The sequence below is a fragment of the Loxodonta africana genome, chromosome 23 (assembly GCF_030014295.1).
Source record: "Loxodonta africana isolate mLoxAfr1 chromosome 23, mLoxAfr1.hap2, whole genome shotgun sequence".
Lineage (NCBI taxonomy): Eukaryota > Metazoa > Chordata > Mammalia > Proboscidea > Elephantidae > Loxodonta > Loxodonta africana.
This window is the reverse complement of record NC_087364.1, coordinates 12,235,943-12,380,121: the sequence shown is the minus strand read 5'-3', so window position 1 is coordinate 12,380,121 and position 144,179 is coordinate 12,235,943. Positions and strand designations below refer to the sequence as shown.

At 40.0% G+C, this 144,179-nt stretch overlaps 2 protein-coding genes across 4 annotated transcripts; one reads left to right on the top strand and one right to left on the bottom strand.

Moving 5' to 3' along the window:
- The first annotated feature begins 32,634 nt into the window (after window positions 1-32,634).
- On the top strand, window positions 32,635-122,750 carry TPP2 (tripeptidyl peptidase 2). 3 transcript variants are annotated; one of them, XM_023553181.2, is made up of 30 exons: window positions 32,635-32,799; window positions 40,768-40,896; window positions 48,459-48,554; window positions 50,362-50,466; window positions 53,505-53,629; window positions 55,794-55,957; window positions 61,339-61,493; window positions 62,303-62,379; window positions 65,123-65,250; window positions 66,493-66,592; window positions 68,903-69,051; window positions 70,983-71,098; window positions 71,895-72,063; window positions 72,692-72,849; window positions 73,566-73,642; window positions 75,472-75,578; window positions 79,328-79,482; window positions 80,672-80,788; window positions 81,024-81,124; window positions 82,569-82,665; window positions 83,366-83,503; window positions 85,830-86,074; window positions 86,337-86,415; window positions 88,183-88,221; window positions 96,097-96,248; window positions 109,701-109,797; window positions 110,834-110,964; window positions 117,552-117,759; window positions 120,041-120,160; window positions 122,525-122,750. In XM_023553181.2, the coding sequence occupies exons 1-30, from the start codon at window positions 32,635-32,637 to the stop codon at window positions 122,612-122,614; spliced, it is 3,789 nt and encodes a 1,262-aa protein (XP_023408949.2). In that variant the 3' UTR covers window positions 122,615-122,750. The 3 variants fall into 3 exon arrangements, with proteins under 3 accessions (XP_023408949.2, XP_064131319.1, XP_064131320.1); XM_064275249.1 differs by lacking the exon at window positions 88,183-88,221; XM_064275250.1 differs by lacking the exons at window positions 120,041-120,160; window positions 122,525-122,750 and having other exon boundaries at window positions 110,834-110,975; window positions 117,552-117,702.
- A 9,260-nt stretch (window positions 122,751-132,010) lies between these two features.
- On the bottom strand, window positions 132,011-141,679 carry METTL21C (methyltransferase 21C, AARS1 lysine). The gene is made up of 4 exons (XM_023553078.2): window positions 141,504-141,679; window positions 138,167-138,371; window positions 134,187-134,304; window positions 132,011-132,941 (listed from the first exon to the last, which is right to left on the bottom strand). Exons 1-4 carry the CDS (start codon window positions 141,677-141,679, stop codon window positions 132,547-132,549), a joined length of 894 nt encoding a protein of 297 aa, XP_023408846.1. The 3' UTR covers window positions 132,011-132,546.
- Between the last annotated feature and the right edge of the window lie 2,500 nt (window positions 141,680-144,179).

Sequence of the window (144,179 nt, the reverse complement as noted above, 5' to 3'; positions counted from 1 at the left end):
TTTTATGAGATCCCATTTATGTATTTTGTTTTTTGCTACTCGTGCTTTTGTTGTTGTATCAGCTAAGCCCATCACAAAAACCCAGGTTCCACAGCTTCATCCCTACATTTTCTTCAATAAATTTTATGGTTTTAGTTTTCAAATTAAGGTCCTTGATTCATTTTGAATTGGTTTTTGTGTATGTTGTAAGGGTTGGGTCTTGGTTCATTCTTCTGCATGTGGATATTCAATTTTCCAAGCACCATTTATTGAAGAGACTCTCCCTTCACCATTGTATGGGTTTATCTCTGGGTTCAGTTCTATTTCACTGGTCTAAGGGTCCATATGAGTGGGAATCGACTCGACGGGACTGGGTTACTGGGTTATGTGTCTGTTATTATACCACTACCCAGCTGTTTTAATTACTGTAGTTTTAAAGTATGTTTTGAAGTCAGGAAGTGTGAGTCCTCCTACTTCATTCTTCTTCTTTAGGATTCCTTTAGCTATTCAGGATCCTTCCATACAAATTCGAGGGCTAGATTTTCCATCTCTAGCAAGAAGGCTACTGGGATTTTCATGGAGACTGGGTTGAATTTATAGATTGCTTTGATATCTTAACTATATTAAGCCTTCCAATCCATGAATATGGAATGTCTTTCCAATTATTTAAGTCCTCTTTGATAGAGAGTGAGTCCAGGTGGTGCAATGGTTAAAGTGCTAGGCTGCTAACCAAAAGGTCGGTGGTTTGAATCCACCAGCCACTTGGTGGGAGAAAGATGTGGCAGTCTGCTTCTGTAAGAATTAACAGCCTTGGAAACCCTGTGGGGCAGTTCTACTCTGTCCTATAGGGTCTCTATGAGTTGGAATCGACCCAACAGCAGTGGGTTTGGTTGGGTTTTGTTGACTCATAGGTAAGATTTTCTTATCCTTATCCTCAGGCTGGATCCAAAAATCAGTGTAGTGGCAAAGGAACTGAACTTTGTACATCAGAGTGGATTCAGTATTTTCCTGTAACAAAAAAGAACACTTACTTACTCCAATAAGCTTTTCTGAGTGAGAAAGTGAATGATGGAGTTGGAGAACTGTACATATTCAATACCCTAATTTAGCAGTAAGTGATCTTTATTGTTGAAGCCTTAATAGTGTGGTGAACACAAATTATTTTAATGCATTATTTTACCAGAATAAAAGGTGCAGGAGCTTTTATTAAAATCTGGGTATGTCCATGGCAGTTGTCTCAAATTTTAACTTTGTACTTTATACCTAACAGGGGGAAAAGATGAGAGCGGTTAAAAATTGTTGATTTTGATGAACTCCTAAGGCCGTATTCAAATGCTTACATGAAAATTAAGCAGGTACCCTGGTGGCACAAAAGATCTACCTTGGGCAGCTCCTGACCTACATACACCCAGATTCTGAGAGAGAGAGCTGTCTTAGTCCTCTAAATAGCAACAAAGCCAGCCCAATTTCTAGGCCAGGTGATTGGAGAATGCACGCAAGTTGGAATTCCCCAGTTCAGGCCTGGCTCTGATCCAAACTGATTTTGTGAACTGCACTTTTTATTTAACCTCCTTGTTTCCCAGTGTCCTCGGGTATACATGACAAAATGCATTTTTCCTATCGCTTGGTGTTACATGAGGATTAAATTGGAAAATGAGATGAAAGGTCCTTTATAAACTGTAAAGCACTATACATATATAGTAATCGTTTCTCTTCCCCTCCCAAAATAGTATAATGCCTAAAGACAATAGGTGCTAAATAAACCTGCAACAACCGCCCCCCCCCCCCCCACACACACTGAGGCAGTTTCTAGGAAACTTAAAACTGGATCCAGAGTGTGTCGGGAGGCCCCTTACACGTTTTAATTTTTTTAATATCTAGAACTTTAAGACTTGATTACTTAAGATGTTATTCAAATATTTAAATACACGTTCAGAGTGGGTGATATTGTATTAAACAAAAGATGAGTAAGAGCTGTGGCAGACACTGCTAGCTGTCTACCCAACATGTATTTTCCCTTCTTACTAGCCAGTACCAGCTGCCGTTGAGTCAACTCCGACTCATGGCGACCCCCTGTGTATCAGAGTAGAACTGTACTCCAAAAAGTTTTCAATGGTTGATATTTCAGAAGTAGATGTCCACGTCTTTCTTCTGAGGTACCTCTGGGCATAATCAAACCTCCAACCTTTTGGTTAGCAATCAAGCGTGTCATCCATTTGCACTACCCAGGGACTCCCTCCTTACTAAACAACTTCTGTATTGTGGAGTGTCAGTGAGACCAGCTAAACAAGATCTCTCATGCTCCCTCACATATAGAGAAAGTCAGTGACACATGAATGGAAGCATAAAGTTATTTAAAATTATTTACTCAACTGGCAGACCCCCGTTTTCTCCTTCTCCTTCCTCCTTCCTGGAACATGGATAGAACGTCTAGAGCTCTAGTGGCCATCTATTGCCTAAGAAACCTTATAGATGCAAGCCCAGACGCTAACGATAACAGAGCAGAAAGACAGAAGGAATCTGGGTCCTGACACCACGAGGTCAGCCGTGAACTAATTTCATCTGGGTTTTTTATTTTGTAAAATAATAATAATAAACTCTTATTTTACTTGCCCAAAAACCAAACCCGCTGCCATTGAGTAGATTCAGACTCAGAGCGACCCTACAGAACAGAGTAGAACTGACATAGGATTTCCAAGGGTGAAATCTTTACAGAAGTAGACTGCCATATCTTTTTTCCCGTGGAATAACTGGCGGGTTCAACCTGTTGACCTTTAGATGGGCAGCTGAGCGCTTAACCACTGAGCCACTAGGACTCCTTTTATTTTACTTAAGCTACTGTTATTTCAGATTTCTGTTACTACCAACAAAACACAATTCCTAACTTTTATAAGAGTTTCATTTTTTTCAAAAGTTTTGTTAATATTTAAACAGAGGAAAGAAATGTCAAATTATTTTATTAACATAATCAACATATTCTAATGAAAAAAATCAAGAAGACATCATTAAGTGAAAAGTAAAGAAAGAGAAAGAGAAACTATAATTACCATATTTACTAAATACACTTCACAAATGAGAATTTAAAGTTTCTTTAAAGTATTATAAATCCTTTAAAATTCTATGTCTCCTTCATTGGATCACATAGTTTTAAAGACCTTATTTTATAATTAATACATTTGCAACCTTCTAGCTATTCAAGATTATCTCTACCTTAATAGTGCTGCTTTTTATTAAAGTGTTAATGAAGCTTACTTTCAGAAATACTGAACAACAAAATTTAGTTTTGCCCTGAGGGACCAAATTACTGGCCTGAGGGCTGGGGACCACGCTCTCAGCGAATGTCTACCTCAATTGGCATAACAGAGTTTATAAAGAAAATTATCTAGATTCTACTTTGACGAGTAGAGTCTGGGGTCTTAAAAACTTGTGAGTGGCTATCTAAGATGCTCCACTCGTCCCATACCTTACGGAGCAAGGGAGGATGAAGAAAGCCAAAGACACAAGGGAAAGATTACAAAAAGGACTAATGGACCACAACTACCACAGCCTCCACCAGACTGAGTCCAGCACAACTAGATGGTGCCAGGCTACCACCACCGACTGCTCTGACAGGGATCACAATAGAGGGTCCCGGACAGAGCTGGAGAAAAATGTAGAACAAAATTCTAACTCACAAAAAAAGATCAGACTTACTGGTCTGTCAGAGACTGGACAAACCCCAAGAGTATGGCCCCTGGATACCTTTTTAACTCAGTTCTGAAGTCACTCCTGAGGTTCACCCTTCAGCCATAGATTAGACAGGCTCACAAAACAAAATTAGACTAAATGGATACACCAACCCAGGGCCAAGGACTAGAAGGCAGGAGGGGACAGGAAAGCTGGTAATGGGGAACTCAAGATCGAGAAGGGGAGAGTGTTGACATGTCATGGGGTTGGCAACCAATGTCACAAAACAATATGTGTATTAATGGTTTAAAAATGAGAAACTAATTTGCTCTATAAACCTTCATCTAAAGTACAATTAAAAAAAAGTTCTGCTTATCTCAAGAGACAACATACAATTTATTTTCTTCTTCCTTTTTATACCTTATGAATGACACATTTATTTTAAAATATCACTGCCCCTATTACAGAGACAAGTGTCTTATTGTGGTGAATAAATGATGTCTCACTAAAAACGTGCTCTTAAATGTTAACTTAAATTTGATACTAAATAATAGCCTATGTTGTGTAATGACATCAAGGACATCACACATGAAGAAACCAAGAGGTCATTAAAAAGACAGGAAAGAAAGAAAAGACCAAAATGGATATCTGAAACTTGCTCTTGAATGCTGAGTAGCTAAAGCAAAAGGAAGAAATAATGAAGTAAAAGAGCTAAACAGATTTCAAAGGATGGCTCAAGAAGACAAAATAAAGTATCATAATGACATGTGCAAAGACCTGGAGATAGAAAACCAAAGGGAAGAACACACCCTTCTTTATCCTTCCTTTCTGCAAACGTGAAAACATAATAAAATAAAGAGGGGTGACAGCATATAACATAGGAGCATGAGCAGGGCATCTGGAGTCAGAGACACAGCTATCACTTAGTAATTCTATAAACTTGACCGAGATACTTAACTTTTATGAGCTTCTGTGTTCTCATATCCGGAAGGGTGGGAATAAGACCAACTGGATACTGTGTGAGAATTAAATGAGATAACATTTGCAAAATATCCAGTACATAGTATGATCAAGTGTTACTTTCCTTATCCCCTTACAAGTTTCGTAAAGTTACTATAATGTGTAAAGTGTGTCATGTCTTTTATAATTTCTGCCCTCAAGAGGTTAAAGTTGTCCCACATTAGCCCACAGCTGTTTTTCCAGAACAGTCGTAACCACCACATTCCCTGTCTTGCCTATTAGTCTGAAAGCTAAAGCCTGAGAAAAGCCCTAGTCTTTTGGACACAATCGTTTTATTTAACGTTTTCTGTAACTTATTCGGTTCCATTATATCTTTCTAGAGTAGAAGCAAACTGTCAAAAGCAAACAAGTTGAGATACACTATTGATTTCTTCATATGCTTAGCATAACTTCTTTGTTCTCTTTTCTTTAAGTTGTACTCCATTCTGTATTTTTTTTGGTCTTCTAGCACATATCAGGCCAGTGTTATCAGAGGATCATCTGCTGGGATCGGTTTACCACAGTTCACTCAAGTATCCCCTGGAACAAAACCACAATTACCAAACAGACTGGGATGAGTCTGGGTAAGACGTCGGCTTGTAAAGGCAGACTCTAACCAGAAGGTGGCACTATTGGAAAACCAATGCTGAGATTTTTAAAAAATAATGAATTTCGATATACGACATTTTCTAGAATTTGCTCACAAAAAATATTGGATCAAAATTTATATGGGAAAAAAAGAAAAATATTTCTTCTCTTCTCTTCTCCTGTTAAGAACTATAATGGAATTAAAATAGGAAAACTGAACACCTATTTTAAAAGTTTGTTACCATTTTATTGTTGCTGTTATTGTGTACTGTAGAGAGAATTCCAAATTTTCTACATGTAGATTTGCAAGCTACTTTCAGTTGTAGTCAATTTTCAGTTGTAAACATTACAATCATTCAAGCAAAGCCACAAACACGTTTCCAGTACTCGCTATGTACCATGAACAGTTCTAAGCATTTCATTTTACAGAGTCATTTAACCTTCACAGTATCTCTGTGAGGTTGGTGTTATCATATTAGCACCCCTATTTTTATAGATGAGGAGACTGAGGCATAAAAAAAAAAGCATAGACAGGTTAAATCACTGGCCCACAGTTACAGGGTCAGCGGGTGACAGACTCGTGAGTCAAACGCACGAAGTCTGGCTCCAGCCAACACTTAACCACTACACTGCTACCTCTGAAAGGTGGAAGGGACTGTAAAGGTTATCATCCTCCTCCCTCCCCCTCTATTTCCTCAACACGGGTCACCTCCTTGCTATGAGCTGTGTGGGATATGAGCTGCAGACGGGGCTCTCTCCTCCCCTTTCTATTTCCATTGCAATCCCCATCTTCACACTCTTTCTTGGGCTTGTATTAATGCCATGAAAGTAGCTGTGCACATCTGATTCCCAATTATGGTTTGAGTTCAATATCTCTACCATGGGGCTCCGGGCCCCATCTCAATCAGGAAATGTGGTTCAGTATCTGTTTCTATGCTCCTGACCTTTCCATCTTGGCTAAGAAGCTTCATGAAGAGACTAGAAGACTGATCAGCCCACGTGTCTTAGCTACCTAGGGCTGCTAAACAAAAAAATAAAACAAGCAGGTGGCTTTAAAGAACAGAAATTTACTTTCTCATAGTTTTAAGGGCTAAAAGTCCAAATCAGAGTCTCGACCATGTTGATTCCTCCTGTAGGACTCTCCAAGTTTCTAGTGCCTGCCAGTGATCCTTGGCGTCCCTTTGCTTGTGGATGGGTCCTCACATGGCGTCTGTCTTCCCCTATGTCTGCCTCAAGGAGCAATGATTAAGTGCTTAGCTGCTAACCAAAAGGTTGGCGGTTCAAACCCACCCAGTGGTCCTGCAGGAGAAAGGCTTAGCAATCTGCTACCATAAAGATTAAAAACAAAGATTACAGCCAAGAAAACCCTATAGAACAGTTCTACTCTGCCACAAGGGGTCACTATGAGTCAAATCGACTAGATAGCACCTAACGACATGTGTGTGGTGTCTCTTCTTCTCTTTTTATAAGACGCCACTCAGAGGGCTTAGGCATGGGGCTCATCCTACTCTGGTATGACCTCATTAGTCTAACAAAAGAAATCTCCTGTTCCCAAACACGGTTACAGTCACCAGTACAAATATTAGCACTCCAATATAATTTTGGGGGCAACACAATACAATCCATAAGACCTGGGCTCACAGAGAACATCCAGGAATAATTAGGCCAAGTGTCTCTGGTCATGAGAGTTTTACCTCAGGGACAACCTAAACATTCTGAAACTGGGAAGGGCCATAAGGATGGCTACACATGTAGAAGTACAGTCAAAGATGTTTTCTATGTTCTCTGTGAGGTAAGAGGAGAGTCCATCACTAAGGGTGAGGACAGAGCTGGTGTGGGAGAGGGCTTCAGAAATATGGGGCAGGTGTGGAAAAGCTGATGTGGGAAATGAAAGAGGGAGCTGTCTAGAACACTGATGGAAGGTGGATGCTTATTGTCTAGAGCCCTCAGTGGTAGCCAAAGACAGACTTCGCAGAAGCATCAATCAACGTGTGAAATTCATCTCCTGCTTGCCTCTGAAACTTGCTTGTAGTGGTAGAGAAAACAGATGGTTGGTGAAGGGAGGGTCGAGTATCATGGGGACAAAACCAAAAATCAAACCTGTTGCCGTCGAGTTGATTCCGACTCATGGTGACCCTACAGGACACAGCAGAGCTGCCCTGTAGGGTTTCCTGGTGGGTTCTAACTTCCAGCTGTTTGGTTGGCAGCCGAGCTCTTAACCACTACACCACCAGGGTTTCCCATCATGGGGCAGTTAAGTGAAAAGAAAGGCCAGAGATCACAGGATTTGAATATTGTGGAGCAGGTGCTTAAAGGATATGCATAGGATCATGGTTGGAGAGGAAATGAGTGATCCCTTGGGAGACAATGCTGAGGTCAAGGGCCTGGAGGTCAAATGAAATCTGAGAGTGAGTGCGTATAACTGTGTGGGGAATAAGAGACCTGCAGGACAATGCAGTCTAAATAAAGTATCAGCCTTTAGGACTTCAGAAGTAGAGTAGTTCTGGGTGATGTGCAGAGGAGCTTGTTTAATGAAATGAAGAAGAACGGCACTGGAAGATGAAGCAACTCTGAAGCAAAGACAACGGCTACAGATCTTTCTTAAGTCCCAGGCCGCTTGGAGAATGTACTCACAGATATGAACCCTCTCCCCAGAGAAGATGAGTACATGCAAAGCGTGCAAAAACAAGTAGGCAACATCCTTAGAGTTCAGCCTAGGGGCTCCGACACACATGGACACGGGGCTCCTCCCAGAGAATAGTGGTATTTGGAATGCGACCCACAACACAAAGTCTTTGGCAAATGTAGGGTAGAGATTAGGGAATCAGTGGACGACGGGGATAAAGACTGGCAAGTATAACCAGAGATCAACACCTTCATACCAGAAGTTCTGCAGGAAGCCAACGTAAAGCAAGGAGTATGCTGCCTCCTTCTCCCAGAGAAGCAGTAACCTGTTGCCATGGGGTCAGTTCTGACTCTCAGCAAACCTGTAGGACAGGGTAGAACACCCTACAGGGCAGGGTGGAACGGCACTAGAGGGTTTCCATTCCAAGGCTGCAATCTTTAAGGAAGCAGACCGCCAGGTCTTCCTGCTGAGGAGAGGCTGGTAGGTTTGACCCGACGACCTTTTGGTTGGCCAACAAGCGCTTAACCACTGTGCCACCAGGGCTCCAGATAAGTGGTTCATGAGGCCAAATAAATTTCAAAAATGTTTTTTTTCAAGCCCGCACTAATTCTTGATGAGGGGTGTTTTGTGAGCATATGAATGGCCTCCACAAGCTAACCATAGATGATTAAAGGCATACTTTAGAGATTAGGAGCCCTGGTGGCACAGTAGTTAAGAGCTACGGCTGCTAACCAAAAGGCTGGCAGTTCAGATTCACCAGCCACTCCTTGGAAGCCATACAGGGCAGTTCTACTGTGTCCTGTTGGGTCACTCTGAGTTGGAATTGACTCTACAGCACTGGGTTTGGGTTTTTTTTTTTTTTAGGGATTAATAAATCTTGACAAGAAAAACAAATTCTGCCCCTCAGGATGGACAGCTGCTGGGAACAGCTGTTTCTTAAGAGGTCTTCGGTGAGGACCCTTACTGGTTATTGTCTACCAAGTGCTCCATTCACTTCTGATCTGTGTTCTAGCATCTGCAGATGTCCTTGGTCCATTTGGCCTAAAGTTATGTATTTTTTAAGAACTGGCCTCTAGAGGCTATTTTGGTAAAGTCACCTAATTAGAATCAGCTTGTTTATATGTTCATTTCTAGTTGGCTGGTGAACATCTTCTGAGATGTTCACGTTTTCAGAATTTATACATTTTGACGGAGAGCCTTAAAAATGATCACGCATTTTGACTGAGAAATTCCTATTCTGGAAATTTTTCCAAGGGAATAATCAGAGACGCATTTGAGATGCTTGTTAACACCATAATTCATGAAAGCAAATACTCAGAAACAATTTCAATGCTCAACAGTTACGAAAAGGTTAAATAAATTTTGGTAAATCCATTGAAGTGTGTAATCAATGGAGCCCTGGTGGTGCAGTGGTTTAGAGCTATGTCTGCTAACCAAAAGGTCGGCAGTTCCAACCCGCCAGCAGCTCCTTGAAAACCCTACAGAGCAGTTCTACTCTGTCCCATAAGGCCCCTATGAAATCGAACGCAGTCAACAGCAGCGGGTTTGGTTTCTGGTTTGCCATCTCTGGGTGGTGCAAACAGTTAACTCGCTAAACCGCTAATGAAAGGTGGGAGATTCCAGTCCATGCAGAGGCACCTCAGAAGAAAGGCCTGGCGATCTATTTTTGAAAAGTCAGCCATTGAAAACGCTACGGAGCTCAGTTCTGTTCTGACACACGTGGGAGCGCCGCGAGCCGAAGTCGACTCCATGCCAAGGGGTAGCTCAGCTGACAGTCGACACTGCTGCCAAAGATCAGTTTTTAACAAGGGCGTTGTCCAGTCTCTTTCCTGGAAGTACTGTATGTATTTCCATAATGGCATGTACAGAAATATCATTTCTCCTCATTCCCACAAGAAACTTGTTTTACAGATTTCCCCCAAGGCTGCCCTTCACTACTGTAGCATATTTTTTTCCGAAATGGTCCCGAAGCACTCGCCAGCATTACCACTTCTTTTGGTGAGAAATCAAATACTGGCAAAGTTTCCCGTAACCCTCGGGAATAAACAACCAAAAAGAAGAGCTGTTTTGTCAATGTCGCTAATGGCTACAGGCAGGCAGGCTTTCCTCTACTTTCCCCTCAAGGATTTTCCTCTTTCACGTTCGCAGTTTACACACGCACGCGAGCACACACGTGAGCACGCACGCACACATGTGAACGCGAGAGCATGTGCACGCAGTGATGTGGACTGCAAGAGAAGAAAAGGGTCAGGCGTGGCCTGCGTTCCACCAAGTGATGTGGACTGCGAGGGGAGAAAAGGGTCAGGCCTGGCCTGCCTTCCGCCAAGTGATGTGGACTGTGAGGAGAGAAAAGGGCCAGGCCTGGCCTGCGTTCCGCCAAGTGATGTGGACTGCGAGGGGAGAAAAGGGTCAGGCCTGGCCTGCCTTCCACCAAGTGCTGGGGACTGCGAGGGGAGAAAAGGGTCAGGCCTGGCCTGCCTTCCGCCAAGTGATGTGGACTGCGAGGGGAGAAAAGGGTCAGGCGTGGCCTGCCTTCCGCCAAGTGATGTGGACTGCGAGGGGAGAAAAGGGTCAGGCGTGGCCTGCCTTCCGCCAAGTGATGTGGACTGCGAGGGGAGAAAAGGGTCAGGCGTGGCCTGCCTTCCCCCAAGTGATGTGGACTGTGAGGGGAGAAAAGGGTCAGGCCTGGCCTGCCTTCCACCAAGTGATGTGGCCTGTGAGGGGAGAAAAGGATCAGGCCTGGCCTGCCTTCCGCCACCATCACTGCTCCCCACCCCATATGGCATCTGGGTCTTATCAGCACATCACATCCCCAACTTGCTCTTGCTCCCCTGCCTCCGCCCCTTCCACAGGGTGATGTGGAAATGACCATGAGAACCTAGATCTGAGTTCCTCTGAAAGCCAGATGGATTTCACGTAAGTGCTTCGCTACCAACAATCTGTCCTCAGCATCAATGAACGTTATGTGCCCTATTCAAGAAAGGGGAGGGGAAAGAGGGATTTTTTTTTTTTTTTTCTTTTATCTTCTCTGAATCAGAATAGCTGTGAAAGAGGATAGGCTGATTTCAGCAACTGGGAAGAACAGGGAACGTTTTGGGGATGCAGTATGTTCTTTACTGATTCTGAGAAGCAAAGTGCTAGAAGAGGAAAAGAAACTGAAAGTCCACCCCCTCCAGCACTCTCAGGGGAGGGGAGAAAAGCCGGGAGGTCACGGAGCAGCTGGCGGAGCTGAGGGCTCAGGCCTGTTTCAGACATCGGCCTCAGCACTGAGCAGTTTTCTGAAAACTTCAGCCTTTTGTTTCACTCTTGCTTCTCTCTTCTCTGCACAAAACACACAAGCAGTGGCTTAAAGCTAGGCCAGCCCTCTCGAATTACACAGGAAGGGAGGGAGAGAAAGTTAAAACCAAAACCAAACCTGTTGCCGTTGCCATTGAGTGGATTCTGACTCATAGCGACCCTATAAGGCAGAGTAGAACTGCCCCATAGGGCTTCCAGGGAGCACTTGGTGGATTTGAACTGCTGACCTTTGGGCAGCCGTAGCACTTAACCACTACACCACCAGGGTTTCCAAAAGGACCTCCTAATTTTGTTGTCATGTGACAAGAATAATGCGATTGTTCAAGCTCTAACCTAATCAGAACTTGACAGCTGCCATATTTCAGTCACAGCATTAATGACAGAACTCTTAGAAGTTAAGGTGTTAGGTACTCAATCTACTCACCTATTCAATGCCTGAGAGTAACCAGTACTGTAATTATATTTTTACATTAAATGCTTTATTTGTCGTTGTTAAAAAAATAATAACCCAATCCCGTTGCCGTCGAGTCAATTCCACCTATAGTGACCCTATAGGACCGAGTAGAACGGCCCCATAGGGCTTCCAAGGAGCGCCTGGTGGATTCCAACTGCTGACCTTTTGGTTAGCTGCCGAACTCTTAACCACTATGCCACCAGGGTTTCCTTGTTGTCGTTAGGTGCCCTCAAATCCATTCCGACTCATAGTAACCCTGCGTACAACAGAACAAAACACTACCCAGTCCTGCACCTTCCTCACAATCATTGCTATGTTTAAGCCCATTGTTGCAGCCACTGTGTCAGCCCATCTCACTGAGGCTCTTCCTCTTTTTTGCTGACCCTCTACTTTACCAAGCATGATGTCCTTCTCCAGGGACTGCTCCCTCCAGATAACATGTCCAAAGTATGTGAGATGCAGTCCTGCCACCCTGGCTTTTAAGAAGCATCCTGGCTGTACTTCTTCCAAGATAGGTATGTTCCTTATTCTGTAACTCCATGGTATATTCAGTATTCTTCGCCAACACCATAATTCAAAGGCATCGATTCTTCTTTGGTCTTTCTTATTCATTGCTCAGCTTTCACATGAATATGAGGCGATTAAAAAATACTATGGTTGGGGTCAGACACACCTTAGTTCTCAAAGCGACATCTTTGCTTTATAACACTTCAAAGAAGTCTTTTGCAGCAGATTTCCCAATGCAATGCATCATTTGATTTCTTGACTGCTCCTTCCATCGGTGTTGATCGTGGATCCAAGTAAAATGAAATCCTTGACAACTTCAATGTTTTCTCCATTTATCATGATGTTGCTTATTGGGCCAGTTGTGAGGATTTTTGTTTTCTTTATGTTGAGGTGCAATCCATACTGAAGGCTGTAATCTTTGATCTTCATCAGCAAGTATCCTATATTATACACTTGAAAGAAAAAAAATCAAACCCACTGCCGTCAAGTCGATTCCAACTCATAGCGACCCTACAGGACAGAGTAGAACTGCCCCATAGAGTTTCCAAGGAGCGCCTGGCAGATTTGAACTGCCAACTTCTTGGTTAGCAGCCATTTAGCACTTAACCACTACGCCACCAGGGTTTCCAATATACACTTACAATCCAATATTTTAAGTATATTCATTACCAATGTATTCTCATAGATTCTATTCCTGTGGGTGCCAGGTGGTATACTACCAGACAGTGATGGAATACAAAGATCTACTCTCAATTATAGGGAACAGTTATTCCATGAATATTTATTAAAAATTGGTTAAGATTTTTATTATGAGGATATCATTTCTATGCAGAGTAAACAAACAAATATATATTCCACTGAGGAAGAAAACAAGGAAAAATATATTTGACAAGTTCTTATCATGCCATCTTACCTCAAATAACCAGTTTTTGGAGGAATTTATCCAGTTACTTGCTGTGCAACTGATTACGTTTGTGTGGCTTTTCCAGCCATAGCCTTGCAAGTCCCACCCGGGCAATTCCGTGGGACAGCGTGATAGGGTAATTGTAGCCCAACAAGGGAATTGGTCAGGTTTGCCTTAAAGAGAGCCAATTCCAGAGCAGAGAATCCCAGCACCAAGGAAGAATAGCCAGGAGCCAGCACATCCTTTGGACCAGGGATCCCCGCGCTGAGAAGCTCTTGGACTCAGGAGACAGAAAGCTAGCTATAACCTTGAAGACAGCGAGAAGTGGCAGCAGAGACCTGTCAGCAAGGGTCAGCGGTGGTGGGCTTCCCAGAGAGAAAGCTGAGTACCTCTGGGCAGAGGCCTAGGGCCAGGGAGAGGCGTGCCTGCAAGCACAGCTGAGAAGAGGCTGTCCTGGTAGAAGAACTGTATCCTGAGTGTTCCTGAGCCTGAACTGTGACCTGTTACTTCCCTAATAAACCCCACGATTGTGAGTATTGACTGTGAGTTCTGCGTGGCCATTGCAATGAATTATTGAACTCAATAGACAGTGCTGCGGGAGGGACAGCTGGTGTCAGAATTGGTAAAGGTGGCCAGGAGAGGAGTCTTATCTGGCCCCCACCTCATGGGAGTCAGCTTTGTGCTGTTGATCTTAGTTCTCCTTCCCCTTTGTGAAGTTAGAGGAGGTTAGACACCACCCCTACGCTATTTTTACATTAACCCATTTAACCCGTTTCTGTCAAGTCGATTCCGGCTCAGAGACCCTACAGGACATAAAAGAACTGCCCCAGAGGGTTTCCAAGAAGCAGCTGGTGGATTCGAACTGCCAACCTTTTGGTTAGCAGCTGAGCTCTTAACCACTGCATCACCAGGGCTCCGTGTTTCACATTTTTTTAATTACTACTTAGTTTTTTGGTGGGAATAACAGACATTCTAAAAAAAAGTTGTATGGTTCTTTAAAACCTTAATGTCCATAATTTGGGGATTAAAATGTTTGAGGAGTTCTATATTTCTCTTTGAGTACAATTATTTACTTTTTCTCCTGTTAACTATCTTACTATTAACGTCACTGAGTGAGATGTGCTGAATGAGTTTTCTCCTAGGCATCTTGCCAACTGGTTAAATATTCCAGATTACGTATCTAAAGGTACACATTTAGCTGAACGTAACTTGTCACCTGGTTACTGTGATGTTGTTATGTACTTCATTCTTTACATTGTTCATCAGTTTGCAAATTACAAAGTGCAAAGTGTGGACATACTAATTCCCTCCATCAAATGTTTCCCTTTATATCAGCTTCCCTCTTAGGATAGAAAGAATTATCCTCAAAGGTCATTTTGACATGCCACTCAAAATTTTGCTATTTGAATTAAATTTTAATGCTTATCATGGGCCTTATATACCTCTTTACTTATTGATGTCCATGCTCTTTCTTAGCTAGCAAGGATAAATAGAAGACAGCAAATATAGATAACTGACAAAGCTTAAAATTGTGCCAGCTGGCGATGTTTACAAGAAATGTTTACAAGGTTCAGCTCCAGTGTCCCAAAGCAGGGTAGAGAAGAGTGGATTGGGAGCTGAGAGACAATAAATTGATAACTGCTACACAACCCAACGGAATAAAAAATCTTAAACTTTGGGCTCTAATCTTCTGCCTATTTTAGAACTGAATACAGCAAGTAAATATGATTGGGTACGGTACTTCCCAGACTTTGCTGACCAAAAAAATCACCTAGGATCTTTGTTAAAAATACAGATTCCTCCCTAAAGACTCTGATTCAGCAGGTCTGGGGTGGGACTTCAGGTAACCCATATTTTTAATAAGAACGTTGGGTAATTCATATCATTGGGCAACTTCGGAGATACTAATTAAGGAAATATTTTCCTCAGTATTCAAGTGATACCTGCTTCCTGATTCTTAGTATGGGTCCATATGTGTATGATTTTTGTTTTAAATTAACAAATTCAAAAGGTTTGATCAACTCAATTAATAAAAACTTCAGTAAAAAAGAAAATGTTTTCTTTTTTCCTCCCTACCTTCTCCCCAATCGCTTCTATATCTCTGAACCTGCCCCCAAAAAGCTTTTTAAATATATTCAACATTGGTTTGTTCTAAACAAATACTTAAAATGAGTTTCAGAAGACTTCAGAGAATTCTCAGTCTGGCACCCACAAATAGAATTGGCTTCTCAGAACCTTCCTTTGACCTGCCTCCCCTAGCTACCATCCCCCAATACACTTGTACCTGTGTGCACACACGCACACACACACAGTGACTTTTATAACCCAGATTGGAGATTTCTTCTGTTAAAAAAAAATTAAATTCTATAAACAGTAAAAACTGTTCATACTATGTTTCACAAATCATAGAGTATGTTATTTTATCTACTCCCCAAGGAAACAGACTTCTAAGATGTGCTCTGCCTCAGTTTATTGAGTCCCTGCTATCTACCAGCCATAGTATCACGAGAGCAATTATTTATTGCCACTGTGGAAGGCACATTTACTTCTTATAACAACCCTGCATTTACAGATGAGACAGACCAAGTCAGAGAAGACAAAATTCGTGAATTTCTGTCTAGTGTATTGACTACTATATTCTCTGCCTCTCACATTTCTGGCACTCCAAGCTTGGCAGAGGAGCCCTGGTGGTGCAGTGGTTAAGAGATTGGTTGCTAACCAAAATGTCAGTGGTTCAAATCCACCAGCTGCTCCTTGGAAACCCTATGGGGCAGTTCTGTGTGCTATAGGGTCACTATGAGTCAGGATCGACTTGACAGCGATTTTTTTTTTTTTTTTAAAGCTTGGTAGAGGGTCAGGATTTGTGAAATTCCACGTAGGTACTGCAAATAATAACAGTCATGATTAGACAGGTCTAGGCATGAGTCCACAGAGTTTGTTTGAACTAAGTCAGCTGCAGTCTCAGCTTCCTGAGGGACCTACTACAGTGAAGCGATGGAGAGCAGGGACTACCACTTAAACAATTTCGGACATTGCATTGTCACCACATTGGTCTTTAACATGCTTGTCATAATAATGTTGATTTACTGTCACAGAATTCAATGGGAGTATGTTTTTGCTCATTAACATATATGAGGAATTGGGTTTAAAAAAAAAAAGTGCCATAAGCTCTGTTCTAGTTAAAACTATTTTGAATTAGTAAAAGAAAATTCCAAAGAATATCTAGTAAGTGTTTAATGGAGGGACACAGGAGACTCACAAATCAGTCCAAAAGCAGGAACTCAGTGGGACTGGCTTACCTGAGAATAGAGGTTTAGAGTTGTTCTGGATTAGAGGCGGCTCAGGCCCCTGCAGCAGGCCCTGAGAGTCCAGTATTCATGAATTCTCATTCTAACCCTTCACTGCATACCATGCATCTCCCTCAGGTTAGGAATCCATGCCAGGGCCAATGATCTGTGGCCAGCCAGCAGCTGAGTTACATTCTTCCTGCCTACTTAGCAGGGATTACAGGCTGAATTCCTCTAAGGGGTGGGTGTGAGACTAACATAAATCATATACGGAAATTTGACTTTGTCAGAAGTAAAAGAAGATTTTTATGGCCTGAAAGGTTTATGTTTCAGAAACAACTATACTTGAAAGAAAGGACCCATGTCCAGTTTCACAAGTAAGATTTTTATAAGCCAGCCCAGATGGTTAAAACATTATGATATGTCCAAACAAAAAAATAGTATGGAGGCATTAAAAAAAAAAGTGGATTCATTCTAGGTACTAATATTCATTGGAATACATTGTAAAGGGAAAAAAAGGAAAGTACAGACCAGGGAATATAGCTATAGTAAGCATGCTACCATGTGTATAACAAGGGAGAGGAATATATATAAAATTCTACAAACTGCAAACACTTATCTATACATACAGACTTGCTTTTTATGCATAAGACATATCTGGGAGGATGCCAACGTAAAAGAAGTTGAGAGAATTTTACATTCTTTAAGTTGAGATGTTTCTTGGGAATTCCTTTCTGCCTATCGTTTTAGAAACATAATGTGATTCTTTTTTTCTACCATTTTTTTAATTCTCACTTATGGGAATACCAAATCAATAGTTAGACAATGCAAGCAGTAATAACAAAACAGTGTGCAGACTTGAGGGTTAAAATAAACTAGGCAAATACACAAGGATTTGAGAACATTATCCATGTTAGAAGCCATGTGAGAAATAAGCAGATATTGTAGAACACGGTCCTTTACTCACAGAGGACATGATGTAGTTCCCCTAATATTCACTGAGCGCTCTTGTGCTAGACGCAGGGGTGGATTATCCAATAGGCAAAGTAAACACGGTGTTTACCTTGCTTACCATATCATCTGTAGTGAACAATTTCACTACACATTAGTAAAAAAGCACACATAATTCCATGCTTACCTTGCTTACTAGGTCATCCACCCATCAGGGATTGGAAATTTGAAAAACGGCTTTGATTCTGTGGGGATGAGAGAGAGACAGATGCCAGCCAGACCTAAAAGCAGAACCTTTGCTGTTGTGAAAAATGTGAAATTGTTCACTAGAGATGATCTGGTAAGCAAGGTAAGCACTGTGCTTACCTTGCCTATTGGATAATCTACCCCTGTCTAGATGGTATGTAGTTGGAAAGATATGACTTTTAAAGCTTTGCAGTCAGAACTTACCCATCTAATTTTACATGTAACCCAACGGTAGGCCCTTTCCATTTCTCAACCACAAGGTGTGTTTCTAGATCCTCTCGGACGATCTAGAATATTTACCATACAATTTCCCACCTAGGTGTTCCTCTGTGATAGGCTCCCCTCACTATCTGCCTGGAAGTTCACAAAAGTTACCGATCATGGAGAAAAGAACACTTCTCTTCCTTTCTGGATGTCACATTGCCCACCTTTCATTAGATGTTTACTAAACATCAATGAGGTGGTAGTAGTAATTAAAAAAAAAAAAAAAACAGTTGCCAGTCAAGTCAGTTCCAACGCAGGTGGCCCCACGGGGTGTCAGATTAGAACTGTGCGCCATTACGCAGGTGACCCCACGGGCTGTCAGATCAGAACTGTGCACCATTACGCAGGTGACCCCACGGGGTGTCAGACTAGAACTGTGCGCCATCACGCAGGTGACCCCACGGGGTGTCAGATCAGAACTGTGCGCCATCACGCAGGTGACCCCACGGGGTGTCAGACTAGAACTGTGCGCCATCACGCAGGTGACCCCACGGGGTGTCAGACTAGAACTGTGCGCCATCACACAGGTGACCCCACGGGGCGTCGGATCAGAACTGTGCGCCATCACGCAGGTGACCCCACGGGGTGTCAGACTAGAACTGTGCGCCATCACGCAGGTGACCCCACGGGGTGTTGGATCAGAACTGTGCGCCATCACGCAGGTGACCCCACGGGGTGTCGGATCAGAACTGTGCGCCATTACGCAGGTGACCCCACGGGGTGTCAGACTAGAACTCTGCGCCATTACGCAGGTGACCCCACGGGCTGTCAGATCAGAACTGTGCACCATTACGCAGGTGACCCCACGAGGTATCAGACTAGAACTGTGCGCCATTACGCAGGTGACCCCACGGGGTGTCAGATCAGAACTGTGCGCCATCACGCAGGTGACCCCACGGGGTGTCAGACTAGAACTGTGCGCCATCACTCAGGTGACCCCACGGGGTGTCAGACTAGAACTGTGCGCCATCACACAGGTGACCCCACGGGGCGTCGGATCAGAACTGTGCGCCATCACGCAGGTGACCCCACGGGGTGTCAGACTAGAACTGTGCGCCATCACGCAGGTGACCCCACGGGGTGTTGGATCAGAACTGTGCGCCATCACGCAGGTGACCCCACGGGGTGTCGGATCAGAACTGTGCGCCATTACGCAGGTGACCCCACGGGGTGTCAGACTAGAACTCTGCGCCATTACGCAGGTGACCCCACGGGCTGTCAGATCAGAACTGTGCACCATTACGCAGGTGACCCCACGAGATATCAGACTAGAACTGTGCGCCATTACGCAGGTGACCCCACGGGGTGTCAGATCAGAACTGTGCGCCATCACGCAGGTGACCCCACGGGGTGTCAGACTAGAACTGTGCGCCATCACTCAGGTGACCCCACGGGGCGTCGGATCAGAACTGTGCACCATCACACAGGTGACCCCACGGGGTGTCGGATCAGAACTGTGTGCCATTACGCAGGTGACCCCACGGGGTGTCAGACTAGAACTCTGTGCCATTACGCAGGTGACCCCACGGGCTGTCAGATCAGAACTGTGCACCATCACGCAGGTGACCCCCACGGGGTGTCGGATAAGAACTGTGTGCCATCACGCAGGTGACCCCACGGGGTGTCAGATCAGAACTGTGCACCATCACGCAGGTGACCCCCATGGGGTGTCGGATAAGAACTGTGCGCCATCACGCGGGTGACCCCACGGGGCGTCGGATCAGAACCGTGCGCCATCACGCGGGTGACCCCACGGGGCGTCGGATCAGAACCGTGCGCCATCACGCGGGTGACCCCACGGGGCGTCGGATCAGAACCGTGCGCCATCACGCGGGTGACCCCACGGGGCGTCGGATCAGAACCGTGCGCCATCACGCGGGTGACCCCACGGGGCGTCGGATCAGAACCGTGCGCCATCACGCGGGTGACCCCACGGGGCGTCGGATCAGAACCGTGCGCCATCACGCGGGTGACCCCACGGGGCGTCGGATCAGAACCGTGCGCCATCACGCGGGTGACCCCACGGGGCGTCGGATCAGAACCGTGCGCCATCACGCGGGTGACCCCACGGGGCGTCGGATCAGAACCGTGCGCCATCACGCGGGTGACCCCACGGGGCGTCGGATCAGAACCGTGCGCCATCACGCGGGTGACCCCACGGGGCGTCGGATCAGAACCGTGCGCCATCACGCGGGTGACCCCACGGGGCGTCGGATCAGAACCGTGCGCCATCACGCGGGTGACCCCACGGGGCGTCGGATCAGAACCGTGCGCCATCACGCGGGTGACCCCACGGGGCGTCGGATCAGAACCGTGCGCCATCACGCGGGTGACCCCACGGGGCGTCGGATCAGAACCGTGCGCCATCACGCGGGTGACCCCACGGGGCGTCGGATCAGAACCGTGCGCCATCACGCGGGTGACCCCACGGGGTGTCGGATCAGAACCGTGCGCCATCACGGGGGTGACCCCACGGGGTGTCGGATCAGAACTGTGCGCCATCACACGGGTGACCCCACGGGGTGTCAGACTAGAACTGTGCGCCATCACGCGGGTGACCCCACGGGGTGTCGGATCAGAACTGTGCGCCATCACGCAGTGACCCCACAGGGTGTCGGATCAGAACTGTGCGCCATTACGCAGGTGACCCCACGGGGTGTCGGATCAGAACTGTGCGCCATCTCGCGGGTGACCCCACGGGGTGTCGGATCAGAACTGTGCGCCACAGAATTTCAGTGGTTGATGTTTGGGAAGCAGATCACCAGGACTTTACGGCACTTCCGGGTGGGCTGAAACCACCAACCTTTTGGTTAGCAGCTGAGCACATTAACTGTTTGCATCACCCAGGGACTCTGTGGTAGTAATCACCTTGGTTTTTGTTACCTTGGGCACATGGTAAAATTTGGTCACAGAAGTGATGTGAAAAACAGGTGGAATTGTACACTATAGATTAGTACGTAAACCCAAGGAAGCTTGTGCACACCTTGCTTATTGGGTAATCTGCCCCTGCCAGGAAGAGGAGCACAGGCTTGGTCATCGTAACCATGATCCACCCCTCTCATCTGTTGGTGCTGCTCGAGGTGAGTGGCCTCACTGCCTAAGCCCTTGCTCTTCCCAGGACATAACTTCCCTCCCTACACAAATAATCAAGTCCAATCTGCCACGTTTTACTTATATCTTTAAATCTATAGGCTCTGAAGTCCTCCAAAAGTCAATAGATTTACTACTTTGCCCAATTTCTTCTGGTTCTGTAGAGGGAAGGGGTGGGCCTCTGGACCCTGCGACAGCCAGTCAGAACTGCAGAGGAAGGAAGGAGCTGGGCAGAACTGCTATGGAAGGAAGGGGCTGATCAGAACTGCTGTGGAAGGACCGAGGTAGTCAGAACCGCTGAGGAAGGAAGGGGCTGGTCAGAACTGCTAAGGAAGAAAAGGGCTCAATTAACTCCTTCCCATACAAGTGAGGAAACTGAGGCCCAGCGAGGTTCACTGTCTTGTCCAAAATCATAAGCCAAAACAGATCTCAGACTAAATCTGAGCTCTTCAGATCCCTGAAGTCAGTTCTCATCCCCTCCCAACACTGAATTCTACAGGGGATTAGGCATTGAGGGGCCATCTGATATTGCTTCCTCCTAATGACCTTCATAAATCTTAAATTTTTCCACATTTCCTCCCCAGTTTCCCTGCAATTCTGAAGGTCTATCTGGCTTCCCATTACTCTCTCACCACAAAGAAGGTATCAGCTATGTTACACCTCATATATACTAATTTACAGATATTCTGTTGTGTGAGGATTGGCTTGGGCACCAAGGGATGATAAGGCCAGGGGCAGAACTTCAGTGGGATCAGCTATGAAGATATAAAAGAGGAGCCTCAGGTAGGGTTGTTTGTTAGGCTAACTGGCTCAAAAGGGATAGATTTTAGATAACAAATTTCTTAATAACAAAAGTTGTATCTAATTTTTTTCTGGTTTTGGGGAAAAATGATTTTCATGCTAGGAGAGAATAACAGATGCTCTCTGACACATACCAAGAATTTATTACTACCAGCTTTCATTTAGATTCCTCAAAGGATAGATAGAATCTGATTTAATATTTTTATTCTTTATATCAGGGCTTCCAAACCTTTCTTACATCATTGTACCCACAGAAACTGAGACTATCTCTATGGCACACTGAAGTAAATGGGCAAGGCCTCTCACAGCGAACCAACCAACCGTGGGGGCTCCACAGCCAAGCCCTACCTGGCTGCCCTCAGGGTTGAGGAAATAAAGTTAGGAAACTTTGCTTTATACTGTGATGCACAGAAATTTCTTAGGTATCATATATATATCTCATTACTTCTTAGGAGAATATATGGAGCCCTGGTGACACAGTGGTTAACAACTTGGCTGCTAACCAAAAGGTCAGCAGTTTGAATCCACCAGCCACTCCTTGGAAACCCTGTGGGGCAGTTCTACTCTGTCCTATAGGGTCGCTATGAGTCAGAATCGATAGCAATGGGTTTGGTTTTGGTTATATACATATATGAAAGATATATATATAGGATATTTGCATATATATACATACACACATACATAAGTATACATGATATATTATTGCCTAAGTAATCTGGATAAGTGTGTATGTGTATATACGTATACCATTTTACTTCTTTCTCTGAAGAGTCCTGGAGGTGTGGTTTAGCAATATTAACGATAATCCAGGCTGAGATACCTATTTTCTCATGGAATACTTAATTGCGAATGACTATATAGACCAAAGGAGAATACCCATTGCTGTTGAGTCAAGGCCAAATTCATCTTTAAGTACAAACTAATATTACTCAATTCAATTCCATAAATAGCTTTGAAAGCACACCAGGTGCTGTAGCAAAGGATGAGACAGACATAGTCACTGCCCTCATGGAGCATTTGGTGGGGTCAGACAGCCAATTAAACATGCAATTATGATCAAGGATGATAACTGCTATAATAATAAGGGAAGTGCAGGTTGCCTTTAAGAGCACACAGCTGCAGCAATCAACACATACAGGAGGTGGAATGAGGTGAGAGGAGGTAGGAATCAGGAAGAACATCCTGAAAAAAATTACATTTGAATTAAAACCTGAACAATGAGTGTTGTTTCCATCTTTTATGTCTTTACTTTTTTTGGTCCACTTGTTTTCTCCGTTACAAGGGGAATTGTTAAAGTCCCACTATGATTGTAAATCTTTTTCTCCATTCAGTACTATGTTTTCTTCATATATTTTGAGGCTGTTATGTGGTTCATAGGAATCCTGATGACGTAATGCCAACCAAAAGGTTGGCAGTTCGAACCCACGAGCAGCACAGTGAGAGAAAAGACCTGGCTATTTGCTCCCGTAAAGATCACAGCCTAGAAAACCCTGTGGGGGCAGTAATGGCAGTTCTACTCTGTCCTTAGAGGGTCACTATGGGTTGGAATCAACTCGCTGGCACACAACAACATTTGGTTCATACTAATTCAGGACCATTTTGTTAATTGTTATAAATATTTTAACTTTTATGTGCCCATTTTTACTTCTACTAATGCTTTTTGCCCTAAAGTTTACTTCAATATTAGTATCGCCCCACATTTTTAGTCGTTACAAGCGTGTATCCTGAATTTATCAAAATCTAATTGAGTTGGTACTTTCATCTTCTAAGACAATGAAGGGAGTTTAGAACATTTTAATTCCATTTATCCCTCTCCCCAAGTATTTGTCATTACTCTTAACTATTTTAATTCTAGGTGTATTTTAAATCTCACAGTACATTAATATTACTGTTGCTTCCTAATTCATTTTTAGGATTTACCCATACATTCACTTTTTTTTTTTCTTCTTCATTCTTTCTTGCATTTCCAGCATTACACCTGGATTGGTTTTCTTTTGCCTAAGGAATATTCTTTAGTGTTTCTTTTTTACTGCCCTTCTGGTGACACGTTCTCTCAGCTTTTGGGTCTCTGGAAATGTCTTTATCTCATTCGCATTCTTGCAGGATGTTTCCATTAGCTGTAGAATTCTGAGTGGCAATTATTTTCTTTTAGCAGTGGTGAATTACCATCTCAGTGTCTTCTGGTTTTGTTTCTGTTGAGAACTCAGTTGCTGCTTTCTCGAAGGTAATATTTTTTCTCTAGCTAGCTTCTGTCTTCTCTTTTCAATAGTGTTACTATGATGCACCTAGATACAGATTTCTTTTTCTTTACCCTACTTAAGGTTCGTAGGCCTTCTTGAATGTATTCCTTAATGCCTTTAATTAGTCTTGCAAAATTCTCACAAATTATCACTTCAAATATTGCTTCTATCTCATATTCCTTCTCACTTCCTGAAAGCTTATTAGAACTTCTCACTATTACCTTTATGACTCCTCTTCCGTGTTTTCCATGCTTTTCTCTCTCCAAGTATTCTCAAGTATTTCCTTCTGACCCATTTGCTAGTGCAATAATTCTCTTCAGCTCTATCAAATATGCTATTAAACACATCCATTGAGTTTTATATATTTTTTAGCTCAAGAATTTCTATTTGGTTATTTTCTAAATCTGTTATATGTTTTTTTCATAGCTTTTAGTTCTCTGTGAAAATTCTCAATTGTATCTTTATCTTCTTGAATGTAGTCGGCATACCAAAAACCCGTTGCTGTCAAGTCGATTCTGACTCATAGTGACCCTATAGGACAGCGTAGAACTGCCCCATAGAGTTTCCAAGGAGCGCCTGGCAGATTTGAACTGCCGACCATTTGGTTAGCAGCCAGTAGCACTTAACCACTAGCCACCAGGGTTTGCCACCAGGGTTTCCGTAGTCGGCATAGATATTTTAAAATCTTTTGTTTCTGCCAGGCACCCGGGACAACCAGCAGAGTGGTTCTCACATTTGGCTCTCCATTAGAATAACCTGGGGAGATAGAAAACTTTCCAACGCCCAGGCTGAATCCCAGAGCAATTAAATCGGAACCTCTGGGAGTGATATCAGTATTTTTAAAGTTCCCCAGGTGATTTCAATGGGCAGCCAAAATTGAGAACCATTTTTTCCATCTATTAATATATTAAGATGGTGCTGTTCCAGCGAGAGCTGGTCTAGGTCTACTTTCAATTCATTCCTACTTTTGGGAAGTTTACCTTGGCTTCCTCCACTCTTGGCAAGTTCTGGACTTCAACTTTTGTACCTCTAGCCCTGGAAGGCTGTTAAAAAACCCTCAGTCTATCAGCTACACCTTTAAGAATTGGCAAAAGTCCTAAAAGACAAAGCTGTCCCAAACCTTAGATTCAAGTCTCTGAGTTTACATTTTCTCCAGGAATTCTTCACTACATTCTTAGCTCTCTATTGTCTCTGAACAGACATTTTTATATACTGTCCAGTCTTTCTTATTATCCTCACCAGGAGGCTTAGTCCAAAATGCCTAGTTTACCATATTATGACTGGAGGTTCAAGTACCTGGAACTTAGTGTTGTATAGCTTAATTAGACTTGGAGGTAGAAAGAATAGAAAGGAGGAGGATAGCAAGGAGATACACACACACACACATATATATATGTATATATATATATGGAAACCCTGGTGGCATAGTGGTTAAGAGCTACAGCTGCTAACCAAAAGGTCGGCAGTTCGAATCCACCAGGCGCTCCTTGGAAATCCCATGGGGTAGTTCAACTGTGTCCTTTAGGGTAGCTATGAGTAGGAATATATATATAAGTATATATACGCACACACATATGTAAGAATATATATGTATATAGGTTTAAGTATATATACTTAGATACATATATATGTATTCCTACTCTGTTTATCATGATGTTGCTTATTGGTCCAGTTGTGAGGATTTTTGTTTTCTTTATGTTGAGGTATAATCCATACTGAAGGCTGTGGTCTTTGATCTTTATCAGTAAGTGCTTCAAGTCCTTCTTCACTTTCAGCAATCAAGGTTGTGTCATCTGCATATTGCAGGTTGTTAATGAGTCTTCCTCCAATCCTGATTCCCCATTCTTCTTCATATATCCAGCTTCTCCGATTCTTTGCTCAACATACAGATTGAATAAGAATGGCGAAAGGATACAACCCTGACGCACACCCTTCCTGACTTTAAGCCATGCAGCATCCCCTTGTTCTGTTCAAACAACTGCCTCTTGATCTATATGTACAGGTTCCTTGTGAGCACCATTAAGTGTTCTGAAATTCCCATACTTGGCAATGTTATCCATATACATATACACATTTCTATTATATATATATATATTATATATATAATAGATACATATTATATATATCTACTATATGTATATAGATACATAAAGAGAGAGAGGAAAAGGGGAGAGGGGAAGAAACAGCACAAACGTCCTGGTAGCACAACAGTTAAGTGGTTGGAAACCACCCAGCAGCTCCATGGAAGAAAGACAGGCCTGATGATCTGCTCCTGTAAAGATTACAGCCGAGAAAAACCCTATGTGGCAGTTCTGCTGTACACGTCACACGGGGCCACTATGAGTCAAAAATTGACTCTACAACATCTAACAACAATATATGTGAAAGATTGGCATAGTGGATATTTGTCATGGTTCATGGCTTCCTGATTTCTCTTGAAAAGCCTTCCTGTTTACAGGATTTCCTACATTAACAGTCCTGCCTAGCCACATAAGACTCCAGAACTTAGTTTTTCAGCCTCCTTTACAGCTAGGCACAGACATGTGTCTTACGCTTTGCCAATCAGACCACCCATCTGGTTTTTGACTGAGAAATGGCTAGGAAGCAGGCCTATTTGGTTAAGAGTGGTAATGAAGGTCATTGTTGCTTGTTTTACTTTAGGAGGGGAACAGTGGTAAAGCTCTAGAATCTAGACCTCAGTTTCGTTGTTGTGAGCTCTAATGCATACACAGAATATTAATGGTTGTTTTAGTCCAGGTCCTCTGAGAAGCAGATGCCAAGACAGGACTAAATGTGCAAGGATTCTATTAGGGGAAAAGCCTGTGTGAGATAAAATACTGAAGGGGTCAGAACAGGCTAGGGAAGCCATCATACTCTGGTGCAAGTCTGACCGTGAGTAAAGAGAGGGAGAGAAGGTTGCCTGGAAGTCTTCCAGGCTGCCGTGCAGTCTAGGAAAGGTTTTGTAAAGCCGTGGAGGGAGTGCTCCAGCCAAAGTCGGCTGTTGACCAAGTTCCCCATCTACCTCACTTTAGTATCCTCACTGTGCTCAGTCACTGGCTGGGTGCCACCCATCTGCTGGGAGTGACCTCAATGTAAATACAGAGGAGGATTTCAAAGCCCAGCAGCTGGGCTCTGTTGGGTGCTTACACAACGTCTGCAATAGTTTTGGAATATTGATTTAAAATATTTTCTAAATGTTATAGTAGAGCAATAGTTGCATAGAAGGTGACTCATAGGTAAGTATACTTCAGAATGATTTCCTTGTACCCCACGTATGCACTGGCTTGAAGCCTCAGATGGGGCAGGTAATGGTAAAGGGAGGTGGGCATCAAGGAATCAAGGACCTCTGACTCACGGCTTGCTGCTTTGAACAACGCAGCGTGGGAGAGGTTTCTGTGTGTCTAGCCTATTGTTTTACCCTAGATAAAGTGATTGAGGCTTTGGAATGCTCGCCCTATTTTGTTTCTTACCTCCCCCTGTTCCTACTCCTCCCATTCCTAAGCCCTTGTTTTGTTTATCACTATCTCCACTGTTTCCTTCTGATATGAATGAACTGCCAAATTCCACAAAACTGACTTAGCATTTAAAGGTCTACCTTAGCTGAGAGTGCCATTAAATCAAAGGAGGAAAAGATGTAAACATATGTAATGTGTAGAATGCTATGGCTTGAAGACAAAGTATAAATAACTTGGTATTGAGTTAAAGGAAACCCTGGTGATGTGGTGGTTAAGAGCTACATCTGCCAACCAAAAGGTCAGCAGTTCAAATCCACCAGGTGCTCCTTAGAAACTCTATGAGGTAGTTCTACTCTGTCCTATAGGGTTGCTATGAGTTGGAATTGACTCGACGACAACTGGTCAGGTGTTTTTTTGTTTGTTTGTTTGTTTGAGTTAAAACAATTTCAGAGGTCTGAAATTGTGGTACAAAGTCAGGAATAATTTCAAGACAATCAATTTTCAGACATTCAAATGCCCTATATATTTTTTTCTAAATCGATCTGCTTGGCTATGTACCTGTGGTAGGACATATCCATTGTCCTTTGAACCACTTATTTCACCACTAGGTCTCCAACTTCAGAGAAGCAAGGCATACCTCTGAGTCAACCTAAATTTTACCAGTGTATGCTGCTTACAGACATAATAGGCTCTGTGAACCAAATAAAGGGCTGATTTGAAATTCTGTCAGTAAAACTTTTTTTAATCAAAACCCAGTAATCAATCTCAACCATCTCTTTAAAGTCTACATTTTCAACAAACTTTTACTTTTGGTTCTATAAGTTTTGATCAACTTTTTAAAAATTAAAGGATAATGTAATCCAAAATTTTTAACACTTTTGATCTCAGAAAAAAGGTTAAAATCAAACACTAATATACAAATTTTTGGTTGCACAAAATGATAAAATTACCAATAATATTTTCAATCATAAATGTAAATTATATTACAATAAAATTCTGTGGGCGACAGAGTGGAAATAAAGTTTCAAGCAGAAATAGTGATATAAAATGTCTGATGATTTTAAACTGCAACATGTTCAGCGTTTTTCAAATAGAAGATGGTAGGGTATCAAAGAGCTATGGGTATTGTTGATAGTTACATTAAACTGGATATGTTTAAATGAGTTTTTAAAAAAGATTAAAAATGTCAATATTTTACTATGCCAGAAATTCTTTACAATTTCTTAAACTTATGATGACAAATTGCAAATGTCTTCTTAAAAAGGGAGTATCCTACAGGCTGGGAGCCCTGGTGGCACAGTGGTTAAAGCATTCAGCTGTTAACCAAAAGCCACTCGTATCGGGTCACTATCAGTCGGAATTGACTCAATAGTTTTTTGGGGGGGGGGCAGACTGGGAGAAGATTTTCAGTAACCATATACCCAATAAGGGTCTCATATCCAAAATATATTTTAAAAAATCAACGACTTAACTATGAAAAGACAAACAACCCAATCAAAAAACAGGAAAAGGAATTGAGCAAACATTTCATCGAAGTGGATATTCAAACGGCCAACAAGCACATGAAAAGGTGATCAGTGTCATTAGCTACCACCAAACCCACAGCTATGGAGTCAGTTTTGACTCACAGTGACCCTGGAGCAACTAGAGAGATGCAAATCAAAACTACTGTGAAATACCACTTCACTCCTACTGGAATGGCAATGATCAAAAAAACCCAGAAAACAATAGGTATTGGCAAGGTTGTGGAGAAACTGTAATCCTCAGCCACTGCTGGTAGGAATGTAAAACGGTACTGCCACTGTGGAAAACTGATTGGCCATTCCTCAAAAATTTGACCATTGAATTACCATATGACCCAGTAATCCCATTCCTAGGTATATGTCCTGAAGAAGTGAAGGCAGGAATGGAAATAGAAACCTGTACACCAATGTTCATTGTAGCACTTTCTACAAGAGCCAAAAGGTGGAACAACTGAAACGTATACAGATGAGTGGATAAACAAAATGTGGCATATACAGACAACGGAATACTCCTCAGCCATAAAGAGAAATCAAGTCTTGATATACACTGTTACATGGGTGAACCTCGAAAACACCCTGCTGAGGGAAACAGGTCAGTCACAAAAGGACAAATACTGACAGTATGATCTCACTTATATGAAATAAGCAAATATATAGAAACTGATGATTATTAGTGGTTACCAGGGGTGGAAGAGAGGGGGAAAGGACGAATTTTTGTTTTGGAAGCACTGAGTTTCTGTTAATGGTGGTAGAATGATTTGGAAATGGATAACGAGAATGGTTACACAAGTTGAAGAACATAATCAATGTCACTGAATTATACATGTAGAAATTGAGATGGCGTACTTTCACAATAAAATTCTTAAAAAGAGAAAAAATACATGATGGTACATGATTTTCCACATTTTTATGGGGTATGTAAATATAAAAAAAATTGAAAAACACTTACAGGTGTCTAGTTATAAGTCTGCCTCTTTGGTCTGAGAATGAACAGTTCATTCCCATTCATTCATTGGGTGACAATCCTGGCAGGTGAGCACAGTACAGTGTGTGTGGTATTATAGAATATTCTGGACAGATTATGAGATCAGAAATCTAGCTTTTTCAGTAACATGTTTTGTAACCCATGGCAACCAGTGAACCTGTCTGGCTTTGTTTCCATACCTGTAAAACGAAGTGATTGGACTTGGGTTCGTTGGAAACTGGGAGCTATTCCATTGTGTCGATAAGCTCTATATAAGAATGTACTGAGGGCGTTTGTCATTATCTTTTCCTTCTTGTTAAAGTACTTGGAAGTTTTTTTCCTATAGGTAACATAAACACAGTCGGGAGTAGAAAAGAAAACATTTAACTTTTTTTACTTTTGCTCGCCACTAAAGAGAAAATGCTTTTCTAACACTAAGGAATGAACAATCAAGTAATTAATTGAAAACCCTTGCATGGCCACTAGAGTGATTTTTGAGACTTTATGGAGGCTCTTATAAATCCTGTGGAGAGAAAACTGGTATACAGCGGGCTTATGTTTACACCACGCATTATTAACCTGAGATCTATGGACGGAATTCAAGGGGTCCAAAAACTTGTGTAGAAAAAAATGTCTTTATTTTCACTCATCTGTTAATCAAATTTTTAAAGTACCTGAGCGGAGCTTGCTCTCAGCTACTAACCAAAAGGTTGACCATTGAAATCCACCCAGCTGCTCTGGGGAAGAAAGGCCCAGAGATCTACCCAAATCCACCCACCAGCTCTGAGGAAGAAAGGCCCAGAGATCTACCCAAATCCACCCACCAGCTCTGAGGAAGAAAGGCCCAGAGATCTACCCAAATCCACCCACCAGCTCTGTGTAGGAAAAGACTGGCAATCTACTTCTGTAATGTAAACCAAAAAGACCAAACCAGTTGCCAGAGTCAATTCCCTGCTTCTGACTCATGACGATCCCATGTATGTCAGAGTAGAATTGCCCTGCACAGGATTGTCAGTGGTGGTGATCTATCATTAGGCAGTAGATCACCAGGCCTATCTTCCTACACGCCTCTGAGTGCATTGGAACTGCCAACCAAAGGTTAGCAGCCCAGGGCTTAGTGGGTGTGCCACACCCGGGGACTCCCTCCATAAGATTACAGGCATTGAAAACCCTATGAAGTGCAGCTTTACTCTGAAACTCACGTGGAATTGCCATGAGTCAGAATGACTTCTACGCAAAGGGTCTGGTTTTTAATTTCGCATTTCCTTCGATTCTGGATGTAGGTAAAAACTAGCAGTCGCTGTTACTCTGTCACCAAATCAGTTTGTTATCTCATTACAGCTGTTGTAGATGTGTGAAAATATCATTTATGCTCTTCACTACTTTAAAATTATGGTAGTTTATTAGGCTTGCTGCTAGCTCTTTTTATGTAATGCAAAAAGTACACATATAACTATGAACACACACTATTACTACATAACCAAGTTATGTAAACGCAATTTAGTTCCTTTGTAGTCCTATATACTTTTCATGCATTTAAAAACATTGCTCTGAGGAGGGGTCGGTTAAAAAAAAAAAACAAAAAACCCTTACCATCAAACCGATTCCGACTCACAGAGACTCCTAGGACAGAGCAGAACCGCCCCCCCCCCCCCCCAGAGTTTCAAGGAGCAGCTGGATTCCAACTGCTGACCTTTTGGTAAGCAGCCGAGCTCTTAATCACTGAGCCACCAGGGCTCACCAAATTGCCAAAGGCATCTCTGGCACACACACAAAAAAAGGGCTAAGGACTCCGGCATGAACACAGGCATAAATATCATTAAAGGGCCATTAGTGCAGCAGAAAGCACTTGGTGGCTGTCAGTGTGAATCTTGAAGACTGCAAATTATGGCTCGATAATTGCCTTCATAATTCGTGGGGCTGGGATGCAGAGTGAGTGGATAGCCCTAAGGAGCAATGAGTTGGAACTTAAAATAAGAAAAAAGCTTTTCAGAAATCTCGGAAGCCAAGGGGCTAGGAGGAGCCCACTTCAGTCTCGTGCTTTGTTACTGGTACGTCTACCGATGGCAAACAACCCACTTCCTGTTGACTGACACTATTGCCATCCCCACCCCAGTTCTCCCCCTGCTTTCACAGGGGGCACACACAAGGCAGAGGAACAAAACCTACACAAGTGAATCAGAGAAAACTCAAATACTCATGTTCGGGGATTGCACCGATACCCGAAGGCTCCCAGGGCTTACAGGTGCGCGAGGAGGTTCCATTCCTTCTGGTAAGCACACCAGGAGCTCTGGCTCCTGAAAACCACTTGCACCGAAAAGTTCTCCCGCAACCTCAACTCTGGAAACCAGCGCTTGCCGGGCAAAAGGGTTCCGCCACCTCTGGCTGGCTGCCCCTTTCCCTCCGCGTACCTCAAAGCCCTTTTGCTTGGAAGCCTGCCCTTTCCTACAACCCGAAGTGTGGATCTCTTTAAAAACCCGGGTTCGAAAACTGAAGCCTCAAGAAACGTACTCAGACTCCTCCTCTTCCACTGCAGCTGGGCGACACTCCAAACCAGCGCCTGAGGCCGGCGCTGTTGGTTGACGTAGCATTGCTTCATTGGCCTGCCGACCTGGCTTCCGTGCTTTCATTGGTTGTCGCGCGCGACCCCGCCTGACGGAACGGGATTGGCGGAAGGCGGCCGGCCCCGCCCCTCGCCCCGCCTCCGTCTCGGCGGCCGCCGGGGTGTTCTCGCGCTGCTCTTCCGCGCGCAGCCTGGCAGTTTGCCTCTTCCTCGCCCTCCAGCCTGCGCCCATGGCCACCGCCGCCGCCGAGGAGCCCTTCCCTTTCCACGGTCTCCTGCCGAAGAAGGAGACCGGGGCCGCCTCCTTCCTCTGCCGCTACCCGGACTATGACGGGCGGGGCGTGCTCGTCGCCGTCCTGGACACGGGGGTCGACCCCGGAGCCCCCGGCATGCAGGTGAGGCAGCCCTCGGGGCCCGGGACGGGAGCGGACGCAGCCTGGGGGAGCCCGGCAGCCCGAGGTCCCGCCCGGCAGCCCGAAGCCCCGCCCTGCGGCCGAGCCAGCCCCGCGGCCGGCAGCGCCGAGAGCCCGGCAGGAGGCGGAGGCTGACGAGGAGCCGGGCGCACGTCCCAGCCTGGGGCGGCCCTGCGCCGGTCACGGGGACCCGGAGGCTCCCGGGGCGGCGTGGGCGAGGGGCCCGGGGCCCGGAGCCCGGAGCTCGTGAGCCCGGAGCCCGGAGCCCGGACCTCGGAGCCCGGAACTCGTGAGCCCAGAGCCGGGAGCCCGGATCTCGGAGCCCGAAGCCCGGACCTGGGAGCCCGGAGCCGGGCGGGCCGCGTCCTCGGCCCAGACAAAGCCGCGCGCCTGGCCTGGCAGGTCCGGGGAGCCGGGCTCCAGCGTCGCCGCCGAGAAGCCCGTTCGCCAGGCCGGAGTCTCGGGCGCCCGGCCACCCCCGCCGCCTGCCTCGCTCTGCGCGTCTCCCGGCTCCTGCGAGTTCCCAACCTGTCATCTCAACGCCTTTATTGTTGGGTGAGGAGAAAACAGAGGTGGGACAGGCGACCTCTCCGAACTTAATTTTCGTGGCTGTGGCTGCAGAGATCCGGTTCGGGAAAGAATTGTTTGCCTTTAAACACGAGAGCCGGGTTTCCGAGAAGATAACTCTGTCAACTTCCGGAATTGTTTCCTGTGCTCCTTTTACGCTTTCTATTTTTAAGCCATCATCTGCAGTGTGCTTGTTTAGGGTCGTTGAATGCCGTGGCTCAGCCTTTGTTTTTGCATGAGACAAATAAAATCAGTTTGTTTTTAGCCAGCTTTTCAGGCTTTATTAAATTATGCTGCGGTATTTTCTTAATGTCAAAACATAAAGTGACGTACTTCATTTATTTTTCTAATTACCACTTAATTTTGTCTTAGGCAACTTTTAAGTATTTTAGATCAAGGTACCGTAGCGAAAGGTAATTTTTAAAAATACATCACTTGGCTGAGAGATTTCTGCTTCAAGTCTTTTAAGTTTGATTTTTGTGAACTTAGACTTTTACCGAAATTTCTTTAAGGAACAGAATGTTAACCATTGTCCAAGGCCTGTCTCCCAAAAGCTTTCCCTGGCTAATCCTCCTGCATGTTGATCTTCTTCCTCTATCTCTCACACACCTCTCTTTCTACCCTAAACTCTGAAGTTCAGTAATGTGCCTTCCTCCTTCCCTTTCTGGATCCTTCATTGTCCTCTCTGGTAATTGCTGTAGCATTTTGGAGGTTCGGAAGTAATTTGGGGAAAAAGGGAAGCTAGGCTGACCTCGGTAGAGGAGTTCTCTGGGAGCCTTGCTTCCCCAGGGTAATTCTCAAGCCGCGCTCTGGAGTACCACAAACTCCTGTTGGCACTGCTGGGCAGCTTTGGTGAGTCAGAAGAGGAGCAGATGACGAATTCCCTCCTGTAACTACAGTATCTGTGTTGTATTAATAACTCTTTACGATTTAAAACAGTGACAGCTATCACCTCGTTGAAGCTTTATTACGAGTAGTAACAGTTTCTATTCTGTTGTGGTGTCTGTTTACTTTTTATAGGGATAAGTGGGAGAACAGCTGGGTAAGTGGTTCACAGGTTCCTTTGTCAGTATAATAAGAGGATCTGAGAAGTTTAGAGAAGTACTGTCGTAGTAGAAATTTCTTGGTAAAATTTCCCAGATCTGCTTATCGAGTTATTCTGTTAGGCCTGGTAAAGTAACAATAATTCTCACCCTACAGATTTGCTATGAAAATTAATTTTAAGGGAGGATTAATTATATGTGACTTCTTTAAGTGCTCAAGAAAAACGTTAAACTAATTTTTTAAGCAGTGATGTTTACTAGGAGTTTGTACTGGATCTTTAATCATCCATTATCCAAAGGTTAAATGTGTATTTGCATATATTAACATAAACGCTTGAGCAATATTTAAATCAAAGGAAAACATAAGTGTTCGAAGAACTTTAACTTTTAGATCCTGACCTTAAACATGGCCAATGAAAAGAAATTCAGTAAGGTGGCTTGTAAATAGGTAAATTTTTAAGATTCTTTACTTATAACAGATTTATTTTGTAGGTTTCTGTATACATCATTAAGATAAGATGGATAGAAATAAGGAGGGAAGGAATGAAATAGGAGTAAGAGGAGGCTGAAGTGGACATTTGGAAAGACATGGGGTATGAGTGCAGGAGTGGAGGGAGGCACAAGTGAAAACTTCCAGGGACACGGTGAGGTGTCTCCTTGTTTGGTGACTGTCTTGGACCCAGTTCTGTTTTGTGACAGCTGACTAGACATGTGGAAAGTGGAAGGTAGATGGTGTGAGGAAGCAATAGTTACATAAATAATTAAATACTTCCTCAGCAGATATTCAGGCACCTTTGAGGTGCCTAACGTTGTGTTAAATGATTAGTCCTGCAACCTGTGGTTGTTTTGGAGATTGAAAAGGAGGGGGCCATTGAGAGCTGGATAATCAGGACTGGGTGGGTCTTGGACTGGATTTAGAAATATGTATGAAATATCCAGCTGGTCTCCCTGCCACCAGTCTTTCTTCTCTTTGAACCATCTTTCACATTGCTGGAGTTATTTTCCTTTAAAAAAAAAAAAAAAAGCTTAGTATTATAAAACCCTTGTTTAAATCAAAAGCAGATACATTCTGGGATCCAATTTGCTTGCTCATAAAAATGTGAACTTTTTGTATATTTTGTTTGTAAGGCCTTTTACCGTCCGCCTGTAGCCTCATGTCGCCTCAGTTCTCACCATTTCTTCCGTCCATATCTATTCCACCCCCACTCTTCACCCCGTGCTTCCACAGTGAACATTTCACTCTTGCTCAGTTGCCCAGATGTCGCAGGTCTTTCTCCAGCACATGCCTTTGCATGTGACGTTTAATCTGGTTTACAATCACCTATAAAACTGCTACTTAATCCTTCAACACCCAGCTGGGTCTTGACCTCGTTACACTTTGGGGTATCAACTGATGTAGTCCAGCTTCCCACCGTGTATTTAGGTATATGTGCCAGGCATTGTGCTAGGGCCTGAAGGTTCAAAGGTGAATAAAGCTCAATCCCTGCTAACAGCTTAGGTTTTTTTTTCCCCCCTTTTTGCTCTCATAGCAGTTTGTTCAAATCCCCCTAATTAGCACTTCAAGTATTTCGTTGTAGTGTTCTTGTTTACAGACCTGTTTCATGGTGAAGTGAAAGGTTCGCAGGCGTATGTCCTGATTCATCTTGTATGAATTGTGCTTTAACATCCCTTTTTTTTTTTTGAGTGGAAAAAATGTATTTGTAAAATACGTATAATTTTCTCATGGGGGAAAGAGGTTACAAGTAATCCTTTAAGTTTTTTTCTGCTGTTAGATTTACTGAAATATAATATTGTACACTAAGTAAATTACCAGTTACATAGCTTTCTACATAGAGGTACATATTATAGGTTACTAATACTGGGTACTGTGCAATTAATTTTAAGTTTTATTACCTCTTTTTCAGTTAGCCTTCCCTAATACCCCCAAGCTAGGTGTTCTTAGGTGCTTTCATAGAGACCTGTCCTTACTGTCTTGTATTGTAATTCTCTCTCTATTTATCTGTCTTCCCAACTGGATTATTAAGTTTTCTGAAAGCAAAAATTGCCTTATTCATTTATCATTAGTTCTCAGAATAATAGTAATTTGATAGTATTTGTTCATGAAATACCTTCCATTGCTTTTATGAACATTTTTGGCATCTTCCTTCCCTGGAATTTTAATGAAATACTTACAAATTCAAGAAGCTCTGATGGCACAAGGGTTAAGTGCTCAGCTGCTACCCAAAAAGTTGGTAGTTCGAACCCACCCAGCCCTCCCGGAGAGAAAGACCTGCTCCAGTAAAGATTACAGCCAAGAAAACTCTGTGCGGCAGTTCTGCTCCGTCGGGGGGGGGGGGGCACTGTGAATCAAAATCAATCCAACAGCACCTAACACCAACGACGATTTGTGAACTTGTGTTGTTGCAGACAGTCGGCGGCTCGCCCCCCGCTTTTGTCCTGGTCCTCTCTGTAGGTGCCCAGTGAGCGGCTCACCCCCCGCCAGCTCCCCCGCCGTAACTGTTCAGTGAAGACACCTGACAGCTCGAACGCTTGGCATTTCAGAGAAGATGGCTGCGGCTCCTATTTTATCCGGCCCGCCTGGTCCGGTATCTCTCCGCCTGCCGCTCCAGTCCACGAAGGTTTATCACCTTAGCTCTGCTCGGATGACTGCCCGCACTCTCGACCTCTCTCCCCATGTCACATCTCCCCCACCTCAGAGACGAGGGATATAGTTCCAGTGTTAGCCATTCATTTACCTTTTTCTTTACTTCTCCAAGAGGTCTGTTGCAAGATTCTCAGCTGTTTGCCTGTTTTTTTTTTTTAAACCCCTTCTTCCAAACCCGAAATCCCCTCTTCTGTCTTCTCATCTCCGAAGGAGTAGTTTCTTTTATCTAATGGTACAGTAAAAAAGACATAGGTGTATAAATGCATATATATTTTAATTTTATATAATAAGAGATATTATAAAAAAATTACTGAGAATTTTAAGAGAGACAGAATTCTTGAAGTTTGTGGAAATACCTGTTTACTCCTTGCCGTCGAGTCGATTTTGACTCATAGTGACCCTGTAGGACGGAGTAGAACTGTCCCATAGTTCCCAAGGAGCGCCTGGTAGATTCAAACTGCCGACCTTTTGGTTAGCAGCTGTAGCACTTAACCACACTTAACCACTACACCACCAGGGTTTCTGTTTGTGGAAATAGTAGATGGTAAATAAGCCACTAAACCCCACTGGGCCTTTTCCTTTGCTCACATACTGATAATAAGATTTCTAATTAGAGAAATCTTTGTCTGACTTCTTAGTAATCTCTTGTTATTCTTCATCTCAGGTCACTGAAAATGGAGAAGACAGGTAACTTGTGTTCTTAGTGTATCTATCAAATTATATGTGGATTTGGGAATACACTTTAAAATAGATTATTTTCTTATATTCTTAGTACATGGTCTAGCTTTAATTTTATAGAAGGGTATTAACTTTTCCATGTTTCCACTTTTATTTTGGTAGATTTTCTTATATTTTCCTTCATTAGGTTAATTTTATTTCAAGATGCCTAGCCCATCCTTCAAAGTCAATATCTCATTTAAATTTTATAATCCAATCAGAGTTTGATATGATTTTCACCATTTTTTTTTTTAGAAATTATGGTTTTGAGGTATAAAAAAACCAGAACAAAACCTGTTGCCATCGAGTCGTTTCCCAATTCATAGTGACCCTGTGGGTGAGAGTAGAGCTGCCCCATAGAGTCTCCAAGGAGTGCTTGGTGGATTTGAACTGCCAGCCTTTTGCTTAGCAGCCGTAGGACTTAACCCCTATACTACCAGGGTTTCCATTTTTGAGGTATAGAGTGCTTATTTGTTACTAGAATAGACGATCTATAAGAAGTGAATATCCGATATAGAAATTACCATACCTAAAAATAACATCTGTGCGTGGAAGACCTGTATGGCCCCTGAGTAGTCTGTTGCAACATGGTTGGAGTAAAGTTTAGGGCCCACCAGCCACCTTCTTGCTTGTCCTTGTACAGAAAAAACAACATGTGCCTTTGTTTCCTCCACATAGTGAATTTCCCTCTCCTTCTTTAGGGTATACGTTAATTGCAGAGCTTTCAGGATACTGCAGAGGAAAGACCTTGGCAGTGGTCAGAAGTGGACATTAAGCTTTTGTCTTAAAGAGTGTGAACTTCCCCAGTGGTGAAAGGACCCGAAGGCTTTGTACTCTTGTCACATTACTGGCATTTTTTACATTCCTGTTCCTTTTTCAGGGCAAGGGTCTTCTTTTTTCAGTCACCTTTGAAAGCACAAATTTCTTTTGCAAAGCTGGCCCAGAAAGAGCCCACAAGAACAGTGAGAAAAATAGTACTGCTGTTACCTATACTACTCATATTATGGCTCAAATGGCCATTTGTGGGCTGGCCAAGAAGCCATACCTTAAGAAGATCAGTCTTAATGCTGAGTAATTCGTGCCAGACCATTCAGTACGTATTTATCTTGTACCGAGTGGGCTGTACTAGGGATTGGGTATACATTGGTAAATCAGATAGACATGATCCTCGCCCTTAAAACCAAAAAACCAAACCTGCTGCCGATGAGTAGATTCCGACTCATAGTCACCCTGTAGGCAGAGTAGAACTGCCCCATAGGGTTTCTAAGGAGCAGCTGGTGGATTTGATCTGCCAACCTTTTGGTTAGCAGCCGAGCTCTTAACCATTGCGCCACCAGGGCTCCTCCTTGCTCTTCCAAATCAGAAACCAAACCCATTGCCTATTGAGTCATTTCCAACTCATGACGACCCTTTGCCCTTAGGGGAACTTATATTCTAACTGGAGAGATGGATAAGAAGTCATGTAACTATATAATTACATACTGAGTTAAGTTCTGTGAAGGAAACATACAAGGTGCAGTGAGAAAGAATAATCAGGCTTAGAGTGGCAGCCACATTAAAAGAAGTTATCAAGGAGGCCTTTCTGACTGGGCTGACATTGTAGTAGAAAACTGAAGGGCAAGATGGAATCCCCCTGGTACATCTGAAGGGCTGGAGAATGCCGGGCACAAAGAACCCTGTGCAAAAAAGTGGTGAGGTAGGAAAAATTTTGCCTTGCTCCAGGTATTGAAAAGCTGTCAGTGTGGTTAGAGTTGTGAGTGACTGGGAGTGGCCGTATCTTAGGGACCTTTTTATGTTCTAGGTGTTCTGTGTGTCCATTGAAGGGTTTTGAGAAAAGGAACGGCGTCATACAATTTAAGATGACTTTTTTTTTTGGTGGAGGCCAAGAATGAAAGCTGGGAGATGTCTAAGGAGATGATCATGGCTTAGAGGATTAGGAAATTGGTAGTAGAAATCAAAAAAGGACGGATTTGAATTATATTTTGGAGGAGAAATTAACAGGACCTCCTGACAGATTGGATGTGAGGAGACGTGCGGAGTCAGCTAGGGCAAAGAAGTAGAGAGGGACTTAAGTTTCTGGCTTGAACGACCAGGTGTGTGGTGATGCTGATGTCGGAGTTGTCAAAACCTGGGTCGGACAGCTTCGAAGGAGCCTGTTAAGTTCGAACTTCGGATTCGTTGTGGTGCTGGTGTGGCATCCAGTAATGACATGTGATTAAACTTTTTTTTTTTTTTTTTCCTTAAAGTTCTGGACTTGTCCAGTTCAAGGCGCACCTTCTCTGGGTTTTTTGCTGAAATGTTAACCTTCACAATGAGGCCTTCCTTGATGAGTTAAAATTGAAAGCCCTGTACTGCCTGCCTGTCTTCCCTACTTAATTTTTCTCCATAGTAATTATCACCATCCCAATATTATGTATTTTGCTTGTTTGTTTACCAGTGAAATCAGGGATTTTTTTTTGTTGATCACTGCTGAATCCTGAATACCTGAAACAGTGTGGTCTGTAGTAAATGCTCAGTAAATATTTGTTGAATGTATATGTCAAACCACTTCAAGGATTCTGTGGTATTTCCATGACTAAATTAGTGCTCGACTACTCTGAAAGGTCGGCGGTTCAAACCTACCCAGAGATGCCTCGGAAGACAGGCCTGACGATCTGCTTTCAAAAGGTCACAGCCTTGAAAACCCTGTGGAGCAGTTCTGCTCTGCACACGGGGTCACTATGAGTCGGAATAGACTCGCTGGCAACTAACAACAACTTTATATATGTGAATATAGATATTTTTGTTGTTAGGTGCCATTGAGTCAATTGTTACTCATAACAACCCCATGTACAGTAGGATGAAACACTGCCAGGTCCTGCACCATCCTCGCGGTTGTTGCAGTGTTTGAGCCCGTATTACACATGGGCTAGCGTTGCTTTTTTAAGGATAGAAAATTAAACTCTGTAATTCATATTAAAATTGTCTCTTAATTTTCAGGTTACAACTGACGGAAAACCAAAAATCCTTGATATCATTGATACAACGGGAAGTGGTGATGTGAATACTGCCACGGTAGTAGAGCCAAAAGATGGTGAAATCGTTGGCCTATCAGGAAGAGTGCTTAAGGTTAGAGCTTTTGTCCTATTGAGTTTGTTTTTTGTACTGTTGCTTTAGAGCATTTAACGTTTTTGGCTTAAAGTTGGTGGTAGGGTGAGTATTTGTTACCTGTTGCTGCATTACACAATTACCCTAAAACTCGATGGTTTAAAACAATAAACATTTATTATCTCACAGTTTCAGCGAGCCAGGAATCTGAATGTGACTGAGGTGGGTGCCTCTGGTTACGATCTGTCCTGAGGTTGCAATCAGTTGGCCAGGGCTGTGGCTTCATCTGTAGGCTCACCTTGAGTGGGAAAGGGGAGCCTGTTTCCTGGTTCACTCAGGTGCTCATTGGCAGGCCGTGGGTCTTGCCACCTAGGCTTTTCCACAGGCTGCTTTACACCATGACAGCTGTCTTCCCTCAGAATGAGTCATTCAAGAGAGTGCCCAAGGTGGATGCCATGCTCCTTTTATAAAAAGTAATGTTGGGAGTGTTGTCACATGACTTCTGTAATATTATATTGGGTAGAAATGGTTAATAAGCCCAGCACATATTTACGGGGAGATTTCACAAGAGGGTAAATACCAGGAGAAATGGATATTTAGGGGCCATTTTAGGAGAAGCCATTAGTTTTTTAATGAGGAGCTTAAAATTGGACTGTATTTTTTAATGTGGTTGCCGAATTCCGTTTTAAGTTTTGAATAGAAAGTTGGGGGAAGTTGACCAGATGATAGTTTTCCCTTTATCTTTTCCTGTCGTATAATTTTTCCTGTGAACTTACAATGTGAAGAAATAATGAGGCAGTAATAGCTGTGGACTCAAATGACTGGCTATCTTATTCCATGCCTTTGGTAGAAAGGCTTGAGTAAGCAAATAAAAAAAAAAATGATTATAAAACAAGCATAAAGCAGTTCATTAGCTTAACAGTTACAAGAATGGCAAGAATTTGGCTTTAATTCAATATCTACCATTTAAACAAGGATTAGTTTGGAATATAAAATTGTGGTTATTTAGATACCCTAAAGAGCTATATTTAATTCTTCCCACCTTGGACTTATATTTGAATTTTGTTTTAGACATTGTCATTCAGATTGTTTGGCAGTATATTAGTTTTCTGTACTGTGTAAGAAATTACCATAAACTTAGCAGCTGAAAACAAACGTACATCTATTATTTCATTGTTTCTGTGGGTCTGGGAGTACAGCCACAGCTTACTTAGGTCCCCTGCTCCAGGTCTTACAAGACTGCAGTTGAGATGTTGGCCAGGACTGTGGTCTCATCTGAGGCATGGGACTCTCTTGCAGGCTCATATGACTGCTGACAAAATTCATTTTCTTACAGCTTTAGAAGTCATGGCACCTTGCTGCTTCAAGGCCAGCAGGAGAATCTGTAACCTCAGGCCTGGCCCCAGTCCCATTTTTAAAGGGCACACTCAATTAGGTCAGGCTTCCGAGGGAGAGTCTCTCTTGATTAACTCAGAGTCAACTAATGAAGTACCTTAACTGCACCTGCAGAACCTCTTCACCCTTGCCCTGTAACATAATGTAGTCACTGGAATGATAGTTCATCCTCTTCCCAAGTCTTGCCCGTACTCAAGGTGAGGGAACTCTTCAGGAACATGGGTCATTGGTCATCTTAAAATTCTGTTCCCTATGGCAGACTGCTTCCTTTTTTCCTGTGCTTTTTAAAATGGTTTTGATCTGCAGGAAATGAGTTTTTTACGTGTGAATCATAGTCTACATTTAGTTGGTTTTCCCCCAGTCAACATTGTTATTTAGAGTATATTTCAGAGAGAAGCCTGAAATTTCTGTGGGCTGTGTTCCTCTGGGAAAGTAGAGAGCATTCCTAGTAAGTCAGACAGATTTAAACAAAACAAAAAAAAAGCCCCAAACCCGTTGCCCTCAAGTAGATTCCGACTCGTAGCGACCCTACAGGACACAGTAGAACTGCACCATAGTGTTTCCAAGGAATGGCTGGTGAATTCGAACTGCTGACCTTTTGGTTAACAGCCAAGCTCTGAACCGTTGTGCCACCAGGCCTCCATCAGGCAGTATTAGAACCATGTAAAATCCTATTCTCAACACCTCTGTAGCTGTTTATTTTCAAATAGCTATAGCAACTCATGGTTCAGGTAAACCACATGAATAATGATGTGTTTAATGGTAGAATTACATATTTTATATGTAGATACATACATAAGGTCAGAAAATTGAGAGATTGGTACTTTTATCTTTTCTCATATTGGTGACATCTTTTTTTAAGCTTTTTTAAGCCTTCAGTATGGTGAGACTTTTTAAATTTAGTTTTAAATTTTATTCAATATGTCTTCATAGTTTAAAAAGGCAAATAACTATTATAAGGTGTCTAACAACAAAAGTTAAGTCCCCTGTCCTCCTTTTCCCTCTTCATTCCCAATTCACATTCAACTAAGTCGTCATATTAAAAATATTAATAACATGCTCGTACTTTGAATTTCTTGAAAAAAAATGTTTTTTCTAGTTTTAGACTTTATCTATTAATTAATGCTGTGGAAGGAGAGAATTTAGCTCTTAAGTCCTTTATTTCTGAGAAGTTTTCTTGCATTGTCTCTTGGATAATCCCCCCTCCCCCCCCACCCCCCGTTTTTGCCTTTCTTTCACCTGGAATTCCTGTTAGACATTGGACCTCTTGAATTGATCCTCCAGTTTTCTCTGGTCTTCCCACCTTTTCTTCACTGCCTTTTTGATTTCCTCAACATTATCATCTAACCCTTGTAGTGATTTTTTTTAAAGTTTGCCTCGTTATTTTTATTGCAAAAAGCCCCTTCATGTTCACTCATAGCATATTCTCTGTATCATGTATGCAGCATTTTATATATGAGATTATTAATTGTCTTAAATTTTTTTTCTTCAGTTCCTTTCATTTTTTGTTTCTTCTCTTCTTCCCTTCTTTTTACTCACCTTCTTCTTCCTCCTGTTTTCCTTTCTTAATCTTTTCTGCTTTTTCCCTCATCCTCCTCTTACTTCTGCTCCTCTTCCTTCCCGTCTTTTCCTCCTCTGCCCCTTCGTCTTTTCCTCCCTCGTTCTGTGTTGTTTATTATAGAGCTACCTAGTTATCGCTGACTGTCTCTTATTAAGTAAGGCACAAAAAGGGTGATTGGAAGCTCTTTCCACTTACACAGGGTCATGCAGTGGTGTGCTTCGCTGTAGGGCATTAATATAGCAGTTTCTTTTGGGGGATTCCAAACCATTAGTATTTGCTATATTTTTCTTTTGGGAAGCTCAATTGTCTCAGAGAGGACCTTAGAATGTTTGGCCTGGGATTTAGGGGAAGAGTGGGAAGTAGGCCTAGTGGTGTGGTTTCATGCAGACTCTTTTCAGTATGTATCATCTCTCTCCAGTGATGTGCAAACCTCTCCAGAGAGTTGACATCCCAACTTCTCTCTGGTTCAAGAGATGGTTGCCTGGTTGGGCAGTTTGGAGAGGATGTTGGGGAGGCAAGGATTTAATCGTGCCTTACAAACTTTCATCCAGTTGTCTTTACAGCTCCCCTCTTCATTCATATACAAAACATATACCCACACACATGTTCAGTTTGATGTTTTTCAGGGATGTGCAGGTGTTCAGATATTTTGTAGTAGTCATTAAAAAGAACGTTATTAATCACTATGATTCTGGCTAATTGAATATCCAAACCCTTCAGTACACAATTTTCAGAAAGCAGCTCAGTAACGTCTTCACATTTCTTTGATTTGGCCATGCTGAAATAAATTAAATGTCTACATTTTCTTTCTGCATTTTCCAAATATCACAGAAACTGCTTACAGTTAGTGTCTAAATCTTCTCCCAGTTTTAGATCAACCACCAATGTGGTGCTTTGAACACTCCAGTAGTCTCATTCTGTAAGGATTTTTCTAGGCTTTCTTGAAAAACTAGTAAGTCAGTTAGTTATGGTACTCCGATGAGCAGGTATGGCAAAGAATATTGAACATACCATGGACTGCCAAAGAACAAACAAGTCTGTCTTGGAAGAAATACAGCCAGTGTGCTCCTTGGAAGTGACGATGGCAAGACTTCATCTCACATACTCTGGACATACCATCAAGAGGGATCAGTCCGGAGAAGGACGTCATGCTCGGTAAAGTAGAGGGTCAGAGAAAAAGAGGAAGACCCTCAACAAGATGGATTGGCACGGTGGCTGCAACAATGAGCTCAGACATAACAACGATTGTGAGGATGGCGCAGGACTGGGCAGTTTTTTCTTCTTTTGTACACAGGGTCTCCATGAGTCGCAAACGACTCGACGGCACCCGACAACAAAAACAACATGAGCAGGTAGAAGGAATAGAAGCATAAAATCCTTTTTTGTGGAATACCCATACACAAGGAAAAGTGTGTAAAACACATATGTACAGTTTAACGAATAATTAAGGTGAACGCCATCTTATCCGCCACACCAGTCAAGGAGTATTGCCGTATCTCAGAAGCCTTGTGTTCTTCCAGATCACAACACTACATTGACTTTTGTGATAATCATTTCTTTGCTTTCCTTTATAGTTGGACCATCTCTGTGCAGATACATAAAATGCATTGTTTACGTTTGCGTGTTTTTGAACTTTGTATGAATGACCTCGTTTAGGCATCATCTCGGGTCTTCCACTCAGTGTTGTTTGTGAGGTCCGTGAGATTCAGCCATGTTGTTGCATGTAGCAATAACTTGTTCGATGTCATTGCTGTATAATATGCCATGTTATGTATATACCAAGCTTCATCTGTGCTGCTGCTGATGTACCAGTGGGTTGTTGGCAGTTGGGAACTGTGAACAACAATTCTTCAGGGAGTAGTCTAGCACATATATTCTGTGCACATGTGTGTAGATGTGTCCAGGATATGCCCCTTTGAGTGGAATTGCTGAGTTACGGATATACAGCTCTTTAGGTAATATAATACTAAACCGTTTTTCAGAGTGTTTGTACTAATACACAGCAGTGTTACACAATTTTAATAGCTGTTCTACCCTGCTCACACTTGATATTTTCAGACTTTTAAATTTTTTCTAATTTGCTGGAAATCTAGAGGTATCTCATTGTGGTTTAATTTGCATTTCTCTGGTTACTAATGAAATTTAGCTCCTTTTCATATGTTTAGCCATTTGGGTTTTATCTTTGTGAAGCACCTGTTCAAGTTTATTTGCCTGTTTTTTTCCTGCCAAGTCATCTGTTGTTTTCCTGTTGATTTGTAGGAGTTCTATATTCTGTAGATTAGTCCTGTTAACATGCAATGTGCGTTGCAGGTTTCTTCTCCCATTCAGGTCGTGTATTTTCACTCTCCGCATGATGTCTTTTGATGAGTAGAAGTTCTTAATTTTTACGTAGTTGGATTGCAATTTTGCCTTTTTCATTAGAGCTTTTTATGTCTTTCTTAAATCCCTTCTTGATCTCAAGATCATGAAGATACTCCCCTATATTGCTTTTTTTTTTTAAGTTTCATGTTTTGGTCTTGATACTTTTTCTAGAATTCACCCGGAATTGATTTTATGCTTTGAAATAGGAGCCCTGTTTCCTTTTATCAAAGACCCAGTTGTTCAATACCATGTATTAAAATGCCGTCATCTCTACACTGATTTTCAGTGTCTTCTAAAATATAACTTTTGACTTCAGTGTCATTTCCCATTCTTCATCCTTTTGGATTTTTTTCCTTATTGCAATTTTAGTGGCATTTTGGAAGGAAGCACAGTGCTTTTGTCACTTTATTGCATTTAACCTGAAGTCATTTTTTAAATCATCAAAATTTAATCTTACATAGTTTAAAAAATAATAATAAATTCATACATAATTAATAATTTGGACAGACTTAGCACAGTATTTAAGGACAGTGGTAGCCAGAGGGAAACCCTGGTGGCATAGTGGTTAAGCGCAACGGCTGCTAACCAAAAGGTTGGCAGTTCGAATCCGCCAGACGCTCCTTGGAAACTGTATGGGGCAGTTCTGCTCTGTCCTGTAGGGTCGCTGTGAGTCGGAATCGACTGACGGCAGTGAGTTTGGTTTTTGGTTTGATAGCAGAGGAAATACTCTGCTTGTTCACTAGCAGTACCATGAAGCTGCCAGTCCTGAAATACAAAGAGAAAAGAAAGGGTTTTGTTGCATGGTATAACATTGATTGGCATATTAAGAAAAATGTTCCTTTGTGTTAGGTATCCTCTCTTTAATTGAGTCAGAGCAATGAGATATAGTTAGAAAGTAATTAAAGAGATTCTGTATATCATGAAAGTCAGCCTTATTACATTATAGTTACCATGTAATTAAAACCGTTTTAAAGATAGCAATTTAAAATGGTCAAAATCTTAAAAGCTTTTTTTTTTTAGTTAAAACATACATAACAAAACATACTCCAACAAAAACCTTTCCTTAAAGAGACCATAGAATACTCAAATACATAAAATAGCACACATATTCCATAATTGCCTAACTACGTCGTTTACTGTAACTTGGTTAGGAGTAGGTAGCATAACCGTTAGTATACCTTTTATTCCCTGAAATTTTTAGTGCAGTTTTGTAACTGAATAGTGTGCCTTCCTGTAAGGAATAGTAGCGATTTGAAAAGTATCTGGTTTCATGGACCCTGCAGATTTTGGCCTTATAATTGAGTGTTAATTGTCTGTTAGGTTATTTTTCTTGTATTATGGATATTACCAGGTTTTTGGTGATCATCGATCCTGTGATTGCAGAGAATATGCTTACTCAAATTTTGTTGATTTACATTTCAAGTTGGTTGATAATATCTTTTATCATCGGTAGGAATCATTAAAGGTAGAAGTTATTTTCTTGTTATTACAAATAAGGAAGTAGAAGCCTGTGAGTCCCACCTGGTTGGTGGTAGAGTTCTATTCACAGCCCATGTCCGTTTTTAAAGCCCATATACACTGAATTTTATAGTTTCGATTATAGAATTGGGTTCCAGTTTTCAACCTTTGGTTTTTGGGCAGTTTAATTTCTTTTTGCTTTTTTACTTTTTCCATACATAAACTAGACGTACTCTTTATATCGTTCTATTAATTAAAAGCTTTGGGTGTCATTTCGAAGCACTTTGGGTTTGTTGAAAAGACTCTATATGTTAAATTTAATTAACATTTTATAGAGCTTTTTTCTTAAGAGCTTTTATTTAGTAACTATGCATTCTTCCTGTGGTATTATAAAGGAGAGTGAAATTTTTTCTTTAACATGAGGTCTAAGTGTAAAGAGGTTCTGTGAATTACTTCCTTTCTCTCCTAGTTGAAAGTCAGTAGAGTGGTGAAGGGGAGGATGGGGACTCGTTGATGCTTAAGAACTAAAGATCTTAGTGGTTTGATGAGGTAGCGTATGTTGAAAGCACTTTATAAACTATAAAGCATTCTATAAATGAAAGATAATATAGTCAAACCATCTTATGAAAGGATGTGAAAAAAGAGGCCATAGAGCTGTTAAATGGCTACTTGGAATACTAAAAATAACTGCTCTCATCTGAGTCTGCTCATCCAAGTTGAACCCTTAAAGTCAGATACTTTTCCCAGTAGTCTATCATTAGAATTGCAAAGCACTTAGTAAGTGAACAATTTACTTTTTTTCCCACAGATTCCTGCAAGCTGGACAAATCCCTCAGGCAAATATCATATTGGCATAAAAAATGGCTATGATTTCTATCCAAAGGCTCTCAAGGAAAGGATACAGGTAATATACAACTTACCAATGACTTGTATATCTTCAGATTTTATTCCTATTGTGGTTGGGTGCCATTGTCTGTTCTGACTCAGACAGAATCTCTTAACTCTTCGTTGTTTGGGGACCTTTCAAGAAGCAATGACTATTTAAAGAAATATTCTGTTCGGTGGAATGTTGTCCATTTAAAGTAGTGGCTCTTAACCATGGATGCATGGATAAGTTTAGAAATCCGTGGATCCACTGAGAGTATAGTCACACTTTTTCTGTATTGGTATTTTTCTGGGAGATGAGATACAGCTTTCATTGAATTTTTTAAAGGATTTTTTTTACTCCAAAAGGGTTGAAGATGGTTGATTTAAAGTCCAGTCCTCCTTTGTTCCTGTTCCTGTAGTTTCTCTGATTGTTTGCCCCATCTCTTTTGCTGTTTAACTAGCCTTCTTGATCCCAGGAAGTCATCATTCAGTATTATGAAAAGGGTTATTGAGACTCAAAGCAGCTGAAGTATAGGAAACACAGGTATGCCCTCAGAGAAATAAGAATTGTAAATCAGGCATGCTTTAGACTAGCACTACTGAGAAGAATTTTCTGCGCTGGTGGGAATATTCTGTATCTGCATTACCCTGTATGGTAGCCCTAACCACAAGTTAGCTACTGAAAATTTGAAATGTGGTTAGTGTGACTCAGTAATTAGAATTGTATTTAATGTTTTAAAATTTAAGTTTAAATACATTTAACTTGGCTAAGTTGACTTGTGCGGGACAGTGCCACTTTAGAATATTGCCATTATGCTGGTAGCTGATACAAATCAGGGTTTTAACTGTAAGGCAAAATGTAATCCATGAAATGAGCTTGAGGGGTCGGATGTATGGCTCTTCCATCTAATCACAGTGTTGTTGCCCCGTGGGTCTATAAACCGTAAGAAGTTACTCAGTATATTCCTTTAATTGTCAGATTCATCCATTCTGCAAAAACTTTTTGCAAGAACAATAGTGTACATTACTTTACTTTCATTGGATGCTACTTGGTGTTAAAATTTCAGGCCAAAACACACGTGGATATTGAAGTATTTTTACGTAGTATATTAAGCTTTATCGGTTGAGTTGCTGGGGTACACATTAACATGGAAACACAGGTGGCTGAGTTACAGTAAGCCCCCCTTGGTTCAGCTGAGATGACTATTTACTGGGAAGGGTTCCTTTGACTGGCAGACGTCCATCGGAAGACACTGTAGGTTAAAGACACTGGAATTGAAAGTAAGACCGATCTCAGGCAGAGACCAATGTCTATCAAGTCAAAGAGATTGGAAAAAAAGATAACGTAGAGAGAGTGGAAATTGAGGAAATCTGCATATCCATCAAAACGCATCTGTTGTCTTACTCTGTCCTCTGCTTGCGACTGGTGTGAGGCATTTCTGAGTTCTGTAAAGGCCCAGAATATGGTATTTTCTTTTACTTTCAATGACTAGGAATTCAGTCAGTTATCTGACGTGGTATTATTTATTCTTTGGAGAAAGGGGGATTTAAATTAGAGGATAGTAGTTGTTAATTGCTATCCGGTCGATTCTGACTGTATAGAAATACATTTTGTATGTGCCTCGGTAAACTCACTATCCTAAAACCTAGATGCAGTGAATTGAGTAATCAATTTTTAATAATTGATTAATTGCTTGATAATTTGTATATATGCAATGTTTTTGATCTTTGTATGAAAATTATGTAGCATCACAGCTGGTAACCAGGTCCACATATAAATGACTGTCTGGATTACCTGAGTGTATTATCGACCTAATTGTAAGGTACTTTTTCTGTCTTTGCAGAAAGAACGGAAAGAAAAAATCTGGGACCCTGTTCACAGAGTGGCCCTTGCAGAAGCCTGTAGAAAACAAGAAGAGTTTGATATTGCCAACAGTAGCCCTTCTCAAGTTGGTGCTAATTGTTTTTATGTAAACATTACCGTAGAGTTCTTAGAGATGTAATAGTCTGGTGTTTCACAAGCTTTTTTAAAAAAAAAATTGGTTGATTTTGGCTAACTTTTATTTATCTTGATGTCAATTTACATATGTATTTATCATTTTTTAAAACTTTAATGAACATGTAATGCACATTCTTGAATGTACATAAATCATAAGCATTTAGTGAATTACCAGGAAATGACTACTCCCATGTAAGTACCATCTCAAAAATCTCTCACGAGCCTCTTCCTCGTCGTTGCTCCCTTCCTCCTTCCCAGAGGCAACCACTCTCCTGACTTCTAACACCATAGGCTGATTTTGCCTTGTTTGAATTTTATAAAACGGAATCATCAGGACGTATATTTTGATGTGTAGCTTCTTTTGTTCAGATTACCTTTGTGGTGTTCATCCATGTTGTGGAGCGTTACAGTAGTTTGTTCCCTTTTACTGCTAATGTAGTACTTCATCGTTTTAGCACCACAGCTTCTCCGCTCTGCACTCTGACATTTGCTTTGCTTTCAGTTTTTTGGCTCTTAGGAATAATGCTCTTTGAACATTCTCGTACGTGTCTTTCGTTGGGTCACAAAATGGCTGTTCCGATTCATATTCTCACAGGAAGTATATGAGTTCCATTCTTTTATACCCTTGCCATTAACTGTTTTTTTTGAATCAGTTTGTAAAATGAAAATAGTATCTTTGTATATTACGAAAATAACGTGCTAGTGTAGAAACTTTGGACAACACAAGTATATAGCAAGTGAAGCCTCCGTAATGCCACTCCCCAGAGACAGTACAGCTCAGTGTTTATCCTTCCTGGTTTTGCTTTTAATGCATGAGTGTACCTTTTCTTAATCGAAATGGAATTATGTTAATGGTTTCAACCCTGGCTGTATCTTAGAATAACATGAAGAGCTTTTAAAACGTCCGTTGCTTGTGCCCTACTGACGAATTAAAACCTGATGGGAGATGTAAAGCTCTGTGGGAGCTTTATTAGTGTGCAGCTAGGATTGAGAACCCTGGCTTGTATTATACAAATTTAATTTTTATTTACTTAATGTGTATATATCATCCTTTTTTAAAAGCTGTATAATTTTCTATAGGATCAGTACTTGTACTTCAGCCTCTTATTATTGGACACCGTGAACGTAGTATTTCAGGTGGTACATGTAGATGGTTAACTTTATAAAAGAGAGATCTGGAGTTTGTATCTGTTTTATTATATTTTGTATACCAAAAGTGTCTATATGATTGTACTTTTCCCTTAATGAGTAGAGTTGATGTTGAATCAATAAAAACGAAGCATAACTTAAGATTTTTGGAACATGTGAGAATTAAATTTCTGTTCACTTGGTCTAGTTACGTGAGTGTGAAACAACTTAACGCAGTGCGTAGTTTTACGTACTCTCAGGCACGTAATGAAATCGCCATTTTTCGTAGATCAGAAATGATTGTGTAGCCTCAGTTTTATAGGATTCAGACTAAAAAAAGAAAATACATTAAGTATGTGTTAACAGTATTACGCCTTTTTTAAAGGGGTTTCAAGATACATTAAAATATTGGACTGTACGTTTCTCATTTTCGAAAATAGGGAGCTACACTCCTTGGTTCCCAGATGCTGGTTTGTGGAACTGATACTAATGACTATTTGTTTCTAAATCACCTGGGGAACTTTAAAAAATAGTTCAGATTTCAGGATTTTATCCCCTAATATTCTGATTTAAAAAGTGGAATCTCATCTTTTTAACGGCCTTTTGAGTGAGTCTGCTTCACAGTGAAGTTTGGTAACCACTGGAGAAGATGATCACTTTTCATTCTATTCATGGTGGCCTCAGAGGGTTACCGTGAAAATGAGCAACTTGCTCAGGATTTCACAGCCAATAGCTGAACAAAAACTTGAAGCAAATTTGTTCCAAACAACATTAAATACTTTAGAGTCGGGTTGGCCAACTTTTTCTGGAAAGCACCAGTTGGTAAATATTTTCAGCCGTCTTGTAAGTTTTTTTTTTTTTTTTTTGTAAGTACTATTCAGCTCTACCCCTGTAGTGTAAGAGCATCCATAGGTAATACATTGGAAATGGGTGTGGCTGGGTTCCAGGAAAATTTCACTTACAAAACCATGTCACGGGCTGGATTTGGGCCGGCATAAAGTTGTGATTTTTCAGCCTGTACTCTAGATCTAAATTCAGTAATTTTAGGGATTCTGGAGCTATTTTTTATTTTTAAAAATAGGGTATCTTTGAAGTGGCTTAATGCATCATTATTTCAGTTTTAGTGTTCATAGCCTTTCAAATTTGTCTTTTCCCTAATTATTTAATAAACTTGAACATGCTCTTGAATGGTTTACCAATGGTTTGAATACCTAACTTCACTTTTTTAGGTACTTTAGAGGGGTAATGTGATAGTGTCAGTTGTCACTTAGTTTGTACATGAATCTGTTTTCAAGCCCCTGTTCACGTTTATGACCATAAAACTAAAATAAATTTTAACTTATTCCTGTTAAATCCTCATACATATTTAACTAAGCAAGTTCTAAAAGAAATAAGATGACTCATGGTTTTAATAATTTATCTGGATTCTTAATAAATAGATTTGAAATGAAAAAGGTCCTGATAGAAAAATCTAAAAGTCTATAACCTATTTTATTAGCAATTTTATTATCGAGTTACTTTTGGAAATTAGTTACAATGCAGATGGTAGGTACGTGACCAACACATGTCTTGACCAAATGGTATCTCCAACGTGCAGCGCCGTGTCTTTGCCAAGGTATGTGGAAAAAGTGCCTGAATGAGAGATCAAGCAAAAAGAAGTACTGTTTTTTAAATCTTTGTTAATTGATAACGTGTTTCATTAAATTGAACTACAAATTGCATAGATATAAGAAGAAAAATTTCTTGCATTTTTTCAGGATGAAATGGTTATACTTCTGGGTCACATTGTGTCTTTGTAGGTAACATGTCTTTTCAGAAACACAAAATGGCCTAATAGTAACATATTTTCTGATTTATTAGGCAAATAAACTAATCAAAGAAGAGCTTCAAAGTCAAGTGGAATTACTAAATTCTTTTGAAAAAAAATATAGCGATCCTGGCCCTGTCTATGACTGCTTGGTATGGCATGATGGTGAAACCTGGAGGTAAAATTTATGTGTTTTTTTAAATCTTCCTCATTTAGAAATGTTTTTTATCTACACTGAAGAACACTAAATCCTTCAGAGCTGCTCAGAGGTTTGTTATATGTCACAGTTAATATTGCGAAGCCAACTATGTGAGAGTCAAACCAGACGTTCAAAAGTGAGAACCTTGTGCCGTGTTTGTATTTGCCTTCTGTAGGTAGAGTTAGTGAAGTCAGAAATAATTTATGCTTATGTTATTGAGTCACTCCATTTTGTTGGGGCTTACGGGAGACTGGCCTGTGAAGTGTGTTGTTGTATTTACTGTGAGAATATTGTTAAAGATGTTGACTCATTCATTCTTTAATCATTTGGCAAGTGTTTGTTGAGTATAGTCTTTTTACCAGGTATACTCTAGAAGCTACTGTGTAGACTCTGTGTATTGGGGACATTCAAACTAGTCTAGGAAACATTGAGAAATATTCTCCAGAAATGGCGTCAAGTTGAGACTTGAAGGATCAGCACAGGTTAGCTAAGTACAGGAGTAGGAAAGGGGGTTGAAAGGAGGAGGAGACGTTGGAGGAAGTATAAGTTTAATGTGGCCTCATATAGGGTATCTGATGCGGGGAGGAGTTAGGGGAGGTTTCAACCTTATGCGGATCCATTGGACAATTTAGGAGATTTTTAGCAGGAGTCAGGGATGATCAGACTGGATCGCTGCAGCTACAGTGTGAAGGCAGAGTCAGCGGGGCATCAGAGTCATCTAGGCCGTAGAGGTTAGTGACCTAGATAAAGAAAGAGACAGTGAAAGTGGAGACGTGAACATATTGAAGATGTGGGACTGTGCTGTGAGATGGTTTCCAGGAAGGGTGGTGGCCTATTACATACCATTTTAGAGCCAAGTGTGCTACTCTGTCCAGCAAATATGGAGGATTTTGTAGCATACATTTTACTTAATAACCTCAGTCTTGATTTGATACACTGATTTTGTTTTTTCTCAGCCCATTTTACCCATCAGTGTTTCGTTTCCTATACCTTGCTATGTTTGTATGTGTTTTTTTGAAATGCCATAAATCATTTTGGGCACACATGGGGGTAAACATAAAACAACTGACTATTTCAGGGATCCTTCTTTCCACATTTGCTAGTCCCTGGGTGGTGCAAACAGTTAAGGGCTCAACTATTAACCAGAAGGTTAGTGGTTCGAACCCACCCGGAGATGCCTTGGAAGAAGACTGGTGATCTGCTTCCAAAAGGTCACAGCCTTGAAAACCCTATGGAACAGTCCTACTCTGCACACATGGGTCTCCATGAGTCAGAATCAACTTGATGACAATTAACATTTATGGTAAATGCCCTAGATGTGCTGTCCCAGTAGACTCCCAGCGATGTATTATAGCAATTTTGATTGACTTATTCAGCTTGTTAGAACCTAGTTCTTATTTTTTAAAAAATGTACAAAGGCCTAACCGCTAAAAACATAATATTGACCTTCTTTAAATAATGTGCATTCCATTTATGTTTTTTTATTGTTAAATTTATTTCATTTTAATCTGTCTTCTACTAAAGTATTTGGAATATATATTTAAAAACTTATATAGAAAAGGGAACATCCAGGAGGATAATCATAAAGCTATATAGAAAATGTTTTTTTTTTTTTTTAATTTTGTGCTTTAAGTGAAAGTTTACAAATCAAGTCAGTAGAAAATGCTTTTTAAAAAAGCAAATGTTTGCCTAAAGTTGTTAAAATTATAGGACCAAAGTTAGATACAGTTTTCCTAGTTTCTAGTTTCAAGGAGCCTACATAAGCTGTTGGATTCATGAAACCATTAATACTAAAAGCAGGAAGTAAGGCCTAGGCTGTGTCAAAAGCGTCTTATTCTACTACTCTAGGCAAAAAAGCTTTTGTTCTAACTTCTTAAGTGGCCAGATGGTTCTCTACCGAGGGTTTTGTGATGGACAGTGTAACCCAAAGTCCTTTGTATGGCTTCAGTTAAGTACTGGTTCTTATAAGTAATCTTACTTAATATTTACTGATGACTCTACGAAACCAAGGAATCAGAACCAGGCAGTTACTGTTTTTGCTGCAGTAGAAGACGGTAAGATAATAAGATAATTGAAAAACTGTATGGTCTTAGAAAGGTAAGGAAATTGGTAAATTTTGATATTTACTATTTTCAATTAATAGAGCCTGCGTTGATTCGAATGAAGATGGAGACTTGAGTAATTCTACTGTATTGAGAAACTACAAAGAGGCCCAGGAATATGGCTCCTTTGGCACAGCTGAGATGTTAAATTACTCCATAAATATATACGATGATGGAAACCTACTCTCCATTGTGACCAGTGGAGGTATTGTGTTTCAGATTTGCGAATTAAAGATAAATTTAAGAGGTGATAAGATGATAAATTTCTGTAGCCAAGAGCAGCCTTATAGAGAATTTAATCTTGTGATCCAACTAAAGGACTAGTTCGGGACTCACAGATGTGCTGTGATTCACTGGCAAGGTGGTGTTTTTTTTTAAGTCATAACCGTGTAGGGTCCATCCCACGAATACGAGCATGGTCCAGCAGCAGAAAATCCACCAACATGATTCATGTTATGAATAATAACTTCACTCCCAAATAGTCACCTTTAAGAAAGGAGCACAGAGTCAGGTAAAAGAATGCCCAGTACTGTGTTCTTTGTAATTTCAAAAAGTTGGAAACTATCTAATTACCCATCAAGAAAAGAATAGATTGTTTTTTTAAAAATTTTGCTCTTCATACTGGTATAATATATATAATAATCAACATGAATAAGTTTATATATACTTAATACAGGAATCTCAGATACATAAATTTTAATGAAAAACCATACTGATGATAAAAATGTACATCTAAAAATTAAAAATATGCCAAATAATACAGTACCATTTGTGGATAGTAAAAATATTTAAATGGTGGCTCATTTATATAGTTAAGCCTGTTTATGTAGTAAAAATATGAACATAGATGGGAAGAATATATACACTGTTTTCAGGTTAGTGGTTATTTCTAGGAATGGAGAAAGGAGAATGAGGTAGGACTGCTTAACTCCATAAGCCTTCCTCCCCCATCTTTTTTGAGGTACATTGAAGTACAATAAACTGCACATGTATATACACGGTTTGGTGAGTTGTGATGTGTGTATACATCTGTGAAACCATCCACAATCAAAATAGTGAACATGTCACCTGCAAAAGTTCGCTTGTCTTATTTATAATCTAGGCCTCTCCTCATCCCCAGATAACCACTGATCTGCTGTCACTCTAGATTGGTTTATGTTTTCAAGAATTTTATGTAAATGGAAGATACATATTCTTTTTATCTATTTATTTGTCTGACTTCTTTTGTTCAGGATGATTTGAGATTCATCCATGTCACAGTTATAGTTTGTTCCTTATTGCTAAGCAGTGTTCCATGGTGTGGATGCCCCATGATTTGCTTATCCATTCATCCATGAATGGACATTTGGATTGTTTTCATATTTGAGTACAGCTCTCTCTGTACAAATATGTTTTTTTTAAATAATTTTTATTGTGCTTTAAGTGAAAGTTTACAAATCAAGCCAGCCTCTCACATAAAAACTTGCTGCATATTCCCAATTACTCTTCCCCCCATGAGACAGCCTGCTCGCTCCTTCACTCTCTCTTTCTGTGTCCATTTTACCAACCCTCTACCCTCCCATCTCCCCTCCAGATAGGAGATGCCAACAAAGTCTCAAGTGTCCACCTGATCCGAGTAGCTCACGCCTCAACAGCATCCCTCTCCAACCCATTATCCAGTCCAATCCATGTCTGATGAGTTGGCTTCGGGAATGGTTCCTGTCGTGGGCCAACAGAAGGTCTCGGGGCCATGACCACCGGGGTCCTTCTAGTCTCAGTCAGACCATTAAGTCTGGCCATTTTAAGAGAATTTGGGGTTTGTATCCCACTGTTCTCCTGCTCCCTCAGGGGTTCTCTGTTGTGTTCCCTGTCAGGGCAGTCATCGGTTGTAGCTGGGCGCCATCTAGTTCTTCAGGTCTCAGGATGATGTAGACTGGTTCATGTAGCCCTTTCAGTCTCTTGGGCTCGTTATTACCTTCTGTCCTTGGTGTTCTTCATTCTCCTTTGTTCCAGGTGGATTGAGACTCATTGATACATCTCAGATGGCTGCTTGCTAGTGTTTAAGACCCCAGATGCCACTCTTCAAAGTCGGATGCAGGATGTTTTCTTAATAGATTTTATTATGCCAGTTGACTTAGTTGTCCCCTGAAACCATGGTTCCCAAACCCCTGCCCCTGCTTCACGGACCTTCGAAGCATTCAGTTTATTGAGGAAACTGCTTTGCTTTGGTTTAGTCCAATTGTGCTGACCTCCACTGTGTTGGGTGTTGTCCTTCCCTTCATATAAAGTAGCTCTCGTCTACTATCTATTTAGTAAATACCCTTCTCACCCTCTCCCTTCCTCCCCCGTCTAGTAACCACAAGAGAGTGTGTTCTTCTCAGTTTAACCTGTTTCTCAAGATCTTGTTAATAGGGGTCTTATACAATATTTGTCCTTTTACAGCTGACTAATTTCACTCAGCATAATGCCTTCCAGGTTTCTCCATGTTATAAAATGTTTCATAGATTCATCACTGTTCTTTATCGATGTGCAGTGTTCCATTGTGTGAATATATCATAATTTATCCATTCACCCGTTGATGGGCACCTTGGTTGGTTCCATCTTTTTGCTATTGTAAACAGTGCTGCAGTAAACATGGGTGTGCATATATCTGTTCGTGTAAAGGCTCTTATTTCTCTAGAATATATTCTGAGTAGTGGGATTTCTGGGTTGTATGGTAGTTCTATTTCTAGCTTTTTAAGGAAGCTCCAAATCAATTTCCAAAGTGGTTGTACCATTTTACATTCCCACCGGCAGTGTATAAGTGTTCCAATCTCTCCATAGCCTCTCCATTTGTTATATTGTGTTTTTTGGATTAATACCAGCCTTGTTGGAGTGAGATGGAATCTCATTGTAGTTTTGACTTGCATTTCTCTAATGGCTAATGATCAAGAGCATTTCCTCATGTTAGCTGTTAGCTGCCTGAATGTCTTCTTTAGTGAAGTGTCTGTTCGTATCCGTTGTCCATTTTTTAATTGGGTCGTTTGTCTTTTTGTGGTTGAGTTTTAGCAGAGTTATGTACATTTTAGAGATCAGGCGCTGGTCAAATATATTATTTCCTTTGGGCAGTTATCTAGGAGAATTGGCTGGGTATGGTAGTTATATATTTAACTTTTTAAGAAACTGCCTGTTTCCAAAGTGGCTGCACCATTGTGCATTCCCATGAGCAGTAAATGAGAATTCCATTTGTTCCATATACTTGCCAATACTTGATATGGTCAGTCTTCTTATTTTAGCCACCCTATTTTTTTTTTTTAATGTAATAACGATATGGTATTTTGGGGAATAGGGGGAAATAACATTAAAATCCAGCTTTCCTGTTTTTTGGGGGGGGTGTTGGGGGAGGAAAAGGGAAGAATTGGCAACACTGGGCCATATTCTTGCATGACAAACGTGAGCAGAGAAGTCTCAGCATTGCAGCAGACCCAACTAGAAGGGTCATGTGTTCTTGCTCCTAGAGTTCCAGCTCCTCTGTTGTTACCCAGACGTTAAGGCTGAGGGCCAGTTGTCTTTCATCGTTGAGCTCATACTGTCTTTCTGATAATAGTGGGCTATTTCTACCCATGTCTTTAAAACATTTTTTCCCTAAAAAAATGCAATAAAAAGCCTAGCATTTGTTTTTTTTACCTTTGATCCATAATGTGTGCAAAAAAGTATAAAAATGACAATAGTACTGTCACTGAAGTATCGCAAAGTAAACACTCTGTAACTGTCATCCAGATCAAGACATAAAACCATTATTAAGTTCTTATCATTGCCATTTCCTCATCACTACCCTCCCTTCTCTCCTCGGAAAATTAACCACTGTCCTGATATCTATCACCTCATTAGTTTGAACCGTACAATATTGCTGTTTTTCTAAGTCAGAAATGGTCAAATAGTGGCAATTACACATGGTCAAACCTAAAATGGCGGTTTCCCATTTATGCAAATAGGATCATTTAATATATGTCCCTTTGTGTGTGACTTATAAGAGCCATGGTAGTGCAGTGGTTAAAGTGCTCAGCTGCTAACCAGAAGGTCAGTGGTTCAAACCCATGGGCTGTTCCTTGGGAGAAAGGCGTAGCAGTCTGCTTCTGTAAAGATTTGCAGGCTTGCTTGGAGACACCATGGGTCAACTCTGCCTTGTCCTGTAGGGTCTCTGTGGGTCAGAATCGACTCGAAGGCAGTTGGTTTGGTTTGGGTAATTTTGGTGTGTGGTCTTTCGTTCAGCTGTATTTTTGTGGGGTTCATCTTGTGTACAAAAGTAGTTCATATGTATAAGAGTCGATTCTGTGAACATACCATGTATCCACTGTTGACGGATCTTTGGGGTATTTCCAGTTTTTGCTGCCGTGAGCATTTTTGTATATGTCTTTCATTGTATATGTGTGTGCATTTTTGCTGGGCATATAGGCAGGAGTGGAATTGCTTGGTCGTAGGGTATACCAAAGTTCAGCTTTCCAGAATGTCGCTGTCCTCTCCCGGCCACAGTGTATGAGTGTGTACCCTTAACAGCATTTGCTATCAGCAGCCCTCAAAATTTCAGCCATTCTAGAAATTGTGTTGAGGTGTCTCATGTGGCTTTAATGTGCATTTCCCAGATGACTAATGAGGTTGAACGTCTTTTCATATGTTAATTTTCCATTTGGTTATCTTGTGAAATACTTTTTCAAGTGTTTTACCCATTTTCCTTTTGAGTTCTCTCTCATTTTGGATTTGGAAGAAATTTTTGTGTAAGCTCTTTGTCAGTTATATGTATATCAGATACTTTTCCTTTGTGACTCGCACTTTCACTTTCTCAATAGTGTCTCAGTGAACGGAAGTTCCTAGTTTTAATGTGGCCCACTCTCAGTGTTTTTTTTTTTCATGATTATTGCTTTTTTTTATGTCCTGTTTATAAAATCGTCATCTAATCCAAGGTCATGAAGTTATTTTCTTATCTCTTGGAAGCCTTGTTTCTCCTTTCACATTTGTATCAACAATCCCAGCAGAGTTTTATTTTTCTATGTACTATGAGGTAGGCATCAAGATAATTTTTTTCCCCATTTGGTTATCCAGTCAACTCAGCATCATTTATTGAAAAGAGCAGCCTCGCCTCACTCCTTGGACAGTACACGTCACCTTGTCATAGGTCACAGTGCCTCTGCTGTAACCAGAGCCCGATGGCTCTTCAAGGTTAATACCTGTAGAGGTGTATACACTGCCGTAGGTAGTTTTTGTGATGATGCACCCTGTAGTTTACATTATATGTGCTTTTTTTTGCTCAGCAGAATTATAAATCCTTTGAATTAAGACTGTTGCTTAGTTCTTTGGTACATATTACAAGGATGGGCACAGCACTTGGTTGGTGTTCTTTACTGTCCAACTAGTGTGAAATGCAAGGAGGGGCAGCTGTGTAATCCAGGGATAGCAGAATAGTGTATGTAATTGAAGGAATTTTAGTTTTTGTAAATTACTGGTAAGAGACAAGGTAATTAAGATCAGTATACTTTTGTCGTGACTAATAATTTGCAAATTGTATGGTTGAAACTTTTGAGCGTATGAGAGTATTTTGTCAGCCTTCCGCTTCCCCCTTTTTGTCTCTAGGAGCTCACGGGACACACGTAGCCAGCATAGCTGCCGGGCATTTTCCAGAAGAACTAGAACGCAATGGCGTAGCTCCCGGTGCTCAAATCCTCTCCATCAAGATTGGCGATACAAGACTAAGTACAATGGAAACAGGCACGGGCCTCATCAGAGCTGTGAGTATCTGTGAGATGTCAGTTCAGAAGATCAGCGATTGATGATTGTGGGTAGTTTTAGGTTTATACAGCGCTCCTAGCTTACCGAGAACATGTTGAACAGTATTTAGTGTAGAGGGCTTTATTGTAAAAACTAAAAATGCTTATTCATTTTAAAATTAAAAAGGAAAAAGGAGAGTGTCAGAGGAGAGGAAGAAACACACTTAGGTAAATAAGACAATGAAGCAACAAGAGAAGAGGCAAGATTACACTAAAGAATGAAATGCTTGAGAATAACAAGAAGCGTGTTTTATCAAAACTGTTAGGATGAAGTTTTTTTTATTAACTTTTATGAAAAAAATTATTTTATACTAGTCATTTCTGGTAAATCCCCTAGCAAGCAATTTTGAGATACTTGAAAAACAAAACAACGACAAAAAACCCCCTTAGTGTGTTCCATCAGCCTGAGAGAAATTTAAAATCTGAACTAATATTCTACACTCCATTTTAACCTGTAGATTACGTTTTTTACTTTGACTTTAGTGATTATAGAATCTAGTAAAGACTTCCACTCCCTTCTCTTTCTCTTCTCCTTTCCCCACTCCGTTTTGAAATGCTAGTTTTATTTTTTATTGCGTACTTGCTATGCTGGGTTATCTCCCCTACCTTTTTTTCCCCCAAGTTTATCACCGTATGTCCAGAAGTAACTTATAAATTTGAATTAGAATATGATCGGTTAATAAATTAAGAAACTACATGCCTTGATTTTACTGGCTAACCTGTTTCTTTAAATATAGACTGCAGCCTAAACTAGATTCTTATCTTAATAGATGATAGAAGCTATAAATCATAAGTGTGATCTTGTCAACTACAGCTATGGGGAAGCAACTCACTGGCCAAATTCTGGGTGAGTATTCTTTGGTAAATCATTAGCCATAGAATCTTAACTGATGAGGAGTATTAAATATTTTTCATAACTGTTGCCTATATCAACTGAAAAAGAATATAGTCACTATAATTAGATGGTAACTGTCTCCTTGACCTCAGGCCCCCATTCCCATGGCCATATCCCTGATGTTGTCGGTGCTGATAATTGTACCATGCCAAATATCTCCATTCTAACATTGTTTCTGTCCAAAACGTTTTTCCTCTGCAGTATTTATTCTCTTAGTTCTTCTGAGACTTCCAATTCACAGACCCCTCTGTTATTTTTTTTTTTTTCACTGTCAGCCCCACTAAATCCTCATTTCCCTTTCTAACCAGTTTAGATCTGAGGGTCCATCATTACAATTACTCATTTCACAGATATCCCAAACCGACAGAGCCCCCAGATTTGCTGAAACCCCACCTTTTCCCTTAGTGGTGCCACACCTGATCAACTGAGTCTTCTGGAGACATTCCGTCTCACTTAAAAGTTATGACCACAGTGTTCTGAGTTTTTCACTCAGCGTTGTCTTTTGGCCGTACTACTTTTACCCTTTACACTCTCATATGACCATTTTACATGTTCTTTTCTTCTCTCAGACCTTCAGCATTCTTCCCCCAGCTAATGTCCTAACCTTGACCTTCTCCAGAGAAAAGGGAAGCACTTTCTAAGTGCTTTAGGTAGAGGGACCTCCTTTACCTAATCCGACCCCACCCTTTCTGCCTTCTCTTACAAAGAAGTGTTCATGATCCAAAATCATTTGAGCTGTTGTGCTCTGGATCCCATTTCTTCTCTTTTTCTTAAAGATTTTGCTCCCATGTCATCACTGTCTTCTTTCCTAGAGAATTGTCAGTATACAAATGTGCTCTAGTTTCTACTATCTATTTAAAAAAAAAAAAAAAAAAACTTTCATTTTACACTCACTTTCCCAGCAAAACTTGTTAGTTGCACTCGCTTCCTCAGCTTCCATCTCCTCAGGCCCTTCAAATCTGGCCCGTACCCCCTCAGCTCCCTTCCTTTGTCGTGGTGTCTTCAGTGTTTTCTGGCTGCCAAGTCCAGTGTCGTGCCCTTGGCCTTGTGTCAAACCACCGGTTGCCATGGAGTCAGCCCCAGCTTGCGGCGGCCCCACGTGTGTCAGGGTGGGGCTGCTCCGTGGCCTTCTCGGTGGCTGACGTTTGGAAAGTAGATCATCAGGCCTTTCTCCTTGGCGGCCTCCGGTTGGATTCAGACCTCCAGCCTATTGGTTAGTAGCCAAGTGAGTTAACTGTTGCACTGCCCAGGGATCCTAACCTTATGTTAGCTTGCCCTTTTCTTTTTAATAGTAATAACTGTGAAATTACGTTATTTAGAGTTTTACTTCACATCGTGTCTTCCCCTTTCCCACCACCAAGTTGTTTCAGTGTAGCCGTCGTCTGGTTTCTTAAGTTCTTGAAGTAAGTCGTGTCAACATGGAAATTTTACCAAGTAAAATCCTGTAGTTTGCTGTTACAAAATAGCTCATTTTCTCAGGAAATTGGTATTAGGCTGCTTGTGAGAAATCACGCTTTCTGCCTTTGTAACACGTGCCCTGTCATCTTCAGTCGTTTCGTTTTTTAGTGTAATCTGGCCCCTTCTCTTCCTGCTTCATCGTCCTACTTACCTAAGTGCTTTTCTCCCTCTCCTTTGATTCCTTCATAGTCTCTCCTTGCCCAGGTATTCACACGTATGACTTCGCAGTGTCCTTTGGCCATATGCTTGCTTTATATTGACTCCATCTTCTTTCTGGTATAACTTTTATTTCCTTTAATTAATGCCAGTAAATTTTTCATGTTTGTTGTCAGGCCCTCATCAGATTTCCTATATTTTAAAATCTTACTTCTAGGCTCTTAGTGCCTTATCCTTCACCCTTCCCACAAAAGATACGAGTTTTTTGAGTTTTTTTTTTTTTTTTGGAATATATGTATATATTTTATTGTACTTTAGATGATGGTTTACAGAGCAAACTAGTTTCTCAGTGAATAGTACACATATTGTTTTATGACATTGGTAACAACCCCACAGCATGTCAACACTCTCCTTTCTTGACCTTGGTTCCCTATTACCAGCTTCCTGTCCCCTCCTGCCTTCTTTCTAGGCCTTGCCCATAGGCTGGTATGCCCCTGAAGATAGGAGTTCTTTTTGTCAAATGGTTTGTAATCACAAGTATATATAGGAATCAGCTGAGCAATTTTTTCTGAATATAGTATTTTACGTGAAAGCTGGAAATGAAACCACCTGTTGTCCCCACTACCCAGTGACTGGTAATAGTATAATATTTTCTTCCAATCCTTTTGTAATGTATTTTCCCACATACATCCTCTTTCATATCAGGCATTTTTCTCACATTTAACCTTGCCTCATCACTCCGTCCCCCACTAAAACTCAGCGAAGGTCTATCGTTTAGAATGGCTGTATCGTGGTCCACCAGTAGTGGACGTACCAGAATTTACGTAACCAGACGCTCGGACAGTAATTTGGTATTAGGAGCATTTTGCGACTAGAGGCTGAACGTTTGACAACGCCCCCGTGTGATTCTAACGGACACGTCCCGTCTGTCGCCACTGTTTAATTCTGCTACTTGGAACCCATATTTTAGTGTATTTTTTTTTTATATAAACCGTATTTGAGAATGTTTTCTCTTTACAGTACTGTATTTGTTGAAAAGTGGAACAGTTTTATATGTTCAAAACAATTCTGTCTTTTTCAGGCGAATCTGTGAAGTAATTAATGAAGCGGTATGGAAGCATAATATTATTTATGTCTCAAGTGCTGGAAATAACGGTCCATGCCTTTCTACAGTAGGTTGTCCAGGTGGAACTACGTCGAGTGTGATAGGTTAGTTCCCTGTTTAGGAATAAATTTGTTTAAAAAACAAGCAAACAAACAAAAACCGTTAATCAAACATTAGTTGAATTTCTACTATATGCCAGATGCTGTGGACCTTAGGTGTGTCCTTAAAAAAAAAAAAAAAAAAAAAGGGAACCTAAAATCCAGTAAGGGAGCTAAGTTACCGTAGAGTTTAATTTAAAGTAGAGCAGAGCAAGTGGTTGAATAGAAGTACAGATGAAATGCTGTGGAGTCACAAAAGCACGGTTTCTTCTGATTTCAGAATTGAGGTGAGGTTGTGGAAGAGGTATAGAAATGAGGATTTCAGTAGATAGAAGGAGGAGAGGAAGAGCTTTGCAGATTACGTGAACAACAACACTCAATATTTCTTTGCATTTTTACTTGACTGAAAATTTTACACTGCATTTTACAAAATAATTTTAATTTTATGTGGCAGCATTCTTAGCCTAAACCCACTTGACTCACAAATGATTCATCTAGTTTTCTATTCTGAATATGTGTATGTTGTAAAGAAGCATTTGCAATTAGGAGCTTAAAGACTTGGACTTTGAGTCTTGTCTCTGCCAGTCATTCTGTGTTTAGTAAGTTTTTGTAGCTTCTCTAAGCACTGTTTGCAAATTTCTAAAATGACGGGACTGAGTTTAATATCTGTGCGTATTGATTTTATACTCTAACTAGGCTGCATTTGAATGTTTATCTAGAATACTGTAGCCTGATGTGTCTTAATTTATTATTTGCTTATTAAATTTCAGCCATTTTCTTCAGGGATAGGGTTACTGCCTACTGTTTTTTTTTTTTTTTTTTAACTCTGTGAAACTTTATGGGTAGAATTTTGGATACGGTGATCATTTAAAAACGAACACCAGTCACCGAATTCCTTTATTTTTCCGAAATTAAAGTTATATTTTGCAGTTTAAAGCACACTCTTTCTCTTTTTGTTTTACACGCACATACACATTGAGGTACGTTATTATATTTAATCCACATAATAATCCTGGAAGATACCTATTTTATATTCAGAAGTAATAAAGTACCTAGTATAATGTCTGGTACATAGCAAACTTACCTTTGTTAATGTATTTTCTTACTGTTCCATTTCACAAAAGAGAGAACCGAGGTGTAGGGAGATGAAGTGATTCCCCTAAGGGCACACAGTTAAGGTCACAGGGGGTTTACAATTAGGATCCGTATTTTGCTTCCTTTTGTTAAATGATGAAGTCCGTTCCACAGGTGTTGGTGCCTATGTGTCTCCTGATATGATGGTTGCTGAATATTCTCTGAGAGAGAAATTACCTGCAAATCAATACACTTGGTCTTCTAGAGGCCCAAGGTAGGTCGAAAGCAGTACCCGGGAGTGTTGTATGTATTTAGTTAAACCTTTTGCATGGTTGGGAGGGGTAGAGTTTTAGATAACTTACCAGTTCTTTCTGTTGGTTTTTTACTTTGTTAGTGTTTTCATTTTGATTTAGTAGTTTTACCACAGGGCAACAGATACTGAAGAAATTAAATACAGTTATTGTCAGGTGCATGACGTAATTATTCATGTTTACGTGTATATATTCATAAGCTTTCATTTATGAGGTCTAAATTAAAAATTAAGGACTTGGTTACCTTTAGAAAGCAGTGGAGGCTTTGCTTTATTGAAGTTTAAATTTTGGTGAAACCTTTTGTTCCCCTAAGCTTTCGTAAAGTCTCCCAGTTACAGAGCCTGTACCCGTGTTCATGTTGTGAAGTTACAACCTTCTTTGAATGATCTCGGGTGAGATCCATGACTGTGAAGACCAGTAGACACTTTGTTTGATGAGTTCATCTGTATCGGTTCCCTGAAGCCCTCTGTGAGCTGTGTCTGTCTGATTTCAGGAACTGATCATCTTTCTCAACAGAAAGATGTTAACTCCCAATTTATGTAATACCTATCGTGACATAAGTGGAGGCAAGCACCTTCTGAAAATTAAAACCTGTTTTAATTCCTCCCTTTACCTCTTTGGAGTTGATTTATAGAGAGAATAGACATTGAATTCAGTTCAGCAGATATCTTTGTGCCAGCAGTAGGCAAGGCACACATTGTGACCTGAGTTCAAAATGCCGTGTTAGAACAATGGCAGTGCAAGGGTGGGAATAGCCTTCTCTCTTTGAGTGAAACCTTCCTGGAGGAGGAGGCATCAGAGTTGACCTTGAAGAATGGGTGGGACTTTTTTTGAAAGACAGGGAAGAAGGGAGTTCTATATGCCAAGAATATCATAAGCCCAAAGACAATCAAGTTTTAGTGTAAGGTTTTGGGGAAATAACTAGATAGTTGGGTCTGTTATATACTAAAAAAAAAAAAAAAAAACACCTATTGCCGTTGAGTCAATTCCAGTTCATAGTGACCCTATAAAACATAGAAGAACTGCCCCATAGGGTTTCCAAGGTTGAAATCTTTACAGGGGCAAACTGCCACATCTTTGTCCTGTGCAGCACCTGGTGGGTTCAAACTACCAACCTTTTTGATTCACTGCCGATGGCTTTAGCCACTGCGCCACAAGGGCTCCTATGAAACATATTATAGGGAACACTGGAAGATAAGGTCCCTGGGTGGTGCGAGTGGTGTTTGTTTGGCTGCTACCCTAAATGTTGGCAGTTCAGACCTACCCAATAGCACCACGGAAGGAAGCCCTGGTGTTCTGCTTCCATAAAGGTGGTTGTCGTTGGTGAGCGGCTGTTGAGTCGATTCTGGCTCGTGGAGACCCCGCATGTGCAGAGTAGAACTGCTCCATTAGGTTTGCACGGCTGTGACCTTTTAAAAGCGGAATGGCAGGCCTTTGAGGACAGAGCTGGTGTTGGATGACCATGCGATGTGCATCCTAAGGGCTTTCCCTCCAAGCCCTCACCAGGCAGTCCTGCTGGAGTGTGCTCTTCAGTGCTGTAGCCACAAGGCACGTGAAGGTAGTCGGAACTGGGATGTGCTTTAAGTGTAAAGTAGACGGTGGATTTTGAAGACTTATTACCAAAAAAGAGGTAGGCTTAACTCGTTTTATTTCTCTCTGTTGATTACGAAATGATAACATTTTGGATGTGTAAAATATTAAAATTAATTTCACCAGTTTCTTGTTAACATTTTTTTAAATGTGGCACCTAGAAAATTTAAAATTATATATGTGGCTCACATTATAGTTCTTTTGGGCAGTGCTACTTTAGACCTTAAAGAAAAGAAAGAGCCCCTACTTCAACAAAAGAAATATGTTTATCAAGGAGTCTGAGCAAGACCCCTAGAAGGAATGCGAGAGAACTGCATGTTATTTGTTTTCCTTTTATTCCTGACACCCTTGGCTTTTCACGCTTAAGCCCAGATACATGTGCACATTTAAAAGAAAAGAAATGCTCAAATACGGAAGTAGAAGCTGTGCTGGGCATTTTTTCCTGCAGTGATTTCTCCATAGTAATGTTTTGTCATCATTGTAATGATTGCAAGTGGTCGGTAATATTGTAGTAAAATGTATTTGGCCAGGGCCCTTTTTATGAATGTGTGTGTCATCCTGTTTTCACCATCATAAGCAGACTTTAAGGGCTTTACGTTTAGTGCAGACAGGGCCCTTTTTATGAGTGTGCCTGTTGTCCCGTTTTCACCATCATAAGCAGACTTTAATGGCTTTACGTTTAGTGCCGACGGGGCCCTTGGAGTGAGTATCAGCGCTCCTGGAGGAGCCATTGCCTCTGTCCCTAACTGGACGTTACGAGGGACTCAGCTGATGAATGGGACATCCATGTCTTCTCCTAACGCATGTGGAGGCATCGCCCTTGTACTTTCAGGTAGGGACCGTGGTTGTTGCTGCACCGAATTAATTTGTGTTTTCTTACTTTCAAATAAAGCTAGTGATTTTTTACTAACCTGCATGTATTTCAATGACATTTTAGTTACTTTCCTTGAGGAGATAGAAGTGGCATTATAAAATGGATTTTGAATATTATTTTATAGCTTACCTCCATCCTGGTTCTAAAATCTATGAATTATTTTTAGGTTAGGTCAGGAGTTGTGAAGTATCTAAACGTTTTTATGCTTGTAGCATAAAATAAAGTCGGACAGTAGCCATACAAAAAATAGGTGGGTAAATTTCTCTTACCTTATTGTAGACAGATGTTTTGTTTTCTGAAGTTTTCCTGGAGAGAAAATTTGGTAGAATTGGCCATCCTGGGATCAAAGTAAAGTTTTAGGTAGAAAATAGTTTATGTGCTGACTTAATGATACTTTGAATGCATTTATTTATTTATTCAACAAATAAATGTATTGGTTGTCTACTGTTAATATAACTATCAAGCATTATTTTAGCTGCGGGGCTAAGTTAATGAATGAAACATCAAAAATACCTGCCCACGTGGGGTTTACGTTACAGCTGAGGAGACAGACTGTGAACAAAATAAAATATAGTTCATGTTACTGTACTTAAAAGGTGATGAATGCCATGGAACAAAATGAAGCAGAAAGAGGTCAGAATTTCTGGGGTTCAGGAGGATTATACTGTGTAGAGTAGGGTGGCATCTGTGTTGGCTAGGACTTATTTAGGGTAGCCAGCCTGTTGTGAAGATCACTCTCAGAAACAGTCCCCTCTATTAACATCTCCTCTTTCCTATCACCTTAGTCATGCCTTTCCTGACTATTGTATCAGTCTCTTTTGTCCACCAAGTGCCCCCCTGATGAAGTCCATCACCACTCACCAGAGGGCTTCCAAAAACAAACCCATAATTAGGTGCCACTTATTTTCAATCCTCTGTCCATACCATATCACTTACCAGATGGAGTCCTAAATCTGAGGGTGGAAACTCTTAGGACGGATCCTGCCTTGACTCTCCATCCCCATTTTTGGTCTTATTTAGTCTAACCACATATTTCATGTTCTCTCACGTCTCCCATCTTCGGGCATGCTGTTCTCCCTGCCTAGAATTCCTTTCTGCTTGTTGTTGGCCTGGCAAACCCCTGTGCCAAATCCAAATTGTCTATCAGCTCCTCTGATGCAGCTCAGCCCTTCTGGATTCTCACTGAGAAGTCTCACTCCTTGATATGCTCTTACGGTATCAGAAGTTTTACATGCTGCTTTTGTTTGTTTCTTACAGTATCATTGTGTTTACATGTCTAATGTGCTCTGGAGAGGACAGGGTGATATATTACTCATCTCCTGTAATAACAACAGTCATTAATGTGGGATTCATAAATTGTATCTTTTCTGTATAGTATAGTAGTTGGCAACCTGGCTGTACCCTAGAGTTACCTGGTAGTCTTAATAAATACCAATGCCTGGGATCAGGCCCTCAAAGATTCTGATTTCACTGGTATGTGGTGAGGCCTCAGCATCTCTTTTGTTTGCTTGTTTTACGTTCCCTTGGTGTTTATAACATGCAGCCAGGTTGGCCAGCAGTGTTTTAAAGAAGATGTCACTTCATCGTAGTCTTCACCATTCCCTGTTAACACCTGACTGCTTCTTATGTTTACATCGCCTCTTCCTGGCCTGCTTATTGCCATTGCATATGGACACTCAGTAATTTTTGTTGAATGAAATCTTTGTGTGATGCAAACAGTTTGAGTTAGACTGTTCAATTCAGTTTTAAAAAAAAAAAAAAAGATTAAAAAAATGAGCGTCATAACACAAAATGTTAAAACCAAAGAATTTATATGTCAACTGTATGAATGGGGGAGGGTTCAGGTAGTGAGATCTCTAACACTACTTTTGTGTTTTGTTTAATTTTAGGTCTGAAAGCTAATAACGTTGACTACACAGTTCATTCAGTGAGAAGAGCTCTAGAAAACACAGCGGTCAAGGCTGACAATATAGAAGTGTTTGCCCAAGGACATGGTATTATTCAGGTATTGTTGCTTGAATGAAAAATGGGTTGTAAATCATTTAGGATATCTTAGGTATACTTAGTTCAATCAGGTATGTGGGGCTAAATGGGCAATACCTGCCCAGTAGCAAAGACGAGAAGGCAGGAAGGAAACAGGAAAACTGGATGAGTGGACATGGGGAATCCAAGGTGGAAATGGGGAGAGTGCTGACACATTGCAGGGATTGCAACCAATGTCACAAAACAACTTATGTGTAAATTTTTGAATCAGAAACTAATCTGTGCTGTAAACTTTGACCTAAAGAACAATAAAACTAAAAAAAAAAAAAAATTTATTAATGCCCAAAAAAAGGCATTACGGGAGAATACTTCCTATTATAACAAAGATTAATTATATCTAAATTTTAGATTATGTGGTCATTATAGCCTCTTAACTGTAAGAAAAGGGGATATAAAAACTAATTTTGTAGTTAATCCAAATTTGTTATAATAAATGTACGTTGAATGTGTAGAGATTGTGGAAATTAAAGGCAAAGTAGTGGAGGGTAAAAACGGGTAAATCATAATGACATGTGGCATAATGGATCAGTTCCTGAATTTGGTCACTTGGAAGTAACTGTGAATAGGGAGAGTGGAAGGTGAGTCCAGTGGTGTAGTAGACCACTGTTTTACCTAAGAAAGGTAGAACTGTCTGGGGTTATCACGTGGTGTAGAGAGGTGAGTGTGAGAAGAAACTTTCTGCTTGTGCTACAACTAGAAGTAAATTGGTAATGTGCAATAAAAATTTTATGTCTCACTGTTGTACATTTCTTAATTAGGTTGATAAAGCCTATGACTACCTCATTCAGAACACATCATTTGCTAATAAATTAGGTTTTACTGTTACTGTTGGAAATAACCGCGGCATCTACCTCCGAGATCCTGTTCAAGTGGCAGCCCCTTCAGACCATGGTGTTGGCATTGAACCTATATTTCCAGAGGATACGGGTAAGCAATAAACTGGTGGTGAGCTGAAGCGTCCAAATGTATGGTTCAATGAATAGTATTGTAATGGAGAAATGTTGTTTGGGCTCATGTTCTAAAAAGAAAGCATGAATTGATGTTATTTTAAATTGTATGGATTTTAGGGAAAATGTGAGAGCAGTTAGGGGTCCCAATACAATGGCAATTCAGCTAGCATCTGGAAAAACAATAGAGTGGCCATTGGCGACGTAGAATTTTATTAAATTGTGGATTATAAAACATCAGATTCCTTTTACGACTTGGGAAGTAGAAGCAGCCAGGGCAAACTGCAGCTCGCGTGGGCTCAGTGGCAGCTTGGTTTCCTTCAGGTGCTGTTATCTGCAGTGGTGAAGATTATCCACCTGAAACTCTTCATTTCAAGGGGGTAGCAGTGTTTGGTGCAAGTATGAATGGACCCTAAGTGTAATCAAACATAAGGAGGATTGCCTTGACTGTTTCATTTAAACTGTGTTTTGAAAGCCCACGTATAGTGCATTTTACCGTTGAGACCAAACTCAGTTGCTAAAGTTTCTTGAGAGAGGATAAAACTTTTCAAAATGGAAGACAAGGAAAAAATGCTAATCTTTATTTTTTGGTCTTTTTTTAATGCCAGAAAACCCTGAAAAAATATCCCTTCAGCTTCATTTAGCTTTAACTTCAAATTCCACTTGGGTTCAGTGTCCTAGCCATTTGGAACTCATGAATCAATGTAGACATATAAACATACGTGTGGATCCCCGGGGCTTAAGAGAAGGATTGCATTATACAGAGGTATTAGTTTATCGTCATTTTTACTTTCTTTTACTCTTTAAAATGTTTAAAATTTTAAGATCTCTCTCCCAGAAGTATTTGGAGTATATTGCTTTCTTGTTAAGAGACAGCTCTACCTTTATACTTGCCCTGATTTTTACTGCTCTTCTGGCAGGTCTTTGAAGAATATCATATTTTATCCTAGTGTCAGGAGGGACAAGGGGAAGATGGGGTGCCTCTTCAAGAAGCAGAGCCTCTTCAGTTAGGTCTCCCTCTGATTTGGATGTGTTTCAGTTCAGCTGAACTCAGGCCGCAGTTATCTGCTTGCACTCTGATAGAGAGAGCATGTGTTAAAGAAATGGTCGTTGTAAAGAAGCACAGAATGGTATCATGACAGTGTCTCTACCTAAAGTTGTCTGTAATACTTAACGTTGAGCTGATTTCTTAGTCAAAAGTAATGAAAACGCATTTACTGAAAAAGTTTGTACTTGGTGTGGTAGTCCCATTTCCTCATTAGCCTGAATTAGTCAAGGCTTGTTACAGATATGTTTGTTTAGACTAATTGCTTTTATATATATGACCTGGTGTCAGGAAATTGATGTCAGCCATGTTTAGGACCTTTAATTTTTAGATTAATTTATTCTGTGAATAGCTCAGACTTTTTCCTTCTCTTTCTCTTGCTGGCTGTTTTTAAAGTTTGCTTACTGATAGTGAAACTTGACGTTCTTTTTTTCAAGGTATGTGGCTATGATATAGCGTCCCCTAATGCAGGTCCTCTGTTCAGAGTTCCAATAACTGCAGTTATAGCAGCCAAGTAAGTAACAAGTTGTTAAGAGCTTACCGTTAAACGTGTAACTTTTAGTGGCTATGTATGACAGTAGTGTGACCTTTCAGAGGATAGCTAGGCCAGATCCAGGTAAGCTGGCTTTCGTCTCAGTTCTGCCCCTAGCTTGAATTTTAACGGGGCGCGTTGACTTTTAACATGCTGTCCCCTGTTAACTGTGAGAATAACAGACCGTGGTCTGGGTATTCTGCCATGCCACTGAAACTGCTTCCTGCCAAGGTTACTGATAACCACGTTACTTCCTGCTTGGTACCGGGGCAGTCGGAAGTATCATGCCCGGCCTCCTTAAAACAGCAAACGAGGAACTGGTCCTTCAAAGTCTAGCCCCAGCCAGTGTTTCGTGGCATTCCATACACCAAATTACACATTGCAGCCAACTCACTAATCCAGTAATTCCCTTGACTTGATGTGCATTTCCGCAGCTGATTTCCTCCATCTCAATGGCCTGTCTCTAAATTAACAGTCAGGCACAATTCGGGTCATCCCCAGATGGACTGAGTGTCTTCTTTCTGTTTCATGGCATTTTTTACATGCCTCCGGTACAGCTCTTTGCCAATGCGTTATAAGTTCTTAATTTACCTCATTTGACTGTGAACTCACTAAAGGCACAGGGGCTGTATCTTACTCATAACTGTATGGATTCGGTTACACAGTATATTCAAAACAAAACACATTTTTTAGTAAATGAAAGGATGAGATTGAGAATATGAAAATACTGGAAACGAGTGAAGAACTCTAAATGAACGGTTTCTGTTGAGCCAGTTACTTTGGTAAATATTAAGTATGCCACAGATCTCAGCCGATGAGAAACACGCGGCGAAATGGAGGAGATCAAAAGTGGTAACGCCCGTAGAACGGTTGCGTGAGAGTTACCTTCTTAGTCCTGTATCCCTGAAAGTCCAGTCGGGCTTTAGACACGGTAATGTACATAAACCCTCAGGAGGCAGCTGAAGCATTATCTCCTTCGGAAGGCTTTTCCCCTCTTCTTTTGAGTGAACCACGTGCTCTTGATCTGATTTCCTCTAGCACCTGTTTTCTGTCCAGAGCATCTCACCTTAAGCATTCCTGATCGTTTTTCTTTCCCACTAGATTGTCTGAGGCAAAGGGGACTGTTTTATCTCTAGCTTCTAATGCAGTCCCTCATACCCACGTGGGGCATTCAGTAAGGGTTTGTTGCACGGACTGGAATTTCTCTTCTGCGTATACTTCAGGTTTGATAGTGGGTAATTATAGATTCGACCTTTATGTTTCCTTGATTTCTTACAAAAATCCTACGAAAGTAATTGATCCTTCTTTACTGCTTTATTACGACATAGGAGCATTTTGAAGGAGTGTTTTGAAGCTACAAAGGGGGTTTAATTTAATATCAGTTTCATAGTTACAAGGTAGTATCCGTGACCCAAAGCGTTACCTTTGATTTTAATATTTAGGACTTGTTATCGTCCAGATACTGATAATTGGATAGTTCTGTGATCGTTGAATTCTTTTGATGAGAGAGACAGAGAGAGAGCTGTTTTAGTGTACGTCTGTGTGTCTTACAGAGAAATTATAAAATAGACAAGTAAAAACTAGAAAAAAACACCTATACTATCCAGAGGTTGTCTCTGCTAACACATTACAAAAATGGGATGATACTGTGCATACTGTTTGTAGCCAGCTTTTAAGCTCCTGTGTTTATTTTTAATGAACTTTGCTCCTACATTTACTCGATCAAGCCTAGAGTGCCAGTGAGCTTATTATGTATAAAGCTATTCTTACGAGAGTATCACATTTAATCATTTATTTTTATTAATTTTCAGAGTAAATGAGTCATCCCATTACGATCTAGCCTTTGCAGATGTACATTTTAAACCTGGCCAAATTCGGAGGCATTTTATTGAGGTTCCTGAGGGCGCAACGTGGGCTGGTAAGTGGAGTTAAAATCTGTCTGGAGCGCTGTGTGTGTATTCTGTCCCTGTTACGATTATGGCCTCATACAGGGTTCTTGTATCTGTAATACGTTCTTTTCTCATAATACGTGTATCTGGCACTCAGAATTTGCTGTTGAGTTAGATTTTTAAAGATCTAGTATGATTTTGAGTTCACTTCTACATCAGATCACCTAGGTGATCTTAAAATGTTCTAATATTCAAGCATTTAACTTATCTGTTGATAATTTCTTAAAGTACTACAAATCAATTTAAACCATCCAGCAGTTCCTAAAACTCAAACGGTTAAACTTCTGGAATTTTAGAAATAAAGCCTTTTTTTTTTTTTTTTTAATGTAATTTAACTTATTTTGTTATTGTTGAGAATATATACACAGTAAAACACACCAATCCTACAGTTCCTACAGGTACCGTTTAGTGACATTGATTATATTCTTCGAGTTGTATAACGTACTCACCCTCCTTTTCTGAGTTGTTCCTCCCCCATTAACGTAAATGCACTGCCCCTAAGGTTCCTGTCTGATACTTCAAGTTGCTGCTATTAATTTGATTCCATAAAGATAGTTCTTAAAAGAGCCTGATGCCCAGGGTAGACATTTTTTACTAGTTTAGCTAAGCTGTTGTTTGGCTTTAAGACTTCAAGGAATATTTTTGGTTTAAGATTTAAAGATTATCTCAGGGCAGAAGGAGAGCTTTAATCCTTGTAACTCTATAAAGAAATTGGAAGTTTACAAAGTTTCGCCTTAGCGTCTCCAGTATTTTGAGGGTCAAGATGATTGCTACAGACAGTGTTATTAAATTATATGTTGCAGTCCTATTAGAATAATCATGTCATTATTTATATGAGGTTGTGGATATAGCATACTTTCTTTCACAAATTATATTTCCTAATCACAAAATTCAGAAATCAGTATGGAAGTGAGAATGTATGCTATCATGTTTCACTCACGTTGGTGGGAGAAAATGAATGTAAGTAATTAAAAAATGTCACCTATTTAAATTGATGATCAACATTTATTGAATACTCATTGTACTTGGGCAGTCTGCTAGGCACTTGACATAGGTTGTCTCATCTGTTCCCCATCAGAGTCCTATGAGGTAGGCAGGTGGGTGCCATTATTATTATACACATTTATATTTCACGGAGGAATGTATTTTTGTTCTTATATGTAAATGCATGTGTGTGGGCTCTGAGAGTTTATGCTAAATGAAATCACATTGTGTGAGACCTGATTTGGGAGGAGCTGGTTGTCTTTGTGGTTTTCCATACCATCTTCTGGTCCTCCATATATATGCAGTTCATCTTATCTGTCACTGGAGTATCACTGAAATTCTGCATGTTTCATATTTTATGTAACTGGATAATGGTGAAATAATAGTGAAAGCCAGGAGTCAGAGCAACTAATTGAACAGGGTCCTGCATAGCCCAGTAATTCGGACATCAGATAACACTGGAGCTCTTATAGCATGGATAGCCTTCTGAGGATGATCCGGGGTCAGACTGTGTGCCTTCACCTAACATCTTTTTGCATACCATCTATATGCCAGGCCCTTTTCTGAGGGCTGAGGTGGTGAACTAGATAAAGACCCCACTCCCAAAGGCGTTTTCTCCTAGGAAGTGCCTTAGAACATCTAGTCCAAACTCACTATTTTGCAGTTAAGGGTACCTGGGTGGTTTTTTTTATGGGTAAGGAGACAACATGGAGTGGTGGAAAGGACACAGGCTTCGCAGATGGACAGTCTGGGTTCAGATTCAGACTCTGCCATACACTTAATGTTTACTTTGGGCAAGTTTCTTAACTCTCAGTGTCTCTGTTTCAACTAAAAATACTGTTTGTAGGCTAGTGTAAGGATTAGAGGAGCCCTGGTGGTGCAGCAGTTAACTGCTCAGCTGCTACCAGAAAAGTCAGTGTTTCAAACCCACCAGCTGCTCTGCAGGAGAAAGCCATGACAGTCTGCTTCAGTAAAGATTACAGCCTTGGAAACCCTGTGGGGCAGTCTTACTCTGTCCTATACAGTTGCTATGAGTTGGAATCAACTCAGTGGCAACGAGTGGTAGGTAGTAAGGATTAGAGATTTTATAAAGCACCGGATACATAGCATATCCACGTTGAGATTGCACCCACTCCTCACTTAGCGACATGGTTAAGTTCCAGAGACCAGGCCCTTATGCGAAAATTGACATTACGCAAAAGTGAAGGATTTTGTTTTTTCTTTCTATTTTCAGACTGTCCATTTGTCTAGGTTTTTTTAACTTAGAAAATACGATCATAGAAATAATAACAGCAAAGATTTACTGATGTGGTTATCACTCTGATGAGTCCAAACCAAAAACCCATTGCCAGAGGCAGTCGTCACAGAGGAGGCTGGTCCCGCACAGCAGCTGGACGTGGGGGAGCGGAGGGCGAGGGGCAGCGCAGCGCACCGTCCCAGAGGCCACCCAGAGACCCTCATGGGAGGGGACGCTCTGCAGCCTGTGCCGCCACGCGTGCCGCCTTGTTGATGTTTAAAGTAGATAGTAGAGTTTTTACTCTTACCATAAAAGTGCAATGCTGGGTAACAAGATTGTCGATAAGTGAGCAGTGTGTGTCCATTTATGTACTTGACAGCTGGCTGGGGATTAGAGTCGGAGTGCTGTGTCACATAGCGCCCCTCGGGATTGTACAACACAGTTGTCCTGGTGAAATGCAGACTGATGATACGAATGGAAACCTGTGATTAACTCACATTAAATGTCATATTTGCTTAGTGGTAAATTTGAGTAATTATAATGCCCTAATTACGGTTTGCTTAGATTGGTCTTAAAAATCACTGTTTTTTCTTTTTAGTAAGAGTGTATCTGATGACCTAGAATTACGGTTTGCTTAGATTGGTCTTAAAAATCACTGTTTTTTCTTTTTAGTAAGAGTGTATCTGATGACCTAGAACATAAGTAGCTCAGAAGCATTTCGCAGGCTTAGATTAGAAATACAGTAATTCCAATTTCAGATAACTAGAAGTACTGTCACTGCAGTAGATTTTATATTCTTAGCGATTGATTAGTGTCAAAGACCTATGTGCCAGCCTGCTCTTGTGGACCAGAGAATCGAGCCTTTCCTTGTAGTGCCCTTAAATTAGAGCAGGTATTCTTTAAAGAAGTAGTTCATCTTCTTCCACATCCATCTCGGCTTACCTGCAGCTCCACCTGAGAACAAAGCGAAGCGTACGTAGTTCTGTTGGTCATATTTTCTAGAAACAAAAGGGATCAAGAGGCAGAGACTAGGAAAAGTTATCCATGAAGTTGAATAAATGCTAATGGAATTTAGGCATGTTAACAAGTAGAGATTTCCAAAATTGCAGTGCTCTTTATCATGAGTCAATTGGTTTTCCATCAAAACCAGAGGAAAAGTTTAGAGGTGGGAGGAATTTTAAAAAGACCCCTCATTGAGGTGATTGTGTCTGCTTTTACCTGGATCGCTTGCTGTTCCATGGTGGCTGCAGCACATTGGTTCTTCCTTTTAATACTGATTTACTTACTATCCGTAGCTGTATCTTGTTCCCTTTTAGCTATAGAAGGTATCCATGTATGCGTAGCTGTGTGTCCATAAATAAAAATCTATTTTTATGGAAAAATACAGAAAGTATTTGAATATATCATTTTGTCCTTGATACATTATTCCCTAAACAAGTAAGCAGAAAACCATTTTATGTCAGTTTTAAGTCTTTGCTTCTCCCCTTCTCATTTTAGAAGTCACGGTGTGTTCATGTTCTTCGGAGGTGTCAGCCAAGTTCGTTCTTCATGCAGTACAGCTTGTGAAGCAGAGGGCCTATCGAAGTCATGAGTTCTATAAGTTTTGTTCCCTTCCAGAAAAAGGAACACTGACCGAAGCTTTTCCTGTCTTAGTAAGTTTAAATAACATCTTAAATCCTAGAACAGCTTCTTTTCCTTTTAGTACTCTGGGCTTAGACTAAGTATTTGATTTTGGAGTATATATTCAGAATGCCTTGGGGCTGTATACTTCGTCAGTGCTGAATAAATGAAGTGGGAAGATAAGTAGTCTAATTAGGATACATGAGACAGTTGGAACTAAATATTATTCTTGATTGATTCAGTCAAAAAAGGTGCTAACCTGATTCTGACACCTTGTAATTTGAACCCTGATTGAGGTTGTTTCGTGTGAAGTGAGGTTGTTTCCTTATTTTAGGGCTTTTTTATGTTTCATTTGTTACTTTCTTACTGCCCTGTTATTGAGGATTGATGAGGTTAGATTGCTTAATGGGAAACTCCACTGCTTTGTCCCTGAATTACCTGGAATGTGGCGCATCTCCCTCTGCTCTGTTCTTACCTGTAGTGTTAGGTGATGACCAGGTCTTCCCCTGCAGATTGTAAATGTACGATGCTCTTTCTTAAACTTGGTGCCTTGTGTGGTTAGTTGGTTGTCTGATCCTCCCCATGTCTTGTAGTTTCTGATGACTTCCACTTGTGTGCTGGTATGTGTCAGTGTTATGTGATTCATCTTCTTAAATTTTTTAGTACCCCGGTGACTGGTAGACTGAAAACTCAGTGCCAGGGAGAACTGTGCCTCCTTTTTTTTTTTTTTCTCTCTCTCTCTTTTTTAAAATAGGGAGAATGATGTAAGTGATCATAATGTTATTTTGCTTGGTTTGCCCGGCAGCTCCGAGCCTAAAACTCAACTGTGGCTATTGAATATGCCTTACAAAGCTGTGATATCTTTTCTCTTGGCATCATTCTTAAATGTTTTTCCTTTGGTTCTGATTTTTTATTCTAATTTGTTTCTCACTGTTACTGTGTATACTCTCAAAAACTGCCTCAGATATTTTATGACAAGCAAGAAATATAGGATAATGAGTCGATAATTGTGTGTATTTAAATCCTGGATGCAACTAGATTTATATATGGTTTATATAACAGCAAGCATAGCTGGAAAAAAGTTCTCCGTATTTTCTTGCTGTACAAAGAGGAAAAGTTTAAAGCACAGAATTGCTCTGAAACACCCAATATTTATATTCTATAACTTGAGGGACAATGAGAAAAAAGTTTTACATATTTATTTTTTATTTTTATTTGCAGGGTGGGAAAGCAATTGAATTCTGCATTGCTCGTTGGTGGGCAAGTCTTAGTGATGTCAATATTGATTATACCATTTCCTTCCATGGGATAGTTTGTACTGCTCCTCAGTTAAATATTGTAAGTTCCGTGACCTTTCCATCCTTTTTAATGTCTTTTATTTGTACTGTTAAAAAATAACCTCATTAGTTGGATTTAAACTTAAATAGAGAATTTACCTATGGTTCTGAAAAGAACAGTAGTCTTTGTTTTCAGGGATGCTTATAAAGTTTGTATTAGAAATACAAAATATTGTTTAAAGTACAGTTTATTTTAACACCGTTTAACAAACTAATTTGATAAATTTCCTTTGTAGCACGCTTCAGAAGGAATCAACCGCTTTGACGTTCAGTCCTCGTTGAAATATGAAGATCTGGCTCCCTGCATAACTCTGAAGAGCTGGGTCCAAACACTGCGGTATCATTATTTACAGACTATAAAAGCTAACTGTTGATTGTGGGGGTGTCTCTTATACTCTTTGAAAAGAGTCATTTTTCTTAAATCGATCTGAATGCTGGAGGTGAAAAATCAGTTCATGACTTCCCAGACTAGAAATCCTCCTGAGTCTCTGGGAGACAGCCCCGGCAGCAGCATCCAGCTGCTGACCAGTAAGGTTAAGGGTGGAAGATTACAGTAGTTGATCCCAGTCATGACTCACTACAGCCGGTGGATTATTGAATTATTTCTTGCCAAAAAAATGGCAGCACTGTCTCCGATTTTATTTTGTAAATACGTACCCAATCATTTTGAGAAACTTGCAACACTGGCAAGTATTGCACTGGTAATACTTTTTTATTGAATGGTGGGAACTTCAGTAGTCCAATGTCTGTGCCCTGCACCACCCGCTTTTATAAAGCAGGACATCTGGCCTGTACTCAAAACACTCAACATGTTATAAAAACACCTGACTTTTATTGCTTAAACTGCTATTAACTTATATCAGCAGAAAGCCTATTAATAAGTGCATTGAGGTACTTAATTAGAGAATAAGGGGACCCAGTAATAGCTAAAAATATAAGTATAACAAACTCCCAAGTTTTGGAGGTATATCCAACTTGTAGTATCTTGATGTTTTCCCCCTTAAAAATTAGGACTGAATTTAGAGAAGCAGAATATTACATTTTACTTTACATTTTTAACTGTACTGAAAACTTACCCAGTCTCTGTGCTCTTTTGTAAAATTTGTATTACAGTAATTTGCTTCAGAGAATTACTAAAAAAATTAAATAATACGTATGTAGAGTGCTTGGCATGTCACCTGGCATGTAGTAAGCACCAGTGTGATGCCTGTTGTGACCTGTGCTGTGAATGTATGCGGCACCCCTCTATAGTTGGGGTATGAAGGAGACAGGTCAGAACCTGTTGTTCACACTGCTGGGGATTCTTTCAGTTCTAGCATTGGGATTTTGTTAACAGCTATCTGTTGATATCCAAAAATGTTTTTTTCATGACAAGTTGTTATTTTTATAACGATATTTATTGCAGAATTTGAACTGTATATATTGCCTTAGTTTAGTCAGTAAAGACTAAATAAAAAGCACCTTAGTGATTAAAATAATATAAAATATACTGAAAAAGACATTTTTAAGAATTTTCATTTGTCATTAGAATATCAAACCAAAAAACCCGTTGTCATTGAGTTGATTCCAACTCATAGCGACCCCGTAGGACAGAGTAGGACTGCCCCACAGGTTTTCCACGGACCAGCTAGTGGATTCGAACTGCTGACCTCTTGGTTAGTTCTTAACCACTGCACTACCAGAGCGCCCTTATTAGAATATATTGTGATTTTGTTAGCTGTAGTTTTGTCTTGTTAAATGAATATTTGAATCAAATCACTTATGCAATTGCCTTTTTACAGCCCAGTGAGTGCAAAAACAAAACCTTTAGGATCAAGAGATATTTTGCCAAATAATCGTCAACTTTATGAGATGATCCTGACATACAATTTTCATCAGGTAAGTGTTTGTGTAATAAGCTGTACTTTCACGTGAACTTTTGTGTCCTGTTTATGAATCATGGAATCTAAAATGGAAGGACCGTGTAAGTATCATTCAACCCTGAGCTTATAAATCCTAACTTAATAGTAATATGGTCTTCAGGCCTTCATTTTTGTATTCCCTGATAAGCTGGTTCAGTGTTACCAGGGGGGAAGTAGATGTCATGGAAATGCCAGATGCCTTATGACCATTCTACTGAATTCAGTTGGTTTCTGTGAGGCAGGCGTTGAAACGGTAAAAGATCAAAGTAGTTATTGAGTGGAATGAGTGGAAAGGTAGGTAGAGCAGTGTGAGTGTTGGATCCAGGCGTTTATGTAGCATCAGTAAGATCTCAGAGGCACTCTTACTGAATCAAAATATGAGTTTGGTTTTAATGGTTAAGATTATTGATTTCAGTGAATTGTCAAATATCAATTTTATAAAGTAGTAAGAAGTCCTAAGAACGTGTATTGCTTTATTAATGAATAAATAGCTAGGTTTACGTTTTTAAAAGTTTGTAAAATAGCAGGCGTGCCTTTTCTTAGTGCTGAAATACTGAATGTTCTGTTTTAAAAGTTACTTACCATATGAAAACATTACTTGTATTTAAAAAGTCTTATGTCAGTGACAGTATTAGAAATATGTAAAGCATGTCAATTAATCATTCTCTTTTCTGTAGCCCAAGAGTGGGGAAGTAACTCCAAGCTGCCCGCTACTTTGCGAATTGTTATATGAATCAGAATTTGACAGCCAACTGTGGATTATTTTTGACCAGAACAAAAGACAGATGGGTTCAGGCGATGCTTACCCACATCAGGTATAAAGCTAGCAATGATTCTTAGAATTAACAGAAACGGTTTCCTGAACTACGAATCCTTGATTTCTTGTTATGGTGCTCCTATTTAAAAAAAAAAAAAAACTGTGGTTTTGGTATTAATACTTTTATAAACCATTGGACGCTCAGTTGTTTGTTGTAGTTGTTGAACAGACTGTGACAACTGAATCACTTTTTAAGGAGGGGAGGACAAGGATGAGGCTTGCCGATACTGGTCAGCACAGCTTTTTATTTTTAGTGTTTCTCTTTCCTGTGCTCTGCTTCCGCCATCTGAAAGTTGAGAGCCAATCATAGAGATACGTAAGCAGTTAGAAGCAACCCCAAGAGTGAACTGGATAGAGAGAGCACTAGCAGCAGTGGTCAGGTGGCCGTGAGAGCCTCTTGTGCTGACCCTCTCGCCAGGAGAACGTGGATTACGGAAGCGTCTTCCTGAGTACTTTGGGGCTTTGTTCAGTTTATTTGCTCTTCTTACCTCTAAATTTTTTACACAGTATTTTTTTAGCTGCAGCTGATGTACCTACTTTATTTGAACTTTATTTGAAATATGAACTGTTTTGCTTTCAGTAGGTGATTTAACTCCCGTGACTATATTGTCGTTTGTATGGTTTTGATTGTTTTATATTGTGTCCCACCCGCTTTTTGTCGTTAGCTGCTGTGACATATTTGGCCTCAAGGAGATTATCAAATCCTGTGTATTCATGCAGGAATACCACTTTTTATTTAAGACCTTTTTTTATTGTTAATATTTCTCATTAACCCCATCTTTAAAATAGCCTCCTTCAATGCAGCCTTGGGAACCATCTGTAGGTTACTTGAAATTTTCAGTGTTCATGAGTAGCAGACTTTGAGCTTTGGTTAAAATAATTTAGATGTTTCTTAAACAATAAGGCCTAAATTACTTTATATACCCTTGTTGTCGTTGTTGTTAGTTTGTTGAGTTGGCCCCTGACTTGTGGTGACCCTGTATGTGCAGAGTAGAACTGCTCCATAGGGTTGTCGAGGCTGTGGCCTTTGGGAAGCAGATCTCCAGGCCTCTCTTCCAAGGCGCTCCTGGGTGGGTTGGCCTGCCAGCCTTTCGGCCGGTAGTTGAGCACCGCATAGAGACTCCTGTGTACCCTTACCATCAGTAACATAGGAAAGAAAGGGCGGGGAGGGCAGGAAGAAGCAAACAGAGACTCCTGCTAGGAGGGGAGAATCCAAGGTCTTAGCAGAAGTTAGAAGCGAATTTGGTAACTTTGTTTTTTTAAGAAAAATCACCTCTTATTTACATAATTATTGGACAGTTTAAAGATCACTTAAGGTAGTGTCTTCAGTTTATTGATCAGTACTTACCAGTTTATTTCTGCATTGCATAACTGTGTGGTGAGCCCCTACTATATGCTCAGCACTGTGCCTTGGCACTGTTACGTTGAAGGAAAAACATTCTTTTAATCATATAATTTAGGGGAATTTTATGCTTGGTTGAAATATTATTACAAAGAAGGAGATATTTCCCGTAACATTTATAATTCTTTGTTGAATAATATAACGAACATAATAATTTGTACACCCCCCCTTAGTCATTCAAGGAATCTTTTTTTTTTTTAAATGAAAACAAGCAGTCACTTCTCCTCAATACAGACTGGATTACTTCCCTGCCATTACTCTGGTTTCTTTTACCATTTCCTCAGAAAAAAACCACTCAGGCAGAATACAGCCTCCCATCCTCTTGAACACGTTAACCAGAGGGAGCAGCAGAGTAGATCTGTAGTCCTTGTTCTCTGTTGGCTTCCTCACTTTCCTGTCTCCATCAAGGACCGTGGCGTTTTGGTTAGCATGTGAGATGACCAGAAGCCGTGTGTATATACACAGCGTGTGTGTTTATCTTACACTAACCAACACTATGTTTTATTATTTCTTTGCCAGCCGTGGTTCCTTTTGCTTATTTTTGGCAGCATTTGGTACATGTTGTTGAGGACCCACAACTAGAAAATTCTTGCTATTACTACTTTCAAACAGGCTGATTTAGCTAAAAGTATGGGATTATTCTGTAGTTGAGGAAAGAAACGAGGGCTTTGTATTCAGACCTGACTTCTCTGCCTGGTCTTACCTTGGGGAGTCTGTGTACTGTCCCTGAATCCCGTCCCCCTCTTCCCCACCCCGTCACCTGCAAAATAACGACTTCGTTTGTAAATATTCATCTAGCACCCTGCACTGTACCTCCTATACGGTGAGGGCTCTGTAAGGGTAATTGTTCCTGTTTGTTCTGTACTGTGATTTTAGTTTACTTGGTTAAACCTTACTCTCCCCAAATGTTTTTCTTTTTTAGTACTCTCTGAAACTGGAGAAAGGAGATTATACGGTTCGACTACAGATTCGGCATGAGCAAATCAGTGATTTGGAACGTCTTAAAGATCTTCCGTTTATTGTTTCTCATAGGTTGTCTAATACCTTGAGCTTAGATATTCACGAAACTCATAGCCTTGCCCTTCTAGGAAAGAAGAAGTCCAACAATTTGACCTTGCCGCCCAGATACAACCAGCCGTTCTTTGTTACCTCCTTACCTGACGATAAGTAAGTGATCACTTTCCTTGTACTTACTGCTCATTTTATATGCTATAATCTTTTAATGTTAGTTTGTTACATTAGACCAAACTTTTATACTGTTTCGTCATTGTTTTTATTTTAGTCAGATTATTTCTCCCTTTGATTTTTGAAGCCTTACGTATGAGATTCATTTCAGAATTGAATTGTTTTGATTTGATTCCCCTTAATTATCTTTGTGAAATTTTTTCTTTTGTTACTTCCCCCCGCCCCTTTTCAATTTTCTTACTAGAATACCTAAAGGAGCAGGACCTGGATGCTACCTTACGGGGTCCTTAACATTGTCAAAGACCGAACTTGGAAAAAAAGCTGTAAGTACTAGTTTTTTTCCCTACTGGAATTACCCTATGCCAAAATTTCTGCTTCTTTAAAGATGGGACTTAATTTCACTTTCAGAATGGGTAAAAAAGAAAATATACCTGGAGAAAAATTTAATAGGTTTTTCCCAGGTTACCAATACAGGTTTATTAATATTTGATTGTATTTTAAAATGTGTCTATTTTAAAAATATTTAGTATTCTTTTTCTCCAGGCTAAGTACTCTGACCCTGAACCTTTCCTACCCTGCATGACTAACATACTTGAACATTTTGTGAAATGTGTCCTTTTGTACATAGGTTCAAATCAAACTTGGCTTAAGTATATGGCATGTTTACCACTAGAGCATTTTATAGAATTTTGGCCAGCAGTCTTTTGGGTATCAGAATTTACTTGTGTTGCTTCTAAAACTGCTTAAAACAATAATTAGTAATGAACAGCGTTTCTCATACAGACCGTTCTCATTGGAATTTTGCATAATTATCTAGATAAATATAATCTATTCTTTTGGCATTGCCTTTTATAGTTTCAAAAGTATGCTTTTTGTTAAAAGCATGGTTCTGTCTTCTATTTAGAGATAAATGTGACGCTTTTTGGGTAGGTACCTGTTCTAGTTTTCAGTTGCACTTTCATTTAAAAAATTATTAGTATGATGGTGTATAATCACCTTTTATTGTATGTCATTATGTGTTAGCTCAGTGCCAGTAAATGTTGCCTTTCTTCGTATTGCCTTTCTTTCTATTAGTTTTTATGAAGTCCTGTAAGTCGGCTACCTATGGCCAGAATCTGTAAAACCTGTTACCAAAATGAACAAGGCTCATCTGTCTTCAAAATTATATTTATTTCTTGCCACTGTTGAACCAACGGTCATTTATTCACTGCCACGGAAGCATAACTTGGGGATTTGGGGCTTTAGGAAAAGTTGTTTCTTGGCTTTTCTTGAATCTCATGTCCATTTATCATATTTATATATGCAAACTTTTGTATACTTGGAAGTAAATCAGTAGTTAATGGTACTGGAATTCATAGATGCACTGATTTAAGAAACCCGGGGACTTTCTTCTTGTAGATTTCATTTGATGGGAAGCATAGCTGCCAGTCTTGTTTTTTCACCCAGGTGTCTCTTGTGAGGAGTATCACAGGAAAGTATTGTTACTAAAAGTACCCTTTCAAGCAGTTCAGAAATGGATACTACTTCTGATTATTCTTTCAGGGATAGTTGTGGAACTATAGCTATTATTTATCAGGATAGGTTTTCTTGGGAGAGAGCTATCCAGTTAATTATAATTTCCATCTCATTGTTAATTTAATCATACCTTAGTAGTTTGCATTTCTTGTGTTTTCAGTAGTTTAGAAAGTAGCAGTGTAATTTTACTTCACTTTGACTTTCACAGTGCTTTAAATGATAACTTTTTTATAAGAATGCATAGGCGTGCATGATTGTGGTGATGTCTTTTAAAATCAGACTTGGTAGGCAATCGGCTAACTTTAATGTTTTCAAAAATGTTTTGATAACTGAATTTTTAAAATAAATAGCTGAATAACGTTTACCATTAGGAATAACATATGTCATTAAGAAAATGAACATGACAATATTGCTTTCTTTAAAAGCCTGCCATTTGGATCATAGACTTGACCCTTCTGAGTACTGTGACACAGACAGGTGGAACGTAAACTGAGAGAAACGTTTAGACAGAGGTGGTGTCTCCGTCCTGTGTAGATCATGCATGTTTTCTTACAGAATGTCATTCTAACTCCCAGGGGCAGTCTGCAGCAAAACGACAAGGAAAATTTAAAAAGGTACTGATCGTTAGTTCTTTAAAAAGATATCTTAAAAACCTTATCTGCATATTAGTTCAACTTTTTTTCTGTTACCATTATAAAGCTTTAAAAAAAAAGAAAAAAATCCCCTTACTTTTCTTTTAATTCTGCAGTGTAATGCTCCTTAGCTATACCTGCAATCAGTGTGGGTAAACTGCTTTTTTAAAGGTTTTTTTTTTTTTTTTTCACCATAAATTGCTGGAAGAACGCTTTACATGTGGTTTACATGTGTATAGAAAAACATTTAATGCTATTTCTTAGTACAAACATGACACCAAATAACAGTATTTGAAATTTTGCCTATTTAAAATCCTGTAGAAAAATGTGATTATTTAGCTATACAGGCCGGATTCCTTAGTTATTTTTAAAGTCTAAAAATAAAAACGTTCCTAAATTGAATGAGTTAATTAATAAAGTATTCCAGCTTTTTGAAGTGAAAATTTATTCCCTGCTCTTGAAACTTTTAGTTCTGAAAGGCCAGAGACAAAAACAGCAGTGGACCTGGAACAGGAATGAGGGCTACTGACCAGAAATTATAAACTAGCTAAAGCAGAAGTTTTAGCGTATAGTGAAAGCTTGAACAGATTTTAAAACCATAACTAGTAAGTGGTTTGTTAGCTTTCCCTGCAAATTGTCAGGCAATCCTTGATTGGCTGTTAGAGCCAATTTATCTCAGAAAAGAAAAAGCCTAGTTTTCAGTAAATTTTAGGGAAAAGAGTACCTGTTTGTATTTGAGGAGCTTTGTGGGGAAGAGCTGCTGGCATCCTGCAGCATTTTAGTGATTTCTGGCATTCAGGCAGGAATTATTGTAACGAAAATGGGAGAATTCCTATTTTAAGGTAAAAGAATGGAACTCGGGATCATTTTAAAATAGATGGAATTTTTTCACTAAAATGACTTCTGAAATGTCCGCATTATTAAGCGTAAGCACTTCAGTAAACTACTAGGAATCGTCTCTCTGGGTAAAGGAGTATCTGCTCCTCTCTAAGCCAATATTTCTCAACTGTCTCAACCCATTTGTGGGCCATGATAGAACATGACCAGCTTTAAAAATAAAATAAGCAGAAAATGTCAGTTCATTAGACATTTTATGTATATATGTTTTGGGTGTGGTGAAGACAGTTTGAAAGCCTTTATCCTGGAGAAAAAGGAGAAGGTATGCTAGGAACCCATTAAAAATAAAAGGCACATACCGTGGAAGCCATAGTTTTTTGTTTTTTTGTTTTCCTTTTATACATTCTAGGAGCCCGGGTGGCATAGTGGTTAAGAGCTTGGCTGCTAACCAAAAGGTCAGCAGTTTGAATCCACCAGCCGTTCTTTGGGAACCCTCTGGGGCAGTTCTACTCTGCTCTGTAGGATCACTATGAGTCACAACCGGCTTGATGGCCATGGGTTGCATGGGTTATATACTCTGGCTGAGCTTTTGGAAGTATTGGTGGATTCCACTTGGATTAGGTCGTATGAGGTAGGAAGGAGAGCCCATGATGGTACAGTTAATGCACACAGCTGCTAAGTAAAAGGCTGGAGGTTCATGCCTACCCTGAGTCTCCTGAGAAGAAAGGCCTGGTGACATGCTTCCAGAAACATCAGCCACTGAAAATGCTGTGGAGCAGTTGTGCTTTGACATGCATGGGGTCACCATGAGTTGGAATCGACTCGACAGCAAGTGATTTACTGTTGGAGAGCTGGGAAGGGATCAGATGAGTGGAAAGGTTATTACTTGATGATTAGAAAAGCTTTGTATGAAGAACTTGTCAGCTAGACCTTACCTCTGCTTGTTTCTCCCTATCTTCAGTAAAAGCAGAGCACGATAAATCTCTTATTTTAAAAATAATTGTAGTTTTATAACCACATTACAAAGAAAAAAGGTATACGTGTGTATGTATCTACTTGTATACATATGTTTATAGCTTTGTCTCTCTACATGTACATCTATTTAATGTGTATGTATATACATATATAGGAGTTCTGGTAGTGAAGTGGTAAAGCATTTGGCTGCTAGTCCAAAGGTCAGGGGTTCAAACCCACCAGCCGCTCCACAGGAGAAAGATCCGGCAGTCTGCTTGCATAAAGATTACAGCTTTGGAAACCCTATGGGGCAGTTCTACTCTGTCCTTAAGGATTGCTATGAGTTGGAATCAACTCAGCTGCAAGGAGTTTGGGTTTTGACACACACACACATACTTACATATATAATTGGTTAAAGAAAATACCACCAAGCGTTTTGTATGTAATCTTCAATTGATTTGTTCTTTGGGTTTCAGTGACGTTTGATTTGAAAACGTGTGTCACCCCTTTTTAAGTTCATTGTACTGTGAAAGAATATAGTTACTTTCAACAGATAATAGCCTTCAAATAGGGTTTTAATATTTAAAATATCTCGTGAGTTTTTGTAAAGCTATTACAGTTCTGATTTATTGTTCTCAATAACTCAAGAACAAGGAAACTGCAGTTTTTGAAACAAAATTTGAGTGGTGATACGGTATTTTGCCCAAGGAATGGTTATTGGTTACGTGGGAAGATTTGACTTTGTAAGTGATATAGTTCAATTTGAACATTGTTAAAATGCTTTGTAAAGAACTAGAATAATATATATATGTATTTTTTAATCCTAGTGTTAAGTATCTACTGTAGAGGACTCGGAAACCTTGGTGGCATAGTGGTTAAGTGCTACGGCTGTTAACCAAAGGGTTGGCAGTTGGAATCCACCAGGTGCCCTTTGGAAACTCTATGGGGCAGTTCTACTCTGTCCCATAGGGTCGCTATGAGTCGGAATCGACTCGACAGCACTGGGTTTGGTTTTGTTATAGAGAACTCATCCTGCTCTGAAGATTCTTCTTGGCTGTGTTTAAAATATATTCAAAATTTCTCTAGTTTTAATGAGACAAAACCATTTTTTTTCAACTGTATGTTAAGATCTTGAGAAGTGAGTCGTAAAAATACTTCTTGACAAAAAGAACAGAAGAGCGTGGTAAAGCAAATGAAATAACTACATTTAGGAATTTCAGCTCTCATGTTTTCAATCTTAATATAAAAAATTCTTGTCCCGAAATATTTTTTAAGACCTTATTAGCATTTTAATTGCTAATTTGGTACATTTAATATATAAGACGCTATTTACAATAACTTGATTTTTCCTAAGCTCTTTGATCATAAACTTTCCCCGTGTCTGTTTTGCTTTTAGTGGTAAGTTTATGTTTGATATAATATGTGATTTCTTCCTATTTTGTAGAGGTCTTTGTTAGATTCCATTTTTAATCATAAATTAATTGCAATGGATTTCTCATTTTAAATTCAGTTCTGTTTTCTCTCTTCTATACTAAAGCAGTAATGGCAAATGCCTTAGCTCTGAGTTTCAGAGGAGGAATTGTCTCATGACACGTAGGCTTCCTGAAGTGCTGTGCCCTCTGCCTAATAGAGCGAGGAGGCACGGGACACTACAGAAGAGGCGCACATTGATTTTAAATTGAGTGTTGACCTGCAGGTATTTTCCTCCAGGCAATGTCTTTTCTTCGTAAAGAACCACGGTTCCAAAGAAAGAATAGGTATATATCAACTAGAGTAATTGCCGGAGGCCATGTGTACCTTTAGTTCCTAAGTATGTTATCTGTTCTGTACAGATGATACTAAAGCAGTTGCAGTAAGAATTTGGTGGTAGATTTTCAGCCCAGGTTTTACAGAGTCCTTAACTTGGCTTTGTCCAGGGCAGAGCCCACCACAGGAATGAACCTTAAGAAGGAGAAGAATGGTGGCAGGAAGCCTGAAAGAGCTAACCCAAGCAAAATTACATGTTTCCTTTTCCCAGTCTCATACTTGACATAAGACCTTTGTTTACAGCCTGTGGCTCCCTGACCTCAGAGGGAGAGAGTAGCACCTGATAGCTAGAAGTGGACTCCCGTGGTCCTTGTGCATTAAAGTGGTTTTATGTGCCTCAGTTGAGTCGTGTGGAAGTAGTCATTCTTCCGTGTTGGAATGCTATTGGAACTACAACAGTAGTTCCTAATATTACTATTATTTTTTTTTATCTCAAAGTACAGATTAATTTTGAAAATTATGTAGACAGATGTATTTATGTAGGATTTATACCTAAATATCTTACTGAGGCGGGGGCGGGTGGGTTTGTAATCCTATTTTTTTTAGTTGACCTGTGGAAAGTTTTTTCTAGAATTACTGTGATTAAGGCAGTAAAAGTCTTTTAGGTAACATAATTTGTTGCAATTTTAGAAATTTTGTTAATTAAAATAAATATAAGATTTTAATTTAGCATTTTAAATATCAGCCTGAAGATAGAATTTGAGAATTGGCTTAATAAATAATGACTTAATTCAGGACATCATTTATTGTGTCAAAAACAGATCCAGCATGTATCAAATTCACATGATAAGATAGCAGGTGATTTCATTTCTCAGATTGTGTGTTAATTTTCATAAGTAAGGACTCAGGTGCCAGTAATTTTGGTAACAAATACATGTAATTACACTCTATTTCCCTTCTCTTTAAAACAGAACCTCTGAAAGAATTATCTATACTTGTTCATTTACCCATTTACTATATATCCTTGTTCATTTACTCATTGACTCTATATCCTTGTTCATTTACTATCTGTACTTGTTCACTTACTCATTTACTATATATCCTTGTTCATTTACTCATTTACTATCCTTATTCATTTGCTCATTTACTCTATATCTTTGTTCATTTACTCATTTGCTCTCTGTACTTGTTCATTTACCCATTTACTCTATGTCCTCGTTCAGTTACTCTATATCTTTGTTCGTTTATTCATTTATTGTCTATACTTGTTCGTTTACTCATTTACTATTTTGTTCACGTACTCATTTACTGTCTATCCTTGTTCATTTACTCATTTACTATCTTGTTCACTTACTCATTTACTGTCTGTCCTTGTTCATTTACTCATTTACTCTATATCTTTGTTCATTTACTCATTTACTATCTTGTTCACTTACTCATTTACTCTATATCTTTGTTCATTTACTCATTTACTATCTTGTTCACTTACTCATTTACTGTCTATCCTTGTTCATTTACTCATTTACTGTATATCTTTGTTCATTTACCCATTTACTATCTGTACTTGTTCATTTACCCATTTACTATATATACCTTTTCATTTACTCTCACTCTTCAGCTCATTCTTAATTGGCTTTTACTCCTTACTATTCCAGGAAGACTGTTCTTTGAAGGTAACCAGCAACCTCTGTGCAGCCAAATATTAGTTACTCTTTCTCCCCACCTTACACCACCTCTCAGCAGCGGACATAGGTTAATGACTCTTTCTTTCTTAATGTTGGTTTTTCCTGAGGACTTCCACGATCCCAGATTCTTTTTGTTTTCTATCTTTCTCACTCTCAGGACTTCTAGTATTAGAATGCTTTGGACCAAGTCCTGGACTTAGTCTTTACTCCAGTTACTCTCTGACTGATCCTTTTCATCCTCATAGTTTCCAATGCCATCAATAAACCCTGTTGATGCTACTTCCGAAGAATATAGTTTGTATTAATTTTCTTCCATTTCTGCTGCGTATTCCTCAGTCCATACGGTGTTAGGATTTCTGGGTTTGTTTCCTAGCTTGTTTTCCTTTTCTGCTTTGCCCTCTACAATCCAGTCTCCAAATAGTATTGAGAGTTATTAAAAAGCAGCCAAAATTTTAATCAATGCAGTATCCACAGGCATTAAATGAAAAGCCCAAATCTTTAATCATGTCATATTGCCTTGAGTAAAAATTCCTCTCATAGGCTTATAGGATAAAATTTATGTTCCTTACCGTATTCTGTCAAGCCCTACTTCATGTGACTGCTGCCCACTTGTTCAGCGCATACAGTTGTGCTTGCCGTATACCAAGCTCAGGATTTCACATGTGCTGTCTTCCACGGTCAAACACTAATTCCTAGACTGGACGAGCTTCCACCTTTTTTTCAGGGCTCAGATCAGATACTGCTACCTCAGAGTGGCTTTCCATCACTTCTTTAAATTGGCTCCCCTACCTTACCTCTTAAGGAACCATGGTGGCACTACGGTTAAGCGTGCAACTGCTAACAGAAAGGTTGGCGATTTGAACTCACCCAGCGGCTCATCCGGAGAAAGACGTGGCAGTCTCCTTCATAAAGATGACAGCCTAGGAAGCCCTCTGGGCAGTTCTGATCTGTCACAGGGTGTCGCTGTGACAGCACCCAACAACAACAAACACCACCACCTTCTAGTAGTCGCTCTCTATTCCTTTTATTCTACTTTATTTTCTTCGTATCATTTGTCACTATCTGAAATTGTTTATTAGATTTCTGTTGCCTGCCCCTCCCCGCTAGAATGTCCGTCCCATGATGGGGAGGAAGGATCTTGCCTCTTTTGCCTTCACCTCTGTTAGAACATTACCTGGTGCATCACAGAGGCTCAGTAAATTCTTCTGAACGAAGACATAAATTTATCTAGAGAGAAGACGATTTAAAAAAAAAATTATGTCCTCCACCTCTTAGATATAAAATATGAACGCGCTCTCTACTTAATTTCTTAGTCACCTAGTGCTACTGTAACGGAAATACCACAAGTGGATGGCTTTAACAAGTTTATTCCCTCATAAAAACCAAACCAAACCCATTGCCATGGAGTCAGTTCCGACTCATAGCGACGTGTAAGAGTAGAACTGCCCTGTAGAGTTTCCATGGAGCGCCTGGCGGATTTGAATTGCTGACCGTTTGGTTAGTTGCCATAGCACTTAACCACGACACCACCAGGGTTTCCATTCCCTCATAGTATTTTTAAAAAACCCATTGCCATCAGGTCAATTCCGGCTCATAGCGACCCTATAGAACAGAGTAGAACTGCCCAATAGGGTTTCCAAGGAGTAGCTGGTGCATTCAAACTGCCAACCTTTTGGTTAGCAGCTGTAGCTTTTAACCACTATGTCACCAGGGCTCCTTTTAAGGGTGCCAGCTCCAGGGGAAGGCGTTCTGTCTGTTTCGGCTCTGGGGGAAGGTCCTTGTCACCAATCTTTCCCTAGTCCAGGAGCTTCTCAGCATAAGGACCCTGGGTCCAGAGGACACACTCCATTCCTGGCTCTTCTTGCTTGATAGTAATGAGGCGCCTCTTCTCTCTGCTCACTTCTCTCTTTTATGTCTCAGAAGAGGTTGATATAAGATATAACCTAATCCAGTAGATTGTATCCCACCTCGTTAACATAACTGCCTCTAACCTGCCTCATTAACACTGTAGAGGTTAGAGTTTATAGCACGTGTGATAATTACGTTAGATTACAAAATGGTAGACAGTCTCACAATATTGGGAATCGTAACCTAGCCAAGTTGACACCGCACATTTTGGGGGGACACAGTTCTATCCATAACACTTACATTCACAGATTCCTTATCTGCACACTCTTACTAAAATTTATTTGTAATCCCAGAATCAGCACTTGCGGGGCTTTCACAGTCACAGACGTGTGTGCGGATTTGAGTTGCCTGACGCACAAGGATGGTTTCATATTATGCGGTGTTCACAGGGACTTCATAAAACACAGCTACCATGAACAGTGAGAATTGACTGGACTTCTGCCATCAGTTTGTCAAGGAACACTAAACGCCAAATATACTGAAATGGAAAAGTTTGTTTTTATCTCCTTTGTTTAAAGGGAGATATTTAGAAGCATCAGTATTCTAAAGTTTGGGAAAAAATTACTTTGATTACGGTAATTTTATGTATTATGGCCCTTAGAATCTGGTATACAGTATAATACAGCTCAAGTGCACCCTGATTTACTTGATACTCAGCTATTGAAGATGAATTAGAAATATGTGAAGTTAAACTTGCTCATCTCAGAATACCTTTCCACATTCGTAGGATGTCATCCCTGTTCATTATTACCTGATATCTCCACCAACAAAGAGTAAGAATGGCAGCAAAGAGAAAGAAAAAGATGCAGAAAAAGAAAAAGATCTACAAGAAGAGTTTACTGAAGCACTACGAGATCTCAAAATTCAATGGATGACAAAGTAGGTTTTTAATGAATTTTAATCCTCTAAATGATTAATTTTCCCAATTTTAAATAGTACTGTGTATATATGTATAGGCTGTATCCAAAAATGTTACCAGTGGGTGATAAGATTACTGGTGCTTTTTTATGTGTTTTTTAAAGTTACCATTATAATTCCCATCTTTTCTAATTGCTCTTGGAAGAGAATTTTATTGAAAGGTATTAAGAAGGTATTAAATAAAAATCACTTCTTGCCCACCCTCCAAAGATAGTCATTGTCCTATTAATTTTTTCGTGTATACATGTATCATGTAGTGTGGAGCCCCTGGGTTAAGCGCTCAAATGCTAGCCATAAGGTTGTGGTTTGAATCTGTTCAGGAGCACCTTGGAAGACAGGCCTAGAGATCTGTTTCCAAAAGGTCACAGCCATTGAAAACCTTATGCAGCAGGTCTACTTGGCACACATGGGGTTGCCACAAGTCAGGGGCCAACTTGGTGGCAGCTAACAACAAAATGCATGTAACAGTGTAAATGATTTTGTGTCCTAATTTTCCAATTATTATTTGATTGTGATTTAATAATTCTTTAAAATACAATTTTTAATGACTACATAGTATATAAAAAAATATGTACTATTTTTATATAGTGTATTAAAAAAAAAAAAGCACAAACTTGTTGCCATCGAGTTGGTTCCGACTCATAGCAACCCAATAGGACAGAGTAGAACTGCCCCGTAGAGTTTACATGGAGCGCCTGGTGGATTTGAACTGCCGACCTTTTGGTTAGCAGTCGTGGCACTTAACCACTATGCCACCAGGGTTTCCATATAGTCCTATAGACGCAATATAATTTGTTTGAATTTTTTATTTGTTATATGTTTGTTTATAGCTTTATAATGCTGTGATGAACATTTTCATACATACTTTTAATGTTTTCTAATTAATCACATAGCATCTTAAAACTGTAACTATTAAGTCAATATGAATTTTTTAAAGCCATTTTGTAGGTTTTGACAAATTGCTTTCTAGAGTGAATATAACAATTTATACTCCATCTAGCAGTATATAAGGGAGTCTGTTTTATACCCTGTACCTTTGCCAACAGTGAGCCACAGGATTAAAAACAAAGCTTTGCCAATACCGTATGTAGAGCTCTGGTGGCAGAGTGGTGAAGAGCTCGGCTGCTAACCAAAAGGTCAGCAGTTCAAATCCACCAGCTGCTCCTTGGAAACCCTATGGGCAGCTCTACTCTGTTCTGTAGGGTCGCTGTGAGTCGGAACCAACTCAGCAGAACCTAACAACTTTACAGTATGCAGAAACAAAACAAAAAAAGGACAATATTGCTATTTTAAATTCTATTTATTAATAAGATTGAGCTTTTTTAATGTTATCTTGTTGATTCTATAGCTTCTGTCAGTTGACCATGTTCTTTGCTCATTTTTCTATTGGGACATCAGATTTTTCTTGTCAGTTTGAACTTTTTAATATAAAAGATAATAACTCTTTGCTGTATTTGTCACTGGTTTTTCCTCAGTTGATTATTTGCCTTTTAGCTTCCTTTTGTACATAGTAGAAATTTATTTGCATAATTCAGTTTATTGCCTTTTCCATTTATGTTAAGCATTATTTCTTTTACCACAAGTTTTTTTCAGTAGCTGGATATTTATGCATTTTTGAAATTACTAGGTCTTATAGGGAACAGAGGTCATTATAATGTGAAAATATTCCTAACGAATTAATCATCATAATACCAGTCCACGTTCAAACCTACCTTCCCAATTAAAACTAGCTTGTAGCTCTATCACAAGTCAGAGTGTTTAGGTCAGTTTTTCACTGATGATATGGTAGCATAAACCGTGAACAAAAACCCAGTATGGTGTAAATTCTTCAGAAGTGAGATTGCAGAGATTAGCTTTTGGCCATGACAGCATGAGGAGCTTCTTGAACTCACTCCCCAGGAAAGCTGGTGAATCATCAGGGTATAGAGCAAGGGAAGAAACATCTATTCAAGAATATATACAAAAATGCACTAAGAAAAGTAAGTGTCTGGTGTTTGAACCAAGACTGCTCTCTCCTCCCCCCTGCTCAGTAGAGCAGAAACTTCACTCCAGATTGGTGCAGCCAAGAACAAAGGGTTTCCTTTCCCTTAAGTCCTACTCAAAGGTCTTTCTTCTCAGGAGGAGTAAGACATCAGCATTTCTCAAACTCTGCAGCTACCTGTTGTTGAAACTTAAGTTCTAGGAGAATGCGATCAAGAGGTGGCGGGGGAGCTCCCTCCTTCCACTCAGCCTACACTCGTGTAACAGAGGCTCTACCTTGGAACAAAACTGCTGCTGAAATTATTGCAGACCCTGATGACCCTTGGGTCTGTTCATAAGGCAGTTGTTCCCCACAAGAAGAGGAGAGCCAAGAAGACCTCAGGCTGTGGCCCCTTAGTCCCAGCTTGAGAGCCCTGGCTTAGTGATTTTGCCTGGGGAGAGAAGTTCTAAGACAGATAGCTCCTAATATTTCCCAGAGGAACTGACTGTATTTACAGCATAGAATGAAGAAGTTCCTCTGTAAGAGCTCTCTAAAGGAGATTTTGATGAAAGGCAACTGGGAAGGAGATTACTAGGTGCAAGGAACATACAGGCTAAACTGTTTGCCAGCTTGTTTGCACAAGAGAACCAGGGAAAGAGATAGTAAGATGGAACCCCCCTTCGGGTCAGAACAAATATCAGACGCAAACCTCAAGAAACTGTTCATCCTAAGGAGCGGGAATTAAATTGGATTACTGTAGAGAGCAATTTATATCCGGGGCATTGTTGAAAACAACAGAGGAATTAGCCAACAATTAGTGGGACTTAACAGAAGGTGTCGTCAGGGAGAGATGGACAAAGAGAACCCTGGCAAAACCACTGCTTTCCCAGGGTGCCTGGGGTTGTACCCAAGGCTGGACCTCCTGAGGACGAGTACTACTTGCGGTAGGAATGAAGTCTAGATTTGACTCAAATAATCCAGACAATCACTAAACAGATGAGCACATATTATTAACAAACCCTGAAAGGAATAGGGGGGGCCGGTACCCAAAGGTCCTACGGTATGTTTTGTTTCCATACACACACACACACACACACACACAATCATGAGACATGTAAAGGAAGAGGAAATAATGACATATACTGGAAGAAAAAAAACAGATGCAGCGCTAGAGGTGCTCACTTGTCTATGCCAAGAAATATGGAAGACAGCTTCCTGGCCAACTGACTGGAAGAGATCGATATTTATGCCTTTTCTCAAGAAAAGTGGTCCAACCCAATGTGGAAACTATAGAACAATATCATTAATATCACACGCAAGCAAAATTTTGCTGAAGAGCATTCAAAAACGGCCACAGCAGTATATCCACTGGGAACTGCCAGAGATTCAGGCAGGTTTCAGAAGAGGACATGGAACCAGGGATATCATTCCTGATGTCAGATGGATCCCGGCTGAAAGCAGAGAATACCAGAAGGATGTTTACCTGTGTTCTATTGACGGTGCAGAGGCATTCGGCTGTGTGGATCATAACAGACTATGGATAACATTGCGAAGAATGGGAATTCCAGAACACTTAAATGTACTTATGAGGAACCTTTACATAGATCAGGAGGCAGTTGTTCGGACAGAACAAGGGGATACTGATTGGTTTAAAGTGAGGAAAGGTGTGTGTCAGGGTTGTATTCTTTCACCATACCTATTTAACGTGTGTGCTGAACAAATAATCCAAGAAGCTGGACTATATGAAGAAGAACGGGGCATTAGGATTGGAGGAAGACTCATTAACAACGTGCATTATGCAGATGACGCAGCCTTGCTTGCTGAAAGTGAAGAGGACTTGAAGCACTTACTAGTGAAGATCAAAGACCACAGCCTTCAGTATGGATTACACCTCAACATAAAGCAAACAAAAATCCTCACAACTGGACCAATGAGCAACATCATGATAAACAGAGAAAGAATTGAAGTTGTCAAGGATTTCATTTTACTTGGATCCACAAACAACAGCCATGGAAGCAGCAGTCAAGAAATCAAAAGACGCATTGCATTGGGTAAATCTGCTGCAAAGGACCTCTTCAAAGTGTTGAAGAGCAAAGATGTCACCCTGAAGACTAACTAAGGTGTGCCTGACCCGTGGTATTTTCAATCACATCATATGCATGTGAAAGCTGGACAACGAATAAGGAAAACCGAAGAAGAGTTGACGCCTTTGAGTTGTGGTGTTGGCGAAGAATATTGAAGATTCCATGGACTGTCAAAAGAACGAACAAACCTGTCTTAGAAGAAGCGTGGCCAGAATGCTCCTTAGAAACAAGGATAGCGAGACTGTCTTACATACTTTGGACGTGTTGTCAGGAGGGATCAGTCCCTGGAGAAGGACATCATGCTTGGCAGAGTACAAGATCAGCAGAAAAGAGGAAGACCCTCAACGAGGTGGACTGACACAGTGGCTGCAACAATGAGCTCAAGCATAACAATGATTGTAAGGATGGCTCAGGACCGGGCAGTGTTTCGTTCTGTTGTGCATAGGATCGCTATGAGTCGGAACCGACTCGACAGCATCTAACAGCAACAACAACATACTGGAAGAAAAGCAGAAAGAGAAACTGCTGTAAAAGTGACCAGATGTCAAATTTAACAGAAAAAGATTTCAAAGTAGCCAGTATAAATAGTTCACAGAACTAAAGGAAAGCTTGATTAAAGAAGTAAAGGAAGGTATGATGATAAAGTGTTGCATCAATTAGAGAATAAGAAAGAACCAAATGGAAATTCTGGAGTTGGGAAGAACTGAAATGAAAAATTTACTTAGAGCTTCTCACAGATTTGAACTGGCAGAAGAAGGAAACAACAAATGTGAGTATAGATTGATAGAAATTATGCAAGCTGCAAAATAGGGAGAAAAAAATGAACAGAACCTTAGAACAGGACACCATTAGCACACAAACATGTATAATGAGAATACCAAAAAGAGAAGAGAAAGCAGAAAAAAATATTGGAAGAAATAATGGCTGAAAACTTCCCAAATTTCTTGAAGAACACTAAATTACATATCCTGGGAGCTCAACGAACTTCAAGTAGAATGTAAACACAAAGAGATCCACAAAATGGTGTATGATAGTTAAAATGCTGAAAGTCAAAGACGACAAGAAAATCTTGAAAGCAGGAGAAGAAAAACAACTTATCACCTACAAAACCAAAAACCATTGCTGTCGAGTCGATTCTGACTCATAGTGACCCTATAGGACAGAGTAGAAGTGTCCCATAGAGTTTCCAAGGAGTGGCTGGTGGATTCGAACTGCTGACCTCTTGGTTCGCAGTTTAGCTTTTATCTCTTGCACCACCAGGGCTCCCATTACCTGTGGGGCAAACCCAGTGAGATAAAGATCTGATTTCTCAGTAGAAACAATGGAGGCCAGAAGACAGTGGGTTAACATTCCGAGTGCTCAAATTAAAAACACCAGCTAACAATCCTGTATCCTGCAATGCTGTCTTTCAAAAATGAAGACAGAACTTCCTCAGATGAACAAAAAATGAGAGAATTTATTGCCAGCAGACTAATAGTAAAGGAAGTTCTTCAGACTGAAAACAAGTGACCCCAGACAGTAATTTGAATCTACACACAAAAAAACAAAACCAAATCTACTGCCATCGAGTTGATTCAACTCCTAGTGACCCTATAGGGCAGAGTAGAACTGCCACATAGGGTTTCCAAGGTGGTAAATCTTTACAGAAGTAGACTGCCACGTCTTCTCCCATGGAGCCACATGTGATTTTGAACTGCTGACCTTTCAGTTAGCAGCCAAACGCTTTAACCACTGAGCCACAAAGAGCACCGAGAAAGGTGACTGTGGAAATATAAAAGACAGCAATAATGCATATTTTTCTCCTTTCTTCTTTTTACTGATTCTAAGAATCGGTTGCATAAAATAATATGTATATAATGTATTGTGCCTATAATATGTTACTAATATATGTAATATATTTCTAATATATATGTGATGTTATTCTAACATATTTACCAATAACAGCACAAAGGAGGTGGAAGGACATTTCCTTAGGTCTAAGGAAATAATTACAGATGTAAAGTGGTATTTATAACAGTGTGTTTGGGTTTGTAACATTAATAGCAAAAAAGATGGAAATGAGAATAGAGCTGTAGATGGGTTACGTTTCTATATCTCTCTGGACTTAAGCTAGGATACAGCTAAAGCTTATTGTAATAAGAGGTATAGTAAGACCTAGAGCATCCATCAGGAGGGACCAGTCCTTGATGGAGAATATCATGCTTGGTAAAGTAGAGGGTCAGCAAAAAAGAGGAAGATCCTCAAGGAGATGGATTGACACAGTGGCTATAACAGTGGTTTCAAACATAGCAGCGATGGTGCAGGACTGGGCAGGGTTTCGGTCTGTTGTGCATAGGGTTGCTATGAGTCAAACCAACTTGACAGCACCTAACAAGAGCATCCACTAGGCACAAGATCAGCAAGGAAATTGAAGACTTGAAAAACACTATAAACCAACTAGACCTAACAAGCATCTTTAGAACACTCAACCCAATAATGGCAGAATATGCATTCTTAAGTGCACACGGACTATTCTTCAGGATAGGACACATGCTACGCCATAAAACCAACAAATTTAAAGGAGTAAAAATAGTGCAGAGTATGTTCTCTGACCAGAAGGGAGTGAAATTAGATGTCAAGAGAAAACAATTTTGAAAATTGATACTACTGTAGAAATTAAACATAAATAACAAATGGGTCAAAGAAGAAACCAAAACAGAAAACAAAATACTTAGAGATACACAAAAAATCAAAATATAGCTTTAAAAAACTTAAAACATGCAGCTGAAACAGTGATTGGGGTAAATCCGTAGCTATATGTGCCTATATTAAGAAGAAGGATCTGAAACAAAACTTAGCCTTCCACCATAAGATACTGGAAAAAGAAGAGCAAACTAAACCTCAAACAAGGGAAGGAAGGGAATAGTAAATAAACAGTAGAGCAGAAATTAATGAAAAAGAGAAAAAAATAAATAAGTGAAGCCAAAACCTGGTTCTTTGAAAAGGTCAACAGAATTGACAGAACTTTAGCTAGATTGACCAAGAAAAGAGAGGGGACATTATTACCAACCTTGGAGAAAGAAAAGGAATTATAAATGAATACTATGAACAATTACATGCGGACAAATTTTAGATAACTTGGATGAAATGTACAAATTCCTTGAAAGACAAAAATGAGTAAAACTGACTCCAGAAGAAATAGACAATGAACATACAACAAGTGAGACTGAATTACTACCTTGGTTACCTAGTGCTGCTGTAACAAATATTACCAGTGAGTGGTTTTAGAACAGAACTTTATTTTCTCACAGTTCAGGAAGCTAGAAGTCCAAATTCAGCATATGGCTCTAGGGAGAGGTCATTTCTTTGTCTGAGCTTCTAGTAGCCAACAATGCTTGGAGTTCTTGGACTTGTAGATTCATCTGTCCCTATTGTCATCACATAGTGTCTGTCTTCCCCTGCACTTGCTTGTCTCTGTGTCTGTGCCACCCCTTATAACTCAGAAATGATTAGGTTTAGGACACACCCTACGCTGGTAGGGCCTCATTAACATAACAGAATAACTTATTTCCAGACAGGATCTCATCCACAGGTACAGAGATTCCACCCTGTATTTTGTGTGTGGGGAGGGGGGGGACACAATTTAATCCATAAAAATTACTAATCAAAAAATTGCCCACAAAAGAAAGCCCAGGCCCAGAGGGCTTCATCACTGAATTCTAACAAACATATAAAGAATTAATATTGTGTCTTCACAAACTTCCACAAAACAGAAGAGAAGAGAATATTTCCCAACTCAATTTCTGAGGCCAGCAATACCCAGATACCAAAATCAGAGAAGTAACTACAGGCCAATGTCTTTTATAAGTACGGGAGCAAAAATCAACTAAATACTATGAAACACAGTCCAGCCACATATACATATGTGTATGTGTGTGTGTGTGTGTGTGTGTGTGTGTGTGTATATCTATATGTATGTGTGTATATATATGTATATATATTTTTTTCACCATGACCAAGTGGGATTCAACCCAACAATGTAGGATAAGTTGAACATTTGAAAATCAATTCATGTAATAGATTATATCAATAGAATAAAAGCAAAAATCAATGATCATTTCAATAGACACAGAAAAAGCAGTTGACAAATTGCAGCACCCTTTCATAATAAAGTCACTCAACAAACTAGGAATACAGGAAACTTTGTCTACCTGATAAAGGGCACCTACGAAAAACTGACAGCTAACACCGTACTTAAAGGTAAAAGACTACTTTATCCTGAAGATGAGGAGGAATACAAGGATGTCCACTCTCACCACTTCCATTCAGCATTGTACTGAAGCTTCTTTTGTTGTGTGCTGTCAAGTAGATTCTGACTCACACTGACTATATATGACAGATCCTAGGCTGTAATCTTGATGGGAGCAGATCGCCAGGCCTTTTCTCCCACAGAGCCAGTGGCTTGGTTTAAACTGCCAGCCTTTCAGTTAGCAGGTTACCACCAAGCCTTATAACCATTGTGGTACCAGGGTTTGTTCTGAAGGTTCTAGCAGGTACAATTAAGTCAGAAAAAGAAATAAACATCCCTACTGGAAAGGAAGAAATAAAACTATTCACAGATGTCATGACCTTGTATACAGAAAATCTTAAGGAATCCACTAAAAAAATATTAGAACTAATAAATGAAGTTCAGCAAGGTTGCAGGATAAAAAAAACAAAAACAAAGTAGGACTCACACTTCCCGATTTCAAAAGTTACTACAAGATAATGACAGTCAAGACAGTGTGGTACTGTCACAAGGATAGATATATGATGAATGGAATAGAATTGAAAGTCCGGAAATAAACCCATACATACATTGTCCAAACTGTGGACAACCAGTTTTCAACAAGGGTGCCAATGCCAAGACCATCCATTGGGGAAAGAATCATTTTAACAAATGACGCTAGGACAATTGGATAGCCACATGCAAAAGAATGACATTGGACCCTTACCTCACACGGTATACAAAAATTAGCTCAAAATATATGAAAGGCCTAAAAATAAATGCTAAAATAATGAAACTCTTAGGAGAATACATAGGGGTAAATCTTCATGACCTTAGACTTGGCACAGGATTGTTAGGACACCAAAAGCACAAGGAACTTCATCAGAATTAACCTTTGTGCTTCAGAGAATCCATCATGAAAGTGAAAAGACAACCATAGAATGGGTGAAAATATTTATAAATCATATACCTGATAAGGGATTTGTATCCAGAGTATATAAAGAACTCTTAAAATTCAATATTAAAAGACACATAGCCCAATGAAAAAATGGCTAAAGGATCTGAATAGATATTTCTGTAAGAAAGATATGCAAATGGTAATAAGGACCAGAAAAGATATTCATCATTAGTCATCAGGAAAACTCAAATCAAAGGCTCTATGAGATACCGCATCACACAAACTAGGAGACTAGAATCAAAAAGTCAGATAATAATAAATGGTGAGGATGTGGAGAAATCGGCACCCTCACACGTGCTGGTGGGAATGTAAAATGATGCAGCCGTTTTGGAAAACAGCCTGGCAGTTCCTCAAATGATGGAACAGTTACAGTATGATCCAGTAATTACCTATCCCCCCAAAAAGAAGAATGTTCACACAAAAACTTGTACGTGAACGTTTATAAGTATCATTATTTGTAATAGCCAAAGGTGGAAGCAATCCAAGTGTCCATCAACTGACTAATGGATAAACAAAATGCAATATAGTCATTCAATGAAATATAATTCGCATAAAAAGGAATGAAGTATTGATACATGCTACAACATGAATGGAGTTTGAAAACATTATGCTATATCAAAGAAGCCAGTCTCACAACACCCCATGTTACATGATTCCATTCATATGGAATGTCCAGAATAGAGAAACCTGTAGAGACAGAAATTATATTAGTGGTTCCTTAGGTGTAGTGAGGAGTTGGGGACAGGGTTTTGATAGCTAAAAGGTAACAGGGGCTTCGTTTTGGTTGATGAAAATCTTCTGAAATTGACTGTGGTGGTGTTTGTACAAGTCTGTGACTATACTAAAAACCATTGAATTGTATGCTATAAATGGGCGAATTGTGTGGTATATGAATTATATCACAATAAACAGGTTTATTGCATGTGTTCTTAAAGATGCAGGCTTTAATGAAGTTGATGGAAATGTTAGAGACTGGAAAAATTATTCACCAAGCCATAACAAATGTCATTGCACTGTTCAGAAAATGGAGAGAAGATCGAAAAGGATATTGACACAGTAGATGTTTTAGAAGAAAATGGCAAGAATTAATAGACATCACTTGCAGAATTTGTGAAACCTTTGAATATATTTTTTTTTGCAAACAACAACCCTCTCTGTCATTAAGCTGTAGTATGGAAAAGGTCCACCACTCATGTATCAGTTTGTTGTCCTATGGTGGCTCATGTGATGTTGGAAGCCGTGCCTCAGGTATTTCATATTTCATAAACCTGTCCATGGTGGACAGGTTTCAGTGGAGCTTCCAGACAAAGACACACTTCGGAACAAGGACCTGCTGGTCTCCTTCTGAAAAAATTGGCCAGCGAAAACTTCATGAAGAGCAGTAGAACATTGTCTGATATAGTGCCGGAAGATGAGGCCCTCAGGTTGGAAGGCACTGAGAACATGACTGGAGAAGAGCTATCTTCTCTAAGTAGAGTCAACCTTGACGACATGTATGGAGTCAAGCTTCCGGGACCTTCGTTTGCTGTTGTGGCATGACTCAAAATGAGAGGGAACAGCCCCAAACATCCATTAATAATCACACATGGGATGTACAAAGTATGAATCTAGGAAAATTGGAAGTCACTGAAATTGAAATTAAATGCATAAAGATTGATACCCTAGACATTAGTGAGCAGAAATGGACTGGTCTTGGCCATTTTGAATCGGACAGTCATGATCTGTTATGCTGGAAATGGCAAATTGAAGAGGAATGACGTTGTGTTCGTCGTCAAAAAGAACATTCCAGGATCTATCCTGAATTATAACACTGTCAGTGATAGGATAATATCTGTACGCCTACAAGAAAGACCAGTTAATACAACTGTTACTCAGATTTATGCACCAACCACTAATGCCAAAGATGAGGAAATTAAATATTTTTACTAACTTCCGCAGTGTGAAATTGATCAAACGTGCAGTCAAGATGCAATAAGTACCCGTGATTTTAGAGCCAAAGTATGACCTTAAGTGTATCGCACCTGAATTTAGAGACCATCTCAAGAATAGATATGACAACATTAAACAATAATGACCAGATTAAGCTGTGGATGACACCAAGGGCATCATACATGAAGAAAGAAAAAGGTCATTAAAAAGACCGGACAAAAGTAAAGACCAAAATGGATTCAGGACAGACTGAAACTTGCTCTTGAATGTAGAGCAGCTAAAGCTTTTGGGAAAAAACGATGACATAAAAGCCAAACAGAAGATTTCGAAGGGCGGCTTGAGAAGACAAAGTATTACAGTGAAACTGCGAAGACCTGGAGTTAGAAAACTAAAAGGTACGAACACACTCGGCATTTTTCAAGGTAAAAGAACTGAAGAAAAAATTCAAGGCCCCAGTTACAGTACTGAAGTATTCTTCAGGCAAGATGGAACCCTGCTGGTACAGTGGTCAAGAGCTTGGCTGCTAACCGAAAGGTCTCCAGTTCAGATCTACCAACTGCTCTTTAGAAACCCTGTGGAGCATTTCTTGAACAACACAGGAAGCACCAAAGGAAGATGAAAGGTATGCAGAGAGTCACTGTACCAAAAAGAATTGGTTGATGTTCAGCCATTCCAGGAGATAGCATATGATGAAGAAATCCAAGCTACATTGAAGGCACTGGCAGAAAATGAGACTTCAGGAATTGGCAGAATACCAATTGAGATCTTTCAACAGCGTGAGGCTGGAAGCTCTCACTAGGCTATGCCAAGAGATTTGGAAGACGACTACCTGGCCAACTGGCTGGAAGAGATGCGTACATATGCCAGTTCTAAAGAAGGGTGAGGCAGCGGAATGTGGAAATCATTGAACAGCATCATTAATATCTCACATAAGTACAGGTTTGCTGAAGAGAATTCAGAAATGGTTGCAGTAGTATACAACAGGGAACTGCCAGAGATTCAAGCTTGATTCAGAAAAGGATGGGGAACTAGAGATATCATGGCTTGATGTCAGATGGATCCTGGCTGAAAGCAGAAAATACCAGGAAGATGTTTATCTGTGTTTTATTGACTGTGCAAAGGCAGTCAGCTGCACGGATCATAACAAATTATGGATACCATTGCAAAGAATGAGAATTCCAGAACAATTAATAGTGCTCATGAGGAGCCTGTGCATAGACCAAGAGGCAGTCGTTTGAACAGAACAAGGGGATATTGAGTGGTTTAAATCAGGAAAGGTGCATCAGAGTTGTATCCTTTCACCATACTCATTCAGTCTATGTGCTGAACAGATAATCCAAGAAGCTGTTCTCTATGAAGAAGAATGTGGCATCAGGACTGGAAGAAGACTCATTAACAACCAGCAATATGCAGATGACACAACCTTGTTTGCCGAAAACAAAGAAGACTTTTAAAGTATTTACGGATGAAGATCAAAGACCACAGTCTTCAGTATGGATAACACCTCAACACAAAACACATCCTCACAACTGGACCAGTAAGCAACATCATGACAAATGGAGAAAAGATTGAAGTTGTCAAGGATGTCATCTTATTTTCATAAAATAATTATTTCATTCTCAAAGTTAATAAACTTTACTTTTGCTCTATTTACTAGGAAATTTGGGGCATATTTTACGTGAGTTTACCATATGTGACCTGTCTTTTGTGCTGGATAATCACCCGTGGCATTTTAATTTATTTTTATCCTGAATGCATGTCATCAGGAAGAATTGACATAGGATTTTTCACCTTCCCTATCTGGGTACATGGAATGTCTCTTGACTTTTTTTAAGACTAAGTTTTTCAGAAATGTTTACAGTGTTCTTGTAGCTATTAGATATTTGTAAAGATTTTAATCATTCTAACCATTTCTTAATACACCTTCCCTCCTTTTTATATTGGTGAAGCTGGTATGTAGGAAAACTTGATGCTTATTTCTCTGACCTTTTTAAACTCTTAACTTAAATAATTTTTAGTGTGATTTTCTTTAAGTAAAAGTTAGAATACGTGTTATAAAATCCATGCCTAAGATAATGATGACTTCATGTCTTTCTCAATAACTATACTTATGTGTCAGGTTAATGGCTGATTTCATTGGCTGGAACTTGGAAACAGTGTTAAATAATAGAGAAGACAAGAATTGTTTTTTTCTTTTTTAAAATAATGAATGTTTCTCTCTTTCTCATGTACATAGGCTGGATTCTAATGATATTTATAACGAATTGAAAGAAACGTATCCTAGTTACCTTCCTCTGTATGTTGCAAGACTTCATCAGTTGGATGCTGAAAAGGTTGGTGGTATTCATTTTTAATATCAGTATCTTGTTTGTAATAGTCTTTAAGGTTTGTATTAATAAAATACATTTGTGTTCTGTTCTTGCAGACAGAAGATGGTTTTTCTTAAATTGAATGTTTATTAAACTCTTTTCATTAAGCTCATTGTAGAACCTGGCCACTGCTCTTGAGTTTAGTTTAGGAATTGTGCTCGTGTTTGCTCAGCAGAAGTAGCAGTAGGGTAAGGTACTGTGAAGGTTGCTTTAGCGACCTTAACCTGAAGAGGGCCCTTAATCTAAGGCACTGAGGGCAATGGTCCTGGCCAGTTGCAAATTCAAACACATTCAGCGAAAAAAGAATCCCTACTGTATAGTAACTTTGTTAATGATTCTCACTTTGAGGAATTGACCATAGTTCTAGACAGTCTTAATGTAGACTAGCGCTCATCAGTAATCATGGCAGCAGGAAAGTGCTAGCTATCATCAGTTAAAAATTATCAAGGGTTTAGAGTAAATACAGGATGTTTAAAGGAGATCTTTTTAAAGATTTTAACATGAGAGTAGCAGATTACTGAGAACACGATCAGAATTATTGTTAGAGTGACGTTCTTGTTGACTGGCATTTTTGAGTTTTAGTGATGAACTATTAAGAATTCATTTCATCAGCTAGTTGTACTTTTGTTTTTATGTGATGTGGGACTGGAGTGACATAACTGATTGCATTTCCAACATTTTTTCTTAAAATACATAGAAAAACAGTTGGGAAAAACACTTTGTTTTTATGAGCATTATATTTCACTTAACTTTGTCACCGTTTATCAACAGGTGATGTAAATCAGATTTCTGTGTCTGAGCTGAGGTTCTCTGGAGATGCTGACAATTACGAAAACCAGATTAGGAGATAACCAGAGCCCCCTGGGCTACAAATAGGTTCCATTGTCCACCTTCGCTGGATTTGCAGCCCTTATTGTTGAAATGACAAAAATGAAAACGCGCTGGTATACTGATGGATGTATCAGTTTGGGTTCCTTACTACTTTTTTTTTCCTCCCTAGGAAAGGATGAAAAGACTCAATGAAATTGTTGAAGCTGCAAATGCTGTTATTTCTCATATAGATCAGACAAGCCTAGCAGTTTATATTGCAATGAAGAGTGACCCCAGACCTGACGCAGCTACTATAAAAAAGTACCTAACCAGTAAATACTCTTTCTTGCATCTCATTTCTTAGTTACCTTTTTAAAAGTTCGAGATGGATGTTATTTAGTGTGTTCTTTTCTGCTGTTTGTTAGATACTTATTATTAGAATGACCAGTAGTTGGATAGTCCCTACCTTGGGAATTTTATGATGAGGTTTTTCAATTAAGTTAAGCAAAAGGAAAAGTCCTTTGGTTTCTCTGCCATTAGGTGCTGTCAAGAGGTGAAGGAATTTGAGTAGTTGCAATAAACAGTCCAGTCATGTGAGGATTTATGTAACAGTTTTTAAACTATTGTTTAAAACTATTTAAACTATTGACTAATTGCATGAAAAACCTGAAATTCCGCTTGTAATACCCAGTAAAGAGTTGTGCAGTATTGTTGGGGGAGAAGAAAGGGGTTAGTCCTTATTAAACCTAAGGTTATATGGAAAACAGAGAGGCTTAACTGGGCTTATAAGTGACTGATGTGTTTCCTTCTTATTGGAGAGTGTGATTTCCAAATACTGGTTTAAAGGTCCCGCAAACCTTTGAACCAGTCTGGTCTTTGGTCACTTTGACCCTCCTGGGAGCTCTCACCATCATCTCCTGGTAGCTCTCCCAATATCAGTTTTTCCTCTGTCTTCACTTTGGTTTATTTTAAACTTATGGGTCATGAACTTAGGAGGATAAGAATATCTTCATTCTCTTATAGTTATTATAAGTAATAAACCAGAGTTGTCTAGGGTACCTGAAAGTACTGTCATTTTCCTTAGGGAGTCCAGGAACTTCAGTCAGAAGAGTTTTTTCTACCATAAAATATTTGCACTCTGAACTGCTGGAACTCCTGCGTTACATACGTTGTTCGCACTGATGTTGTAGGATCTTAGGAATCTTACAAACAGTAGTTTTCAAGTGGACTGAAATTTATTCAAAATTGTTTTTTTTTGCCGTTGTTAGCACCCTTTCATATTTTCCAAAGAAACAGATTCAAAACATTGCCTTTGGTTTTTCTTGTTGTTAATAATAATACTTAAGTGCTTATTATGTACAAAGAACTATTTAAGGCATTTTAAATAAGTTCTCTTATTTAAATTTAATCTTCTAAACAACTTGTGAAGTTGGGACTTTTTACCCCGTTTTCACAGAAGAAGACACTGACGCTCCGAGAGGCTGAATGCCTTACCTCAGGTCACAGTGCCAGGAAATGGGAGAGCCAGAATTCAAACCAGGACCTGTCTCCACAGCCTGTGCCTTTTTGTTTCTGACAAGCAGCTCTTCATATTCTTAACCTCTTCTTATTCAGATTAACTTCCCTCATTTTTACTAACAAAAAAAAAATGGAAACATCAACTCACCTTTGCCTGTATACCCATTCTTGGTGCTTTCCTTCTGCCTCTGAAACGCTTCTCTTTCTCTCCAAACACTGGATTCTCTTTCCCCTCCATCTCCTTCCTAACTGCACTCCATTAACATGACTTTCTGACTTCTAACAGGACTTCTCTTCATTCTCCCTTCAGGATTTTCACCTCAGCCTGTTGTTGCTGTTGGTTGTTAGTAGACTCCTGTTGACCCCACCTCAGCCACCAGACATTCAGAATTCCTTCTCCTCAGTTGGCCTCCAGTTTATAGTAAGAGTAGTTCCACCCTGCAGTTTTACTTTTTAATAGTAGTCAGTGTTAATATTATTACATGATTTTCTGGCCTTGATCATTTTAAAACTATCTTCCCCAGAGTGTGAGCAATTACCTAGTTGCCAGAAACAATGGCCTATTTGAATCTCCTCTGACCTCCCTACAGCATCCAACATCAGCTGTCCCCTGTGCTTTCATAACCAAACCAAAACACATTGCCGCGGAGTCCATTCCGACTCCTAGTGACCCTGTAGGACAGAGGAGAACTGCCCTGTAGGGTTTCCAGGGAGCAGCTGGTGGGTTTGAATTGCTGACCTTTTGGTTAGCAATTTGTGAGAACAATATAATTTCCTAAAATTTAGGAATAGAATAACATGTTGGGGCTCATTTGGAAATTTTGGTAAGCATTAAGGTTCCTTTATTCCTCCCGATATTTTTGGCCTTTGTTTTCTTAATTTTACCAGTCACAGAGGAAAATCTTAATTCCAGGTTAAAGGTAGCCAGAAGTGTAATATTATGTTTTCAGTCTCATACTAGTCCACTTTTTCTTCGGTATTTTTATCTCAGTGTTTTTTTCAGTGTCTGCCCTAGAGAATGTTGAATGTTCTGACTCCAGTGGCTACTAAAAACTATAATAAAATAGGGTACTGGTTGTTCAAGAATACAGCTACAGAGACTTTCATATATACTGAGCTAAAACTAGAAAGGAATCATAAGGCGTTGTAAAAGTGCCAGCATTGAAGTTAGAGTAAATTTTTGGCAAAATTGAGTCAACTTGTCCATCCTTAATTATATTTTAATTATATTTTCCCAAGCCTTTGCTTTGGCCAAAATGAAATGGACTTTGGCCAGATTGTGTTTGAATGGAGGACCATATCCAGACGTGAAATACATTGCTTCCAAAGCAAGATGCTCTCAGGAAATACTGTTTCTTATAAGTATTGTCTCTTGGCAGGTAGCAGCAGATCTAGTTAATGTAAGGCCACCATTTTGTAATCTTAAAAATAGTGTTAGCTTTTTCTAAGTAATACCAATTTTTCGTTAAACTGCAGTTTAGTTAGTGCATTATAATATCTGATTCAAGTTAAAATCCTTCTTAAAATTGTATCTGTTATCACCTTGTTAGGTAACTAACTAGATTCGATTCAGAAGGTATTTATTGAGCAAACACTGTGTGTAAAACATCACTGAGAGGGATTTAAAAAGTGAGCAAGACACTCTGTACTCTTAGAAAACTTGTGATTTAATGAAGATGATGTTGCTAGATAGAACATGATTAAGATATAATATTTTAAATTGTAGAAATCTAGAAAGGAGTAGTGACTTTCCTCTGAGTGGGGAAGACCTTCTAGATGAATAAGGTATTCAGTCTGAGCAGGTTAGTACTGAGAAGAGATTAGAAAAGGGATATTCCAAATATACGGAGCTTAGGTTATTTGATCAGCGGATGCAAAAATAGAAAAGGATCTTACCATTTAATCCAAGGTTTGCAAGTACAGGTCATCTATTCCACCCCCACCTTGCCTTCTTGTGCACTCTTCATTCTTCTGGGCCTTCTCCAGGCTGCTAGGGCCAGTCAGTATTGGCATGACGGATGAAACGTGCGCTGCCAACCCAGTTCTGTTCCAAGGCCCCTTTTTTCCTTTGCAAAATGGAAGTAATTGTGCCTGACTCCTCGAGTTGTTGTAAAGAGTAAATGAAGTGCTACTAAAAAGACATTTAGGATGACACATGTCATCTAAAGGCTTCAGGGAGAGTGGCAAAGAGGAACCAAAAAAAAAAAAAAAAAAAACCAAACATGTTGCTGTCGAGTGGATTCTGACTTTTAACAACTCTGTAGGACAGGGTAGAATTGCCTCATAGGGTTTCCAAGGCTGTAACCTTCATGGACTCAGGCTACCACATCTTCTGTGGAGCAGCTGGTGGGTTCCAACCACCAACCTTTTGGTTAGCAGCCTAGTGTTTTAACCACTGCTCAGTAAATGAGCGACTTACATGTCCCTCAGCTTTCAAGTTCCAAAAAGTTATTTGTAAATCCTCTTGTTCTTAAGTCCAAAGTAACCAACCGAGGGTTTTATTTTGTAATCCCCAGACATATTTCCACAAATAGAGAGTGAAAATTGGTTCTTTAAAAGCTTTAAAACTCTTTGCTGATAAATCTTAGGCATCTTTTGGGCTTAGTTTCATCTGCATTGCAGTGTATTAAGGTCAGTAACTACCCTCTCTGATGAAATCAGCAAATATGAGAGGAAATTTCTTGCCAGCTTCAGTATTCACATTGCCTCGCCACTGACTGTGGAGACGTAGATGCAGGTGGGCTTGGAACCACTGAGAACATCCCAGTCTTGGCAAACATTTCATTAGCAGCACTTTTCATGATACTTCGCCTTCAAGTTCCTAACGTGTAGCCTCCTAAATTCATGTACAACTAATAGGTGTGCAAGGTTAATAGACTAGCCATTGTGCACCCAAGTTGTTGCATACCTCCTCCCTGCCGCCATTTTGGTAATTGCCTTTCTTGCTAATGATTGTTGATTTTTATAGGAAGTCCCAACAGATTTCACATGTTGCACATTTTACTGTGGGTCTTGCAGAATCATCATTACTGTTAGTCAGTTCATCCCATATCTGTGTGCCACATTGTCATTTTCTCAGCACTTTCAATCCCCACTTGCTTCCACGCTTCTCCAGCCTGAGTTGGACAAAGTGCTTCAGCTAGCCAAAACATTCTAGAGACTACAGCTTTTCCCTAGAGGACTTGTTATTACATTTCGTTAGACAACTCTTTATTGTCTGTTCTGTGCCAGGCGTTGTTCTAGGCACTTAGAATACATCAGAAGAACAGAGAATGCCTACCATGGAGCAGGGTAGTTTACCATAGCGACTAAGAGCACGGCTTCCAGAGCCAGACCGTTGAACTTAGGATCGTGGACCTGCCACTTACTAACTGTGGGACCTCGAACAAATGGCTTAATCTCTTTGTGCTTCAGTTTCCTCTCTTGTATAATGGGGGTAACAATGGTATCTTACTCATAGAATTGTTTCGAGTGTAATTGAGTTAATAATGTTAAAATACTTAAGTTATTTGCTGGTACAGTCATAGTAGTGTTATGCTCACTCTGTACATGAGAGTTGGTGACTAGAGAAGTTTCTGTGTGTGTCTGTACATACGCATTGATGAATATGAAATAAGAGTTACAAGGAATCCGAAAACTTAAAAGATCAACCCAATTAAGAATTGTGTGGTTGGCACAATTTGTTGTTAAATGCCATCAAATCAGTTGCGGCTCACAGCAGCCCTTTGTACAACAGAATGAAATGCTGTCCAGCCCTGTGCCATCCTCGTAAGTTTGTGTTTGAGCCACACAAACAATCGTGTTGACACAGTTTAGAACCTATTAGTCTTTCAGTTCCATTTCTTTATGGCATTCTTTTTCAACCAGTTTCCACATTTGAATGTGGAAATTATTAAACAGTCTCATTGATATCACACGCAAGTAAAATTTTGCTGAAGATCATTCAAAAGTAGCCACGGCAGTACTTCAACAGGGAACAGCCAGAAATTCAAGCCAAATTCAGAAGACGACATGGAATGAGAACATCATTGCTGATGTCAGATGGATCCTGGCTGAAAGCAGAGAACACAAGAAAGATGTTTACCTGTGTTTTATGGAGTATACAAAGGCATTTGACTGTGTGGATCATAACAAATTATGGATAGCATTGCAAAGATTGGGAATTTCAGAACACTTAATTGTGCTCATGAGGAACCCGTACGTGGATCAAGAGGCAGTCGTTCACACAGAACAAGGGGATACTGTGTGGCTTAAAGTTAGGAAGGATGTGCTTCAGGGTTGTATCCTTTCACCGTACGTATTCAATCTGTATGCTGAGCAAATAATACGGGAAGCTGACTGTATGAAGAAGAATGTGACATCAAAATTGAAGGAAGACTCATTTACAACCTGTGTTATGCAGATGACACAACCTTGCTTGCTGAAAGAGACTTGAAGCACTTACTGATGAAGGTAAAGACCACAGTCTTCAGTATGGGTTCCACCTCAACATAAAACAAGAATCCTCACAACCGTACGAATAAGCAACATCATGATAAATGGAGAAGAGATTGAAAGGTGTCACAGATTTCATTTTACTTAGATCCACAATTGACATCCACGGAAGCAGCAGTAAAGAAATCAAAAAGCGCATTGCACTGGGCAAATCTGCAAAAGACCTCTTTTGAAGTGTTGAAAAGCAAAGATGTCACCTTGAAGACTTAAGGCTCTCCTGACCCAAGCCATGGTGTTTTTCAGTCATATGCATGCGAAAGCTGAACAGTAACAAAGACCAAAGAAGAATTGATGCCTTTGAATTATGGTGTTGGTGAAGAATATTGAATATACCATGGACTGCCGAAAGAACAAACAAATCTGTCTTGTAAGAAGTATAGCCAGAACGCTCCTTAGAAGCAAGGATGGTGAGACTGCGTCTTACATACTTTGGACATGTTGTCAGGAGGGATCAGTCCCTGGAGAAGGACGTCATGCTTGGTAGAGGATCAGCGAAAAGAGGAAGACCCTCAACAAGATGAACTGACACAGTGGCTACAGCAGTGGGCTTAAGCATAACAACAATTTTCAGATGGCACAGGACCGGGCAGTGCTTCGTTCTGTTGTACATAGGGTCACTGTGAGTCGGAACCAACTCTTCGGCACCCTAACAACAGCAACAACAACAAGAACATTTCAACCAAGTGCCACTCCCCTTTACTCATACAGCATGTATGTGTAATATAGTGGCTCGTTTGGTTTCTATGAATAATAAGGAATCTTACTTGATGAATAATACAAGTGTACGTATGCAGATATACAGTGTTTCTGCATTGTAAATCTTAGGCCAAAAATTGCATGAAAAAGACTAAAGACATTTTACTGACATGTGAAATATGCTTTGGTTTGGTGTACAGTGACATGGACAAACAGAAGTCTACCCTGGTAGATGCCCTTTGTCGAAAAGGATGTGCCCTGGCAGACCATCTTCTTTACTCACAAGCTCACGATGGGGCTGTTTCCGGTGACACAGAAGTGAAAGAGGAGGAAGGAGAAAGTGTTTTGGATTCTCTGACGGAAACTTTTTGGGAAACTACAAAATGGACTGATCTTTTCGACAGTAAGGTAACTTTTCTGCGTCTCAATTTCTCATAGTTCTTGGTGATTATTAGGTCGAAAACATCTTCTCTCTTGTGCTGAGTGGCTTAGCTGTTTCAGTTGACTGGCCAGAAGGGGAAGGAAATAGAAGTCTTCTCAAAGGCATCTTCTTGCTTTCTTACGTCTGTTTATATACTAACTTGTTTGAGGGGCAGGTGTTCTGTTTAGTGTAGATATTGTTGGTTTTTCCTCAAAACTCTTTGAACTCTAAGTAATTATCTTGATTTATAGTTAATCAGTTTAAAAAAAAAAAAAAAAAACAGTTTAAAACAGCACCAGTGCACTTTTTTTGGATTTTGATTATTATTACGAAGGTTTTAAAACTGTTTTAGCTCCCTAGCATGATACTTGCGGGAGAGATTATATAACTACAAGGTTTTTTTGTTTTTGTTTTTTTAAATCTTCCCATGGAGATAAATAGATGAAATCAGTACATTTTTGTGAAATCAGTCAGTAGAATTCCCCTGTCAAGTACCACCTGTTGTTTTGTTGTAGTAGACAAATACTTGTTTTCAGAATTGAATATGGTAATTTGCCAGAACACATTCTGGAAAGACCAAAAACCTGTTGCTATTGAGTGGATTCCAACTTAAATCAACCCTATAGGACAGACCCTGGTGGTATAGTGGTTAAGAGCTACAGCTGCTAACCCAAAGGTCGGCAGTTCAAATCCACCAGGTGCTCCTTGGAAACCCTATGGGGCAGTTCTACTCTGTCCTACAACGTCACTAGGAGTCGGAATCCATTCGATGGCAGTGGGTTTTTTGCTGCTGTTGTTGTTATAGGACAGAGGAGAGCTCCCCCATGGGGCTTTCAAGGAGCAGCTGGTAAATTTGAACTGCCAACCTCTTGGTTAGCAGCCAGGCTCTTAACCACTGTGCCACTGGGGCTCCAGAATTCTGGAAGTAGGAGAAAATTTTTTCTTATACATGCTTCAGGTTTTTTCATAACAGCACAGTGGTATGTGTATGTACTTGTATTCAGGAAACTGCAGAGATCAGTATTACATAGAGGTTAGGAATTCAGAACTAAAATCATACCCCCTTGAGTTTGAATCCTACCTCTCCCGTTTTTATCTCTTTGACCTTAGGCAAGTTACTGAACTTGGATGCCCCGGTTTCTTGTGTCTTGAATGAGGATAGTGACAATGCCTACCATAGACTGTTACGAGTGTGTGTTAAAAAAAAAATGTGTGTTAAGTACCTGGAAAATCATCAACAATATTTGCTATCATTGTTAACAAACAATTATTGTGTATCTACTCTGTGCCAAACAGTACTTAACTGCTGGAAACAAACATAGATAAGAATCTGGTCCCTGCCTGTGGGGAGCTTAACATCTAGTCAATAAACACTTGATGAATATCATGATAAAACTGTGGGATAATTGTGTTTCTGCAGTATTGTTGTTGCTGTTGTGTGCCATCGAGTTGATTCCAATTCATAGTGACCTGAAAAGAGTAGAAGTACCCCCATAGGGTTTCTAGGCATGTAATCTTTACGGGAGCAGATCTCCAGGTCTTTTTTCCCCAGTGGAGCCACCGGATGGGTTCAAACCGCTTTCAGTTAGCAGCCAAGTGCTTAACCTTTGTGCCACCAGGTCTCCTTGTTTTTGCAATGATACTATTGTATTAGTCTATGCATGGAATTACTTGTCTGTTTACTAAGTCTATGGCAATAATTGTAGAATATTTGTTTGGCTCTAGAATACAAACACATGTGACAGGATTCTTGTCTTTGAGGACATTCTCTGTGTTCTAAAACCATATAAATTAATGGTTGCAAATAATCTGACATGCAGTGATTAAAGGTATAAAACTTATCCAGAGGACGTAGTTGAGAGTAGTTACATGTTTGTAGAATCTGATACTTTATCAATTTTTGTCATTTACAATGTTGGTAACTTACAGTGGCTCTTTATATTTTCTATTTCTATCCTAATTTGCGTTTTTAAATCCTTTACACTAGCTCTGCTTTCTTTCACGTAAAGTGGCATTTTCGTATGGATTCCAACAGCTTGAGATTTACCATAATGTTAGTTTTCTTCCTGAAAATACATTGTTAGGTCTGTGGAATATACCCAGGTCTTTTGAAGATACTAATTTTTTTTAACTTGTAAAAAATTTACTTGGTGTATAGCATATTCATTTTAAATGTCTGTTAAAACCTTGATTTTTTCATTACTAAAACTGTATGCCTTAAAAATGTAAATATTTCATAGGTAACCTTTATCTTGTTTTATATTGTAGGTTTTAACATTTGCATACAAGCATGCACTAGTAAATAAAATGTATGGGCGAGGCCTTAAATTTGCAACTAAACTTGTGGAAGAAAAACCAACAAAAGAAAACTGGAAAAATTGTATTCAAGTAAGTGATATTTAACCTGTCACTATTAAATGTCACATCAGCATTGCATAGTGCAAAGATAGGTAAAAAGCCTTAGTGTAGTGATCTGATGACACTGATTTTATCACGGCTAATTCCTACTGTAGCGTCCCTCAATGGTGCAAAAGGTAACCAAAAGATTGGAGGTTCGGGTCCACCAAGAGGTGCTTTGGAAGAAAGGCTTGGCAAGCCACTTCCCAAAAAATCAATTGTTGAAAACCTTATGGGGCCTAATTCTACTCTGACACACCTGGGGTCACCATGATCAGAATTGACGCTGCAACTGTTTTGTTTTGCTATTGTTTTTTAATTATTACTGTAGCACAAAGGTGATCTGAATTATAAAATAAATACATGGGAAACATTCAATAAACAATTAAAAATTTTAAAGCATTTTTAGTTTCTATCCAGAAAACCTGTATTGAGCCTCACTTGGTTTTAGGAACTGTTGGCTTTCCAAGTGTTTTCAACAGAAGCAAAAATACGAACAAAGTTTTTCCTTCATGAAGAAAATAATTTCTTTTAGATACATATTTCTTCAATCCTAAAATGGGTGCATTTCTAAGATTTACATTTGATTTTATTCTTCATTTAAGTTGATAGACCATTTTGTTCATTATATTACCATATATCGTATTACATCCAGACAAATTCTGTAGTTAAGCCTTCTGCACCATTATCAAATATAAAAATTTACTAAATTCTGCCAAATTCCCCTTAGTTTCACCTTGTCTCTAGACATGCATGATTAGTTTCTGCCTAAAGGATACATAGAAGGTAGGGAGTTTTGGTGGTGCCAGTTCACTTTCGTGAGAGATGCCTGGGGTCTTAAACGCTAGCAAGCGGCCATCTAAGATGCATAAATTGGTCTCAACCCACCTGCAGCAAAGGAGAATGAAGAACACCAAAGACACAAGGTAAATATGAGCCCAAGAGACAGAAAGGGCCACATAAACCTGAGACCAGAAGAACTAGATGGTGCCCGGCTACCACCAATCCTTGCCCTGACAGAGAACACAACAGAGAACCCCTGATAAACAGAAGAGCAATGGAATGCAGATCTTAAATTGTCGCTGGTCTAGAAGAAGTGTACCTTACTGAGGCTGTCATTCAGACGTAGAGCTGACCAGCAGGTCCCTGTACAAGTGTTTGATGATGAGAATGCATGATAAGTGATTTTTACTCTTGGAGCTTTTCTGTTTACCCCACTAGTCAGTCCAAATGGGAGACGTGGAAAATCAGCTTCTTCAGGTCTTTGAACAACTAAGAGAACTCTACCTGGAACTAGCTGTTAGTGTGTCTACTGTGATACCACGTAGCATCTAATCCATAAGCACTTATATCTGTGATGCGAAGGTCTCGTCTGATCTGCCCAGACGTTCACGTCGGGATGTATTTTATGTTTTAACTTGTCTCCCCTCCGTGGTTCCCCCCTACTGTCTGCTCTTCACACAGCAGCCAGAAAAGATGTCTTCTGACACCTACTGGTGCATCCCCACCACACTGAGAATACAATGGAACTCCTCACTGTGGCCCACAAGGCCCTACGATCTGGCCCCTGCCTACCTCTCCGACCGTATCTTTTATTACACCTCCCCTTATTCATTCTGCTTGTGCCACATTGGCTAAAACAGTCATACCCATCCCACCTTAGGCCCTGGGCCCTAACCGTTCTGGCTACACAACCTGCTGTTCACCAGATTTTCACATGATTGCTTTCTTCTTGTCGTTCTCATTTTAGTTTAAATGTCACCTCCTCAGAGATCCCTTTCTGCGCCATCTAACTTGACTGGCTAACTTCCCCATCACTCTGCATATACGTCAAGTTTTCTTTTTACTGTATACTTCATATATCTTAATTGTTTACTTACTTATTCATTTATTCATTTGCTTATTCATTATTTATGTCTTTTCTGCATAGAACATAAGTTTCTTGAAAGTAGCAAATTGAGTTTTTCACTGTTGTTTTCCCAATGCCTATAAAAGGCATTTAGGAAAAAATGAATGAAAGGAAATGAGGTGGGCAGAAAGGTAAGGAGTAGGTGAGTTAAGTTGGAAGGAATAAGGGCAGACAGGTTAGTAGGTAGGAGGGAAAGAAAGAAGGTTAATAGGAATAACACTCAGCAGAATAGGTTGGCAAAAAGGAAAGTTGTCAGTAGAAAGAAAGGTTATTTGGTAGGAAAATTGGTTGCTTGGTTGAGAAGAAGGAATGTTAGTGGATTGATAGGGAGAAAGGGTCTGTATGCTACTACTTTATTTATTATCTAATAACAGACTGTATCCTAAATATTGAACCTGAAAAACCTGTTCCTTACTTTAATAATAGATTGCTTCGTTTTGTTTTAGCTGATGAAGTTACTTGGATGGACTCATTGTGCGTCTTTTACTGAAAACTGGCTCCCCATCATGTACCCTCCTGATTACTGCATATTCTAAACTGAGAACCAAGACTTAAAATTTTAAAAAAGAAACTTTTATAGTGAATGGGTATAAAAACAGATTTGTGGCATTTTTAGTCTAATGCATGTTTTCATCCGCTATCAAATACCGATTATTAAACGATGTGTATTTATCGGAGAGTTCACTGGCGTGTGGCTTCGTACATGTAAACCTAGACCGCTGACATCGTGGTGTTTTCTTATTGCCTCACATTGCTGGCAACAGGATGTGCCCTGACTGCCAGCGCCAAGGACTTTCAGCTGGGTTGCAGAACTACATGCATGACAGATTTTGAGCAGTAACTGCAAGCCTGTAAAATTTTATTATTTTATAAATGAACAGGGTTTTAACATGGCTTGACTTTAATTTTTTCAATTGTATGAAGGCCTTAAAAAAGCTACATTTAGCGTAGCTAAAATTATTTGTTGGACTAAAAAGTAACAGAATCTCATTTCACAGATTTTTTTTGTTTTTGTTTTTGGCAAACGTTTACATTCAATAATGGGGAAAACATGAAACCATCACAAATGTGTGGCAATTGCTGGAGCATAACTGACTCAGTAAATCTTCATCTTGGAGCTATTTCAGGCAAATCATTTTTAACACTGCCCTGAAGGTGCAGAGCACCGAAAGGAATTAATAATACATGTGTAAGTGCCAGACAGCTAATTCTTCATCAGGTATTGTGAAGATACACACGCGGTATGTCTGTTAAATTGAAATAATGTAAAACACATGAATAAATGTGCAAATCCAAGATCACAGTACACCATATGCACTCTGATACCTTAATTTTTTTTATAAACAATAAAAATGAATATGAAAGCTTCTTAAAGTTGGTCTTAATTTTTCATAAAATTTGGAGTTAGAACAGAAATTATATATTAAATCAATAGACAAAAAATTCAACATGAGGTAATTTATATCATGGTGTTTCTTACGGGCTGGCAGTCATTTGAATGTATTTCAGAGTTTAATTGTGCTATTATTACCTTTTGTGTATTTCAACTCTTTATTATTTTTATCTTTCCGTCTATTTTTCCTGCTTTTAGCACCCTTCCTCCATAAAATAAACACAAGCAGACAATATTCAGACGCCTCTATGCACTCATCGAATAGCAAACAGGTGTCTGTGTGTGTGTGTGTGTGTGTGGTTTTTCACTCTCATTCTCTTAGACTTTGCTGCTGCAGAAAACTTACCAGTAATCTTGTTGAGTCGTTCGTAAGTGTTCTGGGGGTAACTGACCTCTTTATATCATGAAAGCATTAGAGCCTTTCCGGAAAAATTAAATAAGCATATTAAATTACTTTGCGCACGATTTCTGGAGCATTAGATTCTAGAGTCCATCCACGAGTACTCACGTGTACTTTCACAGACATACAGATAGACTTTGACCTATACAAGTCACCGTCTATACAAATTTAGTCCAAAAAGAAAAAGAACAGAGAAGCTCACAAAGAGTTGGATGGCTTCCCAAGGTCACACTGCTGATTGATTATTTGTGAATTACAGAATCTGTTTTAGAAACCCAGTTTTCTAATTTGTCATTTGTAGTAAATACTACCAAGAGCAAGGATTGACAAACTGTGGCCCTTGGGCAAGGATCACTTCCTGTTGTAGTAACATTTTATGAGAACATGGCCACATCCATTTATATGTTGTCATACTTTGTATCATTTTAATCCTTTTAAATGTATTGAGAGTTGTTTTATGGCCTAACAGATGGTCTCATCGAGAATGTACACTTGAGAAAAATATTGTTGGGTAAAGTGTTCTGAATATATGTTAGATCTAGTTGGTTAGTGTTCAAGCCTTTTGTTTTGGGGTTTATCTTTTGTATAGTTGTTATACCCGTTATTGAAAGTGGGGTCTTGAAATCTTCAACTCTGTTGAATTATCTTTTTCTCACTTCGATTCTGTCATTTTTTGCTTCATGTATTTTGGGGCTCTGCTGTTAGGTGGATATTTGTTTATAATTGTACCTTATTGATAGATACTTTAATCATAAAATGTCCTTATTTGTCTTTTAGTAACAATTTTTGACTTAGTCTGTTTTATCTGATGTTAGTATAGCCATTCTTGCTCTCTTATTTGGTTGTTTGCTTGGTGTCTCTTACTCCATCCCATACTCTGTTTATTTCTTTGAATGTTGTGTGTATCTTGTAGGCATTATATGGTTGAATCATGTTTTTTTAAAGTCCATTCTGTTAATATCTGTCTTATAATTGGAGTGTTTAAACCAGTTCCATTTAGGGTCATTACTGATAAGATAGAATTTACATCTGCCATTTTGTTACTTGTTTTCTACATGTCTTAGGTCTTTATTCCACTGTTCTCCTGTTACCGCCTTTTGTGTTAAGTACGTGTATGTTCTAGGGTACCATTTTAATTCCCTTGGTTTTTTTCACTATATATGTGTGTGTGTGTGTGTATATTAATGATTGCCCTGCGGTTATGGTTAATATCTTAATTTACAACAGTCTGTCAGCTTGTGCCACATAATGTCCGTGGTCCCGTAGGGTTTGTGTTTTTTTTCCAAAGGGAAAGCAGCCTTCTTTTTATTTCCCCCTAGTGGTTTTAAAGACCTCAGGCCCCCAGGGTGAACAGCAGTGGAGTGCCAGGGTGCATCTCAATCCCAATCCTCTTCCGTCTCCTGCCTTCATTCACCAACCCCCCCGCCCCCACCCACTCCCCAGCCCTGCAGTGGTTCACTCCTGGCTCAGGTCAGGGCCTGTTGAGGCTCCATTCCTGTCACAGAAGCACCGGCCGGGCCCTGGGTGCTTGTGGGCTTTGGGCTCCAGGTGGCGGCAGCCACACTAGGGCCACCACCACCAGCCGAGCTGCTGGCATCTGCACAGCAGATCCCCGCCCATCCCCGAGGCCACCTCACTGCACCTCGGTGCACAAAGTCCTGTTGAAATCCAGCCATATTTCTTGAATAAACTCTACACAGTGCTGCAATCCTTCGGTTAATTTCCAGACTTCTGAAACAGTTGATTCTGACAATTTTGCCAGTTTTGTCATAGCTTTCATAAAAAAAAAAAAGGAGGGAATATTCAGAGGTACTTTTTCACTGGTGAAGTGGTCGGCAAAATGTCCGCCTTTATTAATGATATCACATGCTTTTTTTTTTTAACACATGAATTTAATGTCCAGTTTTAATGTAATTCTAAGATTAGAAACTTTCTGATAATACATTTTGAAGTACTGGTTTCTAAGTTATGTCAGAATAAACTCGGTGATCCTTAAATATCTGACTTACATAAAATCACCATAGTCCTAGAAGTCTTGATTTTTCACTTTATTCTTCATGTTGTGGTCTCTTGGGCTCTGTTTTTAAATATGCAAGGAGGTGGTAAGCCCATTATGGGGTTTCCCTGTGCTCTTTGCAAAAAAAGAGGTATGGAGCCTGTCTTAGTCATCTAGTGCTGCTATAACAAATACCGCAAGTGGATGCCCTTAACAAAGAGAAGTTTATTTCCTCCCGGTAAGGCAGCCTAAAAGTCCAAATTCAGGGCGTCAGCTCCAGGGGAAGGCTCTCTCTTTCTGTTGAACTTCTCATCAATCTTTCCCCAGACTAGGAACTTCTCTGTGCCGGGACCCTGAGTCCAAAGGATATGCTCTGTTCCTGGCACTGGTTTCTGGGTGGTACAAGATCCCCTCTGTCTGCTTGCTTCCGTTTCTTTTTTGTATCTCGAGAGAGAAAAGATGGCGCAGGCCACATCCCAGGGAAACTCCCTTTATATTGGATCAGGGATGTAACCTGGGTAAGGGTGTTACATCCCACCCTAATCGTCTTTAACATAAAATTACAATCACAAAATGGAGGACAACCACACGGTACTGGGAGTCATGACTCAACCAAATCAAAGCACACATATTGGGGGGGGACATAATCCATGACAGCTGCTGGTGCAAGAAGAGCAGTTGGGTTCTCCTGGACTTTCCTGTTCAGTTGCAGTCTGACAACCTATGATACTATGAATAGGAACACTCAAACCTGTCTCCAATTGGTAGTGAAAAGCAATCATGTATGTTTTGTGTCTACAGAGGGAAGTAGTGGGTAATGGGGCTTTTTAATAACAGGTTCAAAACGGCAAGTTCACAGGCAAGTTGCAAAACAGTCTATAAGCCTTCTCGGGTCTCTGTTGTAGCAAGGACTGCCACGTCTTTATCTCACGGAGCGGCTGGTGGGTTCAAACCACCAATCTCTTGGTTAGCAGTCGAGCACTTTAACCACTGCACCACCAGGGCTTCTAGCAAGGACATATAAATCTATAATTAAAACTCTCTTCCAGTGGGGCGAAAGTCTTTCAGCTAATAAAATTTTAAGAAAAAAGTATTAAATTTGTTATTTTGGGATAGAAATAGCATCTCAGAATTTCTCACTCATTCCTCATTAGCTTCTGCCTAGGATGACTTCAGAATATTATCCTTTACTTTGCTGGAAGATGAGCCCCCTAGGTTGGAAGGTGCTTAGAATACACAGTGGTTGCAACAATGGGCTGGAACACACCAGTAATCCTGAATATGGCGCAGGCCTGGGCAACCCTTCATTTTGTACATGGGGTCACCAAGAGTTGGAGTCGACTTAGGGTGGCTAACAATGACAGGATATCTTGTCTTTGCCCTATAAAAGCCCAGCCTGGTTTCCCCTTGAGGCACCACTGATCTGAAACCTTCCCCTCCCACCCTGCCCCTCACGTCCCCTTGCAGCCCCTCAGCTCCATGATGAAACGTCTAGAGGCTAAGTGGCTGCTAGAGAAGCCAAAAGTGGGGTCTCTGAGCTTGGTATCCAATTCTCGTTGAGGCACTGAGAAGTCAAATCACTTGGCCCCATGGATTTATCTAGAAGATTAAATGTATTCAATAATTGTTAAAAAGTCTGTTAAACTAAAAAATTACTTGAACTGAGTCCTTTTTCCCTGTGTAGTGTTAGTGTTACACTACCTACTCTCAAAGACCCAGCCTTGTCTTTCCCTCTAAAATCTGAGAGAAAAGCATGGGTGGGGATAAGGATAAGCGTTCTTTTCATTCCCCCTTCCCCAATAAAAAAAAAAAAAACCTCTGCAGTAGAATTTTTTTAATAAGGAAGAAATAAGCCCTGATAGTCTCATTTGAACAAATGGAGAAAACGACATCAGAAGTATTGGTGGGGGGGGCGGGGGTAGACAATATAAATTCCCGGAATCAAGGGAAAAAGGCGTAAGTACTGTTTTTTATGCACGTACCACATTTTGTTTATCCGTTTACTAGTTTATGGGTATTTGGATTGTTTATAATTTGGGGATATTGTAAATAACGCTGAATAATGAATATTTGTTTACAAGTCTTCTGTGTGGGCATATGTTTTATCTTGAATAACTGCCTAGGAATGGAATTGCTGAATTGTATGTTTCTTTTAACATTTTAAGAGACTACCAAACTTTCAAAGTGTATGATTTTACATTCCCACTTACCGTGTATTAGGGTTGCGGGCTCTCTACGTCCTCACCAAGATTTGGTACAGTCATCTTTTAAATTTGGCTGTTCTAGTGGTTATGTAATGGTATCTCACTGTGGTTTTCACTTGGGTTCCCCTAATAACTAATGTATTTATTAGATATTTTTATATCTTCTTTGGTAAAGTTTCTATTCAAATTTGTTGTCCAGTTGTTAAGTTGGGGTTGTCTGCATATTTAGTTGTAAAAGTTCTCTTTATAGATTGGATACAAGTAGTCCTTCATCAGATGTTATGTAAATACGTTCTCCCAGTTTGTTTCTTAATGGTGTTTTGAAGAGCAAAAGTTTTTAATTTAGATGAAGTCCACTTCGACATTCTTTTTCATTGGAGTTGTGCTTTTTGTGTCTTACCCAAGAAATCTTTATCTAATCCAAGTAACAAAACATTTATCCTATGTTTTCTTCTAGGATTTTTATGGTATTCATAGCTTTAGCTCTCTTATTCAGGTCTGTGGTCCATTTACATTTGATTTTTTGCATACAATATAAAGAAAGGGTCAAGGTTCATTGTTTTTTTTTTTTTTTTTAGAGTTGTTCGAACACCACTGGTTTAAAAAACTCGTTTTCCCCATTGAATTTACCTTGGCAGTTTTGTCAAAAAATCAGTTGACCACATACCTGTGGTACCGTTTCTGGACTTTATTCTGTTCCATTGATCTGTACGTCTGTCCTTAAGTCAATATCACATTGACTTGATTACTGAGCTTTATACTAACAAAAATGTTTTTAAGGCTGATTTATCTTTCCCACCTTTGTCCACATGGGACAAAGAAGCAGCAGCAAGTAAAATTGCGTAGAATAATCTGGATGCACCAGGTGAACGTTCTGTGCTTGGCACAGATTACAACAATTTTAAGTGTGCCGTGTCCTAAAGGAGGGCATTGAGAAAAGCTCGGTTATTTTCTTTCCTTTTGCTTCAGGGAAGGAAATGAAGGATATTGCCTTGGCCAAGATTTTTGTCTTATTATGGTTCAGTTGTTGTTGGGGGTAGGGATCACAATAACGTTCTCTCTTTAATTTTTTCAGCTGAACTACTTATCTCAAAATCTTGGAAGTAAATATTTAGTGTATAGATCTACGTAGTGCTTACTGTTAGTTGATGAACACACTATTCTTTATCTTTAAAATGAGAAGAAATTTTAGTCTCCACCCAGAGAAATTGAAAAGAATTTAAAGACATAGATCACCAAATACCTTGGATAGAACTCAAAAACCAAAAAGCCAAACCCATTGCTGTTGAGTCGATTCCAACTCATAGCAAATGGACAATATCAATAGCGGAGAAAATAGAGGCAAGTAAATCTCTGAAGTTATGCCTGGAATGTTCATTTGACCTTTAAATGTGCAATACTTACCCCATTATTAATATTTTTACAGATAACTTTAGTTTTTAAGTTTATTTTGAGAAATACTAATATTTATGGTCTGTCCTACTTTTGTATTAATATGTTGCTATCTCGATTATTGTCTCTTTATAATAAGTCTTAATTTCTTGTAGAGCAAATCTTCAATAGTGTCTTGAGTATCCTTGGCCTTTTCATTTTCATATAAATTTTAGAATCAGCTTGACAAATTCCACAAGAAGATATTTGGGGATTTTGACTATGATTGTACTTAATCTGTTAGTCAAATATATCTTCCAATTCACAGACGTGGTATCTCTCTCCATTTGCTTAGGTTATCTTTCTCTTACTACTCCTGTAAATTTGTCTGTGTAGAGTACTTGCACATCTTTTGTTAGATTTTTCCTAAGTAGTTGATACTGCTATTGTAAGTGGTATCTTTACTTAAATTTTATTTTTCTATTTGTGGTTAGCATTTATAAATACAATTGAGCTTTTATATTGACATTTATTCAGGAACCTTCATTTTCTACTTGTGGTTGTCATATAGAAATAAAATTGAGCTTTGTATATGGAAATCCTGGTGGTGTAGTGGTTATAGCTACAGCTGCTGACCAAAAGGTCAGCAGTTCAAATCCACCAGGCAGTCCTTGGAAACCCTATGGGGCAGTTCTACTCTGTCCTGTTGTGTTGCTATGAGTTGGAATGGATTTGACGGCAATGTGTTTGGTTTTTTTATATTGACATTGTATTTGACAGTCTTGCTAAAATCTTATCAATACGTATAATTCCTCTGTAGGTTATCTATAGTTCCAAGGGTCAACAATCCAACCCCTGGCTTTTTTGCAGGGCCAACAAGCCAAGAATGGTTTTTACATTTTTAATGGGTTGTTTAAAAAAGAAAGAAAGAATATGCTATAGAGACAGTGTGTGGCCTGCAAATCCTAAAATATTTATCTGGCCCTTCACAGAAAAAGTTTGCTGAGCCTTGGTCTACACAAACAATCATATCATCCATGGGCCTTGACTGTGGGCCAATTAAAATGAAATACTTGACAACTTCAAAAGTTGTCTATACAGTACCCATATTATATTTTTAATATCCACGGAATCTTTATCATTCATGGCACTAACTGTGCGTTATCTTTTTTTTTCCCAGGCTCACAAGGGGTTTGTATATATTTTGTTATTTACAAAAAGCCTACTTTTGTCTTTCTATATTCTATCAAATGTGTGTTCATATTTTATTTTAGTAATTCCTTCTCTTTACATTTACATTTCTCCTACATTTTTAAAAATCTATTTATTTCCCTAGTTGTGCTTTAGGTGAAAATTTACAGCTCAAGTTAATTTCTCATTCAAAAGTTTATACATGTATCATTTTGTAACATTGGTTGCAGTCCCCACGATGTGACAGCACACTCCACCCTTTTCACCCCGGGTTCCCTGTGTCCATTCGACCAGTTCATGCCCCTTCTGCCTTCTCGTCCTGTTTTTGGACAGGAGCTGCCATTTGATCTCATACATCTGATTGACTTAGAAGAATATTCTTCATGTTATTATTTTTTTATTTTATAGTCCTGTCTAATCTTTGAAGAGTGGGCTTCGAGAGTGATTTCAGTTCTGGGTTAACAGCGCACGTGGGGCCATAGTTTCTGGGGTTCCTTCAGTCTCTGTTCGATCATTAAGTCTGTTCTTTTTTTGTGAATTTGAATTCTACATTTTTCTCCTGCTCTGTCCAGGACTGTGTTGTGTTCGCTGTCAAGGGCAGTCACTGGTGGTAGCCAGGCATAAAAATGCATTTGTGATTTCTATGTTTTTAACTGCTTGAGGTAGACACTTAGCACCTGATTTTCAGACTTTCTTCTTTTCTAATGTATTGCTTACAGCTACAGGTTTCTCTCTAAAGCATGACTTTATTCTCACCTCACAACTTTTCATATATAGAATTTGTATTATCATTCATTTCTAAGTATTTTCCATCCTCCACTGTGGTTTCTTCTTTGACCAGTGGATTATTTTGTTAATGATTTGTAGGTTTATTGTGGTCATCTGTACAAAATTAGCCCCCAAAGGCCTTGTTATTGTTGTTTTATTCATTTATAGTTATTCACATATTTGTTACTCCCATAACTCTTCATGTCTTCCCATATCTCTAAGCTTCCATTTGGAATCGTTTTTACTCAGTCTGAATCACTTTCTTTAGGGTTTTTTGTTTTAAGTGCAACTCAGCACTAGAAATGAAGGAATTTTCTTAGGCTTGGCTTGCCTTAGAATGCCTTTGTTTCACCTTCTTTACTAAAGAATATTCTCTCTAGATACAGAAACCTGGATTGACAATTACCTTCTGTCAGCACAGTGAGAATACTATTGCGTTGAACTAAATAGCCTGAAGTGAATTTGTGTGTGTGTGTGACTGTGAAAAAAGCATACAATCCAGAAATCTAACTTGTAGTAAGTAGTCCTGGACAACTGAGACAGAAGGGAGATTATTTCTAAAATAATCTTTAAAAGTTCTTAAGGCAACTTCCATTTTCTCATTCCAGCACTGCTTCCATATTTTTTATACTTAATCAGTGATAAACCTGTAGCTGTTTTCTATCACTCAGTATTCTCTCTTTTTGCTACAGTTAAAATCCATATAAACAGATTTATCAAGTTAAGGTATAATGACTGTACCTGGCTCAGTTTCAAAAAGCATATAACAAAAGTATATTGACAAGTGTAAAGCCATGCGATACAGCAGAAACAAGGGAGAAATCCACTTGTTTATTAATTTGTTCATGTAAAATTTATTTATACAACACTTAATTGAGATTGTTGGAAGTCATGAAAGCTACTTTTATGTTTTTATGTTACTTTTTGTAAATATTTAGGTTAACCAGATAATCTTAATTTAATTTAGCTAGTTGGCTACAGTATCATATTACAATATTGTCACATTTATTCTAGCCAAACAAGTTGTTCCTATGAACTGTCTTCTCAATTTTATAAAGGAAATTCACTAACAGTCTGTTTGCCAATACAGTTTCTAACACAGCTCAAAAGACACACTAATATTTTTCAAAGGCATTTTGTTTAATTCAGTCCCATTTTAGTGTCCCTTTAAAAAGTTTGACTGATGACTCTGGAAATTCGGCCAAGAGTGTTGTCTCAAACGCTTGCTTGAATTTATCTAAAAATTCATAATCAGTGCTGAACCTGAACTTGTTTGCCCAAAGCAGCACTGTCCCTGGCTGACAAAAATAGACCATGGTGGTGAGCAGCTTTTCCAGGAAGTAATGGTGGTAGACCACATCAGAGGCCAAAACGTAATCATAGTAAAAAGTTGACTTGGGGAAGTTTTGTTCCAGGTCTTCTCCCCATACCAGTTCTTTCACGTCAGGCAGGTGTGCTGCACAGTTTAGTGTGTTTTTTAAAAGATTGTATTGAAGGTTTCCTAGGACATCAGGCAAATCAGTTGCTGTGACTTGAGCACCTAGAAGAGAAGAAAAATTATAATAATTACTTTGTAACATTTGAGTGGAGCCCTGGTGGTGAAGTAGTTAAGAGCTCGGGCTGCTAACCAAAAGGTCAGCTGTTCGAATCCACCATCTGTTCCTTGAAAACCCTATAGGTCGGCTCTACCCTGTCCTACAGGGTCGCTATGAGTCACACAACAACAACATTTGAGTACGCACAGTGTACATATACTCAGGGAGAAATACAAGAAATAGAACTGGGTTTCTTAACCTTGACTCTATTGACATATAGGCTGGCATGTTTGATATATTTGGGCTGGGTGATTCCTGGGAGGAGGAGGGCTGTCCTGTGCACTGTGAGATGTTTAGCTGCATCCCTGGCCTCTACCAACTTGATACCAGTAATGCCCTTCCACACTCCCACCTCTAAGTCATGACACTAAAAAATGTCTCCAGACGTCGTTCCTTGCCCCTTGTTGGGCAAAATCAGTTGAGAATCACCAAAATAGAATAATGTTCCCATCTCTTAAGAAACTGTAGGTTAACCAACAGTAGGGCAATGGTGGGAGATATTAGGGTGATTAGCTAAACATACTAAGGTTCTTAACATTTATTTAATAATTCATGTTTTTCTTTCTACAGTTGTACGTATCTGATGATTTTGTTTTTCTCTAATACAAGTATTCAGTACCTGGTTTTCTTTCCACAAAAGATGATTTATTTTGTCTGACACCCCTCCCTACCTAAATGCATTCATTCTTACAAATTTGAAAGACAGTGACAAGGCTTCACAAAGTATATCACCATATTTCCAGACTGGTTTTAACAGAAAAAGGACTGTAATAATGTAAGCAGAACTATGCCAGATCTGTACCCACCTCTTGCCCGGTGCCTAGTAACTCTTGGTGTACATTTTGGTATTGTCTTCACCATGATTAACTCACTTATTTTCCAAAAAGCTAGTTATATGCAATGAAAAGTAGGAGACAACATAACATGGCTGTTTACAACAGGGATTTGGGAGCCGCACCTCCTGAATCGCAACTTCATCACATGGCAATTGGGCAGACCAGGCAATTAACCTAAGACTCAATTACCTCCAGGGATAGCAGTAGAAATGCCTAATTCATTACATTCTGGGAGGTTCGATAAGTGAGATCACAGCCAAGCACCTGAACCACAGCCTAACCTATAATAAGCTCTTATCATTGTTTTCACAGTAAATATTTTAAATAAGGTCAGGAATAAACAAACCAACCAACCTAAAATAGTAGCCACAGTGGAAACAAGGCCTGGTCCAGCACCAATTTCAAGTATTTTAGCATCTTGGAGATTCAGTTCCTCTGTGTGTTCCTCCAAATACTGACACAAAGCCACAGCCTAAAAAAACATTTACAGTAATTTTTAACCTCGGCATTGGAACATTGGAACCAGTAATAACCCCCCACCTGCCATCCCAAGTGAAATACTAAAAGACGTGTTAGTAAGTAGTTTCAGCTTACTGAAGGGTTCATAAGGATTAAAACATACATTCAATTGCCGTATTTTTATTATGTGCCATTGAGTTGATTTCGATTCATAGCGACCCTACAGGACAGAGTAGAACTGTCCCATAGGGTTTCCTGGGCTATAATCTTTACGGGAGCAGATCTCTGTCCCACTCCCTCCATTCTCTGCCATCCCAACCCAGCAGCTATTGGGTTCGAACCGCCAACCTTTCTGTTAGCAGTCAAGTACTTAACCATGGTACTACCAGGCCTCCTTATGCCATATTTAGACCTTTGGAAAGTAAAAAGTTTCAATGACATCTGAGGAACTGGAAAAAAAGGTTTATCCACAGAACTTGCCTGTATCAGAAGACTTGATCAATCTCCCAGAAACCCGATCAGCCCAGCTCTTATAAATCAAGGGAAGGTAGGGCTGAAGAACCACAGCTTCCTCTGGCTTAGTCATGCCGAGTCTCCACTGATTTACGAATGCTATTTTTTTTTTTTTTAATTGTATAAACTTTTAAAACAGCCCTCTGCTGACTCTTTTATGAAAACACAGCTTGGTTAGGACTTTGCCTTTTATATCGAAGAAAAAGCAGTTATTAAGTGTTTTAAAACGTGGCTCATCTAAGACCCACTCAGTAATCAGAACAATGCTTCTCAAACTTTAGAATCGCCTGGGATTTCTTAAAGATGCAGATTCGGGAGGGCTGGGGTGCGACCCGAGAGCCTGCATTTTGGACAAGCTCCCAGGCGATGCTTATGCTGCTGATTCACAAACCACGCTTTGAGTAGTAGCAAGAGATTTAAAAATATGTATGTAGATATGTAGATAAATTTAGATTAAAAAATCTATATATACATATACAGGAAATTAAGCATCCCTTTTCTTCTTTTCTTCATTCTCTTCTGTCCCCACCTGTCCAACCTTTCTACAAAGAGAGAAAGGATATTTGATTTGTATTCATTCATGAGGTGTTTATGCCACTGAGCTGTCAGCTAGCAGTGCCCTGGGTGAGAGAGATTAAGCAGAGTTATTCAGGAGGAAGTTACTTAAACTTCAGTATAAGTATAAAAAGCCGAGAGGTAGGAATGTGAACATTAAGATTTAAAAAAAAAAAAAATGAACTCTAATTTGCTGACACTTTTAGGCCTGAGCTGAAGACATGTCCTCATCTTCCTACAGAACCTCTGGACTCGTTATGATTCCACTTTCCATTTTGGGCCTAGGCTGGAGCCGAGGGCGGCCAGGATTATTTAAAACAAGCTGCCTCACCATGGCCACTGGTCAGATTAAGTAGCAAACCTAGTCCAATCTGTCACTCTATTTCATCTTCCTTTGATCATTGAACGAGTTGCAGATACACACGCAGAGGTGAATACAACACAGCCATCTCTACTCGCAAGGAGGGAGGCAGGGAGAAGAGGCGTGTAAACCAATTACAGTCCGCGTTACAGTGACATGGGTAGCACAAAGGAGGCACACACAGGGCACGGAAGTACAGTGAAAGCCACTGGGAGTCAGGGCTGACTTCGCGGTGCTGGGGACAGGTGACCTGGCTCTTGAAGGATGAGTGGGAGTGGCAATGAACAGGAGACAGAGACACTCCAGGCAGCAGGTAGCATGTTTCACGGTAACGCGGGTGAAATAGCACCAAGCAGCACATTGCACCTAGTTCATGAGTTGAGAAGGAAGAAGTTTGGGGGAGACGAGTTCCTTGGTTCTTCAGGAGAAACGATTATTCTCTACATGTGGGTTTCAGTATTAGGAAGTGAGTGTCACCTGGGACAATCAAGAGGACATGTGCTCTGAGGGATTTTCTGAAGAAATAAATGGCTGGAGGCTTCCTTCCTTAAGTCTTCTGACGAGTGAGAGGCTGGCCCCATTTGAGATGTCACCTGGAGACAACTTTTTTCAGGAACACTTGCATCCTCTGACATTTCAAACACCCCCGCACCCCCCCCCCCAGCCCCTTAGCCTTAGCAGCAAACTCTGAAGAGTGAGGACTGCACTTGAAGTCACATAAGAAAAAAGTGTTTTTCCACTTTACAGAAATCCTTCTTCGGCAGCTTCCAGCAAATTGAGGGCCTAAGAAAGATTGGTGTGTGCTGTATAAAAATGACTGAGACCTTACGGAGAATGAAACAGTCAAGTGGACAAATGCTATAGTTGTCTATCTGCCGAATAGAATAGGACGCTGGGAAATGCTTTGGTGGTTTTCAAACTGGCTGAAAAGTCAAAGAAAAGCCTATGGTTGAAGGAAATCCTAAGTATGAGGTGTAAAAAGTGAGCTTGGGTGGGGGTGGAGGTAGATGGGAGGGTTTTTTGGGGGGGTGGGGGATGAAACCCTAAGACCTGGAGCCCTTTGTCTGTCTCTTCCCTTCTTTCCTCTTCTCCCCAGCAACATATATCCACCACTCAGGCCACCCAGAGAGGGCCCCATGGAACCTCTAATTATGAGGGCTGGATCATCAGCACCCACATACATCACCGGGGAGCTTGTGAGAAATGCAGAGACATAGGCCCCACTTGAGGTCTACTGAATCAGAGTCTGCATTTTAACAAGATCCCAGTATGACTCCCACGATTGCTAATGTTTGAGAAGTTCCAATCTGGACTTTTCTGAGACCAGGCTAAAAGCCTCTGATGCAGTCGAATGAGCACTCAATAGCTGCTGGCATCTCAAGACCAAAGTCCCAGCTGATCCCCCATTAGACCCCCAGTTGAAAAGCTTCACCAAACCAATGAAGTTTTCTGAGTCCCCATTTCCTCAGCTGTTGGGTAGACATATTACATCAACAATTACAGCTAACCTGGGTTTACGTCTAGGACTTTGTTCAGTTCTCATAATCATAACAGGAACTAGGCATTATCACTACCCCACATTTTAAAGGTGGAACAGAGGCAGATTAACCAGGAAGTCCTACCCTATAGGACCGAGTAGAACTGCCCCACAGAACTTTCAAGGAGCAACTGGTGAATTTGAACTGCTGACCTTTTGGTTAGCAGCCAAATGCCCAACCACTGCACCACCAGGGCTCCACCGGCTTAATTGTGTTTACTTACTAATCTGTAGTGCACAATTTCACCATATGATGTGAAAACAGGTGAATTTGTGCACTATAGATTAGTAAGTAAGCACACATGAGCCCATGCATACCTTGCTTGTTGGGTAATCCCACCATGGGTGGAAATGAAGGCACATGGAGGGAAGTGAATGGTCCACAGCCACGCAGGAAATGGCAGGTTTTCTGGCTCTAAATCCAGTGTTTCCCCCAGCTCAGCCCCATGCTCATGAGATGAAGTAATGCTTCGTAAATGCTTCTACTTGAAGATGCCCAATGTAAAAGAGGAGCAAATGTCTAAGGGTCTATGGACACGGCCCAAAGTGCCTGCCTGCAAGATTAGACTCTAAAGACCTGATATTTTTCTGAACAATTCATATGGTTTTGCATCCTACTTCCCAATATGTCCAAGTTTATTTTAATGCAAAGGTAAGGTTTTAGGGACATACTTAGCATCACGTAGCATAGAGCAACATCGATGCTTCAGGAAGAGAAGACGTGCTCATGCTGAGCCTGGGCTCCCAAGGCACACCATCACTACTCCCAGGGAGCCAACAGTAGATCCTCAGTTTGCAAAGCACAGAGTGTTAAAGCACTTGGCAGAGTGTCCGAGGCAACACAAATGTAAGAAATTGTTATTATCGTCTCCGGAAATCCTGGCATCACAAATGCGGCACTTCTCTCACCCCTGGCCAGACCACGGATCCGTAACTCTCTATTGACTCTTGAATGACAATCTTCTTGCCTGCATACAGATAATTCTCTTGAGTGTAACTGGCATAATTTGTGGGAACAAATTTCTGGAGGCTTTGAAGAGATGGTTCTATCTTGTTCGAACCTGGGCAGCAGAAAATAAAATGGGTTTTATTACAAGTCCAGCACAAATATACACTTGGTGTAATTGTTCAAACAGGTATAGATTAAGCAATCTTTCCATAAACAGACTGGGCAATGCTTTCAACGACAATGGCTGCCAACTGGGACAGAACTGAATTATATGGATTGACAGAGGCATGACATTCAGACACGACATTTGTATAATATGACAAAGGGCTAAAGGATGCCCTGGGTCCTCTTCTCTATTCAGCAGAGGACAGAAGAGGTGTGGATCCAGTGGGGTCTAGTCCCCACCCTATGTTTTGATGAGGGGAGAAAGCTAGACTACCAGCAAAATGACACAAGTGAGCTATCTGGATAAGAAGGAACTAGGTAAACACAACCTGATATTTTTAGGTCTTGAAGTGAAGTAACATGTTGGCTGGAGCATGTTCCTTAAATCTTTCCTACAACAGCTCCTCAGAAGGTTCAGACTACACAAAGAAGAGCCAGCTCCACAGCCCTGGGCAAGGTTGTCAGACGAGCTCTGGCTATTAAGTTACTATTGCTTTAAATACACCTTTAAACTCATGACCCACTATCGCAGCTCTCATATATCACATAAAATGAGAGGAAAAGAGCATCTGATCAGGGGATGACATGATGCAATCTGAAAACGTTGTGATCTTTCCAGAACGTTTAAGAATAAAAAGGTTAGTGAGCCAAAACGCCAGGAATGAGGATGCTGGGTGTATGCACTTAGGGGCTGTCGGTAGCAGGGGGAAGGATGTCGGGATCAGCAGTGACACGTCTAGGGGGAGGGGAAGAAGGTCAGTTGTATTTGCAGGAAACCTGCCTTTCTTGCTTGGGATATAACTGAGAAATTTTTAACTGGGAGTGGAATTCAGGCTTGTGAAAATAGTTGGACAAGGTGGTCAGTTAGCATTTGAAATACTCTAATCAGAAATACAGTAGAGGGATAGGGGTCAGGAAGTGGGCCTGTGTAAAGCCTAGTATTAGGGGTCTACTCTTCAGACACACGTTATCTCAAGAATCACTAATTTCAATATGCACTAAAACCATGCTATGCCACTGGTTCACAAGCCATTCGTAACCGGTTCACAAATCATTCGTAACCAGTTCACAATATCGATACAGAAATTGGGAGTAAAAGTTTAGAAGTGTTTCTGACATTTTGACAATGGCTGTTGAATCTAACTAAAATATTTGGGGATTTGTATTTTGTATGTCTTTGTATGGATAGAAACAGGTATAGATAGATGGAGATAGAGGTAGAGATATAGATAGGCAGGCAGATAGATAAACATAGAGATGGACATAGATATTTTAAACTGGAAATTGATTTTTGTTATATTTTACAGAAGTGTCAGTATGTGATAGATTGTGTGGGTGGGAAAGAAAGAAAAAACAACTGGTCCTGTACGACAGTGTGATGGAAGTGCTGCTCTCTACTATTTAGAAATTAGCACCATGGGTGCCTGGGCCTCTCGAGAGCGTTGGTCTTGACCAAGGGTCCCAATTTAGCTTGTTCTACCACATGAAGAAGAGTCTTCTGCCCTGACCAAACAGTGAGCTTTCAAAGGCCTGGAACTTCACTGAGCTTGCAAGAACTTGCTAATAAACAGCCAATTCAGTCCCTAGACTGTCTCCGTTACTGTCACATGTCCTGGTAGGGGATTATAGGGAGGTTGCAGGGTAGAGAAAGGACCACCTTTACCTACCTGTTATTACAGGAGACTACTGACATCTAACAAAACGAACCCAATGTTTATGAATGACCAAAGGGGCCCTAGTGTCTACCACTGGGTTGAGAGGCTCTCTGAATTGTTTCAGAGACAATAAGGAGGCAGAGGAATAGGCAGTGATATATTGATAAGTGTTTAACAACCAGTTGGGAGAGGGGAGGAGAAGAAGGGCTGATTGTAGGGTTTGCTGACTCCCATGGTGTAAATACTCCTCATCACGGCTGATTTCAAGCTACCAGCATGACGTACTGGGAAAAGATGTGCAGTAGTACACCATTACATAAGATTTGTACTGTACAGATACAATAGACGTAGCCTCAAGACCATACATAATAGAAAAATGTAACAAAACAATTAGTGAGTTTTGAGTATTTAATTTTTTAATATGCTTTTGTGTTTAATTGAATTTGTTTAATTGAAAGTTTATATAATTTAGATTTTAACAACAGCCATGTTTAACAATCAGCTTGCAAAGCTCCTGAAATTCAGAAGCGGGTACAGCCAACCCCAGCACATCCCTCAGAGCAGCAGGACCACCAGGCACTCGAGTTGGCCCCGGAGGCTTCTCTTCCCCACCCGCTGTCACCCAGGCTGTTCTTTCTACCTTTCTTCCCACTTATCACCATTAGGGGACTTTTCTATTTTCAAGGATAGAGGAAAAATAAATGGAGTGACGTTGAACGGCTTATCATTTCCTAGGTAAATAAACTGACCAAGTTGTCAGTTTATACTTCCCTATCAACTTTTTTTTTTTTTATCAACTTTGTACAGAAACATGGGCATTTCAATATTCTCCCACAACACCCTTTTACATTCTACAAAGACAATCATTGCATATTAAATATTTGCAGTTTATTATATCTATGCCAGCCTGATAGTTTTAAAGAGACCAGATTTTCGAGATAAGGTTGAGTTGCATTTTTATGTAAATAGTCTAAGTAAAAAATAAATAACTTATCCTCATTTAGTAGAGCTGGGACATAATCTTACCACTTCAAATGATTGTAAACATTTTTTCAGTGATATGTCTTGGCTTTCATTCCATCATTTGTTATGTCTATTATTTATTCCTGAGTCCTTGCCCAGAAATGCAACCCTAAACCATTGTGTTGTCCTAATGGGAAAATACATTTTGATTTACAATGAGCTACTGTATGTCGCAGTGGCCAGGAATGTATTGAAGCTAAAAGCAGAAACTAATCTAGATTTAGTTTCTTTAAAAAAAAAAAGTTCTTGTTACAAAAATGTAACAGCCTTAGATTTTTACACAAGATAAAACAAATTTGGGGACATTGACAAGTAAATAATGATAAAAAAACAGAAATTCATGCTATTTTTATACTTGCATATAGGCATTTTTCTATGTTTAATTTTAGTAAAAATGTAGCGAAAAAGGAAATGGAAACTCATGCCACTGAAGTTTACTTGAAAATGGCATTACCAGGAAAACAATCGAGAAGGTGTTGAAGTGGTGACAAGGAGGTTACCTCCTGGGGGTCCCTCGGTGCCATCTTCCTGGAGAGTTCCCTTCTTCTCTGCCTCTAGCCAGCCACCTGGGGTCCTTGGTGCTTCCCCAAAGCTCCCGGGCTGCTGCGTGGAGCTCAGACACACGTCCATAACCGTAGCCTTCTGGAAGGGAAAGAGCTGGAAGGGACCTGAGACGCTCAGCCCAAGTCAGGTCTGAACCTCCCAGAGGGCTCCAGAGGATAAGCTTATCGCCTTAGCATCTACTGAGACGAAAGCAATGCCTGCTTTTCAGCTGAGTTCCCCGGGTGAGGGAAGGAGCCACCAAAGGAGCTGTCAGCCTGGTTTTGTGGAGCAGAGCAGAGCAAGACCACGAAACATTACCGAAGCTATGACATGCATGAAGAAATGCAAAAACTGTGCAATTATAGCCAGAAGACAGGCAGTATGTTGCTCAGGAGTCTGCAGTGAGCTTTTCTTATTTTGCAAATTGAGTCTTTGCCATTGTGTCTCCTCCCAAGTCTTGAAGCACATCACTAAGTTGAGGTGTCTAAGATTTATTTTCTACTGACCTTTGGAACGGAATCCTAAAAAACAAACTGTCCAGCATTACGTGGCATTGGAGGTACCTTGTGGAGTTAATGACATCGTGGAGGAGAAGCCAGGGTTCAGAGCAAACAAGCTGTCCTCTCATCCGAGGCTGTATCACAGCGTAGTAGAAAGCGCTGGGGGCTGACAGCCAGGAGCCTCATTTGGCTTCTGACTCTGACGCTTGGCAACTCTCTCAATCCCCTCAACACCCGTTTCCTCACCAGCAAAAAGGGGATAATAATATCTGCCTACCTCACAGGGCTTCAGCAAGAAACAGAAGAGTGGAAGCAATCAGCAAGGCTCAGGAAATGACTCCTGATTCAGAAAAAAAGAGGCCCCAATTATTTGGATTATTGATCCACCTCAAAATAATAATACCTGCCTTTGCTGGAAAAAAACAAAAAAAATTTTTTTTTTTTGCTGGAGGACATGGTGTATTGTTGCCAAACACTGTCTTAGTGATTTAAATGGATTGATCCATTTAATCCTGACAACAAATGAAGTAGATACTATTATTACGCCGTTTCTCAGATGAGAGAAATTCAGGCACAGTAATTAATCATGCAGCTGGCCAGGACCAGGTGCAGAATTCACATTCCTAACCAGTAAGCAGGACAGAGCTTGACTTGCCTTAGTTCATCCCTGGTTTTCTTTGCTAGTTTGCCCTGAAATTACTACTAATGCTTAGTGTATCTAAAGTCCACATTGTCGCAGTGACATTGTCTAGATTTTTTTGCAAAATGAAAATGATTTTCCTCATCCGTATTTACCATGCCTGGATATTCTCCACACACAAGGGTTGTAACATCATGTTGCTTCAGTCAGCTGGGGGCAGTAACTGGACACACCAACCATAGCACCTTAACTAGCTGGCCTAAAAACCAACGCTACATCCCGCCATTCAGGCACGGGGCTACCCCAGTAAACAAACACAGAGCACAAGGAAGAACACTCCTTCCCTCTCCTTGTGTGTGATCCCGTGCCGGACCTGGAGAACTTATGTGCCCACGACATTTCTGGGCAACAGGACTTCAGAAAAATGGGATTGTTGGGGTTGTTGTGAGAGTCAGTTAGTGTTTTCATTGACTCCAGCATCAAATAATCAAATACTTACCCCAACTCTCCAAACACCAAGCCAGCCAAGAGCCCTCTAGAGATTTGTGCTTCGTGGGAGATTTCTTCTCTTCCAGATACTTTCTTGCTCTTTCTCCTCAACTCTCCTACAGCTCCAGGAAGTTAACAATCCCCCCTAAGACACAGCAGACTCGTTGTTTTTGAGCGCACAGTGTCTTCAGGGCAGAAGTCTCAAAGCTGTGGTAAGAAGCCTGAGTTTGCATCTTGGCCCTGCCACGTGCAATGCATATTGAAAATGCAGATAATGGTGCCACCTACTTCAAATGGTGGTTGTGGGAATCAAGAGAGATAATGTATGCAAAGCATCTTGCATAGAACGATATCGACTGTTATGGCCATTTCCAAAGCTACAGAGTAAACATGCAATATAACACCATATGCAAAATTCCCATCCATCACCATGAAACTCTGCCCATTAAATAAAAGAATTTTTTTTCTTCATGTCGAATGCAAGAAAAAACACAGCTATTTTCAGACAAATCCCATTGTGAAATGAAATAACTCCCCTCTCCCCATAGCTGTAGTTCACATGAGGAATTGATTTTCTCCTCAGACATTGAAAAGCAATCAAGAAAATAACAACTGCAATCTAGCTAGTGTTCATTGTTAGCTTCACACATCGTATTATACTTAAAATATTTCATATGTTTTAACAAAAGTTTGATAATTGGTAAATACTTTGATCAATTTTTTGCAATGGCTCCTTGTTAGTATCCCTCCCAAGTAATTTTAAGCTATGAACTTAAACATATCTTTACCTTATGTAGCAGAAGAGAGTTGAGGTTTCTGTGCACCCCTTAGTCCTTATGTTTTATATAGGTCTGCACCTGAAAGGATTAGCATTTTATGAACAAAAGCCAGCCAGTGGAAGTTCACGTTATTTAGGGTAACATTACCTACCAGTACTCATAGACATGTTACTTTGCTA

Coding starts and splice junctions, on each gene's coding strand:
- TPP2 (XM_023553181.2), top strand. CDS start 32,635: ATGGCCACCGCCGCCGCCGAGGAGCCCTTCCCTTTCCACGGTCTCCTG. Junction 79,483..80,671: donor CCGAAGCTTTTCCTGTCTTA/GTAAGTTTAAAT, acceptor TTTTATTTGCAG/GGTGGGAAAGCAATTGAATT. Junction 110,965..117,551: donor GACGCAGCTACTATAAAAAA/GTACCTAACCAG, acceptor TTTGGTGTACAG/TGACATGGACAAACAGAAGT.
- METTL21C (XM_023553078.2), bottom strand. CDS start 141,679: ATGGACGTGTGTCTGAGCTCCACGCAGCAGCCCGGGAGCTTTGGGGAA. Junction 138,372..141,503: donor CCTTCTCGATTGTTTTCCTG/GTAATGCCATTT, acceptor AATTACACCAAG/TGTATATTTGTGCTGGACTT. Junction 132,942..134,186: donor CACTGTGGCTACTATTTTAG/GTTGGTTGGTTT, acceptor CTTCTCTTCTAG/GTGCTCAAGTCACAGCAACT.